At 43.5% G+C, this 144,179-nt stretch overlaps 1 protein-coding gene and 1 long non-coding RNA gene across 3 annotated transcripts; one reads left to right on the plus strand and one right to left on the minus strand.

Moving 5' to 3' along the window:
* Window positions 1–4,851: 4,851 nt before the first annotated feature.
* LOC125160637 (solute carrier family 41 member 3-like) lies at window positions 4,852–101,313 on the plus strand. 2 transcript variants are annotated; one of them, XM_047849777.1, is made up of 11 exons: window positions 4,852–4,984; window positions 22,211–22,489; window positions 45,698–45,805; window positions 64,500–64,571; window positions 70,302–70,446; window positions 79,632–79,778; window positions 82,416–82,560; window positions 83,993–84,072; window positions 86,138–86,272; window positions 98,977–99,125; window positions 100,416–101,313. In XM_047849777.1, the coding sequence occupies exons 1-11, from the start codon at window positions 4,859–4,861 to the stop codon at window positions 100,623–100,625; spliced, it is 1,596 nt and encodes a 531-aa protein (XP_047705733.1). In that variant the 5' UTR covers window positions 4,852–4,858; the 3' UTR covers window positions 100,626–101,313. The 2 variants fall into 2 exon arrangements, with proteins under 2 accessions (XP_047705733.1, XP_047705734.1); XM_047849778.1 differs by having other exon boundaries at window positions 22,211–22,420.
* A 3,998-nt stretch (window positions 101,314–105,311) lies between these two features.
* On the minus strand, window positions 105,312–107,936 carry LOC125161282 (uncharacterized). The gene is made up of 3 exons (XR_007150527.1): window positions 107,922–107,936; window positions 106,691–106,695; window positions 105,312–105,487 (listed from the first exon to the last, which is right to left on the minus strand). It is a non-coding gene; the product is annotated as an uncharacterized LOC125161282 (long non-coding RNA).
* Between the last annotated feature and the right edge of the window lie 36,243 nt (window positions 107,937–144,179).

The following is a 144,179-nucleotide window of genomic DNA, read 5'->3' on the forward strand; positions in this document are numbered from 1 at the left end:
CCAGGCAGGACTGAGCTCCAGATGCCCACGGAGGTAACTTGCTTGGTAACGAAACTTCATTGGCTGCCCTCCTTTCCCTGCTTCACCTCCCCCCTCTCCCACCAACGTTTTCTGGGGTCAGCTCCCAGATAAACTCTTTGCACTTGAATCCTCATCTCAAGGTCACTTCTGGGGGCTGGGAGTGGGGGCAACCTAAAGCAAGTGTCTACTATGTACTAGTGGAGATGTTCAGAGATGAACAGGGTCTCTTCCCTTGGGGAATTCACAGTCTGAGAGGCAAAAATATCCCACCTAATATAGCACAATGACATAGTTAAGAGGTGATGGGGGATTCCAAGGAAAGAGGCTGAGGGGCATGTGTTTGACACTTCCCAGGGGAGGACAAGCCTGAGCAGAGGCTAAGGGAGTCATTGCAGAGGGCAACCACTGCAGGGACAGGACCAGGTAGGAGGCTGACCTTGCTGCAAGGTGTGGTCTCTGAAAGGATGGCTGAGTGGCAGCACAGGTGTTGGTGGGATTGTGGAAAGAAGGTGACGTTCCTAAACTCCAAAGTGATTTGTAGTATCTATAGTATGTCTTTGTGGGGTCAGTCTGCGAGGCCGGGCGATGGCCCTCCACTCTGGGAAGTGAGGCAGTCAGGGCTTGGCCAGCCCATCATACAGGCCTCTGAGACTGTGGGGGACAGTGCAGCGGTGGAGCAGGGGGCTGGGAAGGATTTGAACCGGGGCTGCTGCCTCCAGGCTGAAGGCCATTTGGGGAAGACAAGGACTGGTTGGGAATGAAGGATAGACAGTATGATGGCAGAGCAACAGCAGGAAACTGGAACAGGCATGAGGAAAGCTGTGGGCAGGGTAAGGCCCTCCTTGTGCCCCAAGCCTGCTACAATGGTCCATCCATGTGCCTAGAATCACCCCCTGCTTGTGATTTGTCCTGTTAGAACATTAATGGTAACAGTAAACATAGTAGCAGGAAACATGAATTGAGCCCTTGCTACATGTGAGGCACTAGATGTGAGGACTTTACATGGATTGCTTCCTGTCGCCCTCAACCTTTTGAGGCAGGTACTAACATTAACTCCACTTTACAGATGAGAAGACTGAGGTTCACATCTTTCCTAAGCTCAGCTTGTGAAATTATTTTTTTTAACTTTTTTTAAATTTATTTTTGAGACAGAGAGAGACAGAGCATGAACGGGGGAGGGTCAGAGAGGGAGACACAGAATCGGAAGCAGGCTCCAGGCTCTGAGCCATCAGCCCAGAGCCCGACACGGGGCTCGAACTCACAGACCACGAGATCGTGACCTGAGCTGAAGTCGGACGCTTAACCGACTGAGCCACCCAGGCACCCCTGAAATTATTTTTTTAAACTTAAAAAATTATTCATTTATTTTTGAGAGAGAGAGAGAGAGAGAGCGAGTGAGCAGAGCAGGGGCAGAGAAAGAGTTAGGATCTAAAGCAGGCTTCAGGCTCCAAGCTGTCAGCACACATCCTGATGCAAGGCTCAAATTCATGAATCATGAGATCATGAGCTGAGCTGAAGTTGGACGCTCAACTGACTGAGCCACCCAGGTGTTCCTAAGCTTGTGAAATTATTAATCCCTTGCATTAGTCAGCCGGGACAGCCACAACAAAGTACTCCAGACCAGGTGGTTTAAACAACAGACATTTATTCCTCAGAGTCCTGGAGCTTGGAAGTCCAAGCTAAAGGTGCCAGCACAGTTGGTTTCTGGTGCCTTTACACTGGGTCCTCATATGGCCTGTTTTCTGTGGGCACAAGCAGGAAGAGAGAGAGATGAGAGATGAAAAGAGAGCACTCTTGATTCTCTTCCCCCCAGTTGTGAGCATTCCAGTCCTATAGGGTCAGGGTCCCACTCCATAAGACCTCATTTAACCTTTTTTATAAAATTTTTTACACATTTATTCATTTTTGAGAATGAGAGAGACAGAGTTTGAGCAAGAGAGGGGCAGAGAGAGAGGGAGACACAGAATCTGAAGCAGGCTCCAGGCTCTGAGCTGTCAGCACAGAGCCCAAAACGGGGCTCAAAATCACAGATCGTGAGATCATGACCTGAGCTGAAGTCAGAGGCTTAACCAACTGAGCCATCCAGGTGCCCCTCATTTAACCTTTATTGCATCCTTATAGATATTATCCTCAAGTACAATCACATTGTGCATTAGGACTTTAATATACAAATTCGGGTGGGGAACAACACAACTCAGTCCATAAAATCCACTAACATTTTATCATTTACAAATGTATTTTGTGTCTATATATCCTAAATTTCCATCCCAGGACTAAAGTTTTGGTATAGTATCTCTTTGTAAAGCTATTCACTGCCAAAAGTTCAGCCAGGCCTGTGGACTCCCAAGGCAGCACTCTGGGCACTTCTAGATGCCCATTAGTGAGGGAAAGAGAATGGGGCACGAGCTAGTTTGCAGGATTTGGTGCACACTGCCTGCCACTTACCAAGGCCCTGAAGAATGGGTCCTGTGTCCGAGCATTGCAATTGTCCTTTGGAACTTAGCTGGGGCTGCCCCCTTTGCAAGAGTGCTATATTCTCCCTATGGTTTCTTTACTATTCAAGTCAACTGATAGTTGCCATTTATCCTCATGCTTTTGATGGTTTATTTTTCCTGCATTAGAGGTAAGTAGAAAATAAAATGTTTCTTATAAGTATATTGACACAAGATAAACCCACCTCAAAATTTACAGAACCCAGGGCAAGATTACAAATGGAGGCCCACAGGGGCACCTGGGTGGCTCAGTCAGTTAAGCGTCCGACTTCGGCTCAGGTTCCTGGGTAGAGGCCCCGCATTGGGCTCCGTGCTGACACCTCAGAGCCTGGAGCCTGCTTCACATTCTGTGTCTCCCTCTCTCTCTGCCCCTCTCCTGCCCATGCTCTGTCTCTCAAAAATAAAAGTAAATAAAAGTTAAAAAAAAAAAAAAACACAATTGCAAGCCCCACAAACCATATGTTTAAATACATATGCAAATAAAACATAGCTGTAAAATGTAAAATTCTGTTTTCTGGCCTTGACAAATGTACTTCCATAGCAACCTGGGAAGCCAGTTCAAATGTAGAATTCTTGGACTCTTGTATAAAGACACAGGGCATGCTCCACAACTGGTTCATTCTCTGGGGCACTGATCTGAGTATATATGCTAGCAGTGGGCTTAGAGCCATTCAGAATTCCCAGGTCTGGGGAGCTGGAGCATCATCTGGAAAGTTTAGGGCAGGATTACTGGCTACCAGTAGACATGAACCCTCTTTCCTTGGGGAGTGCAGGAGGTGCCAGAGGATGGCTGGCCCCCAGAAGCCTAGGTGGGTAAGGAGGTGTGCAGGCAGTACCCAACCCAGATATAGGACAGGACACCTGCTGAAAATCAGGGTGTCTGTAAACCTATAGTATATAGATATAGATAGATAGATGATTAGATATAGATATAGATAGAAAGATAGATCTATATAGATATATAGATATATATAGATATATCTATGTAGATAGATATATCTACGTAGATATATACGTTTGACAAAGATATATATATCTTTGTGTTTAGCATGCAGATTTGTCTTTTGCTGAAATAATATAGCATAGGACTAAATCTTATTAAATATCTAGCATCCACTTGCCCATGTGTTTCCATTCATTTTGGACTTTTGTCTGGTTCCACTCATGTTCTGGCTCTGTGAGCATGAGAAGGTTTCTGGCAAAAACCATAAGGGTGAAATTTGCCTGAGGCTGTGTGCCTCCAAAATCTCTCATCCTTTTTTAGATGTTGGTCAGAAGAGGCCAACAATTAAGACTGTTTTGAGTCAATTAGGGAAAATAGAACTGGACGGGGTATTGCTAACTTTGTTGGGTGTGATACTGGTATTCTGGGGATGTTTGAAAAAACAAACCTTAATGATAGAGAAACATACTCAAGAATTTAAAGGTGAAACACGTCTGCCGGAATGCTTTAAAAATTACTCCGAGGGGCGCCTGGGTGGCGCAGTCGGTTAAGCGTCCGACTTCAGCCAGGTCACGATCTCGCGGTCCGTGAGTTCGAGCCCCGCGTCAGGCTCTGGGCTGATGGCTCGGAGCCTGGAGCCTGTTTCCGATTCTGTGTCTCCCTCTCTCTCTGCCCCTCCCCCGTTCATGCTCTGTCTCTCTCTGTCCCAAAAATAAATAAAAACATTGAAAAAAAAATTAAAAAAAAAAATTACTCCGAGAACAACAAAACAAACAAACAAAAGGTGTGTGTAGGGGGATATAGACAGGAAAAAAAAAAGGTCAAGAGGCAGACCATGATAGAAGCTGGCCTATCAGTGTGTGGGACCATTTTATTGTTCTACTTTTGCGTGAGTAAACATTTCTCATAATAAAGAAGTTAAACATAAGAACAAAATGGTATCCTGGAGAGCTGATGGAGCTCTGGCTGCAGGCGAAGCAGCTGTTCCTTAAGAATGGCTGGTCTTCACACACCCTTTACAGATGGGATCCTCATTTCACAGCCCTAAACTCGGTTTCCTTCTTTGTAAACTAGGCCTCAGCATATGACCTTCCCGCAAGGGCTGTTGCCAGCATTGAGCATTGACTGCAACAAAGGAGGAGAGGAGCTTGGCACTCTCAGGAAGTGTTCAGTTTTACCCAGACTGGAAATGACTTCTGGCTACGCTTGTCCCCACCACAAAGTCCAAACTCCTGGGCCCGGGGGTGGAGTCTGCGAGGCCCTGCTTTCCAGCGAAGTGGGGGTCAGACACCGCGACCTTGCAGCGGGGGCACCCGGGGCCCGCCTCCCTCGGGCCCTGGGCGTCAGGGCCCTGCCTCCAGAGCCGGCTCCGCCCAAGGCCCCGCCTAGGCCCGCCTTCGCCATGTTCTGCGGCGGCTGGGTATGGTGGCCTGAAGATCTGGCGTTCCCTGTTTCCTCATTGAGCCCTCCCCTTGGCCCGCGCGCCTTCTGCTCGCCTCTTGCGCGCTGCTGCCCGGGAGGGGATCGGGTAAACATGGCGCTGCGCCCCAAGCGGGCCTGGGCAGGGGTGCGGGAAGTCTGGGGTAAAGCGGCGATAGAGTCCAAAGGGGGCGGTCTGGGTGGGTGGACATGTCACACTGAGGAGGCCCGGCCCTGGGGAAGCGCTGGGGTTGGGGCGCGGAGTGGGGGATGAGCAGTAGAGGGAGTAAACCCAGGGCCTTTGGAGGGGGACCTCGGGACGGGGTGGGGCACACCTGGAAAGTCCGGGGCCTGGGCAACGCAGAAGAGGACGTGAACCCAGAGCGGGGGGGAGTCCGGTGGGAGGCCAGGGGCCTGCAAGAAGGCGAAAATAAGGGAAAACGGGAAGGGGAAAGAGAAAGTGGTCCCAGAGGGGCCTTGGGCAGAGGGGGCGCCTGGGAAGGTATCCAGGTAAGGGCCCAGGGCAGGGTCCTGGATGACAGACCTGGGATGGAGGGAGACAAACCCAGGGCCCAAGGCAGGTTTGGTGCCTGGGGCGAGGGCGGGGAGGCGGGGGGAAATCCAGACTGAGGGTTGGGCAAGTCTTCACGAATTTCTGAGGCTCTCTCTCCTGCATATCCAGTATCTTGGCTTACTAGGCCTGCTGTCCCCCCACCTACTTATCAGAAACTACCCAGGTGGGTATTCCAGCTGATTCTGATGCCGCTATAATTTAAGAGGCACTGGTCTGAAACATTAGAGCTTTGAGGGATTTGAAGTGGGAGAACCAGCCAGGTGCCCTGTGATGCAAGTGCATTATTACATTTAATCTTCACAGCCTTGTGAAGTTGGTGCTCTTGTCCCCATTTAACAGATGAGGCACAGAAATTTCACTTTTCCAAGGACCAGCATCTAGGAAGAGGAAGAGCTGGGATTCAGACCCTCAGGGCAGACTCCAGGGTGCTCCCACTGAACCAGGTCTCCTATAAAACTACCAGAGGTAGTTTGGCCTCACAGCAGGTAGTGGGCAGCTGAGTGGAGCCGATCGGTTCCAGCATTTTGGCTGTGCAGTGAAGAGTTAGGACTGGCCTGTCTCTTGCCTTGTGGTGAGCACTGGTTTGTATGAGGTCCCGGTGACCAGGTCTCAGACCTGATGTGTTGGCCCCAGGGTGCCCAAAGGCCCTAGATTCAAGGCCAGCTTCTCCCTGACTCATGGGGAGGCTGCGCATCAGTGTCCTCCTCAGTCTGATGGGTACAGACTCCCCAGGAGGCATCTGCAAGAGCAATGACCTTACAGATTCCTGTGACTGGCAGCCAGGTGGGCCCAGGTCCCCCTGCCCAGCCCTTCTCAAGGCCTGCGCCCGAGGAAGGGGCTCCAAGCACACGGGCTGTGCAGGGCTCTCACTCCACACTCTGACACCTTGGCAGGGTCTGACACCTTAGTACTTCTTTGTTGTGGGGGCCTGTCCTGGGGCACCGCCTCCATATTGTGTCCTCTGGGGGAAAGGCTGGGTGGGAACCTCTGCCCTGGAGTCAGTGCCACCCCCCCAGTTCTCCCCCTCTCTGGGGGCTACAGGACAGGGTTTTCCTGCATCCACAGCCCACTCTCCCAACAGAGGCCGCCTTCACCAGCAGGCCTGTCCTTCAGGACCTGGTGTGTTCATCTGTACTCATTTCTGTTGATGCAAATGACATCTGAACACATTCTCCTTCTGACACACACCCATGTTCCCAAGGAAGCTGAGTGCCCTTGACTACCATCCACAGGGTTGTGAGGTCCCTGCTGGGGGATCACAGAGGCCCCACACTGTAAGGGGCACAGGGTAGGTGGGAATGCCTGATGGGTGCTGACCACACTGGGCCTCTGGTGCACGTTTGATGAGTTTAGAGGGCATTCTTCAGTGTGCTTCCCTCACACAAGTTTCTTCTGGAACTGTTCTGTGTGGTCCCCATAGCTCTGCCCTACACCTTGAGAGGAGGCCTCTTTCTTAGCAGTCAGGGAACCCTTCAGTTTAGCTCGGCTGCTGGCACTTGCCTCCTGGTGCCTACCTGGTTTCTTGGCATATTTAGAAACTCATTTGTATTCTGTCTGAATCCAACCGCCATGAGTGAGTCATCCAGAGGGTTTTACTTATTTTGGGAGGAGAGAACGAAGCTTTGTGGTTCATGCTTCTCTAATTGTCTAGTGTTTGTAAACGCTTTTGGGCCTCTTTATTTTTTTAATGTTTATTTTTGAGAGAGAGAGACAGATGGAGCATGAGCAGGGGAGGGGCAAAGAGGGAGGGAGACACAGAATGTGAAGCAGGCTCCAGGCTCTGAGCCTTCAGCACAGAGCCTGACATGGGGCTTGAACTCATAGCTGTGAGACCATGACCTGAGCCAAAGTCAGACACTTAGCATACTGAGATACCCAGGCTCCCCATTGGGCCTCTTTTTAATTGGTTATCTTGTCTGATCTGTGCCCTTCAGCTGGTGAGCCTTCCAGCTCCCTGGTTATCCTGTGACTGTGGTGATGGGTGATTTCTCCTCCCCTTCCTCTGGTTCCTGCTTTTCCCAGCACTGTCTTGACTTTTCCACTCCTTCCTGCTTACATGCGTGAGTCTTCCTGAAGCGATGCAATTGTGATTAAGTTGTCAAAAGCAGCTGACTAAAGTCAACAAAGGAAGGATTCTCTGGTAGGCTGTATCTCATCCTTTGCTGACTTTAATTAGTGAATGATTTTGTCTGCTGATTTATTTTGTTCATTATTGGCTTTATACATTTTGTATTAATTTAACTTTTCTGTTTTGATATCATAATGAATTCATGGTCCTTTGCAGACTCAACTTGTGAAGTGGTAACTATACTATATTATTATTAGATGCTGAAGTTGTCACCGATTGACAGTGGTAGTCTGTTTACAATTTTGTTCCTTTGTCATTTTAGTCCCTCCTCTGACACCTTTGAAAGCATCTTATTTTCTAGCAACCCCAGAGGGTTCCAGAGCCGTCTCATCTTTTCTCCTGCCCCAAGTTATGGGATTCATTGTCCTCCAAGAGTCCTGTTTTGAGTATTAGACATGAAAATCTGAGTGCAGAGATAGATGGCCCCCAGGCTAGGGGAACATGTTGTTGCTTTGGACTACTTTTAGAAGTGTCAGAGCCAGAAAATACATCTTGTTTTAAGGTTAGAGTTCACATGGACTTCCAGCGTTTTGATGCTCTGTACCCAACTATCTTTGAAATACATAGTGTCACGGGCAGCTAAGATTTTTCTCCCACATTGGCAGTCCTAAGCTCAGCACCATCTCTCACCCCCAGAGGAGGGCAGCTAAACTGTAAATGAAATCACAGAGCTGGAACATTGTCAGTTATCTTTTGATGCATAACAAAGTACTGCCAAACCTAGGGACTTAAACAGACAGTGATTTATCATTTCTCAATGTTCTGTGGTTTGCTGGGGTGTATCTTTGGCTTCACGGGGGTCATCTGGCATCACTCAGGGGCCCTGATCCCTTTTTAGTGGGGGAAGCAACAGAGTTGTCTTTTGAAAACATAAACAGTCACTCTGAGGAAGAAGCATGTACTCCTTGCTCTGCCTGTAAGACCCTAGGTGACTGGCTGCCTTGTCCTCCTTTCCTGCCATCCTCTTGTATCTACATACCCCAGACTTGTTGGCCTCTTTGCCTTTCCTTCCTTGGAAGCACCAAATTTGCCCTACCTCAGTGCCTCTGTACTCAGTGTTGTCTGCTTGCAGGGCTCCTCCCCTAGATCTTTGCACAGTTGGCTTTTTTTTTTTAAGTTTTATTTATGTATTTTTTTAGTAATTGCTACCCCCAGTGTGAGGCTCAAACTTGCAACTCCTAGATCAAGAGCTGCATGCTTTTCTGACTGAGCCAGCCAGGCACCCCTGCACAGGGGAAATTTTTTTATACTTAGGGTTCATTAAAATGTCACCCTCTCTTCTTGAGTCTTTGATCCTCCATCCACACCCTACCCTACACTTTCCCAGGATAGTCCCTGTCAATTCACAGTATTTATCTTTTTCACTTACTTGTTCTCTTGTTTATTTCTGTCTCTGCCTCTAGAATACAAATTTCCTGAGAGCAGGACCTTTATCTGTCTTGCTTTCCACTGCATTTTTGGTGCCTAGAAAACTCCTTGCATAAAAGGAAGGAACAAAACATTTGTTGAATGGATGATAAATCATTCATGCACCAAAGGAGGAGAGGGATGAATAGGTGGAGCACAGAGGATTTTTAGGGGAGTGTAACTACTGTGTGTGATATAATGATGGATGCATGTCATTCTACATTTGTCCAAACCCATCAACTGTACAACACAGGAATGACCCCTACTGTAAACTGGACTTGGGGTGATCATGATGTGCCAGTGTGGGTTCATCAGTTGTAACATGCTCCTGTCTCGTGTGGGATGTTGGGGGCAGGGGTATATGGGAATTCTGTGTACAGTCCTCTCAATTTCTCTGCGAACCTAAGACTGCTCTAAAAAATAAAGGTTTTTTTTTTCTTTTTTTTTTTTAATAGTGCACATCCATTGGGAAGAAGTCTGAACAATATAGACTTACTATAAAGTCCAGAGGATTATATCCATACCTTCTGTACCCCAAGCCCTTTCTGTTTATATCCGCGCCTCTTGTGTTGACTGGCTGGGTGGCTGTGATGCCTTTCATGGGAAAGATGAGATTAAGAGGTGGAATGGGGAAACTGCAAGCTCTGTGTTAGGCCAAGGGTGCCTGAAATGACTCTCAGACCGCTGAGTGGGAAGTTGGCTCTCCGTGTCTGGATCCTGGGCTGAGGGCCGAGCCGGGAGACGTGATTGGGAGGTAGTAGCAGTGTATCATTGTTACTTCAGGCTTGGGACTGGGGGAGGTCCACACACAGGCTGTAGACAGAAGACAAGTGAGGAGAGTCTGGAGTGTCAGCGTTAGAGATCAGAGGGAGAAGCCACACCAGGAAAAGAGACAGGACACCCGTGGAGTAGGACAAAATGAGGCATGCATGGAAACCTGGGAAGGGCTGCCAGATAAAACACAGAATTTGAGAGAATCAGTGACTCACTTTTCAGCATAAGTATGTCCCATTTTACCTGCAAAATCTGGCAACCCTAAGCTGGAAGAAGAATGGTGTGACATTGTATCAGCCTTTCCACAGTGATGCTACAGGCCAGGAATGCCTGCTGGTACTATACTACTTGTGGTGATCCCCTTGCGGGTTCCCCTCCTGGAGCCATTGTTGAAGTTGGATCAGCCTTTGTGGTTCTTGTTATATTATTGCAGGAAGTGCCTTAGCACAGTCATCAGGGAACTTTGGAGAACAAGATTTATTACTCACAGGTCCTGGAAGGTCCATGGCATGCCCGAGGGCCACTCAGCCACACAGTGCAGTCTAAGGTAGAGAGAGAGGGAGGGTGTGTGGGTCTGGAGCTCTGCATTTATTGGGACAGGATAACTAGGGTTTCATGGGTTCACTGATTATCGGATGGCTTAAAACATGAGAGCAAGAAGTTGGATAAGGGAAGGGAGCAGCAGAGTCACTCAAGCAGTCAGTGATCTAAATTACCCAGGACTTGCTAAAAGGGGAGCTTCATGGGTTGGGGTGACCTTCTGGGGTTGATTTGCTAGGAGCTGCCTTTGAAATGGATGCCTCAGCAATCAAAGGCTTCTTGACATGCACACACTAGGAGCCCAGGAGAAACAAAATCGGTCCCAGCACCATTAACCTAGCCTTTATTGTAGAGTGCTGAACAAAGGAAGACTCCAGAAGAGCCTTTTAACAAGGGGGAGGTGGGCAGAATGTTTTAAAGGCTTTAGGGGGAAGGTATTTGTCAGAGTTACTGTAGATGTAGCAGGAAGGGGGCAGCACCAGTGTGGCCATTTTCGGAAATGAGAGCAGGGCGTTGTTCTTGATGGTCAGCAGCTCTTCTGTGCAGGCTGGACTGGACTTTATCAGGAGGGAGGAGAAGGGATGAAAAAGGAGCAGGGGCTAAAGCCACATGCAAGAGGGGTGAGGGGCACACTGCGGGGACAAGGATGTGGGGAGGCCACGGTGGGCAAGTCTCAAGTCCTTGAGTCTCTCATACCCTAGTGAATCTGGCTGAGACGTTGGGCACACTGAGGTCTGTGGGGATTGTTTGGCATCGTGCAGGTGACCGCTGGTCTCGGCAAGGACCACGTGTGCAGGAAGGAGCCAAATGGGTATTGAGCACAGAGGCAAGGACATAGAGACAGTATGGACATGTCTCTTTCACTGTGCCCTGAAAGGGAGGAGAGAAATAGGGTACAAGCTAGAGGATGGCTTGGGGTCCAGGGAACTTATTTGAGAGACAGATTCTCGTGCAAGGTCCTATTGTTGGAGGATCCCGCAGAGGGAGTGCGGAGAAACTGAAAAGGCAGGAAAGGAGACCCTTGCTAATGCTAGTTCTTGAGAAGGCCAAGGTGGGCTCCAGGGCCCAGGGGAGAGGCAGTGATAGCCCTTCTCAGGATTTGTGAGCATAAAGGATATGAAGGGCTGCTGCATGGGTCCCTGGGTAGCTGTGTCTATTTTTTTTTTTTTTAAAGAGATTAAGTATCTGGCACTGCAGGGACCCAGGGACTGCCCCCTCCCCAACCCTATTCTACTAAGCATCCTTTCTTCCCTTGGGTTTGAAGGGAGCCACATAGGATAGCAGAATGGGGACCTGAGACCCTATTGATTGTTCTGTATGTGGCTCCGGATGAGGTTTTGGGGTGATAGTGGGGCTCAAGGGATCCAGACCCAACGGCCAAGAAAGACTTCTTGAAGATGTCTTTGGTGCAAAAAGGTGATTTTATTGAAGCACGAGGACAGGACCCATGGGTAGGAAGAGCTGCCTGGGACCATGAGGAGAGACTGGGGGAGGTAAAGTCCAGGGGAAGTTTCCAGTGAGATTTTCATATGCCAAAGAAGACTCCTAGGATACCAGAGGCCTAGCCATTGTCGAGCTAAGCTGGTTTTTCCCTGTAGCAAAGCATTAGCTCCAAAGAGTTCCTGGAGAAACGTTTTATTCTGCCAGCCTCAAGTAATTGTCAGTGGGCTGCAGGTTATTAGGAAATTTAGTTCTATATGCCATTTCCTTCTGCCTTTGTTTCCCACATCAGCTCCCAGTGGTGGTAGGACTGGGACTCTTCCCCTCCACCCCCCAGCACCATTACCTGCCTCCCCACTGTGGCCAGGCCTCCTATGTGTGCCTGACTCAGTTTACCACTGTTGCTGCACAGCTTGTGGTGAATTTAAAAAGAATGGTTGGTTCGCCTCAAGGTTCAGGCTCAGAGGGTCTAGGGCAAGAAAGCCACTGGGAAGATGGAGTGTGGGCCTCAGTCCGAATGAATGACCTGGGCCTGGACCAACGAGGTAAGGGTGACTTCTGTAGGGGAAGAACCAGGGCAGGAGCCAGGGTGGTACCTCTGTAGCAAGAAGAGCAGACATTTCCTGTTTTGCTGCTGGTCTGCTGTAAAGCCTTTAGGAGGGGGGACTCATGGTGTAATACGTAATTTCCATCTTCTTTTTTTTTTGTAGTTTATTGCTTTTTTAAGCTGAGCAAAGCCTGCCTTCACCCAGGTTCTGTAGCCTTGTGTGTGTGGACTGTTCTACCTTCAATCGTGTCCCCAAAGATGTGAGGCTTCTCCTGTGTCCTCCTTACTCATTGCTCACAGCTCAGGCTGTCCTCACAGGCCCAGCATCTCTGTTGACTTAATAAAAGTGCTGTACTCAGTGCAGGGCCCCTGGTCCCTTGCCAATGGGGGTCTGGGGCTGGTGGCCTTGGGCTGGATAGGAGTTAAAACATGTAGCGACTTGTCCCTGCTGTGTTCTTTCCTCTATTCTTCCTCAGTCTATAAATCCTCTGGCAAAAAAGGTTTTACCAACCACTGGGTGAACTATCAAGGATGACATGAGAAATTACATAAAAATTATATCCATGCTAAAAATAGGGGTGGACAGATGTATACATTTTATGAAATAAAACGACCCAGTATCTAGGACATTGATTTAAAAAAATAGCACGTGTGTGTGTGTGTGTGTGTACACATTGGAAGGATATACACTAGATTTAGCATTAGTTATTTGGGGGCAGTAACATTGTCAGTGATTTAAACATCCTTATTTACATCTCTGTGTGTCTAAATTATATTTCTTATTAACACATTACTTTTGTGTTAAAAAGCAATCCGGTTTTGGTTTTGTTTTTTTTTTTTTTTTTTTTTTGGAAAGGGATGGTTCTTCAGGAGTAGAATAGATGGATTGTGGTTCTACAGCATAGCTGAATGCAAGAATCTTCATGTCAGGTAAAAGACACCACACCTGAAGAATAAGTGGAATGTGACTATTGATCTAAATTGCAATGTAAGCACAACACTGTTATTTAGGGCTGTATTCTTAGTTGGTAACACTAAATAAGGATGATACAGAAACTGAGGAGTGATTCTTTCCAGAGTTTGGACAGTCACCCCTGTGATAAGGAATAAAGGTTATTGTTAGGGGCTCAGAATTTGGGAAGCTGCTAGTGTTCTGCTTCTTCACCTATTCCATAAATAATTCATGAATTTTTTTATTTATTTGTAAATCACATACCATAAAATTTGCCCCTTCAAAATGTATAATTCAGGAGAACAGAAGACACACGTTCACACAAAACCTGCATATGTTCTATGTTCATGTAATAGCCAAAAAGTAAAAAAAGTTCATGACATGGTAAATGGATAAACCAAATGTGTTCTATCCATACAGTGGAATATTATTTGGCCATAAAAAGGAGTGAAGTACTCATTGATGTAACAACATCAGTGAACCTGAAAAACATTATGCTAAGTGGTGTCTTTTTGACTTGTATTTTCCTAACAACTGATGTTGAGCATCTTTTAATGTGCTTATTGGCCATTCTCCTTTGCCAGTTTTTAAATTGGATTTATTGTTGAGTTGTAAGTATTCTTTATAAATTTGGGATACTAGATGCTTATCAGATTACATGGCAAATATTCTCTCTCTTTATGTGGATTGTCTTTTTACTTTATTGATAGTGTCCCACAAAACTTAAATTTTGATGAAGTCCAATTTATTTAATTTTTCTTTGATTTCTTTTACTTTAGATATCGTGTCTAAGAAACCATTACCTAATCCAAAGTCACTAAAACTTATACCTACGTTTTCTTTTAAATGTTTTATAGTTTTAGCTGTTAGGTTTAGGGCTTTGGACCATTTTGTGTTAGTTTTTGTATATGGTTTGAGGTAGGAGTCTAAACACATGATTTTGCATATGGATATCCGGTTATTTTGGCACCATTTTTGAAGAGGCTCTTCTCTTCCCATTAAATAGCCTTGGCATCCTGGCTGAAAATCAATTGAACACAGGTGCATGGGTTTATTTGTGGATTCTCAACTCTATTTCATTGATCTATATTTTGATTTTTTTAAAAACGTTTATTTTTGAGACAGAGAGAGACAGAGCATGAATGGGGGAGGGTCAGAGAGAGAGGGAGACACAGAATCTGAAACAGGCTCCAGGCTCTGAGCGGTCAGCACAGAGCCTGACGCGGGGCTTGAACTCACGGACCGTGAGATCATGACCTGAGCCGAAGTCGGCTGCTTAACCGACTGAGCCACCCAGGTGCCCCATCTATATTTTGATTTTAAAATTTTTTTTTTTTCAACGTTTATTTATTTTTGGGACAGAGAGAGACAGAGCATGAACCGGGGAGGGGCAGAGAGAGAGGGAGACACAGAATCGGAAACAGGCTCCAGGCTCTGAGCCATCAGCCCAGAGCCCGACGCGGGGCTCGAACTCACGGACCGCGAGATCGTGACCTGGCTGAAGTCGGACGCTTAACCGACTGCGCCACCCAGGCGCCCCTATATTTTGATTTTAATACCAGTACTATACTGTCTTGATTATTGTAGCTTTATAGTAAGTTTTGAAATCAGGAAGTATATTCTTTTTTTCAAGATTGTTTAAAATTCTGGCTCTCTTGCATTTCCGTATGGATTTTAGGATTAGCTTGTCATTTTTGTGAAAAAGATGAATATAATTTTGTAGGAACGCATTGGATTTGTAGATCAGTTTGAGAAATATCACCATCTTAACAATATAAGTCTTTCAGTCCATGAGCACAAGATATCTTTTCATTTTATTAGGTTTCTCAAAATTCCTTTCAATCGTGCTTTATAGTTTTCAGGGTAAAAGTTTTTATACTTTTTTTTGGTTACCTTTATCCTTTAAGTATTTTATTCTTTTTGATGCTATTGCAGATGTAGTTTTCTTAGTTTATTAGATTGTTCATTGCTAGTGTATAGAAATAAAACTGACTTTTAAAAAATTGATCTTGTATCCTACAGCCTTGCTGAAGTTGTATGTGTGTGTGTGTATTCCTCAGAATGTTCTATGTACAAGATCATGTCATCTGTAAACAGAGTTAGTTTTACTTCTTCCATTCCAATTTGGATGCTTTTTATTTCATTTCTTGCCTGATTGTGCTGGATACAACTTCAAGTACAATGTCATAGGACAGGAGTGGCAAAAACAGGTATCCTTGTCTTGTCCCTCATGTTAAGGGGGATGCTTTCAATCTTTCACCATTAAGTTTGTTAACCGAGGGTTTCTCATAAACTTTATCAGATTGAAATAATTCCCTTAAATTCCTAGTGATTTTTTTTTAGTGTTTATGAAAGTGTTGGATATTGCTGAATGCTCTTCTGATCTATTAAGTGAATCATGTTTTTTTTTCTTCCTCCATTCAATTAATATGGTGTAATACATTGATTTTCACAAATTGAACCGACTTTGCATTCCTGAGGTAAATCCCACTTGGTCATGTTGTATAAGACTTTTTATATGCCACATAAATCACTTTGTTAGTATTTTGTTGAGGAGTTTTGTGTGTATATTTATAAGGCTCTTATACTGGTCTGTAGTTTTCTTAGGTTGGCTCTGTCTGATTTTGGTATCAGGCAAATGTTCCCACTTCATCAGTTTCTTTGGGAGTGTGTGAAGGATGGTGTTAATTCTTTTTTAAATGCTTGGTAAACTGGGGCGCCTGGGTGGCGCAGTCGGTTAAGCGTCCGACTTCAGCCAGGTCACGATCTCGCGGTCCGTGAGTTCGAGCCCCGCGTCGGGCTCTGGGCTGATGGCTCAGAGCCTGGAGCCTGTTTCCGATTCTGTGTCTCCCTCTCTCTCTCTGCCCCTCCCCCGTTCATGCTCTGTCTCTCTCTGTCCCAAAAATAAATAAACGTTGAAAAAAAAAAATTAAAAAAAAAAAAATAAAAAAAATAAATGCTTGGTAAACTTCATCAGTGAAGCCATCTGGTCTTGGACTTTGTGGGGGAATTTTTTGTATTGCTAATTCAATCTTGTAATTGTTACAGGTCTCTTAATTTTTTTATTTCTTCTTAATTAGTTTGTTAGTGTGTTTTTAGGAATTTATCCATCTCATCTAGATTTTCTAACGTCTTGGCATACAATTGTTCATAGTATTCCCTCATTATTGTCTTTATATTAGGTGAATGTGATAACCACTACACTACAGAAACAATTCTTTTTATATTTGTAAGTTCAGAAGTAGTGTTCCCTCTTAAATATTTACATCCTCGCTCTTTCTTGGTCAGTTTTAGCTAAAGGTTTATGTATTTTGTCAATCTTTCCAGAGACCCAACTGTTGGTTTTGTTGATTTTCTCTATGGTTTTTCTATTCTCTATTCCATTTATTACCACTCTAATCTTTATTGCTTCCCAGCCTCTACTTTTTTTGTGTTAGTTTAATCTTCTTTCTCATTTTTCTTAAGGTGAAAGATCAATTTATTAATATAAGCTTCTCTCTTTTATTTTTTGCTTTTTCATATATAAAGTTTAAGCACTGTATTCCCAGCATCCCATAAATTTTGGTATGCTATATTTTCATTTTAATTCATCCCCAAAATTTTATGATTCCCTCGTGATTTCTTCTTTGACCCTTTAGTTATTTGGGTGTGTTGTTTACACAAATTTGTGAATTTCCCAAATTTTCTTTTATTTATTTATAATTTTATTGCATTTTGTGTGTTTTTTATATGATGTGTGGTTTATCCTAGTGAATGTTCTGTATACATTGAAAATAATGTCTATTCTGCTATTGTTGGGTGGAATGTTCTATGCATGCATGATCTAATTTTTTTATAGTGTTCAAGTCTTCCCTTTTTTTGTCGATCTTCTGATTGTTCAGTAGATTATTGAAAGTAGAGTATTGAAGTCTTCTATTATTATTGAATTGTATTTCTCTCTCTCCAATTCTGTCAGGTTTTGCTTCATGTATTTTGTAGCTATATTGTAGGTGTATATAATTGTCATGTTTTTTGATAATTATTGATGCATTTACCATTATCAAATGCCCTTCTTTATCTATAGTAACAATTTTGTTTTAATGTCTCTTTGTCTGATGCTAGGAAAGTCACTCCCCCCCCCCTTTTTTTGGTTACTGTTTGCATGGTGTATGTTTTAAAAACCTTTTTACTTTCAACCAATCCATTTATATTTAGTGTAATTACTGATAAGATAGCATCCTGACATTTTCCCATTTGTTTTCTATATCTTACGGTTTCGTTATGTTCCTCTATCCTTCATTACTATCTTCTTTTGTATTAGTTGGATATTTTCTAATGTATTATTTTTATTCCATTGTTGTTTTAAAAAAATATATATTTTAGTTATTTTCTTAGTGATTGCTCTGAGGATTACAATTCCTTCCTTAGATAACATTGTAATTTAAATTAATAGCAACTTAATTTCACTAGTATATGAAACTTTGCTCCTATATAGCTCTGTTCTCTCCTACTTTGTGCTCCTCCTGTCATACAAATTACATTTGTGTATATTGTGTACCTATATATAGTGATTTATAATTACTGAATTATGCAGTTGTCTTTAAGTTGGATAAGAGAAAATAGAGTTACAATGCATTTATACATTTTTTTAAATTTTCCTATGTAGTTACCTTTACTAGTGTTCTTTATTTTTTATATGAATTTAAAGTACTATCTAGGTCCTTTCATTTCAGTCTCATGGTCTTTCTTTGGTGTTTCTTGTAGGGCAGGTGTGCTAGTGGCACATTCTCTTGGTTTTTGCTCATTTGGGAATCTCTTAATTTGTCCTTCATTTTTGAAGGATCCTTTTTCTGCTTTTCAGAACTGCTGGTGGAAGGTCTTATTCTTTCAGCACTTTGAACATGTCATCCCACTGCCTCTGTCCTCCATGGATTCCGATGTGAAGTAAGCTGTTAATCTTCCTGAGGAGTCCTTGTGCATGAAGAGTTGCTTCTCCCTGCTTTCAAGATTTTCTGTCCGTCTTTGACTTTTGGAAGATTGATAATGGTGTGTCTTGCGGTGGATCTCTTGTAATTTGTGCTCTTATATTCTACTTGTGATTTGTTGAGCTTCTTGAATATGGAAGTTTGATCGTATTTGGAAAGCTTTTGTGCATTAGGTCTTCAAATATTCTTTTGGACCCCTTTATTTTTTCATCCCTGAGACTCCCGTTATACGTGCTGGTGTGCTTGATGCTGTCCCAAGGGCCCTGAGGACTTGTTCATTTTTCTTCATTCTGTTTTCTTTCTTTTCTTCAGATTGGATAATTTCTGTTGACTTAGCTTTCAGTTCAGTTGTTCTTTATTCTCCCTGCTCAGATCAGCCATTGCACTCCTCTAGGGCCATTATATTTTACAACTCCAGAATTTTTATTTGGTTCTTCTTTAAAATAGTTTTTATCTCCTTGATATTCTCCATTTTGGTTAGACTCCATTTTTTTTACTTTATCTAGTTCTTCAGGGATGGTTGTTTAAGTTCTTTGAACATGTTACTGAACCAAGCTGGAACACTGGTGGAAAAACCAAGCGGCACTCAGTGGTCTTGGTGGGTTGGAGATTTATTTTACACTAGTGGGCTCAGAGGAGACTGTTTCGCCAAAGGTGTCAGCCCAGAATGCAAGTGGGGAGGGTAATTTATAGCCAACAGCCTCCATATCTGTGGGAGTTTTCACGCGCACAGCAAACAAAGGAAGAAGAAACTGGAGGAGGGGTCTCTAAGCTAGAGACCAGAGTTTGTTTTAGTCCAGTCAGCCATCTTTGGTGTACTTTATCCACTTCTCCAACATTCCCCCCACTTTGATACCTTTTAAAAAAATTTTTAGTAGGCATCACCTTTCAATTTTACAGGTTGGTACTCTCAGAAGGCTAAAATATACAGGTTGGCACTTTCGGAACGCTTGGAGTACTTTGGCAAGCAACAGTGTTTTCAATAAAACATACCATGGCATTCAGTATACAGGGGCCAATGGATACAAGTAAAATTATGGAGAGGAGGGGCCCTACCAGGGCAGGAAGCCAGGATGCCCAGTCTGTGAGATCCCATCCTTTCCATTGATTGATATTTTCCTGTTGTCTATGTTGAATTCTTTCCTTGAGTTCCTTAACCTTAGTTGTAACTATTCCTGACTGGTTTACGAAATAGCAACATTCCTCCCCCAGAAAGATACAAGTCCCTCCTTTTTCTGAAGTGAGGAGGTCCAGGGCTCACCTGTTTTAGAGGGTCACTGCTGCCAGAGAGTTTATTTGGCTTTGTAAGGTTACCAGAGAATCTGCCACCTGTTCCATGTCTTCATTTAGCTCTTGAGATAGTCTATGGTATAGTCCTATGGATGAACCTATGCCCCCTATTCCAGTTCCTATTCCTGTCGCAATTCCTGCTGCTATCAGAATGGGTAGCAGGATTGCCCATTTAGCCCAGGAGGTGGGGCTAAAAGTTGTTAGGAGCTGATCTTCAGTGTATACGGATATCTCTGGGGTTAGGAAGATGAAATAACATCTCTGAGTCCAGTTGGCCTGTAAGCATTGGTAGGCCAAATTAGAGCATAGATAGAACACCCCAGGGGTTGAACATAGGGTTGTATTCCTCTTTAAGGTTATATTTCTTCCGTATAGAGAGGTACCGTTCATACCTTCAGGGACAGATTAGATTGTTGGCATTTGTGAGATGGATCCCAGTGGCCAGGGGTCCAATTAAGACAGAAATGTTGGTTTTGAGATTTTCAGGAGCTTCCTAGGTAAAAGGGATAGGAGGGGCTAAGTAAGCCCTCCTGCTGAGGGGAAGCACATCCAGCAGGTTTGGGTGTGATTATCTATTTTATGGAGGACTGGTAAGGTAGTGTTAGTCCAATGTTGGAGTGGGGAATTGGTAAGCATCTGATTGAGGGCTGAAAGGCTCAAACCCTGGTAGGCTACCGGGGGAGTGGTCACCTTTATGGCTTATATTACCCTGTTCTGGGTATCCTTTATAACCTTTTGAAGGGCCCTGTCCTGTATCTCTTCCCTGCCCGAGATTCCCCCATTGAGGAAGGTAAGTGTAACAAGACTTCCCTCTTTGGAAGCCCTTGTTGTCACATGGGTTCCTGACATTTTGGGTTATCTCTACAGTCCAATACTTAGTCCTTGGGGCACCAGGTAACTGACAGAGAGTGGGTGGTTTTCCCTTGTAGCAATCTTTGTGGAGGGAGGTGAAGGCGCTGAACGCCCTTGACTCCCTTATTGTCATATAGCCATCCTGGGGGCAAAGTGGGTAAGCAGCAGTTGTGAATGTGAGAGAGGTTATCATAATATACAGGCAATACTTAATAATCCTCCCATCCAGAGGAGGTATGTGAGACCCAGCATGCATCTTTTGTCCCATCTCTAGCTTGTTGGTGCAGTCTCTATTAGCCCAACAGTAAGAAGTTAGATGAGGGCTATGACACCAATGAGGGGCAAGGGCTGGCAGAGTTGCATCCAAACCCCTGGGCTCAGTCCACATATTGATTCCTTAAGCTTCTGTCACGCAGGCCAGCCAACTTCCAGGGTGTGGCTGGAGCAGGGCTGGAGATCTCAGGGGCCAGTGTCTTTTTGAGGGTCTGTTATTGCTGCTTTCTATAGCTGTTGTTGGTTTAGCGACCTTTCTAAATGACTTCTTTGGTTTGTATTCTGTGTTGTACTTAGCTCCTGAGGACTCTGCTCTGTGGTCAGGTAATGCTTGGTTAGAGATGTCCTTGAATGCCGTGTGTGGAAGTGATGAGTCCCTCAGTCTTTGCCTGGAGGCTCTGTGTGCATGTTGGGGCACACCTTCAGTACATAGTGCTGTCGTTCACAGCCCTGCCTTAGTCTTCACGTCTGCTTATGCAGAGCCTCCAGATCAGCTGGGGGTTAGAGCTTCGCGCCTTCTCGGCTCTTTCCTGAGCATATGCCCAGCTCACCATGAGTGGCCTTCTAGATTCCCAGGATTTTTAGGAACTTTTCAGAATTTAGGCATCTTATCTTTTAGGCTTTTGGTTTCTGTGTTATTTACCCCAGCTATTACCCACTGCCTTAGGTCTTGAAGTGCTTATAATTGTTTTCAATAAATACCCCCCAGGGAAAAGGTTTTTTACACTATGTGAATTTTATAAGTCAGGTGAGGGGCACCTGGGTGGGTTAGTTGGTTGAGCTGTTGACCTGGGCTCAGGTCATGATCTCACAGTTCATGGGTTCAAGCCCTGAATCAGGTGCTGTGCTGACAGTATGGAGCCTGCTTCGGGTCTGTCTCCCTCTCTCTGTCCCTACCCCTATTCGCACTCTGTCTCTCAAAAATAAAGAAACGTTAAAAATTTTTTTAAATGTCAGGTGAAATACAGATAGTCTGTAAGTGGCATTTTGCGGTGAACCACCTGATAGGTCAAACAGCGATAGTCCTTTGAGAATGAGGCTTTGAAAGAGCTCCAGCCCATTCTGCTCTTTCTAGGCTGTTGGTTTTTAAGGGTGCTGCAGAGCTGCAGAGCAGGGGGTGGGACTAAGGCACAGTAAAAATATCACAAACACCATGGACACAACAATGTGCTGTTCTTGCTGAGGATTCAGCATTTTTTTTTTAAATAAATACTCCTGCATTGCTCCAAGCTTTGGTGAATTTCCAGAGTTCTGAAAAACTGGGTTCTGACATTTTTTGCTAGGTATCTTGTTCTTCTCTGGAGGAAAGAATTTTCCTCCACCTATACCACCAGTTTTGCTGACTTGAATTAGTAAATATTGAGTGCTCTCTTCTGTGATATTTTATTTTTCTCAAACATGCGCATATTAAATAAAAACTGTTTAAATTGGGGTTGCAGTAGACCATGTGGAGCAGTCCCTGAGCGAGGGGCTATTGACTGGGTAGAATGATGCCAGCCTCTGCTGGACAGAAAGGCCTGAGGGCTTACAGGGTATCAGTCCTATGGGGGTCAGGAACTCTGCTGATCAGCCACTATTGCTTTGTGTCTCCCAGGTTAAGGCTGCCAGCTCTGCTCACATGGATGGGACAGAGACCCGACAGCGGAAGCCAGAGGAGCTGGCTCTGCCACACGCCTTCAGCCCTGGAAGACTCTCTGGAGCCTCAGAAGATGGACTTCCGAGTGTGTCTGAGAGGCACAGGGTGGTCTCTAAACCACTAGGGTCTGAGTTCATCAGGGAGACTGCCTTGTCCATTGGCCTTCAGGTGATGGTGCCCTTCATGTTTGCAGGACTGGGACTGTCTGGGGCTGGTATGCTTTTGAACTATTTCCAGGTAAGAGGAAAATAAATGGGAATGGTGGTGTTGGGGGCACTGTTGAATGCCATACCTGAAGAGTAGGCCTCTACACTTTGAATCCAGCTTGAGGGACAAGGGACAGGACGTCCTCTTCTTAAATACCATTTTTCTATAAATTGAGAAAGATTCTTTTAGTTACTGGTGACAGAGACTAAAATTAACCCAAGTTAAGCTTTAAAAAGACAATTTATTAGCTCATATAATTGAAATATGTAAGGGGTTAGATTTCAGGCATGGCATGATCCAGGTGCTTAAATGATTAGCAGGATGCTGGCTTTTTCTCTGCCACACATCTATGATTTATTTTCAGGTAGGATTCTGTACATAGAGGGGAAGATGGCCCTTGGCATTTAATTTCAACTTAATACATGCGTTCTTAGAAAAAAGAGAGACTTCTTTGTCAATGTCCACATCAGTCTCTAAAAATTGATCCTGATGTCAGGTGTCCACTCCTGTTCCAGTCCCTGTTCCCTGAGGGAGAACATTCTCTGGCTCGCCTGACTACATTGTCATCACTCTTGGAGAGGAGGCAGGGTGCCTTGATTTGCAGCCCTACCGAAATGCCACAGAGTGAGGAACTGGGAATTACCCATCAGACAAAAAAGTTACCAATGTACCCTGACTTTCTTGTTCTTCTACTGTCATTCCTTTCATTGGTATGGTCTCAGAAGTCCTCCCTGGAAGGACATAGTACCTAAGAATATTCTAAGTCATGACTGCCCACACTGTCATTCTTTTTATCAGTGTGGTCTTCAGAAGTCCTTCCTGGAAAGGTATAGTCCCTAAGAATATTCTAAGTCATAACTGGCTAGATCTCTCCTATTAGTTAGCAGTCAGCAGAGATCAAAGGCTGTCTAGAGTGAGGCAGACTGCGAGAAGCAGGGCTGATGTGTGTGACAGTTCCTGGCCTGTGTCTCACTCAGTGCTCCAGGGGCTCTGTGTCTGGTAACCTAGGCCCTGCCCCTCATGGATTTAAGTCCCAGTTCTACCACTTAGCAATAAGACTGGTGGTTTAAATTTTTAAAAAGTGTTTTTTAAGTTTATTTATTTATTTTGAGAGCAAGAAATAGCAAGTGGGGGAGGGGCATAGAGAAAGAATCCCAAGCAGGCTCCCTACTGTCAGCTCAGAGCCTGATGTGGGGCTTGAACCTATGAACCATGAGATCATGATCTGAGCTGAAATCAAGAGTTGGATGCTTAACTGACTGAGTCACCTACCCCTAAATTTTTTTTAATGTTTTTTTTTTTTGTTTTTTTTGTTTTTTTTTTTTTTTTTTTTTTAGAGACAGTGTGAGTAGGGGAGGGGCAGAGAGAGAGAGAGGGAGACGCAGAACCTGAAGCAGGCTGCAGGCTCTGAGCTCTCAGCACAGCACCCCGTCATGGGGCTCAAACTTACAGACCACAAGATCATGACCTGAGCTGAAGTTGGATGCTTAACAGACAGCCACCCAGGCGCCCCTAAATTCTTTTTAAACTAACACTAAAATCAAGAGATTTTATGTAAAAGTCTGAATTTCTGTTTTGTCTTGAAACTTGGCAACTCTCGCATAATTGGCCCCACTTTCTCTCACTGCACAGTGGATGGTTGCAGCCGCCTCCAGGGGGCCATGTTCTCCGATTTGCCACAGTCCCCACCATCCCACTGCATTCCACCACCTGCCTGGCCCTGCTCCACTCTGGAGTTCTCAAAGACCCTTCCAGTACCCAGCTGTCTAGTTCCTCATGACGTCACAGCACCAGTGACCACCAGCTCACTCCCAGAATCCACCTGGACCTTGCCCAGCCCTAGGATGGCTGTCTCTTAAACCAGAGCGCCTATCCCAGTCTGATTCAGTCCCTGCCTGCATGTTTGGTCTCTCTGTGCCCTCCAGACCCCTCAGCCCTCTCCTTTTTCCTGGTGACCTAGTCCACATTTTTCTTGACATGGTTAGTTAGCACTGCGGTAGCCTCCTCACCGCTCTGCTTACTTCAGGTGCTACTCCCTGCAGTCCATTCTCAATACCACTGATTTGCAAGATGCCTATTTTAGTGAATGTTCTGTCAGTATGGTGTCACTGGGGCATGTACCCCTATACAGACACACACACACACACACACACACACACACACACCTCACACTTATATATTTATATATACATCCATATATATATCAACCCCCTAAACATACACACATTGGTTTAGAGTGTACACACACAGGTTTATAGATTATATAGGGAGAGGCAGTATAACAGTGAGCTGAATTGCTTGAGAGTCCAGACTCTGGAGCTAGTCTAACTGGGTTTGAGTCCGACTTTTGTCACTTACACAAGTTGCTCTTTGTTCCCCTGTTTTCTCTTCTGTATATTAGAACTGAGCCCAGAAGTTTGTTATGAGGTCTGTGAAGTGGAAGTTACAGGGCCTGGCACTAGGCAGTGAAGGTTAACTGCTGTTAACTCCTGTTGTCATTGATATTCTGTCAGTGCAACAATTTAAGAGGATAAAATTAGGCAGAAATACCCATTCTACAGTTTTTGTCATGTGTTTGTTGGATCCATATGAAGGTCATGGCCTAACTGCCATCTCAGGGGGAACTCCATGATGCAGATCTGAATTTTATTTTTATTATTTTTATTTTCTTAAGTTTATTTTTTGAGAGAGCAAGCAGGGGAGGGACAAAGAGACCTGCATGTTTGCAGAGAGAGAGAGAGAGAGAGAGAGAGAGAGAGAATCCCAAGCAGGCTCCACACTGTCAGCACAGAGCCCGATGCAGGGCTGAACCCATGAATCATGAGATCATGACCCGAGCCAAAATCAAGAGTCAGAAGCTTAACTAACTGAGCCACCCAGGTGCCTTGCAGATCTGAATTTTAAAACCTCTGTTGATTTCTCTACTGACTGGAATAAAATCCAAACTCCGCAAACTGGCATCCAGACATCCTGAGCTCACCTTGGCTGTATCAATTAGGATGGTTTCAGCTACACATACCAGAAAAAACACCTGTAGTAGATTAAATAAGAAGGAAGTCTGTCATCTTCCAAAATGGAATTTCCAAGATGGGGTAATTCCAGGCTTGGAAAGTATTACCATAACCGGCCCACAATGACTCCAAGGAACCAGGATCTTTCCAAGTTCCTGCCGAGTCAGCAGCCAAAGTTGGCTTTGCCTTATAGCCCCATCATATCCATAGGGAGAAGAATGGGTCTTCTGCTCTGGTTCCTTCTCCTTTTTTTTTTACTCATTTTCAACGTTTATTTATTTATTTTGAGGGAAAGAGAGAGTGGGCAGGGAGGGGAAGAGAAAAGAAGAAGAGAGAGAGAGAGAGAGAGAGAGAGAGAGAGAGAGAGAGAGAGAATCCCAAGCAAGCTCCTCACTGTCAGTGCAGAGCCCAATGTGAGGCTCAATCCCATGAACTGTGAGATCATGACCTAAGCTGAAACCAAGAGTCAGAAGCTTAACCGACTGAGCCACCAGTTACGCCTGGTTCCTCCTTCTTAAGCACAGGGAACCTTTCCTGGGCATCCCCAACAAAACTCTTCAATTTCTCACTGGCAGATTTGGGCATGTCCTACTTCAAAACCAAAAATTGGCAAAGAGAATGGAATGGCCATGATTGCCTTGGCTTGATTGAGCTGAGAAGAGGAGAAGGTCCCCTGCCCTGTGGATGGGTTCCTGTGTACAGTTGGTTCTGTCGGGAAGGTGAAAACAGTCAGTGGTGCCACACTGGCTTGGCTGACTAAAGCCAGCACTACTGGACAGACCTCTGTCCGCTCTGTCCAGTGGTGCTGGCTTTAGTCAGCTGTGTGGTAACCCCCAGCCTCACTTAGACTGCCCCCTCCCTGTGCCTTCTTTCCCACCAACCCTGAGTGAAGAGGCCTTCCGTCATCCTTCCCACCCCGTTTCACATGGGCAGCCTTACATGGATCCTTTCTTGAGGTGCTAGCCTCACCAGCATGTCACCTTCTATAGATGTTGGGATATTTGCCATTTCTTTTTACCATGTGCAGGATCTGATGCTCTCCCTGGCTTGAATGTGAACTCCCTGAGAAAAGAGGCTGTGGTTCAGAATGTAAAAGGTTCACAAATATGCACAGGGACAAGGCAGCCACTAGGCCCCAGTTGGTTTTGTTTCCTCCTAAAGATATTTTATGCATGTACAAACAAATATCTATATCTGTTCATCTGTCTCTGTATATTTTGCTCACTCTTTTTTTTCAAGTTTTGGCATATATAAACTCTTGACTTTTGGTGTTTTCACCTCACAGTATATTCAGTATACAGTATACAGTATATTCACTACACAATATATTCACCTTACAATATTCTTTATAGATACATTAAAAGTTTCCTTTTTTAGAAATGGTTGTTCAGTATTCCATTATACAAATATACCAGAATTTATTTAACCATTTCTTTTCTGATGTGTTTTTAAACTTAATTATTAGTTTGCTAGGGCTGCCATATCAAAGGACCATAGATCAGGCAGCTTAAACAACAGAGACTTATTTTCTCTCAGTTCTGGAAGCCAGAAGTCCAAAATCAAGGTGTCCTCAGGGCTGGTTTCTTCCGAGGCCTCTCTGTGAGGCATGCAGATGGCCACCTTCTCCGTGTCTCTTTATATAGTTGTTCCTCTGTGCATGTCTGCGTTCAAATTTCCTTTTCTTGTAAGGACACCAGTCATATTGGGTTAAGGCCTATCCTTGTGACCTCATTTTAATTTAATACCACTTTAAAGGCCTTGTCTCCAAATACAGTCACATTCTGAGGTGCTGGGGGTTAAGACTGCACTTTGGGGGAGGGGTGCATGATTCAGCTTATAACAACACCTTAAAATAGTCTTACTAATGAAAGCTCAGTGAATAATCTTTCTTTTTAAGTTTGTTTATTTAGAGAGAGAGCAGGGGAGGGGCAGCGAGGGAGACAGAGAACCCCAAGCAGCCTCTACACTCAGCACAGAGCCTGACTTGGGGCTTGAACTCCTGAACCATGAGCTCATGACCTGAGCCAAACTCAGGAGTCAGGATGACTACCTACTGAGCCCCCTACAGTTCCTTGCAGTGAATAATCTTGACGTTTGCTACATGCTGGAGTAAATGAGTAGGGTACATGTTGCAAGTAGAAGTGCTGGGTCAAAACATCATGCATTTGATAGATATATCACCAAATCGCCTACCCTTGAGGTGGGACCAATTATACTTCCTCCAGCATCATAGGGAGATGCCTGCTTGCCAATACTCAGCAACGTAGTTTATTTTCAAACTCTTTGATCTTTAACAATCTGATAGATGGAAAATTGCATTTCCTTGTACACTGTATTAGCTTCTATTACTATGCAACATGTCATCCCCAAATTTAGCAGCTTAAAATGGTACTCACTTACTACCTCATGGCTGCCATGGGCCAAGAATCCAGTAGACCTAGGTTTTCTGCTTTCAGATCTCTGAGGAGGCTGCTGTCCAGACGTCAGCCACAGCTGTGGCATCATCCCAGGGCGCTCATAGGCTGTGGGAGGGATTCAGCTCCCAGCAGGTTGTTGGACTGAGGGCCTCAGTTCCTCTCTGGATGTTGCCCAGAGGCCACCTTCAGTTCTTTCTTCACTGGATGTCTCCAACATGGCAGCATCATGAAAGCATGCAGTCTGAGAAGGAAATAGAGTCTGCTAGCAAGACAGAAACCACCTTTTATAAATCTTACCACAGAAGCAACATCTTTCTTCTCTTGGCTGGAAGCAAGTCTCTGAGTTCAGCCCACGTTTCAGGGGAAGGTATTATAGCCAGTGTCAGTAGAGGAGGCAGGGATCCTTAGAGATCATTCTCTAGGGCTGCCTGCTGGGTCCCTGGTAGTGCAATTTGTATTTCTTACATTAGCAAGTGAAGTTGAATATCTTTTGATGTTTGCTTCTATTCTTTGCCTGTATTTTTATGGAGTGGTTATCCTTTTACTGGCACCTGAGGGCTTCTTATATATTAGGGGAATTGACCTTTTAATTGTGATATGGATTATAAATATGTTTCTCATTTTTCTATTTGTTGACTTTGCTTTTGATGGTCTTTGTTGTGCATATGTTTATTTTTTATTTATTTTTGTTTGTGTATGTAGTGAGATTAATACTCTTTTAAGGCTCTGTGCCAGTGTTCTCCTTAGAAACAGAAGCTGCCTCTCATATAGTTCTCCAGACCCCTGGGTCCCCACACAGGGCAGCATATATGACAGGGTTTTGGGAATGTGTACATAGGAAGAAGAAAGAACCCCATTCTTTGTGATGAATCTGATCTCTTTGTATTACATGTAGCAGAAATTCAAACTGGTGGTCCACAGACATCATGCTCATTTGCAGAGGGGTCAGGAACCATGGGCCCCATGGAGGTGGAGTGGGGGTAAAGAGGAGGAAGGGTCTGGCAGGGATGGTGCCTTAGCAAAGACACAGAACCCTCTAGAAAGGCAGGAGGGCAAGGGGCTGATGGGAGGGGAGAAGCAAGGGAGTGGAGAGTTATGTGAGGGAAAGGAGTGAAGCCTGGACTGAGTGCCACAGGGGATGAGGCCAGCCTTGATGAGGGATAGATTCCCATCATTGGGCTGTGGGGATGGTCGAATATAGGGCATCTGGCCTTGGACTTGAGAAATACAGCAGGTCATTAGTTATTACATATACTCCTAACCTGAGAGGGGGACAGCAGATGCTGCGAAGGGCCCTCAGAAAGGAGCGCTTGGGAGCAGAGTGAGCCTGCATGAGCTTGGGGAACACTGTGTGCTATCGGTGCGGGAACCCTCCACCGCCCCTGTTTCTGAAGAAGGGTGTGCCTGGATCCTTCACAGGCCGGCAGGGAAGCAGAGAGAGCCCGCTCCTCAGGGATAGGAAGGGTTGTGGGAACAGAGCGGAGTGGAACTTGTGGTTAGGTTCCTCATGGCCTTCCTGCTTTCCCCCATGTCACAACACATAATACTGCTAGTTTTAGGCCTCATACCACATTGACCCCATGATGCCGTGACACCAACTTAAATCGTGGTGGTGACTGGGACTTCTAGGGAGCAGGTAGAGAACACCCTCACCCCCCCAGCAAGTGAAGCAGCCTCTTGACCTGGAGGGAGAGGGCCCCCTGGTGAACTTATAAGGGTTCCCCATTGCAGCCAATAAAGGTAGTGGAGGGGCTTGTGTTGGGGTACAGATAGCATGTATCCCCAGGAGCATGAATCCAGATTAAAATCAGTGCCAGGGGTGCATGGCTGGCTCAGTCAGTTAAGAGCGTCCAGCTCTTGATTTCAGCTCAGGTCATGATCCCAGAATGTGGGATCAAGCCCCATGTTGGGCTCTGCGCTGAGTGTGGAGCCTGCTTGGGATTCTCTCTCCCTCAGCCCTTCCTCTTCCTTCTTTCTTCTTCTTCTTCTTCTTCTTCTTCTTCTCCTTCTTCTTCTTCTCCTCCTCCTCCTCCTCCTCCTTCTCCTTCTCCTTCTCCCCCCCCTCCTCCTCCTCCTCCTCTTCTTCTTCTTCTTCTTCTTCTTCTTCTTCTTCTTCTTCTCGTCCTCCTCTTCCTCTTCCTCCTCCTCTTCCCCCTTCTTCTCCTTCTCCTCCCCCTTCTTCTCCTTCACCTTCTTCTTCTTCTTCTTCTTCTTCTTCTTCTTCTTCTTCTTCTTCCTCTTCTCTCTCTCTCTCTCGAAAAAAAAAAAAAAGAAAAAACTCAATCAAAAAATACCACATTAATCAACCTCCACCCCCCACTGGGGCTTATTTTTCACCTTAGAGCTTAAGTTTGAGGAGACCAGTGTGCCTCTCAATTCTTCTGGCTGCTCAGGGTCTGCAGAGGAGGTGGGAGTTTATTGAGTCCTTCCTGTAGAGTCAGCTCTGTGTGTCCTCAGAAGCAAAATGAGGGCTGGCCATGACCTGTAATGTTGGAAAATAAGGAGGACAAGCAGTGTCCTGGTGAGGCCTTGTATTGTGGCCTTAGTGCATGTGGAGACATCTGTGACTTTGACTATATTTTGGGTGTCTCTGAGGCAAGAGTGCCCTAGTTCCTTAGAGTAAAAGTTTTGGAACAGCTCCTAGGCAGTGGCCCAAGAGTTTGTAAAAAGTTGCAGATGGAACCATTTGCTGGCCAGAGCATCCAGTGCTAAAATGGCAGCCTAAATTTGACCATTTTTGCTGACTGTTGGGTGAGTTGTTTCCTTTATCAGGGACATAAACATTCCACTGAGCTCCATGGTGTAGTATCATGGTCATACCACCCATAAAGTATACAAAGTCCATTGCTGTTCACTAGGTTAATGTCAAGGGGGCTCCCTACATAGCCAAGGGGACTGGCGGAGGGGTGACCTCCTCTGGTATGGTAGCATCTGGCAAGGGACTAAGGAAGGACAGAGGAGGCATCCTTCTGTAGTGGCATATGCCAGAGAGTCAAAGTTTGACTCTATCCTGTATTGAGTCCTCAGTAGCTATGCCTCCCAAGGCTCAGTGAGCTGCTGTGTATGGAGGGTCACAGGCCAGGGTCTGTGAGAGCCTCCCTTTCCAGGAGAGCCTCCCTTTCCAGGAGAGCCCAGTATGTAGCCAGCAGTTGCTGCTCAGTTGGTGTAAAGTTAGGCAAGGAGGGTATTTTCTTGCACCCAAGGGCTTCTTGGGCAACATATATTCACTATAGGTATGTGGTCCAGGACTCCAAGAAGCATAAGAGGAGGTTGCTAATGCTTTGCCAGTGAAGGAATTTTTGAGGGCACTGATAGCAATGCCTGTTGACTTTAATTTGGACAGATTCTAGAGCCTTTTGTTGGAGGTGTCTGTTTAAAACAGCCTCCTTTGCAAGTGACAGCATAAATGGGCATAAGTCAAATGTGCAGAGGAGGACTGTGTTGCCTCCAGAATTCAAAAAGGACTACAAGGTGTTGGGCTTCTATGAACAGTTTATTAACAGTGTGGGTGCTGAGAGTCAATGGCTGTTTTCTGACAGTGTCAAGGATGGAGTTGCCCTTGGTTTACCAAAATAATTTTTAGGAATTTGCCAAGATGTCTGGCTTTGCCCCACATGTGAAGTAATGGCCCATCCTCTCTTTGCGAGCTCCTGAGTGTTTTGCCTTTAGTGAATGTGTCACATGAGTCTCCCTGGAGGAGGACATCATAATGTAACATTAGACCTGTGCTCCTTGAGAAAGGTGCATGCAGTTAAGATGTTGCCTGCAAGACCGTGCGTGGCAGAGCTGGTGAGGTACCCCGTGAGTAACCTGGAAAGTCTACTGTGTCCGTTCAGAGTTGAAGGTCACCTGCGCCTAAGAGGGTGTAGAAATAGGCATTGAACAGAAAATATTAGCCCAATCTATAGTAGCAAAATCCTTACTGGTGCTGATCAGGGGGAGTCGGTAATTTCAGTTACATTGGATGTTGTGTATGGGGCCACAGTGGATGGAACCAGAGCATGAAGGATGCAGTCATTCACCCTGTGGCAGGTTCTTTCCAGGTTTAAGAGAAGGCCAAATTGGGCTTTTAAAAGGAGAAGCAGTGGGGGTAATCACCAAGTAGGTCTTGTATGATAAATTTCAAACCTTGAAGGCCCTGTGTTAGCTTATATTGGGCTGTGTTAACTATTTTATTTTTAGCTGGGTGGAGGGGGGTGTTCCATGGGGTCCCATCTTGGCAGTTTATAATTTAGACTAGGTGCAGGAGTGCCACAGAGCACTTGCCAGATACAGATTGCCCTGAGGTGCCTCCTGCTGGGCTATGGCCAGTTGGCAATAGTTCTTGCCTTGGTGATGGGAGGAGATGGCATTACCCAGGAGAGACAGTGGGACATGGAACAGGCTAATAATACACAAGCTGGCCAACAGTTAGTGGCTCCATCCCAGGCAGCACTGGCCATGTCAGGAGCTAGTCAGGCAGCAAAGAGCAGTTACAGTGAAAGCTGACCAGGCATCTTCTATCAGGGTTGGGCAGTCCTGTTTGTGATGCCAGCTGCTGCAATCACCCTCTCCTTACTCTGTTGGTGAAGGAGGGGTTTCCACCCAAGCATATGGAGATGGCCAAACACATGACCCCAACACTGGACTGAGGAAATCACAGTTTATCAGTCACACAAACTCACACCCAGGGACACGCAGGGTTGCACTGGAAAGCAGAGTGAACCATGAGGGGCTGCAGGAGGCAGACTTTGTAGTAACAATAGCATAAAGTGCCCCAGTTCTCATTGGAAGGTATGATTGACTTGTTTGAATAATTCTGTGGGCCAGCAGGAACTAAAACCCCCTGTGCCTGGTCCCCTTGGTAAGGACGGTTGCTTGACTAGGGGACCTTGTCCACTGGAGAAGAGGGGGAAGGGGAGTTGCAGGTAGACCCTGTGAGGCCCTCCTGGTTTTACCACATGTCAAGGCAGCAGATCATAATAATTTTAGGGCCTTACACCACTCAACCTACAGAAGGCTGATTGGGTTTCTTTTTTTCTTTGTTTCTATGATTCTGTATATTCGTTTTTTCACTCATTAATGCAACACGTGTGTGTCAGCAGTGGGGGAGAGAGGACCAGCACTATGCTGGACCCTGTGGGGGATACAAGAGCCAGGCTCCACTCTCACGGCATCACAGTCAAGCAAGGAGGGTAGCAGATGCATTAGTCAGTGTTAGCAGAAAGAGCTATGAGGCAAGAAGGCCAGCTGCATCTCAGCCTTGGAAAGGGAGGTCCCAGAATGCCTGAGTGACATGAAGGAGCTGCTTGAAGAAAGTGCTTGAAGACAGCCAGCCCTGAGTAGGCATGAGTGCTCTGGTTCTGTGTTTTCACCTGTGGGTGGGTTCTGCCAGCGACATCAGAAGCGGGAAATAAAGAAGAAGCCCTCCATTATTGAGAATGTAATCAGCTTGATCTCTGAGACCTTAACAGGATGAGGAAGAATTCAGGCCTTTTAAGATTGACATTTTGGCTCAGAACCAGCCCAGGCTCAAGATGGCCAGGAAAGGAATAGGAGGCCATTTAGAAGGTGTGCTTCTGGGAAGACACCCAGTTCCCACTGAAGAATCAGAAATGAAAGCCAGGAATGGTGATGTGCATTCCAAAGCTCTCTGCCCACCCTCTGCAGGCCTTCCTAATTGTCCTCCAAAGACACACTCCCAAAGAATCAAGGGGGTTGGAATAGATGAGTAGGTCATGCCGCAGGCCTCGGGATCCTGATTCTTTGGTCCAGGCTTGGGCTTGGGCTATACATTTCAGGAGCTCCCAGGTCATTCTGATGGCAGAGTAGACGGAAAACCACTGATGCAGTCCCACCTCTCATGTTTAGAGTTTAGAGGCCTGTACAGGAGCAGAGCCTTATTCAGGGTCATCTGGAAAACCACCTAATGCTTGACCCAGATTCCATCTGCTGCTCAGTGCAGCCCCAGAATCTAGTTCAAGGTCTTTGAGCTTTTCTCCTGTGCTAGCTATTTTTAAAATTACATTCCTGATCTTCTGGATTCTGACCCAGTAAACCATGTTGTCATATTTTGTTCTCAAGTTGCATGGGAAAGTAATCTTTCTCATGTAATGACATCTTTTATTTATTTTTGGTGACAGTTTATGTTTTGATGGTTATAAAAGCAAGTAATCACAATAGAATGTTAGAACATTATAAAATAAAGGTCATTTTAAATTCTGCTTCTCAACGGTAGTCACTCTTAGCATCTTGATGACTATCCTTCTGAACTTCACTACTTGCATGTGTGTGTGTATTATGTGTGTGTGCATTTATCTTAATTTCTCATTTGGTTTTTTAAACAGAAATTAGAAATATTTTTTAATAATTAAGAACTTACTTAATCAGAAATCTGTTTCTATATGGAATTATGTAAATTATTGTCTGTTTCCATATCTTCTGTACTGATGAGAATGGTTCAAGGCCCACTGTGTATGATTATACATTGTATTATGATGTTTGACCACATTCAAAACTAAATCACAGGAGTTGTTGAAGTCAGAAGAAAGCAATCGCTTGTTGGGGGTCCCTCCAGCTGAGTTCTGTGGGAGCCGTGTGGTCAGTGTCCAGAGAAACCAGCCCAGCCCAGAGTGCTTCTGTCTGAAACCAATTAACGTCTCAACTCTTTTCTCTGAAATATGCCATTTGTGTCTGCCTCCTCCTGGTTCAGACTCTTGTTTGAACACAAGAACCCAAGCCACAGATGCAGGCAGCATCAGACAGGAGAAGGGTGTGGAGCAGAGAGCATGGAGGGTGGTGGAGGCAGTCTGCCCCCAGAGTTGGGAGCTGAGGGTCTTAGTCCTGCCTCTGATACTGACTTGGGGTGTGGTTTTGGGTAAACGCTCTCAGGGCCTTTGTTTTCTCATTTGAAAAACTGGTGTACTTCCTGCTGGATATCCTAGAGATATTTTGAAAGTTTGGTGATTGAACATGAAATCAGTGTGAAAGGGCAGTGAGAGGCACAGATGGATACACAAAGGAATGAGATCTTTCATTCATTTGTTCATTCCTTCATTTGCAGGTCATTGGGTGCTGTGTATGGTTGGTTGATCCTCATTTCTTGCTCCCATTCCTTGGGTTTCCTTCAGAGCACTTACCACAGGTCATAATTACATTTCCATTTTTATGATTATCTGCCACACTGAAAAGCTCTAAGTATGTGCTGTTCAGCTAACAGATGTACCACAACACTTAGACCAAGAGTCTGGCAAACATAAGGCCCTCAGTACTAATCTGTGGAGTAAGTGAATGAATACTTTCCCCTGCTCTGAAAGATTGTGGCCATGAATCAACCAGACTCCACCTCAAGAGGAGTACACTTTGGGATGGGAGTGTTGATGTATGTGCATTTCATTATGTCATTAGGCATATGTGGACTTCCTTCAGAGGGGTTCAAAAAAGAGCTTTGGTAATTCTGGGTAAGATGTTAGGCTCTGGCCAGGACACTGGAATGGCCTCAGAGATGAGAGGGCACCTCAGTTGGCCATGAGGTTTGGCAAGAGTTTGGCCTGAGCAGCGAGTGGAACATGCAGAGGGAGTAGTGTGAACATAGGCACAGCCCATGTGAGGGTCCACAGGAAGCGCCTTTTAAGACATGCGGTGGATGATCATGTACTAGGCAGAAAGAGGGCTCAAAAGGATGCTTTCCCCCCCCGCAAATTGTGAGAGACTTTGAATGTCTGGCCACAAAATCTGAACTCTCTCAGGTAATGAGTTGACAGCTATTGAGGATATTTGGGCAAGCAGGTCACTTGAAGATGTAATATAAGGTGTTAAAGAGCAGGTATTACTTTTGGTGGACAGAAGGGTTAGGAGGTAGTTAAGGGCTATGGTGAAGGTGGTGTCCATGAACTGGAGAGGAGGGGAAAGACATGGGGACAGGCAGATTTGATGTGGGGTTGAGTTGGTTGGGGAACGGGCAGTCAGAGTGCAGTTTGGGCTTCTGGAAGAACCATTTATTGAGGCAAGAGGCTTGGGGGAGGAGTTGGAAGGAACAAACATGAAAGACTAATTGAGTTATACAGGGGCTACACAGAGCCTGAAAGCTCAGGGGAGGGGTCTGGACTAGAGAGAGGTTTGGAAATTGTTAGTTTCTCTGAGATGAGAAAAGTAAAGGGTGGGGATGAGGTTCCCCAGATGTCCCAATTATCTATTGCTATGCAACGCACTGCATCCACATTTAGTGGCTTGTTTAAAGCTAGTCATTCAGTTTGATCATGAACCTACAGTTCGAATAGGGCTCTGTGAGAATGGATGTCTGCTGTGTGCAGCATCTGCTGCGGTGGCTTGCCAAGCATCGTACCCAATCCAGGCTAGCTCACTCACATGACATGACAGTTGCTGCTGTCACCTGGATCCTCAGCTGGAACACTCATACGTGGCCTTTCTGTGTGACTACTTGGGCTTCCTCATAGCATGGTATCTGGGTTTCAAGTATGAGCATCTCAAGAGATGGGAAGCGGAGACTGTTTCTCAAGAACCAGACTGACACAGTGTCTCTTCCACTGTGTTTTACTAGTCCAGCAGTCACAGGTTGAAGGGAGGAGACAGAAACTCCAACTCCCAATGGGAGAATGTCCAAGAAGTTTAGAGCTCATTATGTCTGGCTCCAAGGAAGGGCTTAAAAATATCTATTGAATGAATGAGCAAATGAATTGTTTGAGGACAGATGTAGAGAGAGGAATATTTGGGGCATGAGGAAAATAGTTGTTGGAGAAGTTTGGCTGGAGCTGGGAGGGAGGTGGATAGGCCTGGGGAGGTCAGTAGGATCTAGATTGTGAACTCCAGGCTAAGGGGATGGGACCTGACTGTGGGATAGACTATCCAACAGAGGGGAACCAGGAGGTTGCCCAAGAGGGCCCTGGTTTAGGAACAGGAGCAGAAGTTGAGGCTCAGATCAGGATCCTGGTCCAGGAGAAGTCCCACAGGGTCAATAGGTGAGTGTGCTTCTGACCTTCAGCCTTGGGCTTCTTCTGGCTGTGACCTTGATCCCTGTTCCAGCCAACCCTCATGCCTGACATTCCATCCCTGCTACCTGTGGAATGCCCAGTGCACACCCAACACTAGACTTGCTGGCAGTCAAAGGTGATATCCAAGCCTACTCTCTGGAAGGCGGCAGTAAGCTGGGTATCAGGGCTGGTCTAACCTTTGTAATGGATGAGAGTGGAGCCTCTTCAGAAGCATCTTTAAAAAAAATTTTTTTTTATGTTTATTTTATGTTTGAGAGACTGAGCATAGGTGGGGGAGGGACAGAGAGAGAGGTAAACACTGAATCCAAAGCAGGCTCCAGGCTCCGAGCTGTTAGCACAGCCCAATGCAGGTCCCGAACTCAGACTGCGAAATCATGACCTGAGCCGAAGTCAGACACTTAACCGACTGAGACACCCAGGTGCCCCTATGTTTATTTTTGAAAGAGAAGCAGAGCATGAGCAGGGAAGGGGAAGAGAGAGAGGAAGTCACAGAATCAGAAGCAAGCTCCAGGCTCTGAGCTGTCAACACAGAGCCCAACGCCAGGCCTGAATTCACAGACCTGAACTCACAGACCTGATCTCACAGACCTGATCATGACCTGATCAGATCATGACCTGAGCCAAAGTCAGACACTGAACCGACTGAGCCACCCAGGTGCCCCTGGAAGTGTGTTTATTAGTTTTCTGGGCCCTTGAGAGTAAAGAGGGCTGCATTTCCTCTGTGAACATAGCTTCTTCATATGGTCAAGAGCCCTTGGATTCTGAAGTCAAGATGATCACAGGATGTGGCTTCTTTCTTGGGTACCTGCAGCCCTCTCAACCTTGAGGCATGAAACTCCTCAGGGGGGCTGTAAGAGTGGGTCCTTTAGGCTGAGATTTCTCCAGGCCTTTGTCTGCCAAGAGTAGAAGCAACTGGGGAGTGTGTGCAGAGGCGGGCAGGATTCTTTGTGGCCCTCACCAAGGTCAGGCCTCGTGGTTCTGTCTCCCAGGGTCTAGCCCAAGCCAGTGTAGGCTGGAAGGCTGGATGCTATCAAGGTCACTGTGAGAGACTTAGCTGAGGGACGTCCTAGATGACAGAGCAGCTACTCTCTGAGGAGAACCTGATCTGTAGCGGGTGGAGAGACAGCAGGAGTTCGCCAAGGCCCCACATGAGGCTCTGAGTCACACTGGCCTTTGTTCCTTGCTTGCTCTGGCCCTTGGCTGAGGGGCATTCGGGGATCCTGCCAACGGCTCAGGGCACTGGAAGCATTCCCTATGTGTACATCTTTGGAAGCATATCCTGGTGCAGGAGGAAGACAGAGGACACAAGTGGACGTCTTGCTCCTGTGAACATGGTTGGCAGCCTGATCATGGTGGTCACCCAGTTGAACCTGCAGTTTTGCTTCCAGGGCAAGAAGTTGTGAGGCTTCAGCTGTGAACTCACCTGGTCCCCCCATGGGGTCTTCCCTGAGGCCGTCTTCTCTATCATGTGCCAGATCATGGTGCCCATTCTGCTCTCAGGCTTGGGCATGTTGACAGCCGGCCTGGTGATGAACACTATCCAAGTGCGTACCGGGCATTTGGGGGCCTGGGGGGAGGGGGGTGGGAAACCAGGCTCCCTAGGCATCACAGATATGATAGGCCAGGGAACACCAGAGGCCCTGAGTCGGGGTGCAGCCCAGGATTCCCAGGCTCAGTGGTGCCAGCAGGAGGATCCTCCGGGGGGCCTCGGGTCTGAAATTCAAAGAAGCTTCTGATGACCCTCTCCAAGGTCAGCCCACACTAACCACGTTAGCTCAAACCATTTTCCTTCCAGATTCATCAGGCAGGGCCTGGAGGGGTTCAAATCCTCTGCCATTCACTTACTACTTGAGGGAATTCATTAGCTTCCCCCGTATCAGTTTCCCCATCTACAGATGGGGCTAATGAATGCACCGACCTCACTGGGTTGTGAGGGTGAGACACCCAGTGTGCTTCGTGTTGTGACTCCAAGGGTGATGGGCACTGTTCCCTCCAGTCCCCAGAATCTCTGTGGGGCTCTTCAGTGAGGGGAAAAGGTCCAGATCCCGGGCTGGGGTCCAGACGAGTGTGGGGATGTGGTGGTCTCTGTTGATTAGAAGCATTGTGGGGAGGCCCTTAAACGAGCACACACTCTGGCATTCACTTCTCCTGGTCTCTTTATGCCCTGGGGTTTGTTCACGTAATGCTGTTTGAATCATTGAGGGTTTGCTCTGTCTACCTAAATATTTTTATAGAGTTAGTGTGTGATAGAAAAATTAGAAAATATGCACAAGTGAAGAAGGAAGGGTGCCCATAATCTCTATCAACATCATGGTGCATGTCTATCAAGAATGTGTAAACATAAATATATGGGATCTTGCTATGTAATGTGCTTTTATTATATTTTTTTTAAAAGAGAGAGTGTGTGCATGTGTGTACCTGAGTGAGGGAGGGAGGGGCAGAGAGAGGGAGAGAGAATCCCAAGGAGGCTCTTTGCTGTGAGCACAGCGCCGAATGTGTGGCTCGATCCCATGACTCTGGATCATGACCTGAGCCAAAATCAAGAGTCAGATGCTCAACCAACTGAGCCACCCAGGTGCCCCTGTAATGTGCTTTTTAATCAGTGAAATTAAATTTAAATTTAGTTTTGCAGCCCATTGGGACATTGCAGCTAGTGCAGTGCCTTCCTCAGTTCCACAAAGCATCTCCTTCCTGATGACAGTTCAGCATTCTTTGTGCAACTGTGTGTGAGTTGAAGAGGGGTTATCAACACCCGCCCTGTCCCCTGGTCTCTGGATGAGGCTCTTGATGGCTCTGCCTTCAGACTTAAGTGGATGGGACACTCACCCCACCTGGGGCTAGGGCAGCCCTTTGTGTACTGGCCAACTTGCTGTTAGAAAGCATTCATTTGGGCTTGCATCCTAGATCCCCATCTCTCTCACCTCAGAGCTTCACCCCTTGGGCTGCTCTAATAGTCTCTCACCCCCTTCCTAAGACCCTTCTCCAGAGAAAGACTCTGCCCTGTGTCTCTGTTTTGACCTTCCATGGCCACTTCATGGAACATGGTTTTGAGCCCCTACACCACAGTGCATGTCCTTCAGCTGCTGCAGCCTGAGAGGTTATATATCAGTCAGTTGGGGGATCTCAGCAGAGTCTGGAAGATTGGATGGGATGTCAGGGGAAGAAGGGCTCGGGATTGTACCTGACCATCAGCAGGGGTGACACAGGAGGCCAGTCCAGGAGGAAGTGTCTCCAACTGGAGGGCCGTTTCCTGACCTTGTGTTAAGTCTCCATCTGGGAGTCTAGCATGAAGAAAAGGGGATGTCTTGGGAAGGAGGCCCAGAGCATACTTGGGCAACTTTGCAAATCCAGGCCTTGAGCCATCCAGCTTTGGGAGGCCCAGCATTTGGGAGGAACAGATAACAGCCCTGGAAGACACAGCTCATTCTTTCCCTCCAGTTTGCAAATGTGCAGTGACTCGCAGGTCAAGGGCACTCAGGTTTTCGTGGCTCCTGCACGTGCACCACCACCTCCCTGGTCACCCCCACTCAGTGGTGCAGGATGTGGCCTTGTCAACACTGTTCCAGGGTGAAATTCCATAACAGGAGGGTGGCCTGGCTCCCACTATACCCAGGCTGCCACATTCTGGGGCCTCATAGCCCCCATGAGCCTGAAGCAGGGATAACCTCCTGGCAGGAGCGCCTCGTGGCTATCTCTGGCATAGTGGGCTGGCCCCAAGAGTACTGGTTAGGTGCTAACTTTACCTACTGTAGATTTGGGGTCAGGAGTCTCTCTGTTAATGGGGTTTGGGGTCAGTCTATAGTTGGGGTCAGTCTATAGTTGGGTCCAGGGATTGGGGCCCAGTAAGGGGCCAGAGAGTATCAGTTCAGTTTTTTTTTTCAAAAAATTATTTTTCAGATACACAAGTAAGGTATATATAAATGTTTCTCTCCCTTTCTCTTTTTTTAATGTTTATTTTTGAGTGTGGCTGTTGGGGGGCTAGGCACAGAGAGAGAAGGTGAAAGAGGACCTCAAGCAGGCTCCAAGCTGGTATCAGCGAGCCCAATGCAGGGCTTGAAGTCGTGACCCATGAGATCATGGCCTGAGCCAAAGTTGGATGCTGAACCAACCGAGCCACCCAGGAGCCCATGTTTCTCTTTTTTATAAAATAAGTATTTCAGCCCTCAATCTCATCCCTGGAGGAAGCTTCTATTATCATGTCTTGTGTATCCTTTCAGGCCTTCTTGGGGGTTTATGTAGGCCCGTGGGCACCAGAGACAGTGACAGCGGTTGTAATTGTTAGAGTGTATGTAGTCTTTCTTCACTGAATTAGAGATGAATCAGACAGGTGTCTGCTTTTGAGCAGCTGGTAGCTGAGCACAGAGTAGGATAGATGAATTCATTCATTCATCTGGTTCCTCATTTATGCATTCAGCATATTTTGTTGAATTTTGTGTTAGCTGCTCTCAGGCCCCAGGAGTGCAATGGTGAGCAGAAACAGACCTGTCTCTGCCTCCCTGGCTTTTGTAGCTTAGGGGGTGAGGCAGGTGCTTCATCCCACGAGCCAGTGTTAAGGAAGTGGAGCAGTGAGCAGACATTTGCCTGTGAAGAAAGAGGGAACAGTTCATTTTTCCCAGAGGAGTCAAAGAATCTGCAGTTAGTAGGACAGTCGGAGTTGGACCTTAAAGGATAATATAATAGTTTCTGGGATGATGTGAGAGAGAGAAGACAGTCCAAGCAAAGGGATCAATGTGTGCAGAGATACAGACAAATGAGTGGGCATTTGCAAGGAGTGAGGAACAGCATTTGGCCATGGTCATGGGGTGGGGTGCTGGACAGCCTGTGAGAAGGGCTGTCTGCTCTGCTCAAGTTGTATGCTGAGTGCAGAAGGGTTGTTGATTTTTGTCCTCATTATTTGTTTTAAAATAAATGTGTATTTTATTGAAGTATATCATGGATGTGTTGAAAATTGTATGTGTTATGTGTAGATTTTGAATGACCATCTCAGGATAAATGCACCTGTGTAATCCCCATCCAGGTCAAGAGCATTTTCAGCCCCCAGCGGGCTCCTCCATCCTCTGCCCCACCTAAGCCAGTCTTCTGCCTTCTAATACTGTGCATTAGTTTTGGATGTTTTTGAAGCATGATACTACCAGAGACATTCCTGTCTATTTCTTGTATGTTTTGAGGGGACAGATCTATTGGGTGTATGCCCAGGATCAGAACTGGTCAAGGGGCTGAGTGACAGGGTCATAACTGTAACAGAACTGAACTGTGGCAGCAGGTGAAGGCCACAGGGAAGAGCTGGGAAGCTGTGGCTGTGATTCAGAGCCCCGCGAGTGCAAGAACCATTACTAACTCTGACTGATTTTGATCTCCCCAGTGCCCCTCATAAGATTTCTTTGAAGCATTTCCAGAGAGGGCAGTTGTGGCGGAAATTAAGACAGTTACCATGACTTGGATGCCAGGCTGTCAGGGAACACGGGGGGTTACTTAAGTCCCTGCTGGAAGACCAAGAAGGATGCCTGAAGCCACAGTGGGCAGGGCAAAGGGTCTGTGCAAGGAAGGTCAAGTCTGGAATCCTGATTTTGAAGGGCCCATGGGATGTCAGGATTCAGTCAGCAGTTGGGTAGGCAGGTGCAGTGCTCAGAAGACAGATCTGAGCCAGAGATGTCGAGCATCACCAGCACAGAGCACAATGTCTTCGTCAGAAAACCCTAACTCCAAGTGACTAGATTCATTTAGGATTCCTATAAAGAAGGCTACAGATCAGACTGCTCTAGTACTTGTTAGTTCCCTGGATTAACAGTGTCAGCGAGGATCCAGGGTCCTACTGCTTTTCTGCTTTAGTCTTCCCTGTTAGTTGACTTTGTCCCATAATAGACCCCTGGTGGTTATATGGTGCCTGATGTGTCTAGATGTGACTTCTCAAGTCTCTGTGGCCATCATTGTGTCCCAGCCCACACCCACATGACTGATGCAAAGGCTCTCCTCCTGCCCTTCACCCCCTTAGGGCCGCTTGTTAATGTAGGGAGGATGGAGATGGCTGTGGGTGAGGTCATGTAGGGTGTGCAGTAGAAGGTGACTCAAGCCTTGGGAGGGAGAGGAAATGGCAGGGAAGGAGGATGAAGATGAAGCATGAAGGACTCAGGATTAATAGGTTAGGAGATCTACAGCCTTTGGTCTCCTGACCTCTGGGAGCCACCGTTGGCAGAAAGCAGACTTGGAATGGATGGGTCAGGAACCATGAGTGCCGCAGAGCAGTAAGTGGTTTGATGCCAGCCTAACCTTACCCTTGGCTCGGTTCTGTCTGTTCTGTAACAGGGAGTTTCTCAACTGTGGAGTTAGAGGACAGACCTCTTGAAAACGATGGACTATTTTCTTGAGCATCAGTTCCATAAGGCTATTACGTAACCCAAGGACGGTCCAGAGTTGAAAAGCCTGTGTCCATTTGGAAGAATCAAGAATTATTGTTAGACCTTGGTAAAATTTCTAGCTTTGCAGCCTGCCTATATGGAGAAAGGAAATAAAATTCTTTAAATTAAATAATATTAAGAAAAAGAGGTCAGGAGGAGGAAGAGGAGCCCTCAATGGAGGTCAACATGGAATAAGCAGAGGTCAGTTTCGGACTGGGGGTATGTGGTTGTGAGTTCACAGGAGTTACATGGAGTCAGAGGAGTGCCTGTCACACAATTTGAGCTTAACACCAGCTGGTACTGGGGGTGGGGGAGGTCCATAGCTCAGAGAGCCAAGGAGTGAAGAATGGAGGTTAGAAGAGCCCAAGGAAAGGGCATTGCTATGGGGTGGGGAGGGACAGCAGCTAGCATAGCATCTGAGAGGGTGAGAACAAGACTCACTAAGTTCAGTGGTGCTGAGGAAGACAAGGGGAAGCTTCTGTGATGGGATGCAGAGAGAGGGGATTTATTTTTACACTTGAGTTGGTGGGGACTTGGTCTTGTGTGTCAGCAAAAATGAAGGTGCTTGAGAGCAGGCCGAGGTGGGAGGCCAGAGGAGGCTTGGGGTAGAGGATGCCGGCCTCAGGGGAGGCTGGAGCCCAGGGAGGGGTGCCTGTGCCAGGAACTGGGCTAGGGACTTCCGTCTCCATGCATGCTGTGGCACACTGGTGGGATAGCTGCACAGGGGCCAAATGCTTCTGGAAGCCTGAGAGCCACAGGAGGCCACTGACAGTGGGAGCACCTTCTTGCCTGGTGACATGGTTTTCTTCGGAACTTTCAGAGAAGGGTAGACTCATAGCTCCATCAGATCTGGGATTGGATTCTGAATTTCCCAGCTTTGCCAATGAGGTAAAAAGAAAGAGGGAACCAGCAGCCATGAGTGCTCTTCCTCTCTCTGAGGACATGAAGGACGCCTGACCCTTTCACTCCAGACCCTGTAAGATGTTTTGTTGGGCTGCTTTAGAGGACTCTCCTGGGCTCTACCCCCTTCTCCTTCCTCCCCACCATATCTTCAGTCTCAGGCAACAGGGCCCAGACCCCAGGGCTCCTATCTCTTGGCTAACACACTAGGAGTGTTGTTTTAGGTCTAGAATTCCAAAACCAGGAGGAGCTCTTAGCGTAGGGATCACAGAAATCTATAGGGTACTGAGAGGTAAATTAAGTCAATAGAATCGGATGAGGTATTGAAAATTGATGGGGGTAGGGTGGGAATAAGCAATCTAATTGCATATAAACTGGTGGGAATAATTTTCACCTCAAAAAGAAGTTATTTTTGAGAGAGAGAGAGAGAGAGAGAGAGAGAGAACACAAGTGGGGCAGGGGCAGAGAGAGAGGGAGACACAGAATCCAAAGCAGGGTCCAGTGTCGCGACCGGCGTGACAATCACCGAGGTCAGGGTCCTGAGGGTAGGGGAATGCAAGAAAAAAGAGAGAAGAGAAAGTTTGGGAACAGGAGGGTCCCCTGGGCTGATGGCCCAAGTGACGGCTTTATTGTTGCTGTACACAATCTTTTATATCCAGACTCTTACGGGTCAGGCCATTCTGAGAATAAACAGGTTTCACATAATCACTGCCAACCAAAACATTTAGTTCTGTGTTTCTTGTGCATTTTTAGACAGGTCACAAGACCTTGTTGATAAGATTGCTAGCAAAACACAATTCCCATGTTTGTTTCTATCTGACTTGGGGTAGAAAAAGGGAGGTAGCATTACTGCCAACACCTGCAGACCACAGGCTTCAGGAATTAACTTTCTCAGCCTTGACAAGGCTTTCGTATGCCCTTGAAAGTGGGGGAATGGGAGGGGGAACCACCGGGTTGGCTTGAGTCAACAGGGAACGTTGCTCGACCCGGTCTCAGCCTGGCACCGGGGCCTGGCCCCCCACAGTCCAGGCTCTGAGCTGTCAGCACAGAGCCCGACGTGGGGCTCAAACTCATGAACTGTGAGATCATGACCTGAGTCGAAGTCAGATGCTCAACTGACTGAAAGACCCAGGTGCCCCCCTTTCATACTTTTTTTAATCTTTTACCTTTGATAGAGACCTGGATAGAGCTACATTCTGTCTGTTTTGATAAATCCAGTGTCCCCACATGATACTCTGGGTCACTGGGAAATCTATGTCACTCCTTTTCCCAGATGTTCTCACCAGCTCTCCCATTCATGAGAAATCTCCCAGCTTTGAAACTGGTGACTCGTTCCTGTTGCTACAGACACATGGGGCACCCTGGGTATGTCGTGTTTGCAGGCTGGACCCCGCCAGTCAGGCTCGGACACAGTCTGGCCTCCAGTTTTCCTAGCTGCTAAAGTAACTTGCTACAACTTCTCTCAAGAAATTTCAAAGATGTGCTAATATGTGTGTTTGGATTGATCTTACTCTTTCCCCACCAGCATTGGCCTGTGTTTGTGGAGGTTAAAGACCTATTGACGTTGGTGCCACCCCTGGTGGGCCTGAAGGGGAACCTGGAAATGACGCTGGCGTCACGACTCTCCACTGCTGTAAGTAGATATTTGAGCATCTGGGCTACCTGCCTCCCAGGGACGGACACATGGGCACCTCCCAGTTTCTCCTCATAGCCTTGTTAGACAGGTGGGTTTGCCTCTCTGAAAAGACAGGTGTTAAGAGGTTTTGTTCTGTCATGATGCTCCACCTGGTCGCTCCTCACAGCCTGCTATCCTGTTGTTCCACAGTGCAACTGGACTTCTGGTGAGGGCCAGGCTCAGCCCCGTGTGCCCTTGGTTTCTCCTGTAACCTGCTGTGTCCCGGAGCCTGGCTCCACACATTCACACAGAAGCTGTAATGAGCAATGCAGCCTTACTGAAGGGTTTTAGAGATGAAACAGGATTTTCGTCACCACATCATCCATATCTGTTAGAGGATTTTCTTTTCTGTGATGGCTCTGAAATGCCCCGTCAGCAGAGGGGTCTTCTCAGGACTCCCTAACTCACTCTGTCCCTCAGGCTGTCACTCATTCTACCCCTCCTAGCTATCCTGGGAATTGCAGTTCTTTTCCTTCTATTATGCGGAATGCTCTTTCCCCTTCTGTGAAACCCATTTCACATTCAGGATGTGAACAAGGCTGATGGCAAGAGTAGGTATGTTGTAGTCAGGAAACTGAAACAAGAGTGATGTAATTGGAATAGTGAGGGAAAGAGGTGGGGCCTGCCTGGAGAGTGGGTGAAGGGTGGCTAGCTGGACAGTGGCCCCCAAAGAGCCACATCCTAATCCGTGGGACCTGTGCATAGTTCCTTATGTTGACAGGGTCTTTGCTGGTGGGATGAAGTGAAGGACCTTGACACAGGAGATGATCCTGGATTATCCACATGGGCCCAGTGTCATCACAAGGCTCTCTAGTAAGGGAGGGACAGGGATGTTTCAGAAGCAAAGGCCATGTGAGGGAAGTCAAGTCAGAGAAGATGCTATGCCACTGGGTTTGAAGTTGGAGGAATAGCCAGGAAATGTGGCTTTACCTGCTGGAGAAGATGAAGAAACAGATCCCTCCCTCAAGCTTTCTGAGGGAGTAAGGCCATGTGGACACCTTGATTTTTGCCCCATAAGATGCATTTCAGACTCCTGGCCTCCAGAAGGTAGGAAGTACAGAAGTGCATTTCTGTGTACACACTAGAAATAATCATTTACAAAATACAGTTGGAAAAGAGGTATCTTTCAAACCATTGATTTTATTTTTTAATTTAATTTATTTATTTCTTTATTTATTTACAATAGAATGTGCTTTTAATAACACTACAAACCAGAGGAAATAAACAAGGCTGCATAGGTGATCTCATTTACACATTTCACAAAGCAATCATGTACAATAATGAATACCCTTACTCAAGAACGTCCATATTAATACAGAAAAAGAATTACCAGAGGTTACATAATATTTGTTTTCAAAACAGACAAGATGGCTTTCACTGGACTTCACTGTACCCCAGAGAGATACCCAAGATTCATGTTAGAATTTCAACACAAAGAAGAATTTGCAGGGAAAAAAAAGATACTTACACAGACTCAGGAAGAAGAAACATATTTTGAAAAGTTACTCTAGGTTGTAATAAGATTTTAAGAGTGATTTCAGCTGGAGTTGCCTCTTTAGTGAACAAACAGGGGCTCTGAGGCTCACTGTGTGATGGCACAGGAGGAGGAAAGAAGCTGGACACAGTAACAGAGATGAGAACCCAAGCACTCTGGCACCAACAAGTTCTATTACATATGCAGAAGGCACTGCTTAGAGAAACTAGGGTTTCCAAAACCAGACATATTTTGGAGTGGCTAGCAGTGAAGATGGTTGGACAGGTGGCTGTTTAATGAATTTTGAAGACAATAGAATTCACAGTGGGAAGCTTACAATAGAGCTGGCCTTCTATAGGAAATCTTTCAGGAACCCTTGTGTTTTCATTAAACATGTAGGAAAGACCAAGCCAACAGATCTGCAATTCACATGCAAGACAAAGCAAGCGTGATCTGGGCTAAATACACAGAAAGGAATCAGAGCCTTCTCAAGAAGGCAAGAGGAACATTTTTGTGCACCTGCTTCTTTTACTGTGCTGACTTAGGGCATGCCACAAGAGTTGAAAATAGTGATGGATGCAAAGTCAATTAACCTGGTCTGTCAGTTATAGGTAACTGCATAATATTAAAACATAATGATGAAGAATTATAGTTGAGGTTGCTAAAGGCTAAGGAAATTCTCCAATTCTTAACTTACAATAAGAGCATTTACAGTAAATTCAAACATACAACTTACAGCTGGTTTGTTGGCTTTCCAATCCGTTGCCCCAGTTTGTAAACAAGCTCTAATCACTTTGGTAGCCATCTGCACTCAGGGACACAAAGTATTCTGCAAATCACTAAAGTCCTATTTAAAATTTTCCTCCTTCCACCTAAATTTCCAGTGTGCTAAGTAATCTGCAGGACAGAAGGAAGAGAGGAATGAAGTGTGAGTCTGAACGTAATCCTGCAAGGCAGAGCTACCAAGCCAGCCTCCACCTAGACCAAAATAAGAGCACAGAAATATGAGGGAAAACATTTCCTGAAGCTCAATTCCAAAAGGTTAAGTTGCTCAAAACTCCCAGTTTGAGAGAGGAGCATGGTTTTAGCCTCAGGTCTCCCTTTCTGATCTATAAACATCATGAGGCCCCTCAGGAGTCACTGAAACAACATAGCATAGAAGCATCTATCAGAAGACTTAATGCTTTGTGGTGCACTTAGTTCACAGGATAATAGGAGCAGATGGAATTTCTTTATAATACATACATAAAAGCTTACTAAGTTCTCCTAAAGATTAAACACAAAATCTCCATGACTAACCATCACTCTCCTGCCAGAACAGAGCCAGAAATGTTGAGTATGCAAGTACTAATTACAATGATTTTAAGATTAGTCAGAAACAGTACCAGGTAACATCCCAAAGTGTACAAGCCAGTTAAACACATATAAAATTGGTACTAATCCAGTTAGAAATACAAAATGAAAATTATGGATGTTGCCTCAAATATCTGGGATTCCACAAATTTACAATCAGCCTATGTAACAAAGTAGACTCTAGTTTTAAGAAAACATTACCGTTCAATATCTATTTCAAAAATGATCTCAAGTCCCAATGATGTCAAAAGTCATTTATCTGGAAATTAGAATCATTTAAATGTTTGTACAAATTTGCAAATAACAAACCAAAAAATTAGAAAAGACCTGTACAAGGCTGGCCTTTAATCTGTTTTTCCCAAATGTGTTTGACAAGTCCATTAATTCAGCAGAATGATAATGGGCTATTGGTTCTCATGTAAATTGGGTGGCCTTGTGAACAGGCCCAAAGCTGTTCCATGGAGGCACAGGATGGAGAGCTTGGTTCTCTGTGGTTCATCTGGTCAGCAGAACACAGGTGGTACAAACAAAAGTTTAACTTATCAAAGACATGAGACCATCACAGTATTACAAAACTTTCCTTTGACCTAATGGATATTTAAAACAACAATGACAACAACAACAACAAAACACACATAGTTCTGTAGCTACTGCTTATGTAGAAAACTTGAAAGCACACCAGTATCTGCATGTCTTTTCTGCAGTTATATGGTGTAATGAGTTTGGCACTTCATTGTAATGAAATTTCCAATGACACAGTCCTTACCTACAGTGGCACATAACCTGCAAACATCAGGCAAACATCCTGTACAGGAAAAGTGTCTTCGCTGCCAAGTCTGACGAAAGGAAAAAAAAATTGCTTTTTTTCCCCCTTTTTTTTTTTTAATCAAGAAAAGGAAAATGAGGGGTGAAGGACATATTTGGACTGCTTCTCTCCATTCCTGTTGTCAGACAATCTGAAGTCCTTTAAACTGTAGCCTGTTCACTAACTCACTCTTAGCCTGATACCCAGCTATGTGTCATTGTCTTAATGCTGTGTGGGAAGCTTTGGTTGGGCAACACATTGTCAGCATCAAAATCTAACATATCGCCATCCATGAGGTTGTTCCAAATGATGGACTCCATGTGAATCAACATGCCATCCAAGTCACTTGGGAGCCTACCCTGGTTGAGAAGGCCCATCCTGCCATGGTCATTGCAGCTGCTCACTGAGGAGTAGGCCCCCAGGGCTTTCATCTGCATGGTGTGCGACAGCAACACTTGTAAAGCTGTCTTCACTGGGGGCAGTTCATTCCTGAGGTGTGGAGCATGGTGCTGACCACATGGGGCAAGGCACCCCCATTAACTGCAGATGTTGGCTGGGTATGTCCGGGGTGGGTGTGGGAGCTGGGGTTCATCATTTTGTTATGAGATGCCTGACTACCATAGGTTGACATGACCAAATTAGGGCCCATTAACATATTCTGACCAAGGACCTGGCTGTTGGGTTGGATGATCCCAGGATCAACTACTGTCATAATGTCATGATGGGGAGGAGAGTAAGTAAGCAACTCCTTCAAGATTCCCGGTGCACAGTTACAATGATTCATACCTCCATAGCTCAATTTGTTGTCCTGAAGTGTTTACATAGGCATGTGGGGCAAAGGACTCCTGCTGGACTGGCCGTGTGTATATTTTTGGGAGTTGGGGCTGGGTGAATTCAGACTGGTGTTTGGTAGTACATATGAGTAGCATGATGTCTGCTGCATCCTGGTGCCAGGTAAAGACTGAGTTGAAACAGTTAATGGCATTGGTGATAAGACAAGGTTGAGATTATCCAAGATTATTTCCATATTTTCAGGATTACTTATCTCAGACAGACTGGATGGAGCAGAAGCCATCTTTGCAGCAGATAGTGGGTACACCATAGAATGCACATCCCCATCTCTAAGATCATTCTGTTCGGTCATAATGGGATAAAGTCTCCCACTAATAGTACTAGCATTTGAGCTAGTTGGAGGGTGAAATGCATGCCACTTATCAAAGCCATCACTGCTGTGAGAGCCAGGGCTCACATGCCATTTATAAAACTGAGATCCTGGGCTGTCCCAGGCACTCTCCTGACCAGACTGTAGAGACACTTTTTCTCTTAACAGCTCAGCCCCGGCTCTTAGCAAATTTACTGTTGTCCAGGGACGCAGCTCTTCCCTAGGGGGATTTTCCACTCCTACCTCCCTCTGGATTGAGCATCCACCAAGAACTTTTTCTGGTTCCTTAATTCTGCCCATGAATGGACTTGCTGTGTAGGGCCAGATTAAAGCAAATTGAATTCTTTCAGCCCGCCGAGCTGTTGCTGTCACTCTTACCCTTGAAGTATGGCACATACTTGACCATCTCCTCTTAGATCTGCGACAGCATGAGCTGCTTCCACCCTGAGCTCTTGATGGACTTGGTGATGAGATGGGCATAGGACAGGTTGCCTGATGCATTCCTGAGGGATGAGCTCCTCTTTTGTGGCGACCCTGTGAGGGGCCCGGTGGCGGCTGGAGGCATGGGCAGGTGCCAAGACAGCGGACTTGTGCAAGCAGCCAGCCTCTGGGCCCTGCAAGTCCCTGCACCAAACCCTGGTGGTGGCCCCAGCTGGACCCAGGCCTGAGCTGGAAGTTCCTGCTCTTGTCCAACAGGCTCAGGTTGCTCAGGAAGCTTGTGTTGACAGCAGCCGCTGAGGGCAGGCAGGGCTGGAGTGGCAGAGGTGGGCTGGCCTAATGCCAGCCTAGGCGGTGGCCAGGTACACAAGCGTGGCAGGGCCACCGGCTCCTAGTCCTGGTGGATCTCCAGAACCCAAGGCGGGGCGCTTCAGCCATGGTGAGCCCACCCCTCCCCCAGCCGTGGGAGAGCCAACCAGGAGGGGGCACTAAGAGCTGGTCCGAGATTTGGAGGGGCGACATTGGTGCCTTGAGCCCACGAATACAGGAGGAAGGTGTGACAGAGTGGAAGCACGAGCCCCAAAGTTGGCTTCTGACTTCACGGATCCATCAAGCTCTAGGCTCTTTCAGGTTCGCTGCTCAGGCTGGATGGCAGGCCAGAGTCCCCAGGTCAGGACAGGGTCTGTGGACTGAAGACAGACTGACGGTCGCTCGCTCTGCTGGGGGCCAGACCGCAGCACTGCTGTCTGTTGAATATGGCGGTGGCCGCTGCAGCAACTCTATGTTTACATTTTTTTAATGTTTATTTATTCTTAAAGGAAAGAGAGACAGAGCCTGAGTGGGGGAGGGGCAGGAAGGGAGGGAGACACAGAATCCAAAGCAGGCTCCAGGTCAGCACAGAGCCCCATGCGGGGCTCGAACTCAGGAGCTGTGAGATTATGACCTGAGCTGAAGCTGAATATTTAAGTGACTGAGGCACTCAGGTGCCCCAACATGGTCCTTTTTAAATAATTTTTAATTGTGATAAATGCACATAAAAGAAGACTTACAAATTAACCATTTCTGAGTGTCTAGTTCAGTATATTATTAAGTATATTCACATTAAGTATAGTCACATTGTTTTTTTTAAGGAAATCATATAAATTTTTTAACCAAAAATCTAATTTCCTTTGACAGACATAAATTGTTTATTAAACAACCATTAATCAAGAGTACTATTATACTAATTAAGAGAGAATGGCATAATATTGAGCAGAGTTCTTTGAGAACAGGTCCTGATTGGAAATATATGGTAAAATTTTTTTAACTTTATTTTTTATTTTTTAAAATTTATATCCAAATTAGTTAGCATATAGTGAAGCAATGATTTCAGGAGTAGATTCCTTAATGCCCCTTACCCATTTAGCCCATCCCCCCTCCCACAATCCCTCCATCAACCCTCAGTTTGTTCTCCATATTTATGAGTCTCTTCTGTTTTGTCCCCCTCCCTGTTTTTTATTATTTTTGTTTCCCTTCCCTTATGTTCATCTGTTTTGTCACTTGAAGTCCTCATATGAGTGAAGTCATATGATTTTTGTCTTTCTCTAATTTCACTTAGCATAATACCTTCCAGTTCCATCCACGTAGTTGCAAATGACAAGATTTCATTCTTTCTGGTTTCTGAGTAATACTCCATTGTATATATATACCACATCTTCTTTATCCATTCATCCATCGATGGACATTTGGGCTCTTTCCATACTTTAGTTTTTGGTAATAGTGCTGCTATAAACATGGGGGTGCATGTGTCCCTTCGAAACAGCACACCTATATCCCTTGGATAAATGCCTAGTAGTGCAATTGCTGGGTCGTAGGATAGTTCTATTTTTAGTTTTTTGAGGAACCTCCATACTATTTTCCAGAGTGGCTGCACCAGCTTGCATTGCCACCAACAATGCAAAAGAGATCCTCTTTCTCCGCATCCTTGCCAACACCTGTTGTTGCCTGAGTTGTTAATGTTAGCTATTCTGACAGGTGTCAGGTGGTATCTCATTGTGGTTTTGGTTTGGATTTCCCTGATGATGAGTGATGTGGAGCATTTTTTCATGTGTCGGTTGGCCCTCTGGAGGTCTTCCTTGGAGAAATGTCTATTCATGTCTTTTGCCCATTTCTTCACTGGATTATTTGTTTTGTGGGTGTTGAGTTTGATAAGTTCTTTGTAGATTTTGGATACTAACCCTTTATCTGATATGTCATTTGCAAACATCATCTCCCATTCTGTCGGTTGCCTTTTAGTTTTGCTGATTGTTTCCTTCGCTGTGCAGAAGCTTTTTATTTTGGTGAGGTCCCAGTAGTTCATTTTTGCTTTTGTTTCCCTTGCCTCTGGAGACATGTTGAGTAAGAAGTTGCTGCAGGCAAGATGAAAGAGATTTTTGCCTGCTTTCTCCTGGAGGATTTTGGTGGCTTCCTGTCTTACATTGAGGTCTTTCATCCATTTTCAGTTTATTTTTGTGTACAGTGTAAGAAAGTGGTCCAGGTTCATTCTTCTGCATGTCGCTGTCCATCTTTCTGAGCAGTACTTGCTGAAGAGACTGTCTTTATTCCATTGGATATTCTTTCCTGCTTTGTCAAAGATTAGTTGGCCATATGTTTGTGGGTCCATTTCTGGGTTCTCTATTCTGTTCCATTGATCTGAGTGTCTGTTCTTGTGCCAGTACCATACTTTCTTGATAAGTACAGCTTTGTAATACACTTGAAGCCGGGGATTTTGATGCTTCCAGCTTTGGTTTTCTTTTGCAAGATTGCTTTGGCTATTTGGGGTCATTCCTGGCTTCATACAAACTTTAGGAATTTTTGTTCTAGCTCTGTGAAGAATGCTGGTGTTATTTTGATAGGCATTGGATTGAATATGTAGATTGCTTTGTGTGGTATTGACATTTTTTTTTACATTTATTTATTTTTGAGAGACAGAGCGAGACAAAGTGAAAGCGGGGGAGGAGCAGAGAGAGAGGGAGACAGAGGATCAGAAGCAGGCTCCAGGCTCTGAGCTGTCAGCACAGAGCCTGACGCGGGGCTCGAGCCCACAGACTGTGAGATCATGACCTGAGCTGAAGTCAGACATTCAACCGACTGAGCCACCCAGGTGCCCTGGTATTGACATTTTAACAATATTTGTTGTTCCAAACTATGAGCGTGGAATATTTTTCTTTTTTTTTTTTTTTTGTATTTTCTTCAATTTCTTTCATAACCTTTCTAAAGTTTACAGTGTATAGGTTTTTCACTTCTTTGGTTAGGTTTATACCTTGGTATTTTATAGTTTTTGGTACAAGTGTAAATGGAATCAATTTCTTGATTCCTCTTTCTGTTGTTTCATTATTGGCATATAGGAATGCAACTGATTTCTGTGGTTTGATTTTATATCCTGCAACTTTGCTGAATTCATGGATCAGTTCTAGCAGTTTTTTGGTGGAATCTTTTGTGTCTTCCATATAGAGTATCATGTCATCTGTGAAGATTGAAAGTTTGCATCCTCCTTGCTGATTTGGTGTCTGTTATTCCTTTGTGTTGTCTGATTGCTGAGGCTAATACATCTAACACTATGTTGAATAGCAGTGGCAGGAGTGGACATCCCTGAGGTGTTCCTGACTCTAGGGGGAACAGTCTCAGTTTTTCTTCATCTAGGATGATATTAGCAGTGGGTTTTTTTGTATATGGCTTTTATGATCTTGAGGTATGATCCCTCTGTCCCTTCTTTCTTGAGGGTTTTCATCAAGAAAGAATGATGTATTTTGCCAAATGCTTTCTCTGTATCTATCGAGAGGATCATGTGGTTCTTTTCCTTTCTTTTATTAATTTGATGTATCACATTGATTGAGTTGCAGATATTGAACCAGCCCTGCATCCCCAGTATAAACCCCACTTGATTGTGGTGAATAATTGTTTTAATGTATTTTTGGACCCAGTTGGCTAGTATCTTGTTGAGAATTTTTGCATCCATGTTCATGAGGGATATGGTCTATACTTCTCCTTTTTAGTGAGGTGTTTTTCTGGTTTTGGAATTAAAAAAGTACCATTTGATTTTGATGGAAGCAGTAGTAATGTACCTCTTTCATTTCTGATTTTGAGTCCTCTCTTTTTTCTAATCAATGCAGTTATAGATTTGTGAATTTTATTCATCTTTTCAAAGAACCAACTCATGGTTTCATTAATCTTCTCGTTTGTTTTTCCATTCTGTATCTGTGATCTAGTCATTATTATTTCCTCGCTCCTACTAGCTTTGCGGTTAGTTTGTTCTTCTCTTTCACATTAAAAAAATTTTTTTTAATCTTTATTTATTTTTGAAAGATAGAGTGAGATCAGGGGAGGAACAGAGAGAGAGGGAGACACAGAATCTGAAGCAGGCTCCAGGCTCCAAGCTGTCAGCACAAAGCCCGATGTGAGGCTCGAACTCACAAACCATGAGATCATGATGTGAGCTGAAGTCGGCTGCTTAGCCACCTGAGCCACCCAGGTGCCCCTTCTCTTTCACATTTATTAAGTTGTCATTTTTGGTGGTTGACTGAGATTATTATTTTTTTTAATTTAAGACTGTTTACAGCTAGAAATATCCAGCTTAGTACTGTGTTAAGTGTATCTCTTAAGTTTTGGTATGTTGTGTTTCCATTTTAATTATCTGAATATATTTCCTATTTCTGTTGTGATTTCTTATTTGATCCATTGGTTGTGAAGAGTAATTTTTTTTTGATCTTCATGTATTTGCTGATTTTCCAGTTGTCATGCTATTGATTTCTAGTTTCATTCTAATATGACTGGAAAAGATATTTTATATGATTTCAGTGTTTAAAAATTTATTGAAACCTGTTTTGTGGGGTAACATATGGTTCATCTAGGAGAATGTTTCAAGGCTACTTAAGAAAAATTTGCGTTCTATTTTTGGGTGGAGTATTCTATCTATGCCTGTTTGGTCCAGTCATTCCATATTGTTAGTCATATACTCTATTTCCTTATTTTTCTTCTGCCTGGTTGTTCTGTCCATTATTGAAAGTCTTCAACTATCATAGTAGAGCTGTCCATTTCTCCTTTCATGTCTGTCAGTGTTTGCATTTGTTTAAGAGCTCTGATATTTGGTGCATTTATAATTGTTGTATCTTCTTGATGATTTGACCCCTTTACCATCAAATAATATCCTTGTTTGTTTCTTACAACAGTTTTAAATGGAAAGTCTATTTTGTCTGCTAATAATATAGCAACTCCTGCTCTCTGGGTTGCTCTTTGCATGAGATATTTCCATCCTTTCATTTTCAACCTAGGCATCTCCCAAATCTGAAGGGAGTGTTTTGTAGAAAGCATGTATTTGGACCCACTTTTTTTCTTAATTCTGCCAGTCTATGTCTTCTGATTGGGGAGTTTAACCTATTTATAATGAAGTAATTACAGATAGGTAAGGACTTATTATTGCCATTTTTAAAATTGGTTTTCTGTATGTCTTACAGCTTTATTTTTGTCCCTTATTTCTTTCCTTAATGTCTTTCTGTATGATTAGGTGATTTTTTATAGCAATACATTTTGATTCTCTTGTCGTTTTGTTTTTTTGTTTGTTTGTATTCTATAGTTATTTTCTTTGTGATTACCATAGTGATGACATATAGCATCCTAAAATTACAACAATGTATTTTAAACTGATAATAGTTAAGTTCAATCACATAAAAAAGTCTACTCCTTTATACCTCTGCCCTCTTCTACCCCTTGATTTTATGTTACTGATGTCACAAAATATCTATTTTTATTAGAGTATCCATTAGCATAGTTTCATTATTTTTATGCTTTTGCTTTTTAAATTATATAAAAGAATAAAAAATGGAGTTACAAAGCACAATTAAAATAATACAGGTTTTTATATTTATCTAAATATTTACCTGTACTGGATAACTTTATATATCCATATAGCTTTGAGTTCCTGTCTTGAGTGTCCTTTCATTTTAACTTGAAGGGCTCATTTTAGCATGTCTAAAGTCCTGTCATTTTAACTTGAAGGACTTCTTCTAGGGCAGGTCTAGTGGTATTGAACTCTCCCTCAGCTTTTATTCATTTAGGAATGCTCTCATTTCTCTCTCTCTCTCTCTCTCTCTCTCTCTCTCTCTCTCTCTGTTGTTGTTTTGTTTGTTTTGTTTTTTGTGGCTTTTTTTTTGCAGTACAGTTCTGCTGTATATAGAACTTTTGGTGAATTTTATTTTTTCTTCCAGTAAAAAATATATTTAAATATATTATCCCACTACCTTCTGACCTGCATGGTTTCCCCTGAGAAATCTGATCTTACTGAAGATCCTGTATTTGTAAGGAGTCTTTTCTCTTGTATCTTTCAAGATTATCTCTTTGACTCTGACTTTCAGTGGTTTGGTTATAATGTTTCTTGGTGTGGGCCTCTTTGAGTTTGTCCTCCTTGGGTTTGTTGACCTTTTTGCATTTGGATATGCATGGATTTCCTCAAATTTGGGGAAATTTGGCCATTATTTATTCAAATAAGCTCTCTGCCCCTTTTTGTCTCTCTTCCCTTTCTGGGAAACACATGAGATGGATGGATGGGTGGATGGATGGATGGATGGATGGATGGATCTGATTGATGGTGCCCTATAAGTCCTGTAGGCTCTCTGTTCACTTTCCTTCATTTTTTTTTGTTGTTGTTTCTGAGACTTGATAATTTCAAATGACATTATCTTCAAATTCACTGATTCATTCTTCTTCCTGTTTGAGTCTGCTATTGAACCCCTCTAGTGAATTTTTCAATTCAGTGATTATATTTTCCAGCTGCATATTTTTCTTGGTTCCTTTGTAAAAGTTTCTCTTTGTAGATATTCTCATTTTGTTATCATCATTTCCCTAGATCTCTATCCATGCCCTCCTTTAGTTCTTTGAACATATGTAAGACAGTTATTTTAAAGTCTTTATTAAATAAGAGAGTGAGAAAAGTGGGGCTCACCCAAAGTGGGGTTTGTGCTCACCCAAAGAGGGCTCAAGCTCATCTACTATGAGATCATGACCTGAGCTGAAGTCAGATGCCTATCCAACTGAGCTACCCAGGCACTCCCTGCCTTCTCATCTTTTGTCAAAAAATTGGCATTTGAGAAAATAGCTACCTCTCCCAGTCTTTGCAGACTTGCTCATGAAAGGGAGGACCTTCACTAGTCAGTCTGGTGTGAAGGCTTAAAGTCTTTTCAGGCTTTTTGTGGGCATGTGTCTTCCCTGGGCCTGTATATGTACTTTTTTTTCCATTCCAATTTACCACACATGGCTGCTATTAAATGTTTTAATTACCTTGGGCACTTGGGTGGCTCAGTCGGGTGAGCATCCAACTTTGGCTCAGGTCATGATCTCACGGTTAGTGAGTTTGAGCCCTGTGTCAGTCTCTGTGCTGACAGGTCAGAGCCTGGAGCTGGCTTTGCATTCTGTGTCTCCCTCTCTGTCCCTATCCAGCTTGTTCTCTCTCTCCCTCTCAAAGTAAATAAACATTGAAAATTTTCTTTAAAAACCTTTTAATTACCCTAAAAAACTCAACATTGCTTCTCCTTGGGGACTTACATGCTTTATTGTACTTTTCCGTCTATAGTCTTTGCCCCAGGCATACATGGGCCTGCAATACCCTGCAGCTGTACTGTATCCAGCACCCCGGATACAGGGTTTCAGCAGCCTGGAAACTGATATCCAAACTATGCCACCTTTTCCTTTGATCTCCAAGTCCGGCAAAATGGAAACTACACCCTCAGGTATCCTCCAGGAAGGCCAGGATGTTGCAAACTGGTCCACTGTTTTCCTTCTATCCTGAGGAAGGCACCATGCACTGCACTACTCTGTACCAAGGAGGAAGTGGTGCAAGGATAAGCAAAGACACTGTTGGATTTTCTACTGTTCTAAGTGTGGGTTTTTCTTGGTGAGTGGTCACTTGATTTTGCAAATCCTTGGCTGGTTTCTAGAGCTCTCACAAAGCTGTTTTGGTCAGTCTCTTGTTTTACTTGGTATTTGCATGGGGGGAATGAGGCCTGGAGCTTCCTAGCCTTCCATCTTGCTGATACCATTCTCCCTCACTTTTCTTTTAAATTTGGTGGGTTTTTTTTTTTTGTTTTACTTTAGTGTGTCTTCTAGTAATCAGATAGGATTTGTTGGAAGTGAACTTTTTGGACATTTGCAGTATGACAATATTTTATCTTCACAATTGGATGCCAACCTGGAAGGGTAGAGAATGCATGGTTCACAATTATTTTCCATCAGTACTGAGGCATATTTTCAGGGTCTTCTTGTGTACAGTGTGGCTGATGGAAGCCTCATAACTTTTAAAAATAAAATTTTATTTTTAAGTAATGTCTATACCCATTGGGGGACTCAAACGCACAACTCTCATGTCAAGAGTTACATGCTCTACTGACTGAGCCAGCCATGCCCCCCTGGAAGCCCCATTAGTTTTAGAATCTAATTTCTTTTAGATTACTTGTTCACCTTTCTATCTGGACTTTTTGGTATATTTCTCTTTATCAGCTATGTTCATCATGTCTCTGGCAAGGGCCTTTTCTCATTACCTTACATATATCTTAGATTTTTCTATCTAAAGGGTTATGCCTGTCTTCAGTTCTATGGAAACCTTGTTGCTGCTGTTACTTATAATATTTTGGTATTCATTCTTTCTGTCACCCCACCCCCTACCCCCTACTACTACTATTGGGTGCACAATGCAACTTCTGAATCTACCTTCTGAGTTCCTTAACTTTCTTTTCACATTTCTTGTATTTGTGTCTGGTCTGGGGGAATACTTCTGCTTGATGTTTTATTTCACTAAATCACTTTCCATCTCTCTGACCATTGTGTTATTGAGGTCATTTAATGAAGAGCTTTTGTTTGTTTCTGTCTTTTTTTTTTTTTTAATCCTCTCTTTTAAATTCAGAGATCACGTTTGTACTTTCTAGAATTTAAAATTGTCTTTTCACTTACGGGAGCACCATTCTCCCACATCTGTTAATTTGCTTGCCCTAGAATCCTATTCAGTTTCCTGTTTTGACTGTTTCCTTAGATTTTTGTGCTTCCATTGGTTGAGTCTGATGAATCTCTTTCATGATTGTGACCTTCCTTTCATGAACAGTGATTTTTGGTTGGTTGAGCATCATTTTATTTTAGCTTTCCTCTTACTCTGTGAATCTCTGAATGCTGTCCTTTAGAGGAGGATACTTGTAGTGATTGGGGGGGGGGGGGTAAGTCAAAATAGGTTACCTTGAAGTATGTGCCAGTAACTGGGCTTATGAGTCTAGAGACTCTTTGTCCATCTTATCATGGCCACTCTGGGCACTGCTTTGCCTTTTTAACCCCAACACACACACACACACACACACACACACACACACACACACTACTTCTGCTTACAGCCCAATGGCCAGGTGTCTCATTGTTGGCAGACAAGGGAAGAGGCCAACTGTTCTGGATGTTCCTGCTCTGCTCTCTGGGCCAAAGCCCTTTCAGTTGTCCCAGGCTCCCTTCTCCCATCATCCCCAGGGCTACCTCTGCTTTGTGCAGTAGACCTTTTGGTTATGGGTCCTTCCTCCAACCTAACTCCTGCTTTACATTATTTAGGGATGCCCTCTTAAGCTGTGTTAAACTATAGATGCCTCTTTTTATTTTCCACAACTCGTGTCCATTTTAAAAATCATTTCCTCAATGCTAGAATTAACCCTATGATCCTGGGTTTGACTCAGAAATATGAATATGGACTCACATTTGTTTTAATATGTATGCAGATAGGTACAACAATAGACATGGGTATATGTACATACATGGGTTAGGATCCATACATACATTTCCTAGCTCTCCCACTAACAGAACCTAGAAGCAGTACCATCCCAGTGACACCTAACACATCTGCCATCTAGGTCTTGATTTCTGATACCATTCTTCAATAAAAGAAGCCAACATTCTTGGGAAAATGGTTCATCTTAGAACTGGGACAGAGAAAATACAAGATGTACCTGGAGTATCAGATAGTGCCAGAAAGTAAGGAAGTACTAAACAGCATGTGGGTGCATGTCAGAAAGACAACCTTAATGAGCTCCCAAATGGCCACAGTGGGAGCAGTGTTAGTGACAAAATAAATATAATAGTATTATGACCTCAAGAATAAAATAAATACCCATGAGTCCAATCATACCATGTAAATAAATGATTTAAGAGGGGGAGAAGGGACCTCTGTATCTCAGAGAAAATTTTATGTGCAAAGAATGAAGGAATATAAAATCACCATTAGAAGAATACCATACTGATCACAGGCAAAATCCACTAATGAATTAGTAGGTGGCACTTGAAGGAGAAATAGGGTCTTTTCTTGGCCCCAAACTATCTCCCCAAATACTTGTGAATCACTATAGTAGTTTGTAGATGTCCTCAAATCTTTGATACGTTGTTCTCTAGGAGGTGAAGCTGGATTCCCTTGCCTTGAATATGGAATGGGCCTAATGACTCACTAGTAAATAACAGAGTATTGGAAGGGAAACACAGTAAGTTTATAGTGGAGAATCCTGGCAGACACAACCTGAACCAAGGACCAAGGTTAAGGCCACATCTCATCAGCCATGTTGGTATGACAGCTCTCCAGATACCATGTGAAGAGAAAAGCACTATACCTCTATAGCCTGATTTCCCTCAAAACCCAATAATCTCAGTGTAATCATGAGGAAACACCAGACAAACCCATTTGAGAGACATTGTACAAAATATCTAATCAAGTACTCTTCAAGAGTGTCAAAGTCATGAAAGACAATGAAAGGTGAGGAACTGCCACATATTGAAAGAAACCAAGGAGACATGATGACTAGCTACATGGGCAGCCTGGGACAGAAATAGGATACTAGTGAAGAAACTGGAGGCATCTGAATATGTTCTGTCATTTAGTTAATAGAGTTGTACTAGCCTTAATGTCTCAGTTGATAATTGTCCTGTGGTTATATAAGGTGTTAAAATCAGGAGAAGCTGAGTGAAGAGTATATAGGAAAGTATATTAACTTTGGAACTCCTTTGAAGTCTAAAATTAATTCAAAATAAAAAGATTGTCTTTCCCTATCCTTCAGTTTGGTTAGGAAGGATAGTAAAACATTCAGTCCTCCATCTTAATCCAGTAAGTCTTTTTTTTGTTATTGGAAAATAATTGGTATATTTGTTATTGGGAAAAAATATACAAAATAATGACAGATTGGGTTTTTTTAATTGTGAATAAGCTAAGTTTCCTTATGAAGATAAAACTCAGTGGATAAGTCAGGATCCTGGCAGGAGAGAGGTGGCACATACAGATGGGAGCTGAGCAGGGTTTAATGAAGAGTTGACCACATTGTGGGCAGGATTATGGGAAACTGCAAAAGGGCAGTGAATCTCCCTAAGACTGGCAATAAGAGGAAGTGATGATCAGTCTAAGCTGAAAGGGGCAAGAGGATGGGTAGAGGTAGGGATGATTCTCAGAACCTGGGAGAGCTGTAGGAAAGGGCCATCTGGCTGGTGCTGCAGGTCTGTGTGGAGGAGCGCAGCCACTGGGGCAGTGGGAAGGGCACAGAGATGCTTATACCCCACCCTCACTCTTGCTGTCCCTCCAGTGACTTTCCGTGACTCCCCACTGACCAAAACCAACCAGAAGCAACAGGGAAATGGAGCTTGTATATGCATCTATATGGGTCAGCCTTCCAGGTACAATCCAGACCCAGAGAGGTGCCCAGAGGATATGTCATCTTCATGGTCTGAATCCGTTAAAGCAACCTGTTATGATGTACCCAATAAGAAAAGATTTAGAAAATCTAGAACTGATATAGGACCCCATAGGATTTCACATAGCAATTTATACTTGTAAGACATTAAAAGACATTTTAAAATGTTCAAGTCTGTGTGATCCAAATGAACATTTGGGAACAGCCTCCCTAAACGTCTCCCACTGAGATGAATCTAGGTCAGTCTCCATAATAGATGTCCCAAATTCCCACTGATTTTCTCTTTACATTCTTAGCAAAAAGCCACTGAGCCTGTGCTTGGACTGGCTTTGTCTCTCCAGCTCTTACCTGGACATTTCTGGGACCACCATTCCAGGGTAAAGCAGTATCCATCTACCTTGATGGAGACCTGCTCCCAAGTGCCCCCTCCCTGTGGGTTATCCTGCTAGTCTGGTTCTGCCCTGCTTCCTTCCCTACCTTTTGCTGCCTTGGTCTGTTCCCCACTGGAAAATGGGCCATCCATTCCACATGCTCTTAAATCCTATTTCCTTACCATCTCACCCCTTCTCACAGCTTCTTTCCCTCAGGTCTTCCTCCTTCCTTATTTGTATGAGTTCTGCAAGCTCCCCAGCCCTCCAGTCCTCCTGCTGCACCTCTTGGCATCACTCCCTTTCCGGTTCAGCCATTGAGGAAGGAATGCCCTTCTAATTAATACTCAGGTGTCATGGGCTGGTAGCTCCCCCTTATCTGATGAGTACCGGGTTAGAGTTGGTGGATTGATAGGACACAGTAAATGCGCTGGTTGAGTCCAGCAAGCACCCAGCATAGCATGGAGCAGAGAAGGGAAATGAGCCTGTTGGCCTTGCATGTTTGGTGTGTGGCAAGCTGTGTAGCTGTGTTCTGTTCCACCTTAGTCCCTTGTCCCGGTGGGTACTCCCAAGATGCATATTAATCTACCTGTGTGAAGTAAAAGTCACCTGGCTCCATGGTGTGTGCTACACCTGAGGTTTCCATCATGCTGAAAAGAAAAGCCTCCCCTTATTTGAAAATGAAAAGTAATTTTATTTTTTCTTTGGAGTTCAGGAACATAATGAACTAATTTCAAAGGAGCTAGAAAAGTATATTTGCTTGAAACCTTTTCTTATCTACATCTTGAATTTTGCAGTAAAATGCTATGAAATTAGAAGCCGACTACCATTTTTTAAAGGAGAAAATTGTATTTCTGATCATGTTTTTTTATCCTAAGAAGGACTTAAACATTTCTTAAATGGGATGATTTGCAGAAGTGAGATTGAGGAGGTTAGTGGTCAGCTGAGATGTGACTTGCTGTTAGTGGGAAAAGGGATTGCAGGTGCTGAGGAGAACATAGCTGAAGACCTAGCTGAGGATGCAAACCAGCTTCTCAGCAGGGGTCCTCCCCCTGCTGCCCATGGATGAGTTTGAGAGGTGGCTCTGAAATTGTTGGTGACGCTTACCTCTGTGTGTGCTTGAATACTCGAGTATGGGAGAGATGGTTCATGACACCATCTTATTCTCAAAGGGATTTGTGTCTTATCTTCCCATCCCACATCAGTTTTGAAAGTTGGGCAGAATAATTTGTTCTGGTGTTAATGAAATGGTATTTGCTGATTTCTTTCCTGAGAGATTGCGTTTTCCAGGAAGGCTTCACGTGGCTTTTTGACCAGCCAGACTTACCCTTTGCCCTTTTCTTTTCATCCTAGGCCAACACTGGACAAATTGATGACACCCAAGAACAGCACAGAGTTATCAGCAGTAACCTCGCCCTCATTCAGGTGACTCTCCCCTTTGTCCATTTGATGAATCTCCTTCCTGCTTTGAATCTGCAGTCAGGCCTGCTCCAGATAGGAAGAGCAAAGACTAAGTGAGCCCTTGTCCCTGTACTCCAGACTGAGCTTTGGGAATGGACCCCTCATCCATTCTGTAACCACCAGACCACACTCATGTGGCAGCTGGAGGATCAGCCCAACTACAGGCACTGGCACCGGAGTGTAGATGCCTCTTCTTGGAACCCAAGTTCCCTCCAGCTTCTTTACCTCCTTCTTTCCAAGACAGACTTATTGAAAGATTCACGTATACTTACTTACTCCTGTTTCTCATAGCATGGACAGGGCTAACTGCCTTCTCTTCCCACTGTCTTAACTTAAGCTATGCTTGCCAAAGTCACTGATATCCTAATTGGTGTACCCTCTGACTGCCTCGTGCATATGATCCTGCTTATAGTTTCTGGAGATTCTTCCTGTCTGGAAGTTCCTCCTTGGCCCCACTCCTGCCTCTCACCCTGTGCCTTCTCAGCTTTTGCAGGATATTCTCCAACCCCCACACCTTTGTCCCTTAAATGTTTCATGCTTGTTCAAACTTGAACCTCCTTCTAATAGACCCTAATTGGGCTAAGTTTTCATCCGAGGAGTCTCAGAGTATTACAAAATCAGGAAGCCTAGGGCAGGGGGAGACTGGGAACAAATTGGCTCAGGGCAAGAGAGGAAGTAGTTTTATCCAGAACCTTCTGGGCTTCTTTGGCTGGGGGCAGCCTGAGGCTGCACAAAGCACCTGGACTCTAAGATCAGACAGGCTGGCGTTAAGGCTGTCATTTATCAACAGGTTGGCCTTGGGCAGACCACACAAGACTTGCTTAGCTGTATCTCCCTGTCCATCAGAGGAGGTGGATATCCACTTTACCTCTCACCTGGGTTCTAGAGCCACTGTTTCTGGCTGTCTACGGGGCATCTCCATTTGCCCCTCCCCGAAGCATCCCTGAAACACCTTAGCCAGATCTGGCATCATCACCTTATCTCCTCACACTTACCTCTTGTGAAGTCCCCAATCCCTAAGAGTTTGATGGTTGAAAGTTCATTTTGGGGGTAGACCCTTGGGCAAATCACCTCACCTTATCTGTAAGATGGTCTGTTGTGAGGTTTCAATCATGTAAGGCCATGGCACCTGGCCACATGTGGTAAACTCCCAATCATGGTAGCTGTGCCTAGTGAGGAGTCTTCCCATTAATCAAGCCTGAGACCAAGTCTCTCTCAGCATCTCTGCTCCTCAACCTTACGACCACTCGCAGAGGAGTCTGCCTCTGAGCTGTATTTGAATCCAGCCCTGCTTCTTTTCTTCCTTGTCTTGGCCTCTTGGTCTCCTGCATCACTGACATCAAACCTCTTCATTGCCCCAGGTTCCTTCCCCTCTGGCTCCCCTCTGCTTGGACACCTGAGTGACCTTTTCTAAATCCTAGAGCTGATCAAACTGCCTCCTCCTGAAGCTCCTTTGTTGGTTCTACTTGTCAAAGTGTAGGCCTGGCCCAAAGGTACTCCTGGTCTGGTCCTTTCCCTTCCACAGCCTCATGTCCCCCACACCTGCTGCCTCTGTGTGTGTGGTTGCCTTTCCTTGGAATGTCCTGTCTCTTCTTGTTCTTCCGGCAATGAAGTTCCAATCAGGTCTCAGTTCCAGCCCGACACCAGGTACTCTTTGGGGCCTTGCACATGCAGCTGCAGCTGACCTGGTTGCAATTCTGTGTGTAGATGTCTGCCTTCTCCACTTGAGCCAAGTCACCTGTGCCAGGACCATGGCCTATGGCTGAAGAGCTTTGGATATTAAATGAGATGCTCGTGATGCCCTTAACAGAGAGGCTGGCCAGGGGCAGGTAATAAGTGCCTGAGCTACAAGTTTCCAAATCCTTGTCCATATGCATGCACATTTCCACATGATTGATTCTCAACCAACATTCATTAAGTCCTGACCTGGGCCAGACACTGGCTTGGCACATTCTGGTTCATAGCATGGATATAAGTTTGTCTCTTCTGTTTGTTAAGGAGCTTAACATTGAGTCACACATGGTCCAATAAATTTCATAATTGAACTTTTAGTAACTTCATATTCTATCACAAATACACCCAACAGTAATATTTAAAATATACCCATGAGTGATTTTTAACAACTGGTAGGACCCAGGAACTCAACTAGTAAGACTGAAGTGCAGCCACTAAGAGCTGGTCCAACAGGGCCGTTGCAAACTGTCCAAATTCAGCCCTATCCCACCTCATTCGACCTTCATCACATGGATGCACATAAAATTGTTTGTAGGCTTCTGCTCAACAAATTACACCACAGTGACATTGTTCTCTTTTTGCATGAATTTCTAAAGATAACTTCCCACAAGTTCACAAGGTATGAACAATTTAAAGATCTAGATTTTTCCAAAAAGGATTATAAAACATTTCAGTGCTTAGTATTAAGTAATAGCACCAGTGTTAATGTTTTAATTATTAGCTTCTCCATAACCTCACCAGCATTGAAAGTATTCTTCTAAACTACTTTGTATTTGCCATATAGGTATATGTGGCCATAGACAATATATGCTATGACTTCCTGTGTTTTTTTTTAATATTGTTTTATTTAAGTAATGTCTACACCCAACCTGGAGCTTAAACTCACGACCCAAAGTCAAGAGTCACATGCTCTTCCAGCTGAGCCAGCTAGGTGTCCCTGTCTTTCTGTTTTGTTTTTTTTTAAGCACAAAAAGTATTATGCTGTACATATAATTCTCTAACTTGTACTTTAAGAATGACTTAATGAATGAAAATCACTTAGAATAGCAGATAGCACTCAGGAAATGTCAGCTCCAGTCATTATTCTCATTATTACGTGGTTCTTTGTTCACATGTGCAAATGTTGTACTGAGAAAATGCTAGATCATAAGGTATATGGGTAAATTGTAGCCAAGTTTCCTCCCAGAATTCCTGTACCAATTTTACCACCATCTATATGTAAGAGAACCATTTTCCCACATATTTGTCAATGTGTATTTTATATTATTAACCTTTTAAATTTTTAAAAATTTATCTAATGTTTATTTATTTCTGAGGGAGAGAGAGAGAGAGAGAGAGCAGGGGAGGGGCAGAGAGGGAGGGAGAGAAAGAATCCCAAGCAGGCTCCGCATAGATGGCACAGAGCCCACTGCAGGACTCGAACCCATGAACCTTGAGATCATGAACTGAGCTGAAAGCAAGAATCAGATGCTTAACCGACTAAGCCACCCAGGTGCCCCTAAACCTTTTAAATTTTAATTTTACCTAGTCTGGGGGATAAATATAGTGTACCCATGCACTCATTGATTGATTCATTCATTGGATAAGCACAGACAAGGGCTTAGCACCGGCTGAGTTCCCCACCCACCCCCACCAAAACTGAGAGGGCACTGACCTTTTCGTAGAGGAACACCAACATCAATTACAAAGAAATAAGATACCTACTTTCAAATTGGGATTAAATTTTTTTTCCTATTACTTGGGAAGCTGGTCACATTTTTGTTTGCTTTTTAGCCATTTGTATTTCCTTTTCTGTATCTTGTCAATTTATACTCCTTGTACATTTTTCTGTTGGGTTATCTTTTTTAAAAAGTTGGCGTCTGGGCGCCTGGGTGGCTCAGTCCGTTAAGCGGCCAACTTTGGCTCAGGTCATGATCTCGCGGTCCGTGAGTTCGAGCCCCACGTCGGCCTCTGTGCTGACAGCTCAGAGCCTGGAGCCTGTTTCAGATTCTGTGTCTCCCTCTCTCTGACCCTCCCCCCGTTCATGCTCTGTCTCTCTCTCAAAAATAAATAAACGTTAAAAAAAAAAAAGTTGGCATTGCTTGGGGTGCCTGGGTGGCTGAGTCTGTTAAACATCTGACTTTGGCTCAGGTCATGATCTTGCAGTTCATGAGTTCAAGCCCCACATCAGGCTCTGTGCTGACAGCTCAGAGCCTGGAGCCTGCTTCAGATTCTGTGTCTCCCTCTCTCTCTGCTCTTCTCCTGCTCATGTTCTGTCTCTCTCCCCTTCAAAAATAAATAAACATTAAAAAAACAAAAGTTGGCATTGCTTTGTAAAATGGACTTCATGATTTTGATCACTAACCCTTTATTACTTATAAATGGAGATATTTTCTCCTACTCAGTTTCTGTCTTTGAAGTTTGTGGTATCACATAGAAGTCATACTTGGATTTATATACAGCTTATTTCATTTTTCTTCAGAGATTTTACACATCTTCAGAAGGAGTATTTAATCCAAAATCTGAAACACATTATCCTATATTTTTTCTTTTCATACATTAGGTTTTATGTTTAGTGGGGTGTGTGTATGAATGGTATAATGTAGGAATCCTTTTTTTTCCCCTAGGTATCCACTTTTCCTTACCCTGTTTATTCAGTGCCCACCCATTCCATACTGATTAGAAATGCCACCTTTATCATATTAAATTTCCATATATAAATTTTCATCTATTCTTGATGGTATTCCTGGACTCTAGTCTGTCCTGCTGATCTATTTGTCTATTTTTGTGCCAGTACCACCCTGTTTTAATTACAGTAGCCTTAAAACTAAATATTGATAATGAATGTGCCAAACTCCCTCTTGATCTTTTTTCTCAAGGTGTCTTGGCTGTTCTTGCACATCTACTCATCTTTGTGGAACTTAAGATAAATTGTCAAGTGCCATGAAAAGTCTTGTTGGGACTTTCACTGGAATCACGTGGGTTAACTTGGGGAACATTTTCATCCATATATATGGTAGAGTTCTTTGTTTTTTTAGGCTTCTTTAATAATACAGCATGTTTCCATTGAGACATTTGAATTACAGTTGATCCTTGAACAATATGGGTTTGAACTGCATGGGTCCACTTATAGGCAGATTTGTTTTCATAAATACAGTACTATAAATGTATGATTCCTTATGATATTCTTAATTTTTTTCTCTAGCTTACTTTATTATGAGAATACAGTATATAATATAGCATACAAAATATGTGTGAATCAAGTTTGTGTTATGGGTAATGCTTCTTATCAGCAGTAGGCTGTTAGTAGTGAAGTTTTGAGGGAGTGACAAGTTATACACAGGTTTTCAACTTTACACAGTGTTGGTCAAGGGTCAACTGTACTGATAACATGCCAGTATTGATACTGAGATCTGGGCACCTCATGGTACTGGCCTGCATGAGCAGCAGAGGTGTGACGCCACTGAGATGAGATGGGAATTGCAGCCGGGATGGGGGAGAATGGAGAGAAAGAGGGCCACCAGCATGAAGGGCAATTGCCAAGGAAGGAAAGTCTGGGAGAGAGACAGAGTGTGCACAGAGACTTCCAAGGCGTAGCTGTGGATCGTGGATTTCCACATTGCAGGGGAAGTTGCTTGTCTGAGCAGCTGGGGGTTACAGAGCACTTTTGCCCAGACCAGTGAGAGGAACCATGAGCAAGAGACTGGTGGCCCTTGGCCAAGGGCTGAGTAGGAGGTGAAGATTTTGTGATGGAAAATGGCATCAAACAAGTTACAGAACAAGAAAACAATAGTTTTCGAGGGAGTTGGATTGAAGCAAGGTGTTTGTTTTTTCCAGGTTGGAGGGGCTGTTGGCAAATTTTAGGGTGAGGAAAGGAGGTTGGGTGACCTCAAGGTCAGAGAGGAGGCGGAGGGAAAGGCAGGGAGGAACAATGATGGTCAGAGACACCTTTCCTCATGTTTCTGATTTCTGCCCTGACAGGTGCAGGCCACCGTTGTGGGGTTCCTGGCTGCTGTGGCTGCCCTGCTGCTGGGTGCTATGTCTAGGGAGGAGTTGGACTTTGTGAAGGTGGAGTTGCTGTGTGCCAGCAGTGTCATCACCGCCTTTCTCGCTGCATTTGCCTTAGGTGAGCTGTGCCCCCACCCCAGTTACCACCCCCTCCTAGCTCTCTCTGTCCTCCATTCCTTAGTACTTTGCTCTCAACTCTTTGTGTTTCAGTTCCTTGAGATGTGGAAAATGGGTGCACTAATGGTGGGGCCTCACATGTCCTGCCAGAGGGTGGGGGAGAGCCTGTTAGTTAAATCTCCAAGCCCCACGTTATGGATGGGCAAGGAGGACAATGAGTCCTTTCCTAGGCAATGTATGTGTGCAGGAGTGAGCTGCTGACTCCATTTCTCTTCCCTCTGCTTGTTCAGAGAACTGGCCTTTGCTCAGTGGACACATTCATCTGTTCATCCATTCTCCATCCATTCATTCACTCATTCAGTCAGTCAGTCTTTAAATGTTACTTGAGCACAGCTTGCGAATGTGCCTGTGGAAGATTCTGGCATCTGCAGTCCTGTAGGGAGCAAGACTCTAGCATTAGCCTCAATTTCATCTCTGCAGAGAGGTCTTTTCTGACTCGCTCAAGTTCTGCCCTCCGTCCTTCTTCCCAGCTGCTGACATGCTCTTCTGCACTCTGCACCTGTTTTCCTTATTGAGCACTTATAAACATCTGCAATTGTTCACTTCATTTTCTTCATTCTATTCTGTCTCACCCCTTTGCTAGAATGTCAGCTCCTCAGAGAGGTGCCCTGTTAGAATAGGGCTTCTCCTATTCTGCTTCTGTCACACCGCCTGCCATGCATCAGATGCTTCCTCCATGTCTGCAGAAGGTGGAACACACAAGGAGTGACAAACAACCCTGTATTCAGGGAGCTCACCCATTTCAGGGGCAACCACGGTTGCCATGCAATTACCATAGAATGTCCCCCCATTCACTCCTTACTCAGTACTTACTGAGTGTCTACTGTGTGCCAGGCACTGGTGCAGTGGAGGGGATGCACTGGTGAGTAACTGTACTGTTTTCTGATGTGTATGTTCTGGTTTGGGGTGAGACATCAGTATGCAAGCACATAGCAAATTTTTTGTTTGTTTGTTTGTTTGTTTGTTTTCCAATATATTAAATTTATTGTCAAATTGGTTTCCATACAACACCCAGTGCTCATCCCAAAAGGTGCCCTCCTCAATACCCATCACCCACCCTCCCCTCCCTCCCACCCCCCATCAACCCTCAGTTTGTTCTCAGTTTTTAACAGTCTCTTATGCTTTGGCTCTCTCCCACTCTAACCTCTTTTTTTTTGTTTTTTTTTTTTCCTTCCCCTCCTCCATGGGTTTCTGTTAAGTTTCTCAGGATCCACATAAGAGTGAAAACATATGGTATCTGTCTTTCTCTGTATGGCTTATTTCACTTAGCATCACACTCTCCAGTTCCATCCACGTTGCTACAAAGGGCCATATTTCATTCTTTCTCATTGCCATGTAGTACTCCATTGTGTATATAAACCACAATGTCTTTATCCATTCATCAGTTGATGGACATTTAGGCTCTTTCCATAATTTGGCTATTGTTGAGAGTGCTGCTATAAACATTGGGGTACACGTGGCCCTATGCATCAGTACTCCTGTATCCCTTGGGTAAATTCCTAGCAGTGCTATTGCTGGGTCATAGGGTAGGTCTATTTTTAATTTTCTGAGGAACCTCCACACTGTTTTCCAGAGCGGCTGCACCAATTTGCATTCCCACCAACAGTGCAAGAGGGTTCCCGTTTCTCCACATCCTCGCCAGCATCTATAGTCTCCTGATTTGTTCACTTTGGCCACTCTGACTGGCGTGAGGTGATATCTGAGTGTGGTTTTGATTTGTATTTCCCTGATGAGGAGCGACGTTCAGCATCTTTTCATGTGCCTGTTGGCCATCCGGATGTCTTCTTTAGAGAAGTGTCTATTCATGTTTTCTGCCCATTTCTTCACTGGGTTATTTGCTTTTCGGGTGTGGAGTTTGGTGAGCTCTTTATAGATTTTGGATACTAGCCCTTTGTCCGATATGTCATTTGCAAATATCTTTTCGCATTCCATTGGTTGCCTTTTAGTTTTGTTGGTTGTTTCCTTTGCTGTGCAGAAGCTTTTTATCTTCATAAGGTCCCAGTAATTCATTTCTGCTTTTAATTCCCTTGCCTTTGGGGATGTGTCGAGTAAGAGATTGCTACGGCTGAGGTCAGAGAGGTCTTTTCCTGCTTTCTCCTCTAGGATTTTGATGGTTTCCTGTCTCACATTCAGGTCCTTTATCCATTTTGAGTTTATTTTTGGGAATGGTGTGACAAAGTGGTCTAGTTTCAACCTTCTGCATGTTGCTGTCCAGTTCTCCCAGCACCATTTGTTAAAGAGACTGTCTTTTTTCCACTGGATGTTCTTTCCTGCTTTGTCAAAGATGAGTTGGTCATACGTTTGTGGGTCTAGTTCTGGGGTTTCTATTCTATTCCATTGGTCTATGTGTCTGTTTCTGTGCCAATACCATGCTGTCTTGATGATTACAGCTTTGTAGTAGAGGCTAAAGTCTGGGATTGTGATGCCTCCTGCTTGGGTCTTCTTCAAAATGACTTTGGCTATTCGGGGCCTTTTGTGTTTCCATATGAATTTTAGGATTGCTTGTTCTAGTTTCGAGAAGAATGCTGGTGCAATTTTGATTGGGATTGCATTGAATGTGTAGATAGCTTTGGGTAGTATTGACATTTTGACAATATTTATTCTTCCAATCCATGAGCAGGGAATGTCTTTCCATTTCTTTAAATCTTCTTCAATTTCCTTCATAAGCTTTCTATACTTTTCAGCATACAGATCCTTTACATCTTTGGTTAGATTTGTCCCTAGGTATTTTAGGCTTCTTGGTGCAATTGTGAATGGGATCAGTTTCTTTATTTGTCTTTCTGTTGCTTCATTGTTAGTGTATAAGAATGCAACTGATTTCTGTACATTGATTTTTGTATCCTGCAACTTTGCTGAATTCATGTATCAGTTCTAGCAGACTTTTGGTGTAGTCTATCGGATTTTCCATGTATAATATCATGTCATCTGCAAAAAGCGAAAGCTTGACTTCATCTTTGCCAATTTGGATGCCTTTGATTTCCTTTTGTGGTCTGATTGCTGATGCTAGAACTTCCAGCACTATGTTAAACAACAGCGGTGAGAGTGGGCATCCTTGTGTTCCTGATCTCAGGGAGAAAGCTCTCAGTTTTTCCCCGTTGAGGATGATGTTAGCTGTGGGCTTTTCATAAGTGGCTTTTATGATCTTTAAGTATGTTCCTTCTATCCCGACTTTCTCAAGGGTTTTTATTAAGAAAGGGTGCTGGATTTTGTCAAAGGCCTTTTCTGCATCGTTTGACAGGTTCATATGGTTCTTCTCTTTTTTTTTGTTAATGTGATGTATCACGTTGATTGATTTGCGAATGTTGAACCAGCCCTGCATTCCAGGAATGAATCCCACTTGATCATGGTGAATAATTCTTTTTATATGCTGTTGAATTCGATTTGCTAGTATCTTATTGAGAATTTTTTCATCCATATTCATCAGGGATATTGGCCTGTCGTTCTCTTTTTTTACTGGGTCTCTGTCTGGTTTAGGAATCAAAGTAATACTGGCTTCATAGAATGAGTCTGGAAGTTTTCCTTCCCTTTCTATTTCTTGGAATAGCTTGAGAAGGATAGGTATTATCTCTGCTTTAAACGTCTGGTAGAACTCCCCTGGGAAGCCATCTGGTCCTGGACTCTTATTTGTTGGGAGATTTTTGATAACCGATTCAATTTCTTCGCTGGTTATGGGTCTGTTCAAGCTTTCTGTTTCCTCCTGATTGAGTTTTGGAAGAGTGTGGGTGTTTAGGAATTTGTCCATTTCTTCCAGGTTGTCCAATTTGTTGGCATATAATTTTTCATAGTATTCCCTGATAATTGTTTGTATCTCTGAGGGATTGGTTGTAATAATTCCATTTTCATTCATGATTTTATCTATTTGGGTCATCTCCCTTTTCTTTTTGAGAAGCCTGGCTAGAGGTTTGTCAATTTTGATAATTTTTTCAAAAAACCAACTCTTGGTTTCGTTGATCTGCTCTACAGTTTTTTTAGATTCTATATTATTTATTTCTGCTCTGATCTTTATTATTTCTCTTCTTCTGCTGGGTTTAGGCTGTCTTTGCTGTTCTGCTTCTATTTCCTTTAGGTGTGCTGTTAAATTTTGTATTTGGGATTTTTCTTGTTTCTTGAGATAGGCCTGGATTGCGATGTATTTTCCTCTCAGGACTGCCTTCGCTGCATCCCAAAGCGTTTGGATTGTTGTATTTTCATTTTCGTTTGTTTCCATATATTTTTTAATTTCTTCTCTAATTGCCTGGTTGACCCACTCATTCTTTAGTAGGGTTTACTTTAACCTCCATGCTTTTGGAGGTTTTCCAGACTTTTTCCTGTGGTTGATTTCAAGCTTCATAGCATTGTGCTCTGAAAGCATGCATGGTATAATTTCAATTCTTGTATACTCATGAAGGGCTGTTTTGTGACCCAGTATATGATCTATCTTGGAGAATGTTCCATGTGCACTCGAGAAGAAAGTATATTGTTGCTTTGGGATGCAGAGTTCTAAATATATCTGTCAAGTCCATCTGTTCCAATGTGTCATTCAGGGCCCTTGTTTCTTTATTGACCGTGTGTCTAGATGATCTATCCATTTCTGTAAGTGGAGTGTTAAAGTCCCCTGCAATTACCACATTCTTATCAATAAGGTTGCTTATGTTTATGAGTAATTGTTTTATATATTTGGGGGCTCCGGTATTCGACGCATAGACATTTATAATTGTTAGCTCTTCCTGGTGGATAGACCCTGTAATTATTATAAAATGCCCTTCTTCATGTCTTGTTACAGCCTTTAATTTAAAGTCTAGTTTGTCTGATATAAGTATGGCTACTCCAGCTTTCTTTTGGCTTCCGGTAGCATGATAAATAGTTCTCCATCCCCTCACTCTCAATCTAAAGGTGTCCTCAGATCTAAAATGAGTCTCTTGTAGACAGCAAATAGATGGGTCTTGGTTTTTTATCCATTCTGATACCCTATGTCTTTTGGTTGGTGCATTTAATCCATTTACATTCAGTGTTATTATAGAAAGATATGGGTTTAGAGTCATTGTGATGTCTGTATGATTTATGTTTGTAGTGATGTTTCTGGTACTTTGTCTCACAGGATGCCCCTTAGGATCTCTTGTAGGGCTGGCTTAGTGGTGACAAATTCCTTCAGTTTTTGTTTGTTTGGGAAGACCTTTATCTCTCCTTCTATTCTAAGTGACAGACTTGCTGGATAAAGGATTCTCGGCTGCATATTTTTCCTGTTCAGCAAATTAAAGATCTCGTGCCAATCCTTTCTGGCCTGCCAAGTTTCAAAAGAGAGATCAGTCACGAGTCTTATAGGTCTCCCTTTATATGTGAGGGCACGTTTACCCCTTGCTGCTTTCAGAATTTTCTCTTTATCCTTGTATTTTGCCAGTTTCACTATGATATGTCGTGCAGAAGATCGATTCAAGTTACATCTGAAGGGAGTTCTCTGTGCCTCTTGGATTTCAATGCCTTCTTCCTTCCCCAGTTCAGGGAAGTTCTCAGCTATAATTTCTTCAAGTACCCCTTCAGCACCTTTCCCTCTCTCTTCCTCCTCTGGGATACCTATTATGCGTATATATTTCTTTTTAGTGTATCACTTAGTTCTCTAATTTTCCCCTCATACTCCTGGATTTTTTTATCTATCTTTTTCTCAGCTTCCTCTTTTTCCATAATTTTATCTTCTAGTTCACCTATTCTCTCCTCTGCCTCTTCAATCCGAGCCGTCGTGGTTTCCATTTTGTTTTGCATTTCGTTTAAAGCGTTTTTCAGCTCCTCATGACTGTTCCTGAGTCCCTTGATCTCTGTAGCAAGAGATTCTCTGCTGTCCTCTATACTGTTTTCATGCCCAGCGATTAATTTTATGACTATTATTCTAAATTCACTTTCTGTTATATTATTTAAATCCTTTTTGATCAGTTCATTGGCTGTTGTTATTTCCTGGAGATTCTTCTGAGGGGAATTCTTCCGTTTGGTCATTTTGGATAGTCCCTGGAGTGGTGAGGACCTGCAGGGCACTTCCCCTGTGCTGTGGTGTATAACTGGAGCTGGTGGGCGGGGCCACAGTCAGACCTGATGTCTGCCCCCAGCCACTGCTGGGGCCACAGTCAGACTGGTGTGTGCCTTCTCTTCCCCTCTCCTAGGGGCGGGATTCACTGTGGGGTGGCGTGGCCTGTCTGGGCTACTTGCACCCTGCCAGGCTTGTGATGCTGGGGATCTGGCGTATTAGCTGGGGTGGGTAGGCAAGGTGCACGTGGGCAGGAGGAGCAGGCTTAGCTCACTTCTCCTTAGGTGATCCACTTCAGGAGGGGCCCTGTGGCAGCGGGAGGGAGTCAGATCCGCTGCCGGAGGTTTGGCTCCGCAGAAGCGCAGAGTTGGGTGTTTGCGTGGAGCGAGCAAGTTCCCTGGCAGGAACTGGTTCCCTTTGGGATTTTGGCTGGGGGATGGGCAAGGGAGATGACGCTGGCGAGCGCCTTTGTTCCCCGTCAAACTGAGCTCTGTCGTCCCCAGGCTCAGCAACTCTCCCTCCCTTTGTCCTCCAGCCTTCCCGCTTTCCGAGCAGAGTTGTTAACTTATGACCTCCCAGGTGCTAAGTCCCGCTTGCTGTCGGAACACACTCCGTCTGGCCCCTCCGCTTTTGCAAGCCAGACTCGGGGGCTCTGCTTGGCCGGCGGGCCGCCCTTCCGCCCCGGCTCCCTCCCGCCAGTCCGTGCAGGCGCACCGCCTCGCAGCCCTTCCTACCCTCTTCCGTGGGCCTCTCGTCTGCGCTGGGCTCCAGATACTCCATTCTGCTACTCTTCTGGTGGTTTTCTGGGTTAGTTAGGCAGGTGTAGGTGGAATCTAAGTGATCAGCAGGAAGCGCAGTGAGCCCAGCGTCCTCCTATGCTGCCATCTTCCCCGAAAGTCGCACATAGCAAATTTTAGCTAAGTGCAAGTGTCTCCTTTTTGAAGCCTCTCTGATCAGCTCTCTAGCATCACGCCCCCATTCATAGTCCTGCTTTCTTTTCATGTCCTGTTTTTTACTTCAAATGCTTGTTCACTTACTTGTGTGCTGTTCCTCTACCCAACAAGCATTTACTGTATGAGCCCAGAGCCTGATGGCTATTTTCAACACCTAAAATAGGCATATTACCAGCTGCCAAATGTTTGCTGAATGAGTGGACTTCATTTTGGTTCTCTTCTGGACTGCATGTCTGAGTGTCTCTCACAAACAATGTGCACGTATAAGAAAGAATAAGTGCTAACTGGGAATTGGATTTGCATTTACTCTTCTGTTCTTCATCTGCTCATGAAACACCTTTGAGCTCAGCTCTCTGTAAGGATAATGTGGCGGGTTATTTAGTGGTTTCTCTTCCTTCCTGTGCTAGTGTATATAATCGGGATGGAGGGTAAGAGTGCAGAAACCCAGGAGCAAATTCATAAATTGCACTTCCCTGGGCAGACGGCTCCTGGTCATGTACCTGTGCCTGTGCACATGGGGCAGGGGCTAGGACGCCATCACTCAGTCTGTCCAAGGGAAGAGAAGAATGAGTATGCCACACCTTGTGGAAAAACAGAGCCCAAGAGATACTTGATATGAAGTCTCTGAAAACAACACAATCCGATGATTCCAGAGGCCAGCCCTGTTCCTGTGGAGTCTTGTAGAGAATGTCATTCCTAGCTCCCCATTTTCCAGATGTGGAAAGTGAAGCATAGATGAGGGGTGAAGTTCAGCAGCATGGACATAAACTGGGTTGTCCAAAGATGTGTAGAAGTTGAGGAGCATGGCTGGTGGCTCATAGTGTGACCTCAGCATGACTGCTGTAAAGCGTGGTGGTGGTGGTGGTTTTTAATAAGTGCTCTCAAACTGATGGTTTCTATGTAGTCCCTATTTTTCACCAGACCACCAGCCACACAGACTCAACCTCACTTAGAACTGGCATTTCAAAAGAGATAAAGTAGCTATGACCTGGTCACAAAATAGGGCACAAACTGTGGCCAGTGGCAGCAGTGTTAGTAGGCCTTGAGTTGATAATTCTAATTATATTTAGAGTTACAGAGTAGTGAGTAAAGTATTAAAACACCAAGAGCCAAGATAAAATGTGTCTTTTTAAAAAATGTTTATTTATTTATTTTGAGAGAAAGAAAGAGTGAGTGGTACAAGCTTAAGCAGGGGAGGGGTAGAGGGAGAAGGAGAAAGAGAGAGAATCCCAGGCAGGCTCCATGCTGTCATCACAGAGCCTGACATGGGGCTTGACCCCACAAACCATGAGATCACGACCTGAGTCAAAACCAAGAGTTGGACGCTTAACTGACAGAGCCACCCAGGAGCCCCCAATGCTGTTGGATTAAGTCCTAGGCAGTAGATGAGGGCTGGAAGATTGCATGTGACAGTCATCTCAGAACACAGAGTCAGAACACAAAATAGGACCCAGGGAGGTATAGAGGCCACAAGAATGTGTCTCTCGGGTTTCCAGTGCTATACCCAAAAATTTACCCCCACTCCCCACTGTTAGAGGTTACCTGCTGCCTTCGCCCAGTGGTGGCCCTGCCAGGATCCTGAGATGGGCCTGTTCCCCAGAGATGTGGACCCACTGACAATGCTGTGCTGTAGTCTGCATGTGCTTCCCCTGCCTGCCTTCCTGTCTCCCACTGCGGGTGGCCTACATGCCATCTCGTGGCTCTCCCAACACCCCTGTGGCCCCCCATTCCTCCTCACAGGCTTTATCCCTAACAAACCTCTCACGTGGCTAATCCCACTGGGGCACCTGTGTCCCCAGGGACCCCGACAGACACAAGAGGCTGTGCTCTGCCCCTGGGGCTCTGTTGCTCAGAGTGGTTTTGGAGTCTTCTTCCTGTCAGGGAGCAGCTGTGAGCTTCACATCTGTAGTTTCTGGTTTGGGAGCCCAGGAACCACCTCCCTGCTGTCTCCCCCATGGGTTTGAGTGTATCATCAAATCTTTCAGGCTGCTGAACACCACGCCCACAAGTCACAGGGTCCACCCTACTGCAGCCTTCTCAGGCTTCAGCATAGTGGGGAAACTGAGTGTTAGGGCAGCCTGGCTCCAGGGGAGGGCTGTGTGGATAGAAGCAAGTTACTGAGCAGCCTCCCGACCACTTTCTCATCCTGTGCTTTGAGTTTCTTCTGCCACCTCCCTGCAGGAATGCTGATGGTCTGCATAGTAATTGGTGCTCGGAAGCTTGGGGTCAATCCAGACAACATTGCCACGCCCATTGCTGCCAGCCTGGGAGACCTCATCACGTTGTCCATCCTGGCCTTTGTTAGCAGCTTCTTCTATAAACACAAAGGTAAGAGGTACCCCTTGAGGTGGGGCACACGAACAAGGCTGGGTCCAATGTTGGCAAACAGCAAGCTCTCCCATCCACTCAGGTCAGCAGATAAGTTCAGTCTCCACCTTAGGGCAGGGGTATGCAAGGAGACCAGGGAGGGCCAGAGGATGTCCTGGCCACTTCAGTGCGCCCTCATAGGTTAACAGACCCTCCATGGGTAAGGCATGTGTCACACCAGACACATACAAACCAGCTGGGAAGGGACTCCCAAGGAGGCATGTCATAGGCATGGGCAGCAGCATATGCTCTCCCTGCTGGTGTGAGGCAGGAAAAGCCCAGGTCTCCTCAGAAGGTGGCCCAGTGCCCTGGTCATCAGCCAAGGAAGGCGTTCACACCTCTTGTATGACAGACCCTTGTGGCCAGAGGCTCTGATTCCACCAGGGGTCTCCCTAGATCTGCCCTGGGGGCACACTGAACATGTTCCTGCCCTGGGCATTGTGGACAGGTAGCATCTCCCTTCCCCAGATGGTTCTCACCTGCTGACTACTCCCCTCTGAGCATCACAGTTTTTGCTTTCCACCTAAGCTGGCTGCCCACAGTTGTTTGGATCTAGTAAGTGTTGATTCTGTGCATGGTCATAACCCCAAGTACCTGGGGGCAGGTGGCATCAGTGAGTGGAGTGGACAGTGAAGAAGATGGTGGACAGCAGTGGGGAATGTGGTGACACTTATTTGGAGGAAATACCTAGACACAGGCACAGACACAGCGAAGCTCTGGCTTATCGTTGCCCTGTGGGAACTCAGACTCCAGAGCAAGAGAAATCACCCAGTGCTTACATGCTGGCATCTGAAGCAGACTGACAGAATACCTGTGATTTAGTGTGTCCGGGCATTGAGACCCTCTCCCTCTCAGCTCTGGGACCAGCTCCTTGTCACCCCAGGAACTGCCTGCCACCAATACTGTTTGATGGTTGGGAGATCCTCAAAGTTCCTGTAAGTGGCAATGAAGATCTAATGATAAGATGACCTAATTTTATCTTTAAACCATAGTGAATTTAAAACAAGACTTGTGTGTGGGTCGGTTAATTGAGTTTTACTTATAAAACAAATTTGGGTCACTGGTGTTTCCAGACCCTTCTTCTCTGCCCTACTGTGCATGTTGCAACACATGACTTAGTAGCTGTTGAATCATTGTTGGGTTGTCCGTCCCTCAAATTAGACTGAATTTATCTTGGGTGCACTTACAGGTTCACTGGGCCTGGCACATATGAGATAAATCTTCACTGATGAAGAATGAGCTGTTGACTGTGTCACCTGTCAGTGTAGTTGGGAAGACAAGCCATGTCTGGGGGAAGTATTCATCATGGTGGTGGGAAAATATGAGGTGGAGCCTCTGCCAGGGCTCCTGAATCATTCTAGAAAAATCAGACCGAAAAAATGTCCTAAAAGCAGCACTCCTGTAGGCTGCTGCTTCCTAGAGCTTTTGAGACTTGTTTAGAGCTTCCTGGGCCTGTCTCCCTCCTCCTGGGATGGCGAAAGGCTGGCCCCTTCCATGATGAGTTACTTTGTCTGTAGTCCAAGTTGAGCAACTGTGGCCTGTGCTTCCATGTAGCTGCCCAAGGAGACCGGCCTCCCTATGGCAGAGGAATGAACCATGATTGTTTAGTGCAGAGAAAGACAAGAGGGGAGGGGTCCTCCTAATGATGCTGCTCAGAGAAATGGGATGTGGCGCACAGACCTACCTGCACACCTCTGCGTGCTGGGGTCCACTTGGCAGAGGACTGTGCACCACCTGAGCCTGTCCTTTAGAGGTGGGGATGGGGGTGAGAGGATAGCTCTAGAGAAAGCTGGTGTCTTGTTTGGAGTGATTGGGAAGGTGACACACAAAATATAAGGGAAGAAGGGAGTGAGTGAGAATGATGGTATGTGGGGCCCTGACCTGGCCCCAGGAACAGTCAGGTGTCCCAGAACCGTCAGAGTTCTGCTGGCTCCAACCAGCAGAGAAGATGACACAGGGGCATAAGTAGCTGCAAAGCTGGGTGTGGTCTGAGCCCTGAGGGACCCATAGATGCTGGGGAGGCCACCTTAGGCTGGCCTCAGCCAGGAGCAGATTGGCATCATTAACCAACTCTGGCTGTAGCCCTGATGTCTGCATGCTGGCTCGGGTGCTGGTGGGCCACCTCTTCATGCTGTAGTCTCTCCTATGCCCATCTGAGGGGGAATGGAGAACATGACATGAGTTTGTGCTCAGAAGGTGCTGGGCACAGTGCTGGCCTGTGGACACAATCCCATAAATGTAACCATTAATAATAATAATAATAATAATAATAATAATAAGGTTGAGGTGGAAGGAGATGGGAGAGGTTATGTATGTCAGGAAAATAGCAAAAAAGAGAAGTAAAGGGGCTTGTGACAGGAATTGAGGATAAAGAGGAGCTTTTCCAGTTGCTTAATAAGATGGACAAAATCTTTAGAAGTATGGTAGGTTGTCCACCCTAAACTACCGGAGACAGAAGCATCTCCTCAGCTCCAAGCCCACCTCTAATCATTGCAGCCCAGACTGTGGCCCCACAGTCCATGCTCATGTGCCCTGGCACTCACACTGTCTGTCTGTCTCTCTCTCTCTCTCTCTCTCTCTCTCTCTCTCTCCTCCCAGATAATCGATACCTGACGCTGCTGGTCTGTATCAGCTTCACGGCCCTGATCCCCTTGTGGGTCCTCATTGTCAAGCAGAACCCGCCCATCATGAGGATCCTGAAGTTCGGGTGGTTCCCAATCATTCTAGCGATGGTCATCAGCAGGTGCGCATGAGTGAGGGCTGCCACCACCCCTTTGCTCTCCATGCCACCCCTGTCTGGCCTCTGCAGACAGGGAGAGTGGCCTGAGGCCACCAAGCCTCCAGGGTGAGGATGTAAATCATGTGGGTTTAAATCATTTTCTGGCTGATCATGGTTGGAGGGAATCATTGCTGTGGGCTCCTTCACTAAGTCCCGGTGCCGGTTGTTGAGTCATACCTCTTTGTTCTTCATCTCTTTCCCTCTCACCAAGAACCTTAGGCCTTATTCTGAGAGGCAGTCCTGTTTACCACTGCAGGAGTATCAGAGCCAGGAAGAACTGAACCTGGAAACATCAGATGAACACACTGATGCCAGGACCTCTTGTCCCCTCGTGGCACTGCAGGACACCTGTCTCCCCCATCCCTGCTGCCAGAGTTACCCTGTTTAGGCTTCAGGGGGTCCCTCACCTGGCCCTACAGTGATGGCTCTGTGGATACCATTTCCACAGCATGGCTGCTGGTGGGACCTAGTGGGGCTGAGGGATTCGTCCCCCTGGGCCCTTGGGCCTTCAGCTGAGCTCAGGTCTTCCACCCTTGAACCTCACTCTCCAGAGCCCTTTCTGTTAGTAGACCTGGATGAGCACCACCCAAGTGCTTTCTGGGGTGCTTTCCAAACTTTGAATCTTAGGGAGAAGTGGTTATGGTCCAGGTGTCTTTGATTCCAGAAAGCTCCTGGGCTCCTCTTATGAACTGATCCAACCTCGCCAGGACTGTAGGAGCAGGGCAGTCTTTGCTGAACTCCAGGGGCTGGTAGGAGCAAGGTCTTATTGCAGCATCTCTGAGAACAAGGAGCAGAATTGGAGTCTCATGCAGGTTCCATTTACTGCTCGGAAAGTAACAGTTCAGTTGTGGTACATGAGCTGTCACATGGGAGAGTCCAGCCAGCTACGTGGCCTCAGAGAGTTTGTAACTTGTTTTTAATGGGCCAACATTATCTGGTGGGCCTTCTGGAACAGCTGAGGCTCAGAATAGAGGTGGAGAACCATGTGCGTGGTGGAGAGGACACTGTGGATACCAGCCTGTCTATATCAGATATTTTGTGTAGGGGTCAGGAAAGTGTTTGCTACACTGAGAAAGGAAACTGGTAAGACATTTTGAAAAAAAAATTTTTTTTAAATATTTGTTTATTTTTGCGAGAGAGAGCGAGCCAGCGAGCATGACTCGGGGAGGGGCAGAGAGAGAGAGAGAAAATCCTAAACAGGCTCCGGGCTCTGAGCTGTCAGTATATAGCCCGACGTGGGGCTCGAACTCCAGAATAATGAGATCACGACCTGAGCTGAAGTCAGACTCTCAACCGACTGAGCCACCCAGGTGCCTCTGGTAAGACATTTTGTATAGAGGTGTACCAGGTCCCCTACAAGGATAAACTAATCATTTGCCCTCTGCTCTCTCCCCAGTTTTGGAGGGCTCATCTTGAACAAAACCATTTCTAAACAGCAATTCCAAGGCATGGCCATATTTACTCCCATCATATGTGGTAGGTATTGGCAGTCACCATCACCTGGGACCCCTGGGCTGTGTTAGCCTCCAGGGCTTGGGCAGTGGGACCTGAAAAGCAGTGACTTCAGAGCTCCAGCCCCAGGCCCTCAAAGGCAGAATCTGGAAACTGAGCCATGGCTGTGTTTCTGCTGGGCAGGGACTACCGGGCTGGTTTTTCTCATATGGAAGGAGACCCTCAGGGAGAAAGCCCTGACCACTGCTCCACCAGCTCACACTCTTCCTCACAGTCACCACAGAGGCTTGAGCTGTCCCACAGAGCTAAATCTCATGCCTTGAAGGCACATCTAAGCCAGGATTCACTGGCACCTGATCGTGGCCTTCAGAACTGGGGTGTTGGCTTCTCATGGTTTGTTTGTATGTTTGTTTGCTAATTTCTTAAATTTAGATTCATTGATGACATTTAAAACTAAGACTTTTGCACATAAAAATCTGGATTTCTGCCTTCTTCAAAAGCAAGACTGTGACAATACTGAGTTTACATTCTGGGTGAGGAAACAATCAGCTGCCACTCAGGACTTGTGTTTGTCCGGTTTGCCTGAATCCCCTCCATTCCTTGTTGTCTTCCACCCAACCCTTCATTGATCTCCCTTCTAGGCTTAAATCCTATGGGCTCTTTTAACCAAAGCTTGGTTTGTGTCTGGCTTCTGATAAGGATCTGTAAATGGGACTGACCAGTCAGGGAGGGAACCAAATATGATAGCTTTTTGCACACTTTGCTTGGTCCCAGACCCTGGTGTTCTGGGGCTGCAGAAACAGGCTACAGAGGCCTTTGGGCACCCCCTCTCCCCATTTCCATGGGAACACAGGTGACTATTCCTTGAATATCAGTGGGCCACCCAGCACGTCTGTCCCAGTAGAGGCAGGGCTTGCCCGTCATACAAAGAGTTGGCCATGTGGAAGACAACAACTGCTAAGGCAGGCTAAAGCTTGGAAAGAGTTCCTTGGATGTCACCAACTCAGATGACTGTGGGGCAACATGAGAATGTTGAATGAGTTCAGCCAGTATGACAATAGCTGGGCAGTAAGGAGCAGCAGGGAATAGGTCATGCTGCAGAAAGTGTTCCTGGTATGGAGGGAGAGGGGCCTGCTTAGCTCCAGCCAATTGCTGCCTGGCAAGTTTGGAGGTCCAGAGTTGCCAGAACTGACTTGTTAGGAGAAGCCAGCAATTTATGTAAATGCTAAGAATTAATTTGAGTTACATTTTTAAATCCACTCTTCCCCACATGATTTTTAAATCATGTGGATTGAGCAAAATAGATCTGCAGCCATCCTCTGCCCACAGACCTTTGCATCCAGGGTTGTTGGTCTCTACCTCTGGAGATCACTGGGGCACATCTGGCCCAATGAGGGGTTATTCCCCAATGGGCTGAGGAAACAGGATGGAGGCAGCCTTCCCACTCTCTAAAGAAGATGGTCCTGAACAGGCGCTCTTCTCTGTCAGCCTGTAATCCTGTCCCTGCAAAGACAGCTCAGCATGGCCTTTGTCATCTTGGCATGGTCCATTCTCTGTGGAAGCTGAGAGTCTCAGCCATAAGCCCCAGGCCTGTTGCATATGCTATCCCCTCTTCCCTTGCTGCTGTTGCCCACCTTCTCTTCCATCTCCTTTCCACCTTAGGTGAAAAAATCTTTTCATTTTCTCAGATGTTCCAGTCTGTAATCTGATCCCTGTCACTTCCCACGGCCTTGAGGTCCTTATCAAAATATCTTCCCATAGACCTTTCCATCACTCTCCCTCCCTCCCTCTACTTGACAAATCTGTATTGTAAACCTACTTTGCCAGTCACATTTCCTTCACCATATGAGGTAGCTGTCAAGGTGATACAGTTACTACCCTGGCACTAAACTCACAAGGTCGAGTTTACCCTTGCTTGCAGTTTACCCTTGCTTACCCTTAAAATCTGTTGTAAAGTGGGAGGGAAGGAAAAGAGACCAAGTGCTACATCAATCAAGGGAGGCTTCTGGAGGAAGTAGACTTAAAATAAGGGCCAGAACTGAGAGACTGGCATAAAAAGGGGGAAACCACATTCTTTTTCTCCTCCCAGGTGTTGGTGGCAATCTGGTGGCAATTCAGACCAGCCGGATCTCCACCTACCTGCACATGTGGAGCACACCTGGTGTCCTACCCCTCTGGATGAAACAATACTGGCCTAATCCATGCTCCACTTTCTGCACCTCAGGTGAGTCTGGTATCTTCTGGAAGCCACATGGCCATTTCTTTCAACAAGTAAAATTTACCATTAGTGGAATCTGGTGTCTGTAGCAACAGAGGTCTAAGGCCAGTGCTGACTTCAGCAGAGATCATCTTCAAGGTCATGAGTCCTTCTCCCAGAGACCTGATTCCCACCCTTGCCTTTAGTTGATTGATTGATTGATTCATTCATTCATTCATTTAAATATTCAAACATTCAAATATTCATTGAAGGTCTGCCAGGTACTAGATGTCACATTATTGTAATGAGTCAGGGAAAGCTGAGTCTTGTCCCCATGTATATACATGGTCCAGAAGAGCAGATACAGGGAGCCAGCGTGGCTCAGTTGGTTGATCGTCCCAACTTTTTATTTTTGGCTTAGGTCATGACCCCAAGGTCATGGGAAAGTCTCTCTCTCTCTCTCTCTCTCCCTCTCTCCCACTCTCCCTCTCCCCCTCTTCCTCCCTCCCTCTGCCCACAGTACTCTCTCCCTCTCTAAAAGCAAAAACAAACAAACAGAAGAGCAGATAAACACACCAAAAATGGAGCTCTTGACTACATATTGTGGTATGGTTTTTAGGGTTTGTTTCTTTGTTTATTTTTTTTAATTTTATATTTATTTTTTAAAATTTACATCCAAATTAGCATATAGTGAAACAATGATTTCAGGAGTAGATTCCTTAATGCCCCTTATGCATTTAGCCCATCCCCCTTCCCACAACCCCTCGATCAACCCTCAGTTTGTTCTCCATATTTATGAGTCTCTTCTGTTTTGTCCCCCTCCCTGTTTTTTATTATTTTTGTTTCCCTTCCCTTATGTTCATCTGTTTTGTCACTTGAAGTCCTCATATGAGTGAAGTCATATGATTTTTGTCTTTCTCTGACTAATTTCACTTAGAATAATACCCTCCAGTTCTATCCACATAGTGGAATGGCAAGATTTCATTCTTTGTGATTGCTGAATAATACTCCATTGTATATATATGCCACATTTTCTTTATCCATTCATCCATCAATGGACATTTGGGCTCTTTCCATACTTTGGCTATTGATGATAGTGCTGCTATAAACATGGGGTGCATGTGTCCCTTCGAAACAGCACACCTATATCCCTTGGATAAATGCCTAGTAGTGCAATTGCTGGGTCTTAGCATAGTTCTATTTTTAGTTTTTTGAGGAACCTCCATACTGTTTCCTAGAGTGGCTGCAGAAGCTTGCATTGCCACCAACAATGCAAAAGAGACCCTCTTTCTCCACATCCTTGCCAACATCTGTTGTGGCCTGAGTTGTTAATGTTAGCCATTCTGACAGGTGTCAGGTGGTATCTCATTGTGGTTTTGGTTTGGATTTCCCTAATGATGAGTGGTGTTGAGACTTTTTTCATGTGTTAGTTGGCCATCAGTTTGTCTTCCTTGGAAAAGTGTCTATTCATGTCTTTTGCCCATTTCTTCACTGTATTATTTGTTTTTTGGGTGTTGAGTTTGATAAGTACTTTGTAGATTTTGGATACTAACCCTTTATCTGATATGTCATTTGCAAATATCTTCTCCCATTCTGTCGGTTGCCTTTTAGTTTTGCTGATTGTTTCCTTCGCTGTGCACAAGCTTTTTATCTTGATGAGGTCCCAGTAGTTCATTTTTGCTTTTGTTTCCCTTGCCTCTGGAGACGTTTTGAGTAAGAAGTTGCTGCGGGCAAGATGAAAGAGATTTTTGCCTGCTTTCTCCTGGAGGATTTTGGTGGCTTCCTGTCTTACATTGAGGTCTTTCATCCATTTTGAGTTTATTTTTGTGTGTGGTGTAAGAAAGTGGTCCAGGTTCATTTTTCTCATGTTGCTGTCCAGTTTGCCCAGCACCACTTGCTGAAAAGATTATCTTTATTCCATTGGATATTCTTTACTGCTTTGTCAAAGATTAGTTGGCCATATATTTGTGGGTTCATTTCTGGGTTCTCTATTCTGTTCCATTGATCCGAGGGTCTGTTCTTGTGCCAGTACCATACTGTCTTGATGATTACAGCTTTGTAGTATAGCTTAAAGTCTGGGATTGTGATGCCACCTGCTTTGGTTTTCATTTTCAAGATTGCTTTGACTATTCATGGTCTTTTCTGGTTCCATACAAATTTTAGGATTATTTGTTTTAGCTCTGTTAAGAAAGCTGGTGTTATTTTGATCGGGATTGCATTGAATATGTAGATTGCTGAGGGGATGGAGAACTATTTATCAGGCTACTGGAAGTCAAAAGAAAGCTGGAGTACCCATACTTATATCAGACAAACTAGACTTTAAATTAAAGGCTGTAACAAGACATGAAGAAGGGCATTTTATAATAATTACAGGGTCTATCCATCAGGAAGAGCTAACGATTATAAATGTCTATGAGCCGAATATGGGAGCCCCCAAATATATAAAAAATATACTAACAAACATAAGCAACCTTATTGATAAGAATGTGGTAATTGCAGGGGACTTTAACACTCCACTTACAGAAATGGATAGATCATCTACACACATGGTCAAAAGAAATAAGGGCCCTGAATGATACATTGGATCAGATGGGCTTGACAGATATATTTAGAACTCTGCATCCCAAAGCAACAGAATATACTTTCTTCTCGAGTGCACATGGAACATTCTCCAAAATAGATCATATACTGGGTCACAAAACAGCCCTTCATAAGTTTGCAAGAATTGAAATTATACCATGTGTACTTTCAGAGCACAATGCTATGAAGCTTGAAATCAACCACAGGAAAAAGTCTGGAAAACCTCCAAAAGCATGGAGGTTAAAGAACACCCTACTAACAAATGAGTGGGTCAACCAGGCAATTAGAGAAGAAATAAAAAATTATATGGAAACAAATGAAAATGAAAATACAACAATCCAAACGCTTTGGGACGCAGTGAAGGCAGTCCTGAGAGGAAAATACATTGCAATCCAGGCCTATCTCAAGAAACAAGAAAAATCCCACATACAAAATCTAACAGCACACCTAAAGGAAATAGAAGCAGAACAGCAAAGACAGCCTAAACCCAGCAGAAGAAGAGAAATAATAAAGATCAGAGCAGAAACAAACAATATAGAATCTAAAAAAACTGTAGAGCAGATCAACGAAACCAAGAGTTGGTTTTTTGAAAAAATAAACAAAATTGACAAACCTCTAGCCAGGCTTCTCAAAAAGAAAAGGGAGATGACCCAAATAGATAAAATCATGAATGAAAATGGAATTATTACAACCAATCCCTCAGAGATACAAACAATTATCAGGGAATACTATGAAAAATTATATGCCAACAAATTGGACAACCTGGAAGAAATGGACAATTCCTAAACACCCACACACTTCCAAAACTCAATCAGGAGGAAATAGAAAGCTTGAACAGACCCATAACCAGTGAAGAAATTGAATCGGTTATCAAAAATCTCCCAACAAATAAGAGTCCAGGACCAGATGGCTTCCCAGGGGAGTTCTACCAGACGTTTAAAGCAGAGATAATACCTATCCTTCTCAAGCTATTGCAAGAAGTAGAAAGGGAAGGAAAACTTCCAGACTCATTCTATGAAGCCAGTATTACTTTGATTCCTAAACCAGACAGAGACCCAGTAAAAAAAGAGAACTACAGGCCAATATCCCTGATGAATATGGATGCAAAACTTCTCAATAAGATACTAGCAAATCGAATTCAACGGCATGTAAAAAGAATTATTCACCATGATCAAGTGGGATTCATTCCTGGGATGCAGGGCTGGTTCAACATTTGCAAATCAATCAACGTGATACATCACATTAACAAAAAAAAAGAGAAGAACCATATGAACCTGTCAATCGATGCAGAAAAGGCCTTTGACAAAATCCAGCACCCTTTCTTAATAAAAACCCTTGAGAAAGTCGGGATAGAAGGAACATACTTAAAGATCATAAAAGCCACTTATGAAAAGCCCACAGCTAACATCATCCTCAACGGGGAAAAACTGAGAGCTTTCTCCCTGAGATCAGGAACACGACAAGGATGCCCACTCTCACCGCTGTTGTTTAACATAGTGCTGGAAGTTGTAGCATCAGCAATCAGACAACAAAAGGAAATCAAAGGCATCCAAATTGGCAAAGATGAAGTCAAGCTTTCGCTTTTTGCAGATGACATGATATTATACATGGAAAGTCCGATAGACTACACCAAAAGTCTGCTAGAACTGATACATGAATTCAGCAAAGTTGCAGGATACAAAATCAATGTACAGAAATCAGTTGCATTCTTATACACTAACAATGAAGCAACAGAAAGACAAATAAACTGATCCCATTCACAATTGCACCAAGAAGCCTAAAATACCTAGGGACAAATCTAACCAAAGATGTAAAGGATCTGTATGCTGAAAAGTATAGAAAGCTTATGAAGGAAATTGAAGAAGATTTAAAGAAATGGAAAGACATTCCCTGCTCATGGATTGGAAGAATAAATATTGTCAAAATGTCAATACTACCCAAAGCTATCTACACATTCAATGCAATCCCAATCAAAATTGCACCAGCATTCTTCTCGAAACTACAACAAGCAATCCTAAAATTCATATGGAAACACAAAAGGCCCCGAATAGCCAAAGTCATTTTGAAGAAGAAGACCAAAGCGGGAGGCATCACAATCCCAGACTTTAGCCTCTACTACAAAGCTGTAATCATCAAGACAGCATGGTATTGGCACAAAAACAGACACATAGACCAATGGAATAGAATAGAAACCCCAGAACTAGACCCACAAACGTATGGCCAACTCATCTTTGACAAAGCAGGAAAGAACATCCAATGGAAAAAAGACAGTCTCTTTAACAAATGGTGCTGGGAGAACTGGACAGCAACATGCAGAAGGTTGAAACTAGACCACTTTCTCACACTATTCATAAAAATAAACTCAAAATGGATAAAGGACCTGTATGTGAGACAGGAAATCATCAAAACCCTAGAGGAGAAAGCAGGAAAAGACCTCTCTGACCTCAGCCGTAGCAATCTCTTACTCGACACATCCCCAAAGGCAAGGGAATTAAAAGCAGAAATGAATTACTGGGACCTTATGAAGATAAAAAGCTTCTGCACAGCAAAGGAAACAACCAACAAAACTAAAAGGCAACCAACGGAATGGGAAAAGATATTTGCAAATGACATATCGGACAAAGGGCTAGTATCCAAAATCTATAAAGAGCTCACCAAACTCCACACCCGAAAAGCAAATAACCCAGTGAAGAAATGGGCAGAAAACATGAATAGACACTTCTCTAAAGAAGACATCCGGATGGCCAACAGGCACATGAAAAGATGTTCAGTGTCGCTCCTCATCAGGGAAATACAAATCAAAACCACACTCAGATATCACCTCACGCCAGTCAGAGTGGCCAAAATGAACAAATCAGGAGACTATAGATGCTGGCGAGGATGTGGAGAAACGGGAACCCTCTTGCACTGTTGGTGGGAATGCAAATTGGTGCAGCCGCTCTGGAAAGCAGTGTGGAGGTTCCTCAGAAAATTAAAAATAGACCTACCCTATGACCCAGCAATAGCACTGCTAGGAATTTATCCAAGGGATACAGGAGTACTGATGCATAGGGGCACTTGTACCCCAATGTTCATAGCAGCACTCTCAACAATAGCCAAATTATGGAAAGAGCCTAAATGTCCATCAACTGATGAATGGATAAAGACATTGTGGTTTATATACACAATGGAATACTACGTGGCAATGAGAGAAAATGAAATATGCCTTTTGTAGCAACGTGGATGGAACTGGAGAGTGTGATGCTAAGTGAAATAAGCCATACAGAGAAAGACAGATACCATATGGTTTCACTCTTATGTGGATCCTGAGAAACTTAACAGAAACCCATGGGGGAGGGGAAGGAAAAAAAAAAAAGAGGTTAGAGTGGGAGAGAGCCAAAGCATAAGAGACTGTTAAAAACTGAGAACAAACTGAGGGTTGATGGGGGGGGGAGGGAGGGGAGGGTGGGTGATGGGTATTGAGGAGGGCACCTCTTGGGATGAGCACTGGGTGTTGTATGGAAACCAATTTGACAATAAATTTCATATATAAAATTTTTTAAAAATGCCACTTAAAATAAAATAAAATTAAAAAATAAAAAAATAAAAAATAAAAAAAATAAAAAAATAAAAAAAGGAAAAAAGAAATCATTTGAAAATTTGATAAAGTGAATACACTGTAGTAGACTAAAATGATGGAAGTAAAATAGAATTAGAAAAAATTTACATAAATGCAAAAAATCTCGTATTATATTTTTTCAGTATTCAATATAGTATTGTATTTTTTCACTTTTCAGCATTTGAAAAAGTGCCACTTCCTTCTGATGAGAAATTACTGTCATTTGAATTGTTTTTATTGTATACATAAGGTGTCATTTGTCTTTTGTTTATTTCAAGAATTTTACTTTACGTTTTACACTATGAGTTATGATATACTTTGATGTCTATTTCTTAGGGATTTTCCACATTTGAGGTCCATTCACCTCCTTGAAAAAATAGATTTAAATTTTTTCAAATTTTGGAAATTGTAAGCCATTATTTCTTCAAATACACTTTCAATCCCACTCTCTTCTGCTTTTCCCTTAGGACTCTGATGACATGAATGATAGATCGTTTGTTCTAGTCCCATAAGCCCCTGAGTCTCTGTTCAATTACCCCGTGCCAGCCTATTTTACCCTCTCTTGTTCAGATAGGCTAATTTCCATAGTTTTTCCCTTCAAGTTCACAGATTTTTCTTCTGTCCTCTCCATTCTGCTATTCATTCCTTTCATTGAGCCCCTTACCCATTTAGTCCATCCCCCCAGCCACAACCCCTCCAGCAACCCTCAGTTTGTTCTCGGTATTTGTCTCTTATGTTTTCTTCCCCTCCTTGTTTTTATATTATTTTTGCTTCCCTTCCCTTTTGCTCATCTGTTTTGTGTCTTAAGTTCCTCATATGAGTGAAGTCATATGATATTTGTCTTTCTCTGGCTGACTAATTTCACTTAGTATAATACCCTCTAGTTCCATTCATATAGTTGCAAATGGCAAAATTTCATTCTTTTTGATTGCTGAGTAATACTCCATTGTGTATATATACCACATGTTCTTTATCCATTCATCCATCATACATTTGGGCTTTTTCCATACTTTGGCTATTGTTGTTAGTGCTGCTATAAACATTGGGGTGCATGTGCCCCTTTGAAACAGCATACCTGTATCCCTTGGATAAATACCTAGTAGTATAATTGCTGAGTCACCCAGTAGTTCTATTTTTAATTTTTTGAGGAACCTCCATACTGTTTCCAGAGTGGCTCACCAGTTTGCATTCCTACCAGCAGTGCAAAAGAGATCCTCTTTCTCTGCATCTTTGCCAACATCTGTTGTGGCCTGAATTGTTAATGTTAGCCATTCTGACAGGTGTCAGGTGGTATCTCATTGTGGTTTTAATTTGTATTTCTCTGATGATGAGTGGTGTTGAGCCTTTTTTCATGTGTCAGTTGGCCATCTGGATGTCTTCTTTGGAGAAATGTCTATTCATGTCTTTTGCCCATTTCTTCACTGGATTGTTTGTTTTTTGGGTGTTGAGTTTGATAAATTCTTTATAGATTTTGGATGCTAACCCATTATCTGATATGTCGTTTGCAAATATCTTCTCCCATTCTGTTGGTTGCCTTTTAGTTTTGCTAATTGTTTCTTTTGCTGTGCAGACGCTTTTTATCTTGATGAGGTCCCAATAGTTCATTTTTTCTTTTATTTCTCTTGCCTCTGGATATGTGTTGAGTAAGAAGTTGCTGCAGCCAAGGTGAAGGAGGTGTTTCCCTGCTTTCTCCTCGAGGATTTTGATGGCCTCCTGTCTTATACTTAGGTCTTTCATCCATTTGAGTTTATTTTTGTGTATGGTATAAGTAAATGATCCAGGTTCATTTTTCTGCATGTTGCTGTCCAGTTTTCTCAGCATAATTGCTGAAGAGACTGTCTTTATTCCATTGGATTTTCTTTCCTGCTTTGTCAATGATTAAATGGCCATATGTTTGTGAGTCCATTTCTGGGTTCTCTAATCTATTCCATTGATCTGAATGTCTGGTTTTGTGCGATTTCCGTACTGTCTTGATGATTACAGCTTTGTAATACAGCTTGAAGTCCAGAATTGTGATGCCTCCAGATTTGGTTTTCTTTTTCAGGATATCTTTGGCTATTTGGGGTCTTTTACCATTCCATACAAATTTTAGGATTGTGTATTCTAACTCTATGAAGAATGCTGGTGTTATTTTGATAAGCATTGTATTGAATATGTAGATTGCTTTGGGTAGTATTGACATTTTAATAATATGTGTTCTTGCAATCCAGGAGCAAGGAATATTTTTCCATTTTTTTGTGTCTTCAATTTCTTTCATAAGCTTCCTATAGTTTTCAGTGTATAGATTTTTCACCTCTTTGGTTAGATTTATTCCTAGGTATTTTATGGTTTTTGGTCCAACTGTAAATGGGATCAATTCCTTGATCTTCTCTTTCTGTTGCTTCATTGTTGGTGTATAGGAATGCAACTGATTTCTGTGCATTGATTTTATATCCTGCAACTTTGCTGAATTCATGGATCAGTTCTAGCAGTTTTTTGGTGGAATCTTTTGTGTTTTCCATATAGAGTATCATGTCATCTGCGAAGAGTGAAAAGTTTGGCTTCCTCCTTGTCAATTTGGATGCCTTTTACTCCTTTGTGTTGTCTGATTGCTGAGGCTGACTTTTAATACTATATTGAGTAACAGTGGCGAGAGTAGACATCCCTGTCATGTTCCTGACCTTAGGGGTAAGCTCTCAGTTTTTCCCCATTAAGGATGATATCACGTATGGCTTTTTATGATCTTGAGGTACGATCCTCTTATCCCTACATTCTTGACGGTTTTTATCAAGAAATGATGCTGTATTTTGTCAAATGCTTTCTCTGCATCTATCGAGAGGATCATGTGGTTCTTGTCCTTTCTTTTACTAACGTGATATATCACATTGATTGTTTTGCAGATATTGAACCAGCCCTGCATCCTGCTTATATATCCCACTTGGTCGTGGTGAACAATTCTTTTAATGTATTGTATCTGGTTGGTCAGTTTCCTGTTGAGTAATTTCACATCGGTGTTCATCAGGGAAATTGGTCTGGAGTTCTCCTTTTTTCATTGGGTCTTGGTCTGGTTTTGAAATCAAGGTAACACTGACTTCCTAGAATGAGTTTGGAAGCTTTCCTTCCATTTCTAATTTTTGGAACAGCTTCAAAAGAATAGGTGTTAACTCTTTAAATGTTTGGTAGAATTCCCTTGGAAAGTTACCCAGCCCTGGACTCTTGGTTTTTTTGGGATATTTTTGATTACTAATTCTATTTCTTTACTGGTTATAGGAGATTTCTTTTGTAAGAAGTGATTTTAGATTAAACCCCAGGCATTTGGGGTATAGGTTATTAAATTCTGGATCTTATTTAAGCCTTTTTTAGGCACCTCCGCTGACAGTGCACCACTGAAGGAAAGGGAATAATGCATTGCTTGCTTACTGCCAGGTAGGGCTGGAAGCCCAGGATTCCCCTATCTCTATTCACACACTGGGCGAAGAGGAGCACCTCATTGCTGGTGGACTGGCAGGGAGTCTGTGTTCTTCTGATCCCACCTTGTCCGAGAGGGAGAGGGATGCCTTATTACTGCTCCTCACATGGCCTTCATCAACATGAAGTGGGGAGCTCATTACCACCAGGCAGAGTACCACTTACTCTTCTCTTATCCCACGTCAGCCAGAAGGGGTGAGCACAACATTCCACATAGATTAGGTCAGAGTCCAGGCTCCCCACTTGGTCTTTGCTGATGAAAGTGGGGCTGCAGTCTTTCCTGTGGTGTTTGTCTGGAATAGAGCAGCTGTTGTCTAGAAGTTCTGTGCTTTGCTAGGCTGTCCCTCTTCTGGAACTTTGGCTAGACAGAGCAGGCTTTTGTTGAGTCTTTTCTTTTGAATCTTGCCCATTGATTGACATTTCTGGCTTGCTGACTTCTCCAGCATCCTGTCTGGGATATATGAAATAAACCAGCACCACCCACCAAAACACCAAAAACAACTCAGGTAACTTACCTCTGTGTTGTTTGTTGAATCCTGAGGTCCCTGGCCAGCCACTTTTTCTCTCCACCTTTTAAAATCTTATGTTTATTTTATATATAATGTCCAGCATTTTTAGTTGGATTTAGTGAGAGGATTAGGAAGAAATGTGTCTACCCCATCTTGTCTTAACGTGGAAATTCCTGTTATTTTTTCTAGTACTGGGAACCACATTTTATCTTTTTTTTCTTTAATTTTAATTTTAGTTAACATCAATGCAATGTTGGTTTCAGGAGTAGAATTCAGTGATTCACCATTTACATACAGCACCCAGTACTCATCACAACAAGTGCCCTCCTTAATACCCATCTCTCATTTAGCCCATACCCCCACCCCCCTTGCCTCCAGCAACCCTCAGTTTGTTCTCTGTCATTAAGAGTCTCTTATGCTTTGTCTCCCTGTCTTCTCTTTCCACACCCCCTTCCCATATGTTCATCTGTATTGTTTCTTACATTCCACATATGAGTGAAATTGTATGGTATTTGTCTTTCTCTGACTGACTTATTTTGTTTAGCATAATACATTCTAGCTCCATCCACATCATTATAAATGGCAAGATTTCATTTTTGATGGCTGAATAATCCACTGTGTGTGTATATATATGAAAACACACACACACACACACACACCCATATGTGTATATATATATATGTATATACATATACATATATACATATACATATACATATATATATATATATATATATATACACACATATGGGTGTGTGTGTGTGTGTGTGTGTGTGTGTGTATACATATGTATATATACATACCACATCTTCATCCATCCAGTCTATGGACATTTGGGCTCTCTTTGTAGTTTGGCTGTTGTTGATAATGTTGCTATAAACATTTGGGTGCATGTACCCCTTTGGATCTTTTTTTTTGTATCCTTTGGGTAACTACCTAATAGTGCATTTGATGGATTGTACCTATTATATTTTCTGATTTGTCACTTGTGTTTGGAAAATCTATTTCAATTTCTGTATTTTTGTACCTTTCCTGGTTCAGACTGCTATAATGCAAGTATAAAATGATTGGCTCATAACCACAAGAAACTTGTTTTCTATAGTTGTGGTGGGTGGAAGTTCAAGATCAAGGCACTAGCAAATTCTGTGGTGATGGCCTGTTCCTCCTTCACAGCTGTCTTCTCACTATGTGCTCACATGACGGAAAAGGTGAAGAGGCTTTCTGAAGTCTCTTATAGCTTATAAGTTATAAGCACTAATGCCATACGTGAGTGCTGTACCCTACCCTTATGACTTAATCACCTCCAAATACCATCACACTCAGGGTTAAGTTACAACATGGGGATCTGGGTGGTGAAAGCAAGGGGGATACAGACAAACATCCAATGTATAGCAGCACCTAAATATTTTACTGAATTCTTACTCTCAAGATTGTCTTGAGTTTTAGTGCCAGCTGCCATTAGTAATTATTTATTTTGCTTCTACTTGTTCTTTTTTAATTTTTTTAAATTTTTTTAACATTTTATTTATTTTTGAGACAGGGAGAGACAGAGCATGAACAGGGGAGGGTCAGAGAGAGGAAGACACAGAATCTGAAACAGGCTCCAGGTTCTGAGCTGGCAGCACAGAGCCCGACATGGGGCTTGAACTCATGACCTGAGCCGAAGTCGGCCGCTTAACCAACTGAGCCACCCAGGCGCCCCTACTTTTTATTTTTTTAAAAGAATCTTCTCATACCTTGTCTAATTTTTCATCACGAATAGACTTTGGAGCTCTTGTGTTTTCTCACCCTCTCTACATATTATTTTATGGTAGTGTTTTTGGCTTCTAAGCTATATGATTCCCCCCTCTTTCTTAGGAATTTGATGAAATATATTAACTCAGAGGCAAATGGAGGCTTTTTACTGAAACTATTTCTGTTTGAAGAGTCATTTGCGTTTACACGTGACGCTCTTAAAAGTGTGTGTGGTTGGGGCGGGGAAGTCACACTTCTTGCAGAGTCTCAGATTCCTGGAGGGCTGAAGCCAAAAGAGAATGTGCTGAATGGATCTCTCAGGCTTAGCGTGAGGAAGGGGCTGTCTGAGGCCCCCTATGAGTGTGCCAGCCCTCCCTGGATCAGACTTCACATGCTGAGCCTTCATTCCCCCCACATTCCAGAGCTCTCTTCTACCTTCAGCCCCTTGCAAATCCTCTTTTCTCTGCCCAGAATACTCTCCTCCAGATGCGTGTCTCAGCCTAGTTGTCCTCTTCTCGAGAGAGCTTTTAGTATCCAGTAACTCATCTTGCTAGTACACACCTGGTTCTCTAAAACAAAGACCCATGCTTCCTAGCACTGGTCACCCTTTGAAATGACCTTTCTTGTTTGCTTCTGCTACTCAAGTCTGTTTTTTTTTTTCTCTTCCCTAAAATGTCAGTTCCTTGAAGGAAGGGACAGAGCTATATCCTCATCTGCTAGAACATGCCTGCAGTATAGTAGGTGCTCAGGAAACACTCGTGTAGTAGATAAATGAATGCGGATGCCTCACGGGAAACTAAACATGCCGAGGTGGTCCCTGCTGCCTGTCAAGTCACACACACCTCTATGGTTGTCTTTTCCAGAAATTAATTCCGTATCAGCTCGAGTCCTGCTCTCCTTGGTGGTTCCGGGCCATCTGATTTTCTTCTATATCATTTACTTGGTGGAAGGCCATTTGGTCCCACAAAGTAAGATGTTTGTGGTGTTCTATCTGCTAGCAAGTCTGTTGCAGGTAAGGATGACTGTTAGTAGCATCAAAGCAGCATTTAGTGCTTCGTCATCCAGCAAGATTTATCTCCCTGAGCTGAGAAAGATGCTGAGGGGGTGAGGTTGGGGGGTTCCTGGACATGGCAGGGCATGGCCCCCATCTTCCAAGAATCAACATATTCAAGCTCAAGGGTGTGGACCAGACACAGAACTCACACCACACTGCATTGCATGCATTCCACATTGCATACTGCACAGGGCACATTTCATACTGCAAGCAGCATGCTCCACAGTACACACAGCACACTGCACATGACACACTTTACACTGCACACTCGTTAATCTCCACTTCCCACAAGGCACCATCCATACTGCATATAGCACACTGCTCAATTATCACCAGGAGATCAGAGGATGGTCCTGAAGATACAGCAAGTTGCCGTGAAGCAAGCTGATGTGTGGTTCTGGCTGATGAACTGGGCCATGCACATCATTCATCACAGACAGGGTGGGCAGGGGCCAGGTCCCTGCTGGGATGTTGCTAAAACACATGCAAGGACTTTTAGTCAGTGCTGGGTGGTGATAAGGGCATGATGAAAGGTTAGGCTGGTGCCTGCCTGTGGCTAGTACTCAGCAGACTATCTGCCCAGACTAGTTGTCGGATGCCCCTGGTGGGCCTAGGGTGTCCACAAGGATAACAGTGGGCCTTGATGGGCACCGTTCTAGGAAGGCAATGCTAGAACTAGGGACTGATGTTTTCAAATCCTCTGAGTTAGAGCATTTGCAATTGCAGCATGTCCCTGATCATGAAGGATAGGGCGGGGTACTTTGAGAAACTGTCCCGAGGGGGACAGAGGGGCTGTGGTCAGCCTGTCACAAGACACTGAGGAGCTCTGAAGTGAGACCAGCACTGTGGTGCTTCCAGGGAAGGGTTACTCTCCAAAACTGCTCAAGTGAGGCCCTCTAGGGAACCCTATCTGAAGTCTGTGTCTTGAGTTTCTAAGGAAGGTGAGAGGAGCCTGTGTAGCAGAGACGATCTGTCTGCCACCTCAGGATGCTGCAAGCAGGTCCTGACGACAGGAGGGGGACTAGGCAAGTGTGGATGAGGGTGGACTTTCTGGCCTCTGCATGAGCTCAGAGCTAGGCATTGACCCCAAGAGAAGCTGGAGGAAGTCCAGCTGGGGTTGACATGGGGTTGACTCCCTGGGGTTGACATGTCTACCTTAGTATCTGCCTTTGAAATCTAGTGTTTCTTGGTGACATTTGGCTTTCTGACTTAGTTGTCATCTTTTGTGTCTGCTTGCTCTTATGACAGGTGACAATTCTGCTGTACCTGGCAGAAGTAATGGTTCGGCTCACGTGGCACCAGGCTCTGGATCCAGACAGCCACTGCATCCCCTACCTCACAGGGCTGGGGGACCTGCTAGGGACTGGCCTCCTGACACTCTGCTTCCTTATCAACTGGTTATTGAGGAGTGAAGCAGGGCTGGATGGCATCTCAGACCCAGCATCCGGGCCTCCCTAATGAGCCCAGGCAGCCATATTTGCTCAGTAGAATTTTCCTTCCCACCAGCAGGGTACAGAATACAGTTTCTCCCTGACTAGGTCCTCAGGAAGGATGGTTAACACCCTGATTCTGCAGTGACCCTTTGTCAGTCTTCCAGGGACACTCACACATCTTGACTCTGGAGTTGGAAGCTGAGCCTGTAAAGGTGAAGGAGACCTGAAATCAGAGGCAGTGTTTGTGTACATGTGACTGCATGCTCCTGGGCTTGAGTGTGTACTCATGTGCTGGGTGAGTGCAAATAAGTGCATGTGTGTGTGTGGAGAGCAGGGGACTCTGGCCTGAAGACGCTGAAGGAAGAGGCATGTCCAGTGCACTGGGGGGATGTGTGGGCAGTGTTCTGTGTCCACACAGCCTGTACTCGGAAGGAGCAGGAAGGAAACACTTTCTGTGCCTATACCTCAGGACTGTGCTGTGGCTTACCCACAGGCTGACTAGATCCAAGCTTCATGGGCTATTTTGCTGATGTGCCTGCAAATGTGCAACCCTTCCCAGGACAGCCCTTCCTTGCATACCCTTGTCATCTGCTCTTGGTATTTAATCCTGTCGCCCTTTTTCTTTTTCTTTTTCTTTTTTTATGTTGAATCCAAACTTCTGTTTAGATTTTAGTGATCACAAAAGTATAAAATAAAACATAGATTATATTGTACTTGGCCTTTTGTGTCTTTAAAGGTAGTTAATGCAACCATGAGACTTGGGGTCTGTAAGTAACAAATACCTCTGGCATTTCTCTAGTGTCTATTTCTCAAACTGTGGTCTCTAGCAGAGAAGCATCAAAGTCAGGGAAACTTGTTAGACATGGAAGTTGTTAATCCTCCTTCCCCTGGGCCTGCCAGTCAGCCTGTCTTGGGGTGGGGTCAGCAAGGTGGGTTTAACAAGCCCCATGTTGTTCTGATGCACTCTTACATTTGAGAAGCACTGCCCCAGAATGTCCTCACTTTTTAAAATAGATGTTTACTTCCTGTTTCTTATTCACTCATCATAACAACTTTAGCCATGATTTGGGTTGAGGATTATTATCTTCATATGGTGAAATAGGTATTTACTTATTCATGTCATCTTGGATGAAGACATGTGTGAGACAGGTCACTGGAGATGCATATAGTTCCTTGACTGAGGACATCACCAGGTATATACCCTCTTGCTAGAATGAGGGAAATTTATGGGATGAATTTTTCTGCCAGGTTGAGGTCAACATTAGGGAGGAATTTTTCTGTACAGAGGAGGTAAACATGAGGATTGAATACAGCTTTCACATTGAAATCATCACAGATGTATCCATGTGCAGGTCTGAGATCATCATCAGAGATGAATCCAGATGAGGTAAGGTTATCATTGGAAATGATCCCTAATGCGGGGCTGAAGTCAGCATCTGGGATGAATTTTCCTATGGGGTAAGGTCATCATAGGTGATGAACCCAGCTGCAGAACTGAGGGCACCATCAGGGATAAATCCAGGTGGTTCTCATAAGGACAGTCCTGCTGCAGCTCCAGTACTGAGGTCAACATCTGGCTGAATCTGGCTACAGTGTTGAAGTGGCCATCAGGATTAAATCCACACACAAAGCTGAGGAATTATTGGGTATAAATCTGGTTGTGGAGCTGAATATCTTAGTTGGGATGAATTCAGCTATGGGACTGAAGTTAGTAGCTGGGTTAATTTTATCTATGGAGTTTTGATAAGAGTAAGGGGCAGGAAGTGGGTCAAGGTGAATATAAATTTAAGATTGAAGCCAAACTCAAGGTTCGGTTAAACCTCACATCCCAAAGCTGTACATGCTCTGGCTACTAGTGTCAAGGGCCTGAATCAGGCAGAAAGATAAAGTCAATTCCTTGGTCAAAGTCATGGTTGTTTAGATCCAACTTAATTCACAGATGTAGATATGGTCTGGACAATAGACAGGAAGACGATGAGGATTTGAATCAAGGTGAAAGTCAAGGTCAAATTCAACATCAGTATCAAGTTTAAGGTCAATTTATAGTTAAGGTCAAGATCAGTTCCAAGACCAGGAACATACAGATCATCCCTGATGTATGACAATTTGACTTCTGATTTTTCAACTTTACAGTGATGTGAAAACAATCTGCATTCAATGGAAACCGTACTTCACATTTTGAGTTTTGATCTTTTACTGGGCTATTGGTATGGTATGATGCTCTCTGGTGATGTGGGGCAGTTAGCAACAGCTGCAACTCTCTGTCAGCCAAGCAATTGTGGGGGCTAACAATTACTATCCTTACAGCCATTCTGTTTGTCACTTTCAGAAGAGTATTGAAATTATAGGAGATAGTCAATACTTTGTTATCTAATAGGCTTTGTGGGAAACGATTAAACTCTGATGTTTGATAGGTTAGGTGTATTCGATGCATTTTTCACTTATGTTTGACTTAAAATGGGTTTATTGGGATGTAACCCCATCATAAACTGAGGAGGATCTGTATTTAAGTTCACAATCATGGCTACACATGTCCTCGATGATTAGACAAAGAATTGGGTGTGAATCATGGACAAGGTCTAGATCAAGGTCAAATTCGTAGTTTGATCTAGATATTACCTTGAACAACAATCAGGAACCCGATGAGGAACTGAATCAAGGTCAAGGTCAATTTCATGGTCACTTTAAGGTCAAAGTCCTTATGGGTTAAGGATCAAGGGGTCAAGTTTGTGTTTGAAGTGAAACTTGATTAACATATTAGGGACAGATTTTCATTGAGGTCAGCATCAAGGTCAAGTATAAGGTTAAGGTTAAGGTCATGTGTTAAGACCTAGACATAGTTCAAGGTTAATATCAAGGTCAATTTCAAGTTCATATTCTGGAGTAGACCTATACATGAGAGTCTGAAACAGGTGGTGGTCTGAATTATGAACAAAATCATGATAAAATTCAAGTTCAGGATCAAAAGTCAAGGTTAAGTTCCAATTCAAAGTCAAGATCGGGGTTAAAATCAAATTTATATTTAGAAGGTCTGGATGATAATCTGGGTCAGAATGTGGTCTAAACCAGGGTCGAGGTAAAGGCAGATTTCAATGTGCTAAGGTCATGTTAAAGGTGAAAGACAGGAGGACTTGGGCAACACATAGTATGGATTATAATCAGGAGCAAAAAGTAAATCTGATTTAGTGTCAAGGTCAAGATCAAAGTAAAATTCAAGCTCAGATTCAAAGTCTGGGCCAAGTTCAAGACTAAGATCAGTTAAAAAGACAAATCAAACTAAACTTCACATCAGGGTCAACATTACAATAAGGTCAAAGTCCAAGTCCAGTTCAAGTTGTAGTTCACAGCCTGGGCTATGCATGATAAAGTGGCTTTGAATCAGGGTTTACATGAAAGTCAAAGAGAAATTTAAAGTACAGGTCATCCTTGAGGCACCTGGGTGGCTAAGTTGATTAAGCTTCTGACTCTTGGTTTCGGCTCAGGTCATAATCTCACTGTTTGTGAGATTGAGACTGCTTCTGGCTCTGTGCTCACAGCATGGAGTCTGTTGAGATTCTCTCTCTCCCTCTCTTCCACTCTCCTGCGCTCACTCTCTCAATCTCTCTCTCAATCTCTATCTCTCTCTCTCTCAAAATAAATAAGTAAACTTAAAAAAAACACATTTTCCTACCTTGTCAAAAATTAGTTGGCCATATATTTGTGGGTCCATTTCTGGGTTCTCTATTATATTCCATTGATCTATGTGTCTTGTTTTTGTGCCAATACCTTACTTGCTTGATGATTACACTTTATAATACAGCTTAAAGTCCGGAATTGTGATGCCTCCAGCTTTGGTTTTCTTTTTCAAGATTACTTTTCTTTTCAGGGTCTTTTGTGATTTTATACAAATTTTAGGATTTTTTTTTCTAGCTCTGTGAAGAATTTTGATAAGAATTCCATTGAATGTGTCAATTGCTTTGCATAGTATTGACATTTTAACAATATTTGTTTCTCCAATCCACGAGCGTAAAATGTTTTGCCATTTCTTTGTGTCTTCTTCAATTTCTTTCATAAGCTTTCTATAGTTTTCATCAGACAGATCTTTACCTCTTTGGTTAGGTTTATTCCTAAGTATTTTATGGTTTAGGTGCAATTGTAAATGGGATAGATTCCTTGGTTTCTCTTTCTGCTACTTCATTATTGGTGTATAAACTTCTATATATTGATTTTATATCCTGTGCCTTTGCTGAATTCATGGATCAGCTCTAACAGTTTTTTGGCGGAGTCTTTCAGGTTTTCCATGTAGAGTATCATGTCATCTGCAAAGAGTGAAAGTTTGACTTCTTCCTTGCCAATTTGGATACCTTTTATTTCTTTTTTGTTGTCTGATTGCTCCAGCTAGGACTTCCAGCAGTATGTTGAAGAGCAGTGGTGAGAGTGGACATCCCTGTCGTGTTCCTGATCTTAGGGGAAATCTCTCAGTTTTTCCCCATTGAGCATGATATTAGCTGTGGGCCTTTCATATATGGCTTTTATGATATTGAAGTATGTTCCTTCTACCCCTACTTCCTTGAGGGTTTTTATCAAGAAATGATGCTGTATTTTGTTAAATGCTTTTTCTGCATCTATTTTAAGGATCATATGGTTCTTATCCTATCTACTCATATGGTGTATCACATTGATTGACTTGCAAATATTGAACCAGCCCTGAAGCCCAGAAATGAACCTCACTCAATCATGGTGAATAATTCTGTTAATGTACTGTTGAATTCAATTTGCTAGCATCTTGTTGAGAATTTCTGCATCCAAGTTCATCAGGGATATTGGCCTGTAATTCTCCTGTTTAGTGGGATCATTGTCTGGTTCTGGAATCAAGGTAATGCTCCCTTCATAGAATGAGTTTAGAAGCTTTCCTTCAATTTCTATTGTTTGGAACAGTTTGAGAATAGATATTAACTCTTTTTTTTTTTTTTGTAATTGTTATTAACATTTATTTATTGTTGACAGACAGAGTATGAACAGGGGAGGGGCAGAGAGAGACACACACACAGAATCTGAAGCAGGCTTCAGGCTTGAGCTGTCAGCACAAAGCCTGACACGGGGCTCGAACCCACAAACTGTGAGATCATGACCTAAGCCACAGTTGGACACTCAACCGACCAAGCCACCCAGGTGCCCCAGTATTAACCGTTTTTTAAATGTCTGGCAGAATTTCCCTGGGAAGCCATCTAGCCCAAGACTCTTAATTGTTGAGAGATTTTTGATAACTGACTTCATTTCTTTCCTTGTTATGGGCCTATTCAAATTTTCTGTTTCTTCCCTGTTTGAGTTTTGGTAGTGTGTGAATGTCTAGGAATTTGTCCATTTCTTCCAGATTGTCCAGCTTGTCAGTACATAATTTTCATAGTATTCTCATAATTATTTATTTTTCTGTAGTATTGGTTGTGGTCTTCCCTTTTTCATTTGTGATTTTATCTATTTGGCCCTCTTTTCAAGTATCTTTCTAGTGGTTTATCAATTTTGTTTAGTCTTTCAAAAAATCAACTCTTAGTTTCATTGATCTGTTTTTTTAATGTGTTTTTTTTATTCTATATTGTTTATTTCTGCTCTATTTATTATTTCCCTTTTTCTACTGGCTTTGAGCTTTATTTGCTGCTCCTTTTCTAGCTTCTTAAGTGTAAGGTTAGGTTGTGTATTTGGGACCTTTCTTGCTTCTTGAGATAGGCCTGAATTGCAATGTATTTTCCTGTAAGGACTGCCTTTGCTGCAACTGAAAGGGTTTGGACTCTTGTGTTTTTATTTTCATTTGCTTCCATGTATTTTTTAATTAACTCCTCTTTGACAAAGCAGGAAAGAGCATCCAATGGAAAATAGAGAGCATCTTTAGCAAATGGTGCTGGGAGAACTGGACAGGGACATGCAGAAGAATGAAACTACCACTTTCTTACACGATACACAAAAATAAATTCAAAATGGATGAAAGATGTAAATGTGAAATGAGAAACCATCAAAATCCTACAGGAGAAAACAGGCAGCAACTTCTTACTTGACATGCCTCTGGAGGCAAGGGAAATAAAAGCAAAAAATGAACTATGGAGACCTCATCAAGACAAAAACTTCTGCACAGCAAATGAAACAAAAAAAAAGGCAACTTATGGAATGGGAGATGTTTGCAAATAACATATCAGATAAAGGGTTAGTATCCAAAATCTACAAAGAACACCCAAAAACAATCCAGTGAAGAAATGTGCAAAAGACATGAACAGACACTTTTCCAAAGAAGACATCCAGATGGGTAACAAACACATGAAAAGATGCTCAACATCACCCATCATCAGAGAAATACAAATCAAAACAGCAATGGTATACCACCTAACACCTCTCAGAATGGGAAAAAATGAACAATTCAGGCAACAACAGATGTTGGTGAGGATGTGAAGAAAGAGGAACCCTTTTGAACACTTGGTGGGAATGCAAACTGGCTCAGTCACTCTGGAGAATAGTATGGATGTTCCTCAAAAAAATAAAAATAGATGGGGCGCCTGGGTGGCACAGTCGGTTAAGCGTCCGACTTCAGCCAGGTCACGATCTCGCGGTCCGTGAGTTCGAGCCCCGCGTCGGGCTCTGGGCTGATGGCTCAGAGCCTGGAGCCTGTTTCCAATTCTGTGTCTCCCTCTCTCTCTGCCCCTCCCCCGTTCATGCTCTGTCTCTCTCTGTCCCAAAAATAAATAAACGTTGAAAAAAAAATTAAAAAAAAAATAAAAATAGAAATACCCTACTACCCAGCAGTTGCACTACTAGGAATTTATCCAAAGGATACAAAAATGCTGATTTGAAACACATTCATCCCAGTGTTTATAGCAATGTTATCAAAAATATCCAAATTGTAGAAAAAGCCCAAATGTCCATTGGCTGATGAATTGATAAAGATGTGGTACACACACACACACACACACACACACACATACACAATGGAATAGCATTTGGTGATAAGAAAGAATAACATCTTGTCATTTGCAACAATGTGGATGGACTGGAGGGCAGTATGCTAAGTGAAGGCAGTCAGAGAAAGATACATGATTTCACGCATATGTGCAATTTGAGAAACTCAACAGATGAACCTAAAGCAATGGAAGGAAAAATAAGATAAAAACAGAGAGGGAGGCAAATCATAAGAGACTCTTAAATACAGAGAACAAACTGAGGGTTACTGCAGGGGTGTTGGTTGGGATGCATGGGCTAAATTGGTGATAGGCATTGAGGAGGGCACTTGTTGGGATGAGCAATGGGTGTCATATGTATGAGATGAACCACTGGGTTCTACTCCTGAAGCCAAGACTACACTGTATGTTAACTAACTTTAATTTTAAAAAAAAGTACAGGTCATCTTTAAGCTTGTACTTACTTTAAGTTGTACTTATTTTTAACAGAACAAAAATAAAAACCAACATTGATGCCAAAATCAAGTTTTAGGTGAAGTTCAAGGTTAAATGCAACTTCACATTCAGGGCTATACATTGTCTAGACATTTTATAGGAAAGGATGAGTGAGTCACAAGAAAGCTCAAGGTCAAGATCATAATCAAAGCTAAAATCAAGGCTAAAAGTAAAGAAATGTTAAGTTTGTCTGAGTTGGAATCAAAACAAGGCCAAGGAACATTCAAAGTTAGCATTAAAGAGAAGATCAAGACCAATGTCAAGAAAGAAAAATCTAAAGAAAAATAAAAATCAAGGTTAAGCTCAAGAATAGCACATAGTATTCAAAAGGAGCAGTTGTAGACTAGCCAAGACTGAGTGTGAAAGAAATGGCATTTAGATGGTGGGGAATGGGTGTGAAAAGAATGGTGGTTGTATCATACAGTGAGTGAGCATAGAGTGGTTGTTGAATGCACAAAGTTTAGTGTGCAAGGAGTGGAAGTTGGGTGGTAGGGAATACTTGTAGAGTGATTGCTAGATTACACATGAGCGCACAATGAGTGGAAGTAGAATAGCGCAGTGAGTTTGCAAGGATTTATTGTTGAATGGCACAGTGTGCAAAGAATGGAAACTGCAAAGTGCAGAATGAGTTAAAAAAGAGTGCCTATTGATTCTCAAGGAGCAAGTGTGCAGGAAGTGATTGTTGAATGGCAGAGGAGTGGTACTGGATGGAGAAGATGGAGTGCATTAAGAGAGATTGTTGAATAGCAAACAGTGAGTGTTCTAGGAAAGGGATTGGACTGTACATAATGCATGTGCAAAGAATAGTTGTTGAATTGCACACTGTGATTATCCAAAGAGTGGTTTGCAAATCACAGTGAGTGTGGAAAGAGTGGTTATTGAAACACTAAATGTGCACAGAGAGGATGTTGAATGGTATACAGTGTGAATAGCAATTATTAATTGGAAAATAATGGGTTTGCAAGGAATGGAGGTTGGTAGGACCTGCCAAGAATACATATACTTTTGGAATTTCACACGGAGTATGTAAGGGATGATTGTCCAATGGCATGCAATGGGTGTAGTGAATGGAATTTGGATGGTGCAGAATGAGTATAATGTGTATGAGGTTGTTCTTGAAAAGCATACAATGGGGGCGCCTGGGTGGTGCAGTCGGTTAAGCGTCCGACTTCAGCCAGGTCACGATCTCGCGGTCCGTGGGTTCGAGCCCCGCGTCGGGCTCTGGGCCGATGGCTCAGAACCTGGAGCCTGTTTCCGATTCTGTGTCTCCCTCTCTCTCTGCCCCTCCCCTGTTCATGCTCTGTCTCTCTCCGTCCCAAAAATAAATAAACGTTGAAAAAAAAATTTTTTTTTAAAAGAAAAGCATACAATGTGAGTGCAAGGAGTGGCATTGGAATAGCAATAATGAGTGTGGGAGGAGTGGATGTTAAATCACAAGTGGTGGTGAGTAATCCAGTGTAATTGTTAAATAAAGTACAGTCAGTGTGTGAGAGATGTTTGAATACCTCAGAATGAGTGGGCAGGTATTGTAAGTTGGATGGAACAGAACGAACATACATAGAGTATTTATTGCAGATAGTGAGTGTGCCAAGAGTGAGTATTGGATACCATGATGTTGGTTTTAATGAGTGGAAGTTGGATTGTGCAAAAGGATAATATATTGAAAGGTTGGTCATTTGCACACATAATTTTGTGAGTCACAGACACTGAATGTGCAGGCAGGTAGAGCTAAATGGCACTGAATGAGTAGCCTGGAGTGAAGGTTGGATTGGAGGTGGAAATAATGTCTGTTGGAAAACCCACAGTGAGTGTGTGAAGAGCGACTCTTGAACTGCAGGCAATTGTGCACAAAGAAGGTATTAAATAGCACACAGTGTGCAAGCGATGATTGTCAAATGAAAAACAGGAGGTTAAAGAGTGACATTTGAATAGAGCAAAAGAAATGTGCAGAGAGATTTAATTATACACAATTTGCTATGAATTGGGGAGTCAGTGTGTGTATGAGTATGCAAAGACAGTAAACAGAATGTGTTTAGAATGAGTAGAATATGGATGGTGCAAAACTAGTATTCAAAGATTAGTTTTTTAATATTTATTTTTTTAAGTTTTTATTTAAATTCCAGTTAGTTTAACATGCTATTTCAAAGGGACACATACACCCTGATGTTTATAGGAACGTTATCTACAATAGTCAAATTATGGCCACACCCCAAGTGTCCATTGACTGATGATATATATATATCATCCATTGACCCATCCTTCCCACTTTACTCTCAAATCCTCACTCTGGAGGTGTATTCCCTCCCTGGTCCCAGCCTATTCCCTCATGGCTCTGGAGGGCAACAGGAGGCTGCTGAGCCCTCTCCCTTGCTGGGATTCTGCTGACCCCAGTTCTCTCCTAAGACCACACCCCACCTCCTTCCTCAGCCAGGTGCTGCTGATACCTGGTGTACCCCTTCACTGCCATCCCACAGAGAGGGCCCTTAACCCTGGACAGGGGAAGATGAGTGGTTTCTGTCCCATGACAGTGTGTGTTCTGTCCCCAATCCCATTCAACTGGCTGTACCTACCAGGGTGTATTTATATTCCCATTGGCCTTCCTGGGTAAGGGCCATCTTTCTTCCATCTCTGCTAAGGCCCAGAAAGGGTGGGAGATGAAAAAAGAGACAAAGAAGAACAAGGGAAATGGAGTTGAGTAAGGGAGAGCTGGGTTCCAAACAGATGGTAAAATAGAGGATGGGGGATGGGTTGGGTGCAGATGACTTGGAAACGCCCAGTAAGCATGACAGAGAATGACCTGGGAAAGAAGCAGAGGGAGAAATGAAAATAGACAAATCAGCAGAGAGAGGGAGGGAGGCAGAATAGAGAAGGGGGCCCTGACCATCAGTAACAATGTGGGCAATAGAAGGGTAGATCCAATCATTCCTCGAGATCATAAAAGCCATATATGAATGACCCAATGCTAATGTCATCCTCAATGGAGAAAAACTGAGAGCTTTCCCCCTAAGGTCAGGAACAAGACAGGGATGTCCACTCTCGCCACTGTTATTCAACATAGTATTGGAAGTCTTCAACTCTGCAATCAGACAACACAAAGAAATAAAAGGCATCCAAATTGGCCAGGGGGAGGTCAAATTTTCACTCTTTGCAGGCGACATGATACTCTATATGGAAAACCCAAAATGTTCCACCAAAAAACTGCTAGAACTTACCCATGAATTCAGCAAAGTTGCAGGATATAAAATCAACACACAGAAATCAGTTGCATTCCTATACACCAACAATGAAGCGACAGAAAGAGAAATCAAGGAATCGATCCCATTTACAGTTGGACCAAAAACCATAAAATACCTAGGAATAAATCTAACCAAAGAGGTGAAAAATCTATACACTGAAAACTATAGAAAGCTTATGAAAGAAATTGAAGAAGACACCAAAAAATGGAAAAAGATTCCATGCTCCTGGATAGAAAGAACAAATATTGTTAAAATGTTGATATCTACCAAAGCAATCTACATATTCAATGCAATCCCGATCAAAGTAACTAACACCAGCATTCTTAACAGAGCTAGAACAAATAATCCTAAAATTTGTATGGAACCAGAAAAGACCGTGAATAGTCAAAGCAATCTTGAAAACAAAAACCAAAGCAGGAGGCATCACAATCCCAGACTTCAAGCTATACTACAAAGCTGTAATCATCAAGACAGTATGGTACTGGCACAGGAACAGACACTCAGATCAATGGAACAGAATAGAGAACCCAGAAATGGACCCACAAACGTATGGCCAACTAATCTTTGACAAAGCAGAAAAGAATATCCAATGGAATAAAGATAGTCTTTTCAGCAAGTGGTGCTGGGAAAACTGGACAGCGACATGCAGAAAAATGAACCTGGACCACTTTCTTACACCATACACAAAAGTAAACTCAAAATGGATGAAAGACCTCAATGTAAGACAGGAAGCCATAAAAATCCTCCAGGAGAAAGCAGGCAAAAACCTCTTTGATCTTACCCACAGCAACTTCTTACTCAACATGTCTCCAGAGGCAAGGGAAACAAAAGCAAAAATGAACTACTGGGACCTCATCAAAATAAAAAGCTTGTGCACAGCGAAGGAAACAATCAGCAAAACTAAAAGGCAAACGACAGAATGGGAGAAGATATTTGCAAATGACATATCAGATAAAGGGTTAGTATCCAAAATCTACAAAGTACTTATCAAACTCAACACCCAAAAAACAATCCAATGAAGAAATGGGCAAAAGACATGAATAGACACTTCTCCAAGGAAGACATCCAGATGGCCAACTAACACATGAAAAAAGGCTCAACACCACTCATCATCAGGGAAATACAAATCAAAACCACAATGAGATACCACCTGACACTTGTCAGAATGGCTAACATTAACAATTCAGGCCACAACAGATGCTGGCGAGGATGCAGAGAAAGAGGATCTCTTTTGCATTGCTGGTGGCAATGTAAGCTGGTGCAGCCACTCTGGAAAACAGTATGGAGGTTCCTCAAAAAAACAAAAATAGAACTACCCTACAACCCAGCAATTGCACTAGTAGGCATTTATCCATGGGATACAGGTGTGCTGTTTCGAAGGGACACATGCACCCCCTTGTTTATAGCAGCACTATGAACAATAGCCAAATTATGGAAAGAGCCCAAATGTCCATCGATGGATGAATGGATAAAGAAAATGTGGTATATATATACATTGGAGTATTACTTCAAAAGAATGAAATCTTGTCATTTGCAACTATGTGGATGGAACTGGAGGGTATTATTCTAAGTGAAATTAGTCAGAGAAAGACAAAAATCATATGACTTCACTCATATGAAGTTTTAAGAGTCAAAACAGATGGACATAAGGGAAGGGAAACAAAAATAATATAAAAACAGAGAGGGGGACAAAACAGAAGACACTCACAAATATGGAGAACAAACTGAGAGTTCCTGGAGGGGTTGTGGGAGGGGGGATGGGCTAAATGGGTAAGGGGCATTAAGGAATCTACTCCTGAAATCATTGTTTCACTATATGCAACTAATTTGGATGTAAATTTTAACAAATAAAAAATAATTTAAAAAAATAAAACAAAACAAAAAGAAGTGTCTCCATTCCTCTTTTCCTGGTGATAATAATGACCTGGCATGGACAAGGTAAACAGGAGTTTGGACCATATAGCTTAGTCTAGCTGAAGTACTAGAACAATTAAATTCCAAGAAAGAGATGATGAGTACTTATTAGGGCTTTAAGATTAGTTGCAATAACAACTATTATAGTTTGTTCCAATAAACCTGGTAATTAAATTTGCCTCTTAGAGATTCCAGCATCTTGAAGGCCTAATGAGAGATTTGTTCATGGAAGCACGGACTATGGCAGGTGTGCCTATAACATCAGCTTACCAGTGAGTTCAGCTGCAGTTGCAGCTGATCCTGTAATCCTGGGTTCTTCCAAACTAAAATGAGCACCATGGAGTTTTCCAATTTTTTCCTCAGGGCCTTCTCCAAAACCACAGGATACCATTCATCCATTACCCAAGAGAAGCCCAGAATTGATGGGGAAAGATAACAGTGCTGGGGGTAACCCTCAATCAATGAGCAAAAGTGCCTGGTGGATGAATGCCCCAGCCTCTTGTGTCTGGGAAAGACAATGTTGGAGATGATTTTATGCACATCTTTATGATCCTAGAAAAATTTAACCCTAACTATTCAAAGCAAATATTTCAATAGTGCACCATTAGTTTTGCTTTTCTCTGTATCACTCTGCCAACTTCCTACTCTATCTCTGTAATTATCTTGCAAATAAACCACCTGCAACTCAAAAAATAAATAAATAAAAATAAATAAATAAATAATTTTTTTAAAAGGGTAGATCCAAATTCATTATATGCTGTGATGGTTAATTTTATATGTCAGCTTACTTGGGTTAAGGGGTACCCGGATAGCCGATAACACTTTAATTCTGAGTGTATCTGTGAGAATGTTTCCAGAAGAGATTAGCAGTTGGAGCAGTAGATTGAGAAAGAAGATCGCCATTCCTCATGAGACTGGGCATCATCCAATCCATTGAGGACCTTAATAGAACAAAACAGCAGAGGAAGGGCAAATTTGTCCTGTGCTTGAGCTGGGGTATCCATCTACTCCTACTCTTGGGCATTTATGCTGCTGTTTTTCAGGCCTTTGTACTCAGACTGGGACTTAACACCACTGGCTCCCCTGGTTGTCAGGTGTGAAAGTTGGGACTAGAACCATACCACTGGCTTTCATGGGCCTCCAGCTTGCAGATGGCAGATTGTGGGACTTCCTTCTCAGCTTCCATTATTGTGTTAACCAATCCCACCTAATAAATCTTTTTCTGTATATCTATATATATCCTATTGGTCCTGTTTCTCTAGAGAACACTGACTGGTACAGATGCTTTTAACATTTCCAATTCCCCCTTTATATTTATTTTGTTGGATTCAGAGTGAGGTCTCAATGCTTCTCCAGTCTTTTTCACATATCAAAAATACAGGCATACCTTGGAGATATTGCAGGTTTTGTTCCCTACCATTGCAATAGACCTAATATTGCAGTAAGGCAAAGTCAAAATGTGTTTTTGTTCTCCTAGCGAATATTAAAGTTATGTCTAAAACAATGCACATGCCTTAATTAAAAAATATTTTATTGCTAACAATGCTAACCATCATCTGAGCTTTCAGTGATCACAGATCACTATAACAAATATGATAAATGATGAAGTTTGAAATACTGTGAGAATTACCAAAATGTGAAGCAGGGACATGAAGTCAGCAAATGCTGTTGGGGAAAAATGGTGCTGATAGACTTGTTTGACAGGGTTGCCAGAAACCTTCAATTTGTAAAAAAAAAAAAAAAAAAAAAAAAAAAATTAAAATTAAAAATAACCCCACAGTATCTGCAAAAGTGCAATAAAGTGAAGTGAAATAAAGTATACTTGTGTGCTTTGGTGCTTAGTGAATTTTCACTACTTCAGTATGTACTTGGTAAGGATATTGATGTATTTTATATTAACAAACAAAACCTAGGTTAACCAGTTAGTCTAATACTCAATAGATTTTCTTCCTTGCATGATGTGTTAAATTGATGGGCTATGAAATAAAGTCCTCAACTACTTTAAGTATATGTTCTGTTCAAGTTCCCTTTGTCCTTTCTCAGCAGATGTTGAAGGTTGAGCTGGATTAACATGGAATTTTAATCTAACAGATCATCTGTTCATGGTGAATAAATGGCTCAGAGTTATTTCCATTGCTAATCCTCTTTCACGCTTTCCAGTGCCAGTAATTTGTTCTTCTCAATTTCATAGTTTTCATAGGATAATATGGTTTTGTGGGAAAGAGGAATTGAGATTAATGTAAATGAAAGCAGGAAAACGAAGTCTATCTTGCTCAGGAGTATGAAATATGGTCTGGAATCTTTAGCCTGTGCTGGTTACTCTCTGCTAGCTTTTCCTACTCACTTTCTTGCCTGCCCACCTGAGTACACATACAGAAAGTCACAAGAGAGCTGGTAAGAGAGAGACAAAATTCCCCTCCCCCAGTTTTTCTTATTGCACTAAAATACAGCAAAATTTACCATTTTAATTTTTAAGTATACAGTTCAGTGGTGTTAAATCCATTCATAACGTCGGGCAACCATCACCACCATCCATCTCCAGAACTCTTTTCACCTTGTAAAACTGAGACACCATATCCATTGAACAAAGACTACCTATTCCTCCCAGTCCTCAGCCCCTGGCAAACAGTGTTCTACTTTCTGTCTTTATGATTTTGACTCTTCTAAGTATTTTCTAGAAGTGGAATAATACACTATTTGTCTTTTTTTGACTGGTTTATTTCACTTAGCATACTTTTCTCAAGGTTCTTCTATGTTGTAGCCTAACTTCCTTCTTTTTCAAGACAGGAAAATATTCTTTTGTATGTATAGACCACATTTTGGTTATCCATTCATCCATTGATGCACATTTGGGTTGCTTCCACATTTAGCTATTGTTTACTATGCTACTATGAACGTGGATATATTTTATTTAAAATCAATTTTGTCTGATAGTATAACCACCCCTGATCTTTTTGGGTGCTATTTGTATAGAATATCTTTTCCATACTTTCCCTTTAACTCTATTTATGTCTTCTGATCTAAAATCAGTCTCTTGTAGACAGCAAATACTTCAATCATATTTTTTAATCCATTCTGCCAATCTCTGCTTTTTGACTGGAGAGTTTAATCCACTTTTGTTTGAAGTAATTACTGGTAAGGAGGGATTTGTTTCTATCACTTTGCTGTTTGCTTTCTGTGTGCTTTATAGCGGGTTTTTGTTTTGTTTGGTTTGGTTTTTTTTTTTTTTTTTTTTTTTTTGGTGCCTTATTTCCTGCATTACTGTCTTCTCTTGTGTTTAGTTGATTTTTTCTAGTGAAATGTTTACATTATTTTCTCATCTCCTTTTGTGTATATTCTACAGCTGCTTTCTTCATGGTTATCATGGGAAGTACATTTAACATAGTAAGTTATAATACCCTAATGTGTATTTATACTAGTTTAACTTCAATAGCATGGAAACACTCTGCTCCTTTACAGCTCTGACCCCACCTCCTTTCAGTTAGTGATGTCAGAAAATTATATACTTTTGGATTGAGTCTAAAACATAGAGTAATACTTCTTTTAAAAAACTACATTAGTCTCTTAATGTAGAAAGGAAAAAGTAGAGATGGAAACTAAAGTTATAATAATACTAGCTTTTATACTCATCCATATATTTCTTTTTACCAGAGATCTTTATTCCTTCATAAGACATTGAGTTACTTTCCATTGCCTTTTAATTTCAGCCTGAACTACTCCCTTCATTGCAGGGCTGGTCTAGAAGTAGCAATGTTCTAAGCTTTGGCATATCTGAGAATGTCTTAATTTATCCCTCGTTTTTTCTTGGGGAGGGGGGAGAATCCCTCCCTCCATCCTCCCTCCCTCCCTTCCATCCTTCCTTCCTTTTCTCCCTCCCTCTCTTTCTCCTTCCCTCCCTCCTTTTCTTCCTTCCTCACTCCCTCCTTCTTTTCTCCTTCCTTCCTTCCTTCCTTCCTTCCCTCCCTCCCTCCCTCCCTCCCTCCCATCCTTTCTTCCATTCCATTCTTCCTTCCAAATCCTTTCTGCTGGTCCCTTCCCTTCCGTTCCCTTCCTTCCTTCCCTTCTTCCCCTTCCTTGCCTTCCTCCTTTCCTTTCCTTTCCTTTCCTTTCCTTTCCTTTCCTTTCTCCCCTTCCCTTTCCTTCCTTGACCCCCTCCCTCCCTTCCTCCCTTTGTCCCTTCCTCCCCTTCCTCCTTCCTTCCCTTTCTCTTTCTCTTTCTTTCTGAACTTTTATAAACATATGATGTTATGTTAGTTTAAGATGTATAATATAATGAATCAACAATCTCTCTCTCATTTTTGAAAGACAGTTTTGCCAGAGCAGGATTGTTGGTTGGCATTTTTTCCCCAACATTTTGAATAGATCAACCCACTGTCATTTGGCCTCTGAGGCTGCTGAAGAAGACTGTGCTGATGATCTTATTGGGGTAAATGTCACAAATGCTGTCTTCCTTCAGTAAGGTCATTAACAAGAGTCAGCAGATCTCCTCCTAAGCTTCCTAAGACTTTTCTGTGAAGTCCATAGCATGAAGGGCTGGGATCACACCAATATCATAAAAATGCTCCAGGTGACTGACAGTACAGAAACACTCTTCCTCATCTCAGAGTACATAAGTGGGGGTGACATATTTGGTTATTTACTGGGCCATGGCTGCATGACAGAGAAAGAGCCTCAAGGCAAATTATAGCAGCTAGTATGCACTGTGCAGTACTGCCAGTGTCATCAGCCTTCAGGGACCTGAAGCTGGAGAGCCTACTTTTTGGTGTTAACCTGATCATAAAAATTGTAGACTTTGGCCTCAGCAATGAGTTCACCATCAGCCATAAGCTGAACGTCTACTGTGGCAGCCCCCACCCCCCAACTTATGCTCCCTCAGAACTCTTCTGGCCCTGTGATGGATGTGTGGATCCTGGGAACCAGTCTGTCACCATGGTCACTGGTGCCCCTGCCTTTTGTGGGAGAGGACTTCTGGCAGCTATGGAAGCAGATCCTGAGGAGACAATACCATATCCAAAATTCTTCCCTCTTGAATGTGAAAACCTCTTGAGAAAACTGATGGTCCTCAACCCCAGTGACAGAAGAATGTTAGAAGATATTATGAGAGATCCATAATGTGGTGCAGGAGAAGGAACTCAGGCCTTACAATGAGCCACTCCATGACACCAAGGACCCCCAGGTGACTCAAGTGATAATGAACATGGGCTATGTGTGGGACCAGATCTAGGACCCATCAACAGCCTGGAAGTTTAACAGTGGTATGGCCACCTCCTTGATTTTGAGTTCTGAGAAACCCAAGATGGAGGGCCATGCCATCACAGCAACGCCCTCCCCTTCTGCTGACTCCAACAGCTGCAATCCTTCCCAAACCCAGGAGGCTCAGCAGGTGTCAGAGGCAGTAGAAAATGCTGCCGGCATGAGCCAGCTATACCTGCCTGGTTGTTCAGTAAAGAAACACAGAGGCCTGAAGGGGACCAGGAGACAGAGCAGAAGCACATAGTGCCTGCCATTCCCCACCCAGCCTGAAATGAAAGACCCCCATCTCCAGCACAGCATCTCAGTGTGGCCCTGGAGCATCCTCTGCCTCCAGTTCAGCCCCCAATGTGGCCCTGGTACCTCCTCCACCCAAGGCACTAGCAGCAGTAATAAAGCCCTGGACTGTGTTCTCAAAACGAAACTCCTCCACACCAGGCAGCTTGATGGTATGACCCCAGCCTCCTCCTTTGGCCAGAGCCAGGGCTGGCATGGAGTGGCCATCATGTTCCTCATATCTTATTCTAAGACACTTGTGTTTTAGGCTGCCAAGCAAGAACCAGAATGGCAAACAAAATAAAGTTAAATCAGTTTAATCTCTCATGGGGGATGGCCAAGGCAGGGATCAAATACTGGGGAGGTCGAGCCATACTCTATACATTTTAAATGGAAAGAAAAAAAGATGCTGAGCTCCAGGGAGTCTGGCGACATGGTACAGGAGATTGGTCAGAGGCTGGAAGGGGTACAAGAAGTACACGCTTGGTGTGCAAGGGCACTTAGACAAGAGAACTTGGTTCCATGGACAGAGAGGCTTGCAAACTGCTCTGGAGTTCTCTGCATGGGATTCAAATCAAGAGGGTATCCCACATCTATGGCCTACAAGAGGAGAGGTCGCTCTAGTTGCAGGTTCATCCCTCTGTCCCCATCATGACTGGGTTTTTTCTTGGAACACTTCTCCCCTCCCCTGCTCTTCTCTGTCTTTTCTTCCATGTTTAGGAAAAGGGGGGAAGTTCTACCAAATCCTGTAATAAAAGCTCCAGAAAGATGTATCACAGATACTGTTTTGCATCCTCCCCACACAGAATTAGGGCTGAGGCATGCCCCAGTGGGAGGAGTGTATAGTGATGTAGTACTTGGGAAGTCACCAGAACAACTAAATGGAAAAATGATTTAAGGGTTTAAAAATCATTTAAAAATGATTTAAAATGATTTAAATGATCACGAGAGGATTGCAGGGCAGAAATGCAGAGATTGTGTATTACCTTCCTACACTAACATTGCCCAACATTTTCAGAAGGACCAAGGGGAGCATTTGGGTCCTGTGCCTGTGGTAATTGTGACCAAGAGTTCACAACAGGGTAACAAAGTCCCATGAACCAGCCTGTGTGGGAGTCAGAAGTGGTGTGGGGGTGGGCCCCAAAGTGGCTTAGGGGTCACTGAAGCTTGCAACTGAGTTTCCTGACTGTAATGCAGTAGTTGGATCTCTCCACTGTGATGGTTTTTCCTTTTTATAACAGTAGCATGGAGCAGTCCTTCTAAGAGGCCTGAGGTATTGGCTGTTTATCCAATTCAAAGTTCAAAGGGGCACTCCATGAGGATCCAGACATTCTGGGGGATTTATGGTAAGAGACAGCAGCTTGGAGGGATGTAGGGGATGCCAGAAAGGTGGCTGTAAAAGCCTGGTTTCCAGAAAACAGGTATTTACATTTTTTTGGCAGTGAATTTGTGGTTTCAGATAGCTATCAGGGAGCTACCCTGTGGGCTTCTAAGAAACACGAGGAATCTCCAAGAGGTCCCCTGACTGCTTTGGTGATGCCCAGCTGCACTGTGTGCAGTCTTTCAACATGCTGTGACCCTGCCCAGGGATGGTCCTTGCATCTGACCAGAGAAGATGCTCCATCCCCCCTTACAGCAGGGCCAGGGGAAGCAAGAAAAAGTACTAGGGACAGGGTGGGGGTCTTGTGGCTCCCCCCACCGAGTTTGGGTTTTCTTTATGATGGACAATTCAATGTGTGGTCAACCAGTTTTGCTCTCCTTAGAATCCATCCGTGGCTCTTTTCCCCTTCAGGGCAAGTCCCAGTCATTTAGTGGGCTTTTAGGACTCTCCTACCTGTCCCCATGAAGACCTTTTCACCATCACCCTGCACTTGCACACACTGAATCATTCACTTTCCCACAGATACTTTGCCTATGTGGCTTCCTCTCTGAGAAGCCCATATGCTGGACATTCAGCCAAATGACATTGGGCTCTCCCCCAAGATGAACCACACATAGATCCCACCTGAAGAATTCATGGGCCAGTTGGGAAGACAAGGCAGGGACATAACTACAGTACAGTCACCTGTTCATAGGTGCAATGGGAAGGATATTCAAAGCACAGCATATGTTCATCTACTGCTTGAGGTATCAGGGTGGCTTCCTGAAGGAGGTGGTGTCTAGTAGGCCCCAGGTGTATGGGTTTGACATAAGAAATGGAGAAGGGGCATTCTAGACAGAAGGAAGCTGGAGTGTTAGGTTAATCGGATCAGAGATAGAGAGTGAGAGTAGGGAGGGAGGGATTGGACTAGCACCCTTTGTGTACAGGACCAACCCACTGGTGCATTTTGCTATGTGTCTCTAAAAATGAATATCTCACAGCTCAGGGCCTGGAAAGCAATCAGCTCTGATGGTGAAGTGCTCTGCTAATAAAACTTTCTCCTTCTGTGAGCTGTGGGCCTGGCTGCTGAGCCAGTGGTTTCCACTGATCTCTCTCATTAGTCAAAGCTTAGTTTCACAGGAAAGGGTTTGGGTTTTGTTCTGAAGAGCAGGGGATCCACTCCTGCCGGGGGTCCGGCAGGGATTGTTATAGTCGACTTCCATTGGGCAAGACACATCTGGCTGCTGTGGGCTCTGGGTGGGAGAGTGGGAGCCAGGGCCCCTCCCTAGGAGAAGTAGGTCACTGTGGTCATCTTAAAAAGGAGACCTAGTGTACTGGGAATTTGGGGGTTAGGGAGGGCAAGGCACAGAGGAATGGAGAAGTGGAGGGGATGGGAGAGAAGGGGACTAGAAGAGGAAGGAGAGGGTGGCCTGGAGGTCTTAAAAGGTAGTTTCTGCAAAACTGGCCTAGGAAATGACTATCCAGTGACAGAGGAAGAAAACAATCAAGAACAATTTTTAGATTATTGACTCAAACTGTGAAGACAGTGGTAGTTTTTACTTAGAGTGAAGATGGGGGCAGAAATAAGATTTGTTGAACAAACTGAGAGTCCCCTTTGGGACCTAGGAAGTTTAGCAGGCCTCATTAGAAAGCTCATTTCTAAGCTCATTGTATCTCCCCACAGTGCCAAAGCTTCTTCAGAAACATGATTTTTAAGCAGTATGGTAATTATTATATAGTACAATACATACCTGATTATCTTATTGATAAGGCATTTAAATTGCTTCTAATTTTTGGCCATTGTACACACCACAGTGAACATTTTGTACATTAATCTTTGTCAGCATCTTTGATTATTTTATAATTGTGTATTTTATTTTTTTATTGAAGTATAGTTAACATACAATATTATATGAGTTTCAAATGTACAAAATGTAGTTTAACATTTATATACACGCAAAATTAACACCATGGTAACACTACCTACCCTCTGTCACCATACAGAGTTGTTACACATTATAAACTATATTCCCCATTATGTATGTTGCATCCCCACGTCTTATTTATTTTATAACTGGGAGTTTGTACCTTTGTAACTGGAAGATCACCCTTTCCCCATTTTGTCTACCACCATCCTCTCCCCTCTGTCAACCACCAGATTATTCTCTGTGTCTATGAATCAGATTCTGTTTTATTTGTTTCATTTTTTAGAAATTCCACATATAAGTGAAATCATATGGTATGTCTTTCACTGATTTATTCCGCTTGGCATAATGTCCTCCAGATCCACCCATTTGTCACAAATGGGAAGATTTCATTCTTTTTTAAAGTAATACTTCATTGTGTATATGTATATTACATTCTTCTTTATCCATTCATCTATTGATGGACAGTTGGGTTGCTTTCATATCTTGGCTGTTGTCAACAATTCTGCAATAAACATTGGGAGACATAGATCTCTTGGAAGTAGTATTTTTGTTTTCTTAGAATAAATACCCAAGAGTGTAATTGATGGATTGTATGGTAGTTCTATTTTTAATTTTTTTGAGGAACCATCACACTGTTTTCCACAGTGGCTGCACCAATTTACATTCCCACCAACAGCACATGAGCATTCCCTTTTCCCCATATCCTCGCCAATACTTGCTCTTTCTTATATTTTTTGATAATAGCCATTCTGAGAGGTATGAGGTGATATTTCATTGTGCTTTTGATTTGCATTTCTCTGATGATATTGACCCTCTTTTCATCTTTTCATGTTGATCATGAGTATGTCTTCTTTGGAAAAATATCTATTCAGATGCTGTGCTCATTTTTAAATTGGATTGTTTACTTTTTTTAATGTTTATGTTTGACAGAGAGAGAGAGAGAGAGAGAGAGAGAGAGAGAGAGAGAGAGAGAAACAGAGCATGAGTGGGGAGGGGCAGAGAAAGAGGGAGACACAGAATCTGAAACAGACTCCAGGCTCTGAGCTGTCAGCACAGAGCCCGACATGGGGCTCAAACTCACAGACCGCGAGATCATGACCTGATCAAAGTCTGATGCTCAACCGAATGAGCCACTCAGGCGCCCCTGGATTGTTTACTTTTTATTGAATTGTGTGAGTGAGTTCTTTATCTATTTTGGATGTTAACTTCTGTATTTGCAACATTTGCAAATATCTTCTTCCATTCAGTGTGTTGCCTTTTCATTTCATTATTGGTTTCTTTTGCTGTGCAAAACTTTAGTTTGATGTCATCAAGGTTGTTCATTTTTGGCTTCTGTTTCCCTTGTGCGAGGAGGCAGATCCAAAATACATACATACAGATGGGTATTGAGGAGGGCACCTTTTGGGATGAGCACTGGGTGTTGTATGGAAACCAATTTGTCAATAAATTTCATATATTAAAAAAAAAGAAAAAAAATACATACATACATACATACATACATACATACTGTTCAGATTGATGTTCAAGAGCTTACTGCTTATGTTTTCTTCTAGATTTGTGGTTTCTTGACTTACATGTAAGTCTTTTTTTTAATGGAGAAACTTTTATTTATTTATTTTTATTTTTAAGTATAATTTGTTGTCAAATTGGTTTCTATACAATACCCACTGCTCGTCCCAACAAGTGACCTCCTCCCTGCCCATCACCAACTTTCCCCTCTCCCACACCCCCCATCTACTCTAAGCTTGTTCTCAGTCCTTAAGAGTCTATTATGGTTTGCCTCCCTCCTAATCTGTAACTTTTTTTTCCCTCTTCCCCTCCCCCATGGTCTTCTGTTAAGTTTCTCAAGATCCACATATAAGTGAAAACATATAGTATCTGTCTTTCTCTGCCTGGCTTATTTCACCCTGGAGGGCATAATACCCTCCAGTTCCATCCACATTGCTTCATTGGCAATTGGCAATGGCCAGATTTCATTCTTTCTCATTGCCAAGTAGTATTCCATCTTATATATAAACCAAATCTTCTTTATCCATTCATCCATCGATGGACATTTGGGCTCTTTCCATACTTTGGCTATTGTTGATACTGCTGATGTAAACATTGGGGTACATGTGCCCCTATGCATCAGCATTCCTGTATCCTTTGGGTAGATTCCTAGCTGTGCTATTTCTGGGTCATAGGGTAGTTCTATTTTTAATTTTTTAAGAGACCTCCACACTGTTTTCCAGAGTGGCTGCATCAGTTTGCAGTCCCACCAGCAATGCAAGAGGGTTCCTGTTTCTCCACATCCTCTCCAGCATCTATAGTCTCCTAATTTGTTCATTTTAGCTACTCTGACTGGTGTCGGGTGATATCTCACTGTAGTTTTGATTTGTATTTCCCTGATGATGAGTGACTTTGAGCATCTTTTCATGTGTCTGTTGGCCATCTGGATATCTTCTTTGGAAAAGTGTCTATTCATGTCTTCTGCCCATTTCTTCACTAGATTATTTGTTTTTTGGGTGTGGAATTTGGTGAGTTCTTTATAGATGTTAGATACTAGCCCTTTATTCGATGTGTCATTTGCAAATATCTTTTCCCATTCTGTCAGTTGCCTTTTAGTTGTATTGATTCCTTTGCAGTGAAGAAGTTTGTATCTTGATGAGGTCCCAATAGTTCATTTTTGTTTTTAATTCCCTTGCCTTTGGAGATGTGTCAAGTAAGAAATTGCTGCAGCTGAGGTAAAAGAGGTTTTTCCCTGCTTTCTCCTCTAGGGTTTTGATGGTTTCCTGTCTCACATTCATATCCTTCATCCATTTTGAGTTTATTTGTATGTAGGATGTAAGAAAGTGGTCTAGTTTCATTCTTCTGCATGTTGCTGTCCAGTTCTCCCAGCACAATTTGTTAAAGAGACTGTGTTTTTTTCCATTGGGTACTCTTTCCTGCTTTGTCAAAGATTAGTTAGCCATACATTTGTGGGTCCAATTCTAGGGTCTCTATTCTATTCCATTAGTCTGTGTGTTTGTTTTTGTGCCAATACCATACTGTCTTGATGATTACAGCTTTGTAGTAGAGACCAAAGTCTGGGATTGTGATGCCTGCCATTTTGGTTTTCTTCTTCAATATTACTTTGGCTATTCAGGGTCTTTTGTGGTTCCATTCAAATTTTAGGAATGTTTGTTGTAGCTTTGAGAAGAATGCTGGTGCAATTTTGATTGGTATTGCATTGAATGTGTAGTTGCTTTGGGTATTATTGACATTTTAACAATATTTATTCTTCCAATCCATGAGCATGGAATGTTTTTCCATTTCATTCTTCAATTTCCTTCATAAGCTTTCTATAGTTTTCAGCATACAGAACTTTTACATCTTTGGTTAGGTTTATTCCTAGGTATTTTATGGTTCTTGGTGCAATTGTGAATGGGATGTTTCTTTATTTCTCTTTCTGTTGCTTCATTATTGGTGTATAAAAATTCAACCAATTTCTGTACATTAATTTTGTACCCTGCGACCTTGCTGAACTCATGTATCAGTTCTAGCAGACTTTTGGTGGAGTCTGTCAGGTTTTCCATGTAGAGTATCATTTCATCTGCGAAAAGTGAAAGTTTGACTTCATCTTTGCCAATTTTGATGTCTCTTATTTCATTTTGTTGTCTGGATTGCTGATGCTAGGACTTCCAATACTATGTTAAACAATAGAGGTGAGAGTGGACATCCCAGTCATGTTCCTGATCTAAGGGGAAAGCTCTCAGTTTTTCCCCATGGAGGATGATATTAGCTGTGGGCTTTTCAGAAATGGCTTCTGTGATGTTTAAGTATGTTCCTTCTATCCCGACTTTCTTGAGGGTTTTCATCAAGAAAGGATGCTGTATTTTGTCAAATGTTTTTTCTGCATCTATTGACAGGACCATATGGTTCTTATCTTATCATTTGGTACTTTGCTATTATCCTCCCACTCTCTGGCCCTGTCACCTTTGCCAGCCAAAAAGCTTCAGAGTTCGTAATGGGGTTACACTAGCAATTTGCTAGCAAATCTAATGAAAAGCATCCACTGGCCTATGATTTTCAGCTGGTTCTTGAATTATGAATTAATCCAATTTATTTCATGGACAATCTCTTATTAAACATGAACTTGGGATATGGAGTCGTTGGGTGGTGGGAGGTAACGTTTTTTAAAGGGATGTGGCAGACATGGCCATGTGGCTCCTGGTGGCATTATCCACTACTGCAAGTAACCAGACACCTGACTTTGAACTGCGCCTATGGCTGCCCAGGCTATAAATTTCCCAGCATCCTCTGTGGCAGGGCTGGTTGTGTGACCAGGATTTCCCCCCTGGATGGGAAGCAAAGTGATTTGTACTTCTGGGATGTCTCCTAGCAGAGAGAATCAGGCACTTTCTGCTTCTCTCCCTGTCCTGCTGCTGGGATGTGAGCTCCATCCTGGCCTGTGTGGACAAAGGCAACTCCTCTGGGATGACAGGGCTTCAGGGAGAGGGGCTTCCTGGGGCAGCCCTACCAGGCCAGCCCTGGACTGTCTGCCTCTAGACCAAGCAGGAGAGAGATGCAAACTCATGCAAGGGACCTCTTTGACAGCAGCTGAACCTTATCCTAACCAGGACAGCAGTCTTGGGGAAGAGTTTTCTTTGTGGTTCCTTTGGGCCAGGCTGCTCCTAGAACCACAGCCCTCTGATATTTCAGCCCTTCCTTCCATAGGGTGAACAGCCAAGTTCGGCTCCAGCCATCCCCTCTCCAGGCACTTCTCTGGAAATTCTCTGGAAGATTGATGTTCCCAAATAAACAAGTCTGGAGCTATTATCTTCCAGGGGGATTCATCTTGTTCTTTCTTCTATCACTTGTGCATTCCCAGTCTCTTCTCCAGATGCCTGGTCTGATCCATATAATTTCCTATATGCCCTCCATTCTTATGAAGTCTGAAATTTTATGGGGGAAAGGAACTCTAATATATTTTAAGGTATTAAACTTGAGAATATTATGAAAAGATGTATAGTTTACTCGTTTGCCCACTCTTCAAAGTGCCTAGGAGGTCTCTTGTCATTCACTATTTTAAAATATAGTGTATTTGGGGCGCCTGGGTGGCGCAGTCGGTTAAGCGTCCAACTTCAGCAAGGTCACAATCTCGCGGTCCGTGAGTTCGAGCCCCGCGTCGGGCTCTGGGCTGATGGCTCAGAGCCTGGAGCCTGTTTCCGATTCTGTGTCTCCCTCTCTCTCTGCTCCCCCCCCCCCGTTCATGCTCTGTCTCTCTCTGTCCCCAAAATAAAATAAACATTGAAAAAAATATATATAGTGTATTCATAAATGTGTTATAGTAAGGTAAACATATCAGGATGTGGTCTTTTTTTTTAAAAATTTTTTTTCAACGTTTATTTATTTTTGGGACAGAGAGAGACAGAGCATGAACAGGGGAGGGGCAGAGAGAGAGGGAGACACAGAATTGGAAGCAGGCTCCAGGCTCTGAGCCATCAGCCCAGAGCCCGACGCGGGGCTCGAACTCACGGACCACGAGATCGTGACCTGGCTGAAGTCGGACGCTTAACCGACTGCGCCACCCAGGCGCCCCATGGATGTGGTCTTTTATTGAAAAGACAGTTTTTACTCAGAGCTCCCAGAGGAGGGGGCAAATCACACCGTACAGGGCCACATGTGCCATGATGGTCAGGAGGCACAGGGAGTGGGTGGGAAAACGTGAGAAAGTTCCTTATTGTAGTTTCCTTAGAAAGGAACAAGTAGAAAAGGTAAGCAGGCTTAGGACTGGCTGGCTTGAATACTTTCAGGACTCTGGAACATAGAGGTCGTCCCTAGTTTTCTGGTACATGGCCCTGGCATTATTAGGGCAGGTGGATAATGGCCTCAAGTGTGAGAGTCTGATAGATGAAGTGGTTGGAGTTGTGGACACTGGATGGATTGGTTTGTATTTGAAAAGGAAACCCCTTGGAGAATGATTCCTCTAAGTTGAAATGGTGAGCAGGAAGGCTGGACGCCTAGATGAAGTGACTCAGACATACCAATGGGTTGTTTACAAGAAGGCATGTCCAGTGTACACATGCACATGCTAAAACACCACATTTAGCAAGCTAGAAACATGGTCCATACAAGAGATACGTATCAGCTCACATGTCACTTCCTAAGAGAAGGCTTCCCTGCCTACACAATCTATAGTGACAGCCTCCCCCACCCCAAGTCTCCCTAGCTATTACCCACTTCATACCTTCAGGGCATTCAGAGCCCCACCCCTGCTCAGCACAAGCTGCCCCACCTGGAGGAAAAGTCCTCACAGTGGGCACAATGTCCTGTGCAATCTCTTCAACATGACTGTCCCCTGCCCCTGCTGTTCCTAGCCCCCTTCTGTCCACTCCAGCCCACTTATAAGCTTCCTGAGTCCCCATCTTTCCTCTGTAGCACATACCCCTTCTAACATGCTATGTTCACTGTCTCCCCTCCAAAGCATCAGTGCCACATTCTTTCCCTAAGTGAGTGAGGCAGGCATTACACCATAGGCCTCACCACCATTCTGTCTGTGCTATGATCTGAATGTTTATTCCCTGTCCCCTCCTCTGCTCCAAATTCATATGTTGAAATCCTAATGCCCAATGTGAAATTGTTAGAAGCTGGGGTCCTTGGAATGTGTTTAGGTAATGAGGCCAGAGCTTTCATGAATGAGATTCTTGCTTCTATAAAAAGACTCCACACTGACACCTAGTCTCTTCCACCTTGCGAAGACATAGCAAGAAGCTACCAGATATGAACCAGGAAAAGGTCCCTTACCCAACCATGCTGGTACCATGATCTTGACTTTCAGCCTCCAAATAGGGTTGCTTTTTCTAAGTTATCCAGTCTGCTGTATTTTGTTATAGCAACCTGAATGGACTAACACACCCAGTGTGCACTGTGTTTCAGCCCTCAGCATGGGTGAGCTTCCCTGCTTCATTCTCTGCTAGATGGATAGCCATTCATTTGTTCATTCATTTGTTCATCCATTTGTCATGTTTTTGTTCCAGCTCAGTGGCTGCCCCTGGCTCATCTTGTAGACCCAACTCAGATGGCACTTCCTTCATGAAGACCATCTTGGGCCTTGATCTCTCCCGCAGGCCTCTATGGTCTCACCTGGGTCCCTTAGTCTGTTTAGTGTCAGTCTCAGTCAATTGATAGTGATGCTATCAGTTAGGAGTGCCTGAGGCACTCACCTGGGCATGTACTACTTGTGATGAGCACCCACAGGCATTTCCCCAGCCAGAGCCACTGTTGAGGCTGGACTGGCCCTTGTGGTTCTTATTATGATTGCAAGATGCACCACAGCAACAACCACCAAAGAACTTTGAAAAAAAAATACTCACAGGTCCTGGAGGGTACACAGCATACCCAAGGGCCACACATTAGGGTCTCAGGTAGGGAGAGAAAAGCAGACTTGGGAGTGTGCCTTTATTGAAGTCTCAGGAGGGGTGTCTAGGGTTTCAAGGTTCACTCTTTATTGGAAAATTATAGGGATTAAAGTATAAGAAGGGAGTCACTCAAGTGGTCAGTTATCCAGGGCTTAATAAAAGGGGAATTTCATAGTTGCGGTGACCTGGTTTCTCATCTAGCTGTTTCCCCAGTAGCTGTGTCAAACAGCTGGCAATGGGTGTATTCACAATGGATATCTTTGAAATGGCTACCTTGGCAATCAAAAGCTGCATGTCAAGAAGGTTGTGTAGGTCCAAGTGCTGTGTTTACACTCTGATGATGTCTCCAGCCTGTGTGCTCTATGAGGACTCTGGGCCAGATGTGGAAAGGGGCTCAGAAAAATGTGATTATGGATAAAACACTGAATAGATGAAATTTTTAAACAGAGGCTCTATGTGGGTCAAGTTCACCAAAGGTGAGATTCTTCTCCCTTCTCCATCCCTCCTGGACCAAGCCTCAATCACAAACAGGAGTCTGAGAAACCTCCTGCCATCTTCACCTCATCCAAACCATTAGCATTCTACATGATTTTTATGTTCAATTTTAATTTTGTTAGCCTTTTACATGACTCTACATCTGAATAATAAACTTAATCTTCACTCCAGAGACAGAGATCCCTCTGTGGCCCCAGCGGTGGGCTGGGGGCAGACATCAGAACTGACTATGGCCCCGCCCACCAACTCCAGTTATACACCACAGCACAGGGGAAGTGCCCTGCAGGTCCTCACCACTCCAGGGACTATCCAAAATGACCAAACGGAAGAATTCCCCTCAGAAGAATCTCCAGGAAATAACAACAGCTAATGAGCTGATCAAAAAGGATTTAAATAATATAACAGAGAGCGATTTTAGAATAATAGTCATAAAATTAATCGCTGGGCTTGAAAACAGTATAGAGGACAGCAGAGAATCTCTTGCTACAGAGATCAAGGGACTAAGGAACAGTCACGAGGAGCTGAAAAATGCTTTAAACGAAATGCAAAGCAAAATGGAAATGATGACAGCTCGGATTGAAGAGGCAGAGGAGAGAATAGGTGAACTAGAAGATAAAGTTATGGAAAAAGAGGAAGCTGAGAGAAAGAGAGATTAAAAAATCCAGGAGTATGAGGGGAAAATTAGAGAACTAAGTGATACACTAAAAAGAAATAATATACGCATAATTGGTATCCCAGAGGAGGAAGAGAGAGGGAAAGGTGCTGAAGGGGTACTTGAAGAAATTATAGCTAAGAACTTCCCTGAACTGGGGAAGGAAAAAGGCATTAAAATCCAAGAGGCACAGAGAACTCCCTTCAGACGTAACTTGAATCGATCTTCTTCATGACATATCATAGTGAAACTGGCAAAATACAAGGATAAAGAGAAAATTCTGAAAGCAGCAAGGGATTTTGAAACTTGGCAGGCCAGAAAGGATTGGCACGATATTTTTAGTGTGCTAAACAGGAAAAATATGCAGCCGAGAATCCTTTACCCAGCAAGTCTTTCATTTAGAATAGAAGGAGAGATAAAGGTCTTCCCAAACAAACAAAAACTGAAGGAATTTGTCATCACTAAACCAGCCCTACAAGAGATCCTAAGGGGGACCCTGTGAGACAAAGTACCAGAGACATCGCTACAAGCATAAAACATACAGACATCACAATGACTCTAAACCCATATCTTTCTATAATAACACTGAATGTGAATGGATTAAATGCGCCAACCAAAAGACATAGGGTATCAGAATGGATAAAAAAACAAGACCCATCTATTTGCTGTCTACAAGAGACTCATTTTAGATCTGAGGACACCTTTAGATTGAGAGTGAGGGGATGGAGAACTATTTATCATGCTACTGGAAGCCAAAAGAAAGCTGGAGTAGCCACACTTATATCAGACAAACTAAAGTTTAAATTAAAGGCTGTAACAAGAGATGAAAAAGGGCATTATATAAGAGTTACAGGGTCTATCCATCAGGAAGAGCTAACAATTATAAATGTCTATGTGCCGAATACCGGAGCCCCCAAATATATAAAACAATTACTCATAAACATAAGCAACCTTATTGATACGAATGTGGTAACTGCAGGGGACTTTAACACCCCACTTACAGAAATGGATAGATCATCTAGACACACAGTCAATAAAGAAACAAGGGCCCTGAATGATACATTGGATCAGATGGACTTGACAGATATATTTAGAACTCTGCATCCCAAAGCAACAGAATATACTTTCTTCTCGAGTGCACATGGAACATTCTCCAAGATAGATCATATACTGGGTCACAAAACAGCCCTTCATAAGTTTACAAGAATTGAAATTATACCATGCATACTTTCAGACCACAATGCTATGAAGCTTGAAATCAACCACAGGAAAAAGTCTGGAAAACCTCCAAAAGCATGGAGGTTAAAGAACACCCTACTAACGAATGACTGGGTCAACCAGGCAATTAGAGAAGAAATAAAAAATTCTATGGAAACAAACGAAAATGAAAATACAACAATCCAAACACTTTGGGACGCAGGAAAGGCAGTCCTGAGAGGAAAATACACTGCAATCCAGGCCTATCTCAAGAAACAAGAAATCCCAAATACAAAATCTAACAGCACACCTAACGGAAATAGAAGCAGAACAGCAAAGGCAGCCTAAACCCAGCAGAAGAAGAGAAATAATAAAGATCAGAGCAGAAATAAACAATATAGAATCTAAAAAAACTGTAGAGCAGATCAACGAAACCAAGAGTTGGTTTTTTGAAAAAATAAACAAAATTGACAAACCTCTAGCCAGGCTTCTCAAAAAGAAAAGGGAGATGACCCAAATAGATAAAATCATGAATGAAAATGGAATTATTACAACCAATCCCTCAGAGATACAAACAATTATCAGGGAATACTATGAAAAATTATATGCCAACAAATTGGACAACCTGGAAGAAATGGACAAATTCCTAAACACCCACACTCTTCCAAAACTCAATCAGGAGGAAATAGAAAGCTTGAACAGACCCATAACCAGCGAAGAAATTGAATCGGTTATCAAAAATCTCCCAACAAATAAGAGTCCAGGACCAGATGGCTTCCCAGGGGAGTTCTACCAGACGTTTAAAGCAGAGATAATACCTATCCTTCTCAAGCTATTCCAAGAAATAGAAAGGGAAGGAAAACTTCCAGACTCATTCTATGAAGCCAGTATTACTTTGATTCCTAAACCAGACAGAGACCCAGTAAAAAAAGAGAACTACAGGCCAATATCCCTGATGAATATGGATGAAAAAATTCTCAATAAGATACTAGCAAATCGAATTCAATGGCATATAAAAAGAATTATTCACCATGATCAAGTGGGATTCATTCCTGGGATGCAGGGCTGGTTCAACATTTGCAAATCAATCAACGTGATACATCACATTAACAAAAAAAAAAAGGAAGAACCATATGAACCTGCCAATCGATGCAGAAAAGGCCTTTGACAAAATCCAGCACCTTTCTTAATAAAAACCCTTGAGAAAGTCGGGATAGAGGAACATACTTAAAGATCATAAAAGCCATTTATGAAAAGCCCACAGCTAACATCATCCTCAACGGGGAAAAACTGAGAGCCTTTTCCCTGAGATCAGGAACACGACAGGGATGCCCACTCTCACCGCTGTTGTTTAACATAGTGCTGGAAGTTCTAGCATCAGCAATCAGACAACAAAAGGAAACCAAAGGCATCCAAATTGGCAAAGATGAAGTCAAGCTTTCGCTTTTTGCAGATGACATGATATTATACATGGAAAATCCGATAGACTACACCAAAAGTCTGCTAGAACTGATACATGAATTCAGCAAAGTTGCAGGATACAAAATCAATGTACAGAAATCAGTTGCATTCTTATACACTAACAATGAAGCAACAGAAAGACAAATAAAGAAACTTATCCCATTCACAATTGCACCAAGAAGCATAAAATACCTAGGAATAAATCTAACCAAAGATGTAAAAGATCTGCATGCTGAAAACTATAGAAAGCTTATGAAGGAAATTGAAGAAGATTTAAAGAAATGGAAAGACATTCCCTGCTCATGGATTGGAAGAATAAATATTGTCAAAATGTCAATACTACCCAAAGCTATCTACACATTCAATGCAATCCCAATCAAAATTGCACCAGCATTCTTTTCGAAACTAGAACAAGCAATCCTAAAATTCATATGGAAACACAAAAGGCCCCGAATAGCCAAAGTCATTTTGAAGAAGAAGACCAAAGCAGGAGGCATCACAATCCCAGACTTTAGCCTCTACTACAAAGCTGTAATCATCAAGACAGCATGGTATTGGCACAAAAACAGACACATAGACCAATGGAATAGAATAGAAACCCCAGAACTAGACCCACAAACATATGGCCAACTCATCTTTGACAAAGCAGGAAAGAACATCCAATGGAAAAAAGACAGCCTCTTTAACAAATGGTGCTGGGAGAACTGGACAGCAACATGCAGAAGGTTGAAACTAGACCACTTTGTCACACCATTCAAAAAATAAACTCAAAATGGATAAAGGACCTGAATGTGAGACAGGAAACCATCAAAACCCTAGAGGAGAAAGCAGGAAAAGACCTCTATGACCTCAGCCATAGCAATCTCTTACTCAACACATCCCCAAAGGCAAGGGAATTAAAAGCAAAAGTGAATTACTGGGACCTTATGAAGATAAAAAGCTTCTGCACAGCAAAGGAAACAACCAACAAAACTAAAAGGCAACCAACGGAATGGGAAAAGATATTTGCAAATGACATATCGGACAAAGGGCTAGTATCCAAAATCTATAAAGAGCTCACCAAACTCCACACCCGAAAAGCAAATAACCCAGTGAAGAAATGGGCAGAAAACATGAAAAGACACTTCTCTAAAGAAGACATCCGGGTGGCCAATAGGCACATGAAAAGATGTTCAACGTTGCTCCTTATCAGGGAAATACAAATCAAAACCACACTCAGGTATCACCTCACGCCAGTCAGAGTGGCCAAAATGAACAAATCAGGAGACTATAGATGCTGGCGAGGATGTGGAGAAACGGGAACCCTCTTGCACTGTTGGTGGGAATGCAAGTTGGTGCAGCTGCTCTGGAAAGCAGTGTGGAGGTTCCTCAGAAAATTAAAAATAGACCTACCCTATGACCCAGCAATAGCACTGCTAGGAATTTACCCAAGGGATACAGGAGTACTGATGCATAGGGGCACTTGTACCCCAATGTTTATAGTAGCACTCTCAACAATAGCCAAATTATGGAAAGAGCCTAAATGTCCATCAACTGATGAATGGATAAAGAAATTGTGGTTTATATACACAATGCAATACTACATAGCAATGAGAAAGAATGAAATATGGCCTTTTGTAGCAACGTGGATGGAACTGGAGAGTGTGATGCTAAGTGAAATAAGCCATAGAGAGACAGACAGATACCATATGGTTTCACTCTTATGTGGATCCTAAGAAACTTAACAGAAACCCATGGGGGAAGGGAAGGGGAAATAAAAAGAGGTTAGAGTGGGAGAGAGCCAAAACATAAGAGGTTGTTAAAAACTGAGAACAAACTGAGGGTTGATGGGGGGTGGGAGGGAGGGGAGGGTGGGTGATGGGTATTGAGGAGGGCACCTTTTGGGATGAGCACTGGGTGTTGTATGGAAACCAATTTGACAATAAATTTCATATATTAAAAAAATAAAAAAAATAAAGTAAATAGCAAACAAAATTTAGCTAGTTTGCTTTAACTAAAAGAATACTTTTCTGCTGCCACCACTGCAGGTCCTGGCAAGAGTACCAATTAACCATAAGGGTGTGTGTGTGTGTGTGTGTGTGTGTGTGTGTATCTCCCCTTTCCTTCTGGCACTCCTGAACTTGCTATTGTGCCTCCATGTGTGGAGAGAGCAATGGCCATGGCTGTGCCAACAAACCCAAGACTTCTGTAAGTTTGGGTTACTGGTAGTTGAAAGCACACAATGTCTATATGGTGGGTCCAGGTGCAAAAAGTTAACCCTTCCCTCCTATGTGCTCTGCAAAGGAATAAACTTCCCTTGGGAATGCAGCCCAAGTCTCCTGGACTGAAGGACTACACTTAGTGTAGGTCGGGACAGGTAGCACCAGACCTGGACGGCTGAGGCAGATGAATGAATTGCCTGGGGCTCCCAGTATGAAGGGAAAGGCTGAGGACACAGGGATCCTGAAGATTCAGGGTCCTACTGGCTCCCAGTTCACTTGGGCCTTAAAGGAGCTGGGAGGTAGAGGGGCTGGGATGTCAGCTGCCTGCCAGAGGACTGTAAGTAGGAGACAGCAGACAGGGGGAAGTGTGGCTTATAGTTTATGAAGCCAGTGTTGTTTTTGACTGTTGACACCAGGATATAGGAGAGACTTTATTCTTGTCCTTCACAAATGTTTAAGCTATTCCAATTCCTTGCCTTTCCATAGAAGTTTGAAAAAGTTTCATGTTTTTTTTCTGTCTACACTTTGACAATTCTAGCACTTGCTATATTCATTTAGCAGTTCATGAACATGTTTCTATCTCAGAACCTACAGATCTATCTCATTATAATGATATAAATAAACCAAAAATGGATAGTATTGCATTGTATGGATGTGCTGCAATTTACTTCCCTGGTCCCACTTAATGATTATTTATTACAAACATTCTGTATGGTCAAGCTTATCAATCTTTCCCTTGTGACTTCTAAGTGGTTTTAAAAAATGTTTTGAAAGTTCTCCACACTGAAATTATGAAATAAATATGATAAATACACAATTCTTCAAGTACTTTCATGGTTTCAATTTTGCAGTCCGTGCCTGCCCGTGCCCCTGTAGATTTCCCAAGGCCACTGGGAGCCTGGGAACAACTCCTCTTGCTCTGAGAAGCCTCTGAAGGGATTTCCTCCTCTTCTTTCCCATGGCATTGGGAAATTTTTTATGTTCCTCCAGAGCTTGGAAGTAGTCCCAGTAGGCATGAGATTCTACTCAGGAGACTCTAACCTTTTTAGCAAACATCTCTCCAAAAATTACCATCCCCAGGACCTCCTGGAAAACATTTCCAAGTCCATTTCCAAGGCTTCCAGGGTCACACCTTGCAGGCCATGAGGTTTGCTTCAGAGGCACCCAGGATCTCGCTTGAGACCCTCCATGTGTCCTTGGCTTGGGAAGAAGATCCGAGGCTCAAGCAGAAGTGATCCATGTCCTTCCTGATCATGATTGCTCAGGTGTTGTGGATACCTGGTGGATGCTTTTAGGTAGCTTTGTCCTCCAGAGCTCCAGGGAAATGGGCAAGGGATAAGATTTCAGTGCAGAAAGGGAAGCAGAGGTCCAGGAGCCTGGCATCACTAGCAGGATCATTACTGTGGTGTCAGAGGATTGGTGCACTATCCACCCACCTGAGGGTGGCTCTGGAGAAGGGTGCAGGGCTAGGCCAGCATTGTGATTCCAGGTCACTGGGGTGGCAGGCAAAGGTCAACCCGCATGCTCTAGGACCTTCTGCACACAGGGTCCTACTGGGGCTGCTGGGCACAAGAAGACATAGGTCTGGCTCCTGTGCCCTTCTTTATGGTCCCAGTGGTCATTTTTCATTTCCCAATATTTCCAAACCTCACCTAGAGCTGGGGACCTGCCATGGAGGTACAAGGAAGGCACCAGAACTCCCACCTTTCCACATAGATTCCAGTTGTGAGAACATCAAAATTACTACAAGTCTCCTCTCCAGAGCTGGGGCCCTTCTCAGGATGGCTAATATGAGAAGCCTACCTGTCTTGCCATCAATGAGTACTTGAAGCCTTGGGCCCACAGTCACCTGGTGGTCCACTCTCATCACCTTGGTTCACAGACCCATTCTAGTGCCATCTTCACAGGTTGTTCTGTTTACCTGTCACCTGTTGATAGTTTTTTCCAGAATTCCATGGGAAATGTTCATGGGAGCATATCTGGACATGCTGCTGGAGGTCTACTTTGGGAGGCCATGTGCATGAGTTCAGTCATCCCGGTGAGGTCCTAGGATACTTACTAGTGACCTTCTCAACAGCTGGCTGTCACTTGGTGCCTGCTCCGAGGATGACCAGATGGTTTTTTGGTTGAAAAGAAAATGGAGTTAAGAATTGCTTGGCTCTCACTGAAGTCCAGCACAGGATGGACTTTAGCAAGGTGGAAATTCCTAGAGTTTGTGGTACTCCAAATTACCGCTGATGTTCTTAGTCATCATTATCATAATTAGTACCATTGTTTGTAATGAAATATGAAAACACTGAATCAAATTTCTCATTCCACACAGTACCTGACTGATTAAAGGCAATTAAAGCCAAATTCCTAGACAAAGGAACTCATCTCAAATGAAAGATCAAGATGATGTCATGGCTAGAGATCTAAGTGATTCGAAGTGCTGAAGGGGAAAACTATTCAGCCAAGAACACTCTATCCTGCATGGCTATCATTTCGCATAGAAAGAGAGATGAAAAATTTCCCAGTCGAACAGAATCTAAAGGTGTCTGTTACCACTAAACCTACCCTGAAATAAATATTAAAGGGGACTCTGAGTGGAAAGGAAAGAAGAAAACTGATAAAGACAAGAAAGCAACAGAGAAAATGTCCAGAAACAATAACAAAATGAGTAATAAAATGACACTAAATACATATCTAGCAATTATTACCCTGGATGATCAAATCAAGATGATCGAATCAAAAGACATAGGGTGTCAGAATGGATAAACAAAAACAAAAACAAGATCTATACTGCCTACAAGACACTCATTTTAGACTTAAAGACTCCTGCAGATTGAAAGTGAAGGAATGGAGTAACACTGGTCCTGGAAATAGAGGTGCAAACAAAGTAGGAGTAATGATACTTGTATCAGGCAAACTAGATTTTAAACCAAAGATAGTGACAAGACATGACAAAAGGCACTTTATTATAATAAAGGCATCTATCCAACAAGAAGATGTAAAATTTTTAAGTATTTATGCACCCAAGGTGGGAGCACCCAGATATATAAAACAATAACAACATTAAGTAAACCACTGATATTGATACAATAATTGTAGTGGATGTTAACACCTCACTTCCATCACTGGACAGATCATCTAAGCAGAAAAGCAACAAGGAAACGTCATTGAATAACAAACTGGGCCAGATGGGCTTAAGAGATATATTCAGAAGATAACATCCTAACATTTTGACATTCTTTTCAAAAGCACATGGGACATTCTCCAGAATAGACCACATACTAGGTCACAAATTGGGCCTCAACAAGTGCAAAAAGATTGAGATCATAACATGCCTGTTTCCTTTTTTATTTTTTTAATGTTTAATTATTTAAAAAATTTAATGTTTATTTTTAAGAGAGACAAAGTGTGAGCAGGGGAGGGGCAGAGAGAGAGGGAGACAGAATCCAAAGCGGGCTGCAGGCTGTGAGCTGCCACCAAAGAGCCAGATGCAGGGCTCACATTCACAAGCCATGAGATCATGAGACCTGAGATGAAGTCGGACACTTAACCAACTGAGCCACCCAGGAACCCCAGTGTTTATTTTTGAAAGAGAGAGAGAGACAGAGAGACACAGAGAGAGAGAGAGAGATGGAGCATGAGCAGGGGAGGGGCAGAGATAGAGGGAGACACAGAATCCGAAGTAGACTCCAGGATCTAAGCAGTCAGCACAAAGCCTAACACAGGGCTCAAACCCACAAATGGTGAGATCATGATCTGAGCTGAAGTTGGACGCCTAACTGACTGAGCCACCCGGCCACAACATGCCTGTTTTCTGACCATAACACTATGAAATTGAAGACAACCACAAGAGAAACATTTGGACAGGCCACAAATACACAGAGTTTAAACAACATGCTATTAAACAAGGAATTGGCCAACCAGGAAATCAAAGAAGAAATTTAAAGAATGCATGGAAACAAATGAAAATACAACAGTACAACACCTTTGGGACTCAGAAAAAGCCATCCTAAGAGAGAAGTATATAGCAATACAGGACCAAGTCTAAAATAAATAACCTAAACTCACATAAATGAGCTAGAAAAAGAACAAATAATGAAGTCTATGGCTGGAAGAAGAAGAGAAATAATAAGAAGTAGAGGAGAAGTAAGTGATATAGAAACAATAGGACAGATCAATGCAGCCAGGAGCTGGTTCTTTGAAAATAAATTAGGTTTGCAAGGAAGATGGTGGCGTAGGAGGATGCTGGGCTCACCTCGTCCTGCTGATCACTTAGATTCCACCCGCATCTGCCTAAATAACCCAGAAAACTGCCAGAAGACTAACAGAACAGACTCTCCAGAGCTGAGCATAGACAAGAGGCCCACAGAAGAGGGTAGGAAGGGCAGAGAGGTTGTGCGCACTACCTGGACTGGCGGGAGAGAGGCGGGGCAGTGGAGGTGCAGCCCACCCGGCAAGGCAGAGCCCCTGAAATCTGGCTTGCAAAACCGGAGGGGCCGGACTTCGTGAGTTCTGACAGCCAGAGGGACTTATCTGGAATGTTAAAAGTCAACAGCTCTGCTTGGAGAGCAGGAGGGCAAGAGGACACCGGGAGGAAGATTTGTTGAGCCTGAGAAGACAGAGTTCTGCTTGGCAGGGGAACAAAGGCGCTGGCAAGCGCCATCTCCCTTTCCCATCCCCCAGCTGTAATCCCAAAGGGGACCAGTTCTCATCACGGAACTTGCACTGTGCAAACACCCAACACTGTGCTTCTGTGGATCCATCCCTCCAACAGGTCTCCCTTCCTCCCAGTGCTGCAGGGCCCCTCCTGCAGGGGACCACCAACAGCAAAGCAAGCTAAGCCTGCCCTCCCTGCCCCTGTGCACCTCGCAGATCCACCCCCGCTAATACACCAGATCCCATCAAAGCAGCACCACAAGCCTGGCAGTGTGCAAGTAGCCTGGACAGGGGCCACACCACTCCACAATGAGTTCTGCCCCCAGGAGAGGGGAACATAAGGTACACACCACTCTGACTGTGGCCCCAGCGGTAGGCTGGGGACAGACATCAGGTGTGACTGCAGCCCTGCCCACCAACACAAGTTACTCCTGACAGCACAAGGGAAGTGCCCTGTAGTTGGGAGCCACCCCAGGGACTACCCAAAATGACGAAACAGAAGAACTTTGAAAAAAATTAATAAAATTGATAAACTCGTTTCCATACTTACCAAAAGTAAAACAAAAGGGACTCAAATAAATAAAATCTCGAATGAGACAGGAGAGATAACCACCAATACCACAGAAATACAAACAATTATAAGAGAATCTTATGAAAAACTATATGTCAACAAATTGGACAACCTGGAAGAAATGGATACATTCCTAGAAACATATAAACTAAATAAGAAGAAATGTAAAACCTGAATAGACCTGTACCCAGCAAAGAAATTGAATCAGTAATCAAAAACATCTCAACAAACAAAAGTCCAGGACCAGATTCCTTCACAGGTGAATTGTACCAAATATTTAAATAAGAGTTAATACCTATTCTTCTCAAACTATTTCAAAAAATAGAAGGAAAAATTCACAATACATTCAATGGGGCCAGCAGTATCCTCTTACCAGAACAAGATAAGGCTCCACTAAAAAAGAAAATTACAGGCCAATATCCCTGATGAACAAGGTTGCAAAAATTATCAATAAAATACTAGCAAACTGCAACCAACAGTACATTGAAACTCATTCACCATGGTCACGTGGGATTTATTGCTCAGCTGCAAGGATGATACAATATTTGAAAATCAATCAACATGATATATCACATTAATAAAAAATGGTAAGAATCACATGATCCTTTCAATAGATGCATAAAAGGCATTGACAAAGTACAGCATCCATTCTTGATGAAAACTATCATTAAAGTAGTGTAAGAAGGTATATACATCAACATAATAAAAGGCATATATGAGAAGCCCAGAGGTGATATCATGCTCAATGGGATAAACTGAGAGCTTTTTCCCAAAAGTCAGGAACATGACCTTCAGGAACACACCAGTGTTCTTTAACATAATACTGGAAGTCCTATCCACAGCTCTCATACAACACAAAGGATAAGAGGCATTCAAATAGGCAAGGAAGAAGCTAAACTTGAAGTCTTTGCAGATGACATATTATTCTATATAGAAAACCTGATAGACTCTACCAAAAGAATTGCTAGAATGGATACACAAATTCAGTAAAATTGCAGGATAAAAATTCAACATATAGAAATCTGTTCCATTTCTAAACAACAATAATGAAACAAAAGAAACATAAATCAAGAAATCAACACATTTAAAATTGCACCAAAAAACATACAATACCTAGGAATAAACCTCACCAAAGAAGTTAAAAATCTAAACTCTGAAAACTATAATATGCTGAAGAAAGAAACTGAAGATGGCAAAAAGAAATGGAAAGATGATCCACACCATTAATTGTAAGAACAAATGTCAAAATGTCTACATACCCAAAGCAATCTACACATTTAATATAACTTCTACAAAATACCAAAAGCATTTTATACATTGTAGAACAAACATTACTAAAATTTTTATAAACCACAAAAGACCCCAAATTGCCAAAACAACTTGGAAAAGAAAAGGAAAGCTGGAAGCATCACAGTTCTGAACTTAAAATTACATTACAAAACCAAATTGATCAAAGCAGTGTGGTACTGGCACAACATAGATCAGTGGAACAGAATAGAAAGCCCAGACATGGACGCATAACTCTATGGTCAGTTAATCTTCAACAAGGCAGGAAGGAACATCCAATATAAAAAAATTAGTGTCTTCAACAAATGGTGCTGGCAAAACTGGACAGCAACATGCAAAAATGAAACTTGACCACTTTCTTACACCAAATAAAAAATAAATTCAAAATAGATTAAAGATCTATATGTGAGACTGGAAGCCATATAAATCCTAGAGGAGAACACAGGCAGTAAGTAACCTGTTTGACGTCAGCTCTAGCAACTTCTTAGCAGACATGTCATCTAAGGCGAGGGAAACAAAAGCAAAAATAAACTTTTGGGCCTTTATCAAAATAAAAAGCTTCTGCTGCACAGCGAAAGAAACAATCAACAAAACTAAAAGGCAACCTGTGGAATGTGAGAAGATATTTGCAAATGACATATCTGATAAAGGGTTAGTATCCAAAATCTCTAAAGAACTTACAAAATTCGACAGGCAAAAACCAAATAAGCCAGTTAACAAATGGACAAAAGACATGAATAGACATTTTCCCAAATAACACAGATGGCAAGCAGATGGGAAATACTCATCATCAGAGAAATACATATTAAAATGACAGTGATATATCACCTCACACCAGTAAGAATGGCTCAAATTATCAACAGAGGAAATGACACGTGTTGGCAAGGATGTTGAAAAGGGTAACCTTCTTACACTGTTGGTGGTAATGCAAACTGGTGCAGCCTCTCTGGAAAACAGTATGGAGGTTCCTCATACAGTTAAAGATAGAACTACCCTATGTTCCAGCACCTGATCTAGTAGGTATTTACCCAAGAGATACAAAAGTATTGACTCAAAGGGATAAATACACCCCCATGTTTATAGTACCATTATCTATAATATCCAAATTATGGAAAGAGCCCAAATGAATGGGTAAATAAGAGGTGATATATATATGTATGTATATATATATATATATACATACATATATATATATACAGAGCCCACATATACAGAGCCCACAAGCTGGAAAAATCATAAAAGTATGACCATAACACTCAGAGCTCACAGATGTACCTGAGGGTACAGGGAGAAAGTGTGGACAAGAAGGGCTTCAAGGAACGAGTGACATCTAACCTGGAATTTCCAGAAGTAGTTATCATCTAGCCAAAGCCTGGCACCCAGCAGGCACCAAATACATGACAAATGAACGAGCAAGTATGTGAATGAATGGCAATCGCCCTAACACAGCATGAAGAGGCACAGCACATCCAGACCAAGGTATGGAGATATGAGGTACACTGGGGGAGAAGTGGGAAGGGGCTACAGCCTGACCTTCTTTACTGGCATCTTATAGCCACAATAGCATAAGTTCAGCTCCTTGGGGAGCCATTGTTTGTCCTGCGTTCTGGGAAACTGCTTTTCATTTACAACAATAGTGCCTATGAGCCCTCAGTGTCCCAGTGTGAAACTGTACATTCCTCAAGGGGCTTTATTAAAGAGAGAGAGGTTGAGGCACAACTTCATACAGAAGGGAGGAAGGAAAGATGATAGGGATTCCTTCATAAGTGCAGTCATTGCAGGGGATGCATTGGAGGATGTGGCAGAGGTGGCCTTGGAGAATGAGAATGGGACTTTGGGGGTTTACCCCAAAGAGAGGGACTTCTGTTTGCAAGAGGAGGCAATGGATGGATCTCAATGGATGCCATAGAGAATGTCAGTTTGGGATATGCAATGTGAGGTGCAGGGGGACACATTGGTGGAGAGTGCTGGGTATTACTGCACATAGACAACAAAGTGTGACAATTAGGGTCAGAGGTCATGACCCACTTGACATGAGTAGGCACAGTGGAAGGGGCCTGACATGGAGGAAATTCATTAACTGTAGTCATCATGGTGGAGAGCCTGCTGTGCTCATGTCACAGCCTCCTCATCATCAGCAGAGTGCTGGGCCAAGGGAGGCCCCTCAATACCCATGTGCTGACTAGACCCAAAATGGCCTCTGTTTCAGTTTGAATCACTGGAATAGAGTTTGCTGAATTCAAGTGACTGGTGACCAGGTGCAGGTTAATTATCTATGAAAGTGAAACCTAGCATTACCAATGGAAGCAA

The sequence above is a fragment of the Prionailurus viverrinus genome, chromosome A2 (genome assembly GCF_022837055.1).
Source record: "Prionailurus viverrinus isolate Anna chromosome A2, UM_Priviv_1.0, whole genome shotgun sequence".
Classification (NCBI taxonomy): domain Eukaryota; kingdom Metazoa; phylum Chordata; class Mammalia; order Carnivora; family Felidae; genus Prionailurus; species Prionailurus viverrinus.

Excerpts from the sequence above, each read along its gene's own strand:
- LOC125160637 (XM_047849777.1), top strand. The coding sequence starts at position 4,859 with ATGTTCTGCGGCGGCTGGGTATGGTGGCCTGAAGATCTGGCGTTCCCT. Across the intron at positions 84,073-86,137 it reads ATTTACTCCCATCATATGTG|GTGTTGGTGGCAATCTGGTG; the intron begins GTAGGTATTGGC and ends TTCTCCTCCCAG. Across the intron at positions 86,273-98,976 it reads CTCCACTTTCTGCACCTCAG|AAATTAATTCCGTATCAGCT; the intron begins GTGAGTCTGGTA and ends TGTCTTTTCCAG.